At 49.3% G+C, this 139668-nt stretch overlaps 19 protein-coding genes across 19 annotated transcripts; 11 read left to right on the top strand and 8 right to left on the bottom strand.

Annotated features, from left to right (window-relative positions):
- Nucleotides 1-1422: 1422 nt before the first annotated feature.
- LOC128468860 (histone H1B-like) lies at nt 1423-2213 on the top strand. The gene has a single exon (XM_053450680.1). The coding sequence runs from the start codon at nt 1463-1465 to the stop codon at nt 2126-2128; it is 666 nt and encodes a 221-aa protein (XP_053306655.1). The 5' UTR covers nt 1423-1462; the 3' UTR covers nt 2129-2213.
- Nucleotides 2214-2554: 341 nt separating this feature from the next.
- Nucleotides 2555-3030, bottom strand: LOC128468893 (histone H3). Its single transcript, XM_053450709.1, has one exon. The coding sequence runs from the start codon at nt 3028-3030 to the stop codon at nt 2620-2622; it is 411 nt and encodes a 136-aa protein (XP_053306684.1). The 3' UTR covers nt 2555-2619.
- A 400-nt stretch (nt 3031-3430) lies between these two features.
- Nucleotides 3431-4011, top strand: LOC128468198 (histone H4-like). The gene is made up of 2 exons (XM_053449891.1): nt 3431-3461; nt 3614-4011. The coding sequence occupies exons 1-2, from the start codon at nt 3431-3433 to the stop codon at nt 4003-4005; spliced, it is 423 nt and encodes a 140-aa protein (XP_053305866.1). The 3' UTR covers nt 4006-4011.
- A 689-nt stretch (nt 4012-4700) lies between these two features.
- Nucleotides 4701-5179, bottom strand: LOC128468971 (histone H2B 1.1-like). The gene has a single exon (XM_053450777.1). It carries the CDS (start codon nt 5130-5132, stop codon nt 4752-4754), a length of 381 nt encoding a protein of 126 aa, XP_053306752.1. The 5' UTR covers nt 5133-5179; the 3' UTR covers nt 4701-4751.
- Nucleotides 5180-5484: 305 nt separating this feature from the next.
- LOC128468931 (histone H2A type 2-B-like) lies at nt 5485-5890 on the top strand. The gene has a single exon (XM_053450743.1). It carries the CDS (start codon nt 5485-5487, stop codon nt 5875-5877), a length of 393 nt encoding a protein of 130 aa, XP_053306718.1. The 3' UTR covers nt 5878-5890.
- Nucleotides 5891-43989: 38099 nt separating this feature from the next.
- On the bottom strand, nt 43990-44467 carry LOC128468883 (histone H3). The gene has a single exon (XM_053450700.1). The coding sequence runs from the start codon at nt 44465-44467 to the stop codon at nt 44057-44059; it is 411 nt and encodes a 136-aa protein (XP_053306675.1). The 3' UTR covers nt 43990-44056.
- A 668-nt stretch (nt 44468-45135) lies between these two features.
- On the top strand, nt 45136-45483 carry LOC128469039 (histone H4). Its single transcript, XM_053450836.1, has one exon. The coding sequence runs from the start codon at nt 45163-45165 to the stop codon at nt 45472-45474; it is 312 nt and encodes a 103-aa protein (XP_053306811.1). The 5' UTR covers nt 45136-45162; the 3' UTR covers nt 45475-45483.
- Nucleotides 45484-46373: 890 nt separating this feature from the next.
- On the bottom strand, nt 46374-46829 carry LOC128468972 (histone H2B 1.1-like). Its single transcript, XM_053450778.1, has one exon. It carries the CDS (start codon nt 46753-46755, stop codon nt 46375-46377), a length of 381 nt encoding a protein of 126 aa, XP_053306753.1. The 5' UTR covers nt 46756-46829; the 3' UTR covers nt 46374.
- Nucleotides 46830-47084: 255 nt separating this feature from the next.
- LOC128468934 (histone H2A type 2-B-like) lies at nt 47085-47615 on the top strand. Its single transcript, XM_053450746.1, has one exon. The coding sequence runs from the start codon at nt 47109-47111 to the stop codon at nt 47499-47501; it is 393 nt and encodes a 130-aa protein (XP_053306721.1). The 5' UTR covers nt 47085-47108; the 3' UTR covers nt 47502-47615.
- Nucleotides 47616-69087: 21472 nt separating this feature from the next.
- LOC128469043 (histone H1B-like) lies at nt 69088-69865 on the top strand. The gene has a single exon (XM_053450839.1). It carries the CDS (start codon nt 69114-69116, stop codon nt 69777-69779), a length of 666 nt encoding a protein of 221 aa, XP_053306814.1. The 5' UTR covers nt 69088-69113; the 3' UTR covers nt 69780-69865.
- Nucleotides 69866-70169: 304 nt separating this feature from the next.
- On the bottom strand, nt 70170-70690 carry LOC128468888 (histone H3). Its single transcript, XM_053450705.1, has one exon. The coding sequence runs from the start codon at nt 70678-70680 to the stop codon at nt 70270-70272; it is 411 nt and encodes a 136-aa protein (XP_053306680.1). The 5' UTR covers nt 70681-70690; the 3' UTR covers nt 70170-70269.
- A 642-nt stretch (nt 70691-71332) lies between these two features.
- On the top strand, nt 71333-71678 carry LOC128469033 (histone H4). The gene has a single exon (XM_053450831.1). The coding sequence runs from the start codon at nt 71361-71363 to the stop codon at nt 71670-71672; it is 312 nt and encodes a 103-aa protein (XP_053306806.1). The 5' UTR covers nt 71333-71360; the 3' UTR covers nt 71673-71678.
- Nucleotides 71679-72397: 719 nt separating this feature from the next.
- On the bottom strand, nt 72398-72845 carry LOC128468988 (histone H2B 1.1-like). The gene has a single exon (XM_053450792.1). The coding sequence runs from the start codon at nt 72797-72799 to the stop codon at nt 72419-72421; it is 381 nt and encodes a 126-aa protein (XP_053306767.1). The 5' UTR covers nt 72800-72845; the 3' UTR covers nt 72398-72418.
- A 282-nt stretch (nt 72846-73127) lies between these two features.
- LOC128468938 (histone H2A type 2-B-like) lies at nt 73128-73639 on the top strand. The gene has a single exon (XM_053450749.1). It carries the CDS (start codon nt 73150-73152, stop codon nt 73540-73542), a length of 393 nt encoding a protein of 130 aa, XP_053306724.1. The 5' UTR covers nt 73128-73149; the 3' UTR covers nt 73543-73639.
- Nucleotides 73640-95646: 22007 nt separating this feature from the next.
- Nucleotides 95647-96312, top strand: LOC128468861 (histone H1B-like). Its single transcript, XM_053450681.1, has one exon. It carries the CDS (start codon nt 95647-95649, stop codon nt 96310-96312), a length of 666 nt encoding a protein of 221 aa, XP_053306656.1.
- A 7074-nt stretch (nt 96313-103386) lies between these two features.
- On the bottom strand, nt 103387-103801 carry LOC128468904 (histone H3). The gene has a single exon (XM_053450720.1). The coding sequence runs from the start codon at nt 103795-103797 to the stop codon at nt 103387-103389; it is 411 nt and encodes a 136-aa protein (XP_053306695.1). The 5' UTR covers nt 103798-103801.
- Nucleotides 103802-104449: 648 nt separating this feature from the next.
- LOC128469017 (histone H4) lies at nt 104450-104798 on the top strand. The gene has a single exon (XM_053450817.1). The coding sequence runs from the start codon at nt 104478-104480 to the stop codon at nt 104787-104789; it is 312 nt and encodes a 103-aa protein (XP_053306792.1). The 5' UTR covers nt 104450-104477; the 3' UTR covers nt 104790-104798.
- Nucleotides 104799-107275: 2477 nt separating this feature from the next.
- LOC128468992 (histone H2B 1.1-like) lies at nt 107276-107866 on the bottom strand. The gene has a single exon (XM_053450795.1). The coding sequence runs from the start codon at nt 107663-107665 to the stop codon at nt 107285-107287; it is 381 nt and encodes a 126-aa protein (XP_053306770.1). The 5' UTR covers nt 107666-107866; the 3' UTR covers nt 107276-107284.
- Nucleotides 107867-108011: 145 nt separating this feature from the next.
- On the top strand, nt 108012-108410 carry LOC128469056 (histone H2A type 2-B-like). Its single transcript, XM_053450851.1, has one exon. The coding sequence runs from the start codon at nt 108018-108020 to the stop codon at nt 108408-108410; it is 393 nt and encodes a 130-aa protein (XP_053306826.1). The 5' UTR covers nt 108012-108017.
- The last annotated feature ends 31258 nt before the right edge of the window (nt 108411-139668 follow it).

The raw sequence follows: 139668 nt of genomic DNA, 5'->3' as shown, positions 1-139668 counted from the left end.
TCACGTCCATCCGCTCTCTCCCTCCTCCAACTTTTTCTTGCCTTGAGCAGATCTGGGATCTCCAGAAGACACAATAAAGGAAGGGGTTGATCCAAACAGACACTCGGGGGAGGGGCTAGGAGAATGAGAGAGGTAGTAGACGGCTAGATAGTCCCTCCCCTGTCTCTGTATTGGTGCCGGCTGCTGAAGAGGAAGCCCCGCCCTCTTAAGTAAGTCTGGTGCCGGCATTTTGATATTTTAAAACAATATGTACCTAGTAAAGAAAAGAAAACAGGCTTCGAAGGGCTGATTACAGGGCAGGGGGAGGGGGGCACGCTAGTCCTTGTCAACTCTGCTGCTCTGGGCCCCCAATATTAACGTATAGTCATAAGTCAGTCTGTGTGTTACTATACAGAGGTCATGGTGTGTGGTTTTATACAGAGGTCAGGGGGTTTTGTATAGAAGTCAGGCTGTGTGTTATTATACAGAGGTCAGTCTATATGATCATAGATGTAAAGCTGTGTTTTACAGAGTTCACACACAAACAATTCACAAGGATCTTTCCTGTTATTTCCCTTTCTAGTTCTATACACTCGCACTCACGTTAAAGAAATAGTATATACATCATTAATACACAGTGGTGCATGCACACAAACACATTCTCACGCTTAACCCTTTCCTCACTAACGTATGCTCACGCGCTAATACACACAAACACACTCTCGCACATAAAACGTCCTGATAAGACAAAACCTGATCTTAATAATTACTTTTATTATTTTGAATAATAAATAAATAATATAATACGTTAATAATAAATAACCCCTAAGTAAACTCTTGTCAGCTACGAGTCCTAAGACAATCATCAGACCGGCAGGCAGCCAGGCACTAGCAGTAGAAATACAATTTATTTTAAATTATTTAATTGATTATTATTAGTTAAAAATATCCATCATTTTTAATGTTATTCTTTAATGTATAAATATTAGGCTATTCTTAAATAATAATAAATGATTGGGTTATATAAATTTATAGATTAAGTTTAAGGGTAAATTAATCTTTAATAGGTGATACTGTATTAAAGAATTTATTTTATTATCTGTATTCATTATTTTATTTATTTATTATTTCACACCTCTTGGGTGCTGTTCCCTGGCAGTTTTTTTTTCTTTCTTTTTTTTTTTGGGGGGGGGGGGCTGCACGGTGTAGGACATCCAACTGCTTTCGAGTTAGGATCTTACCGCAAACGATAAATATATTTTCCTTTCAAACCCCCCTTCAGGGGGAATGTAAATCCAGCGATGCCCCGGCGATCGGCAGCATGGGGAGGTTTCAGAAACGGCGTCCAATCATAGGCTCGCAGGCTACTGCTCATGAACCAATGAATGTGCGGCAGCTCGTCTATAAAAGCCAAACTTCTGGCGGTTTAACCCCGTGTTTACGTGCGATTTGAACTGTTTTCTGGCGGGATCCAGGCAGTGAGATGGCCGAGACAGCTCCTTCCCCGGCGCCTCCGCCGGCAGAAACCTCTTCCAAGAAGAAACAGCCGAAGAAGCCGGCAGCTGCAAAAAGCCGTCCTGTGAAGTCCGGTCCCAGTGTCTCCGAGCTGATTGTGAAAGCGGTCTCTGCGTCCAAGGAGCGCAGCGGGGTGTCTCTCGCAGCTCTTAAAAAAGCACTCGCTGCTGGCGGCTACGACGTAGAAAAGAATAACAGCCGCCTGAAGCTCGCTCTCAAGGGTCTGGTGTCTAAAGAGACCCTGATCCAGCTGAAAGGAAGCGGTGCCTCTGGCTCTTTCAAGCTGAACAAAAAGCAGCTGGAGAGCAAAGAGAAGACATCAAAGAAGAAGGAAACTCCCGTAAAGCCTAAAAAAGCAGCCCCTACGAAGGTTGTGAAGTCGCCCAAGAAAGCCCCTGCAGGAGTGAAGAAAAGCCCGAAAAAGATCAAGAAACCGTCGGCCGCTGCCAAGAGTCCCAAGAAGCCTAAGGTTGTTAAAGCGAAGAAAGCTGGCAAGAGCCCAGCTAAGAAGGCCACAAAGCCCAAGGCAGCCAAAAGCCCCGCTAAGCCCAAGCCTGCCAAAAGCCCCGCTAAGCCCAAGCCTGCCAAAAGCCCCGCTAAGCCCAAGGCTAAAAAGGCAGCCCCCAAAAAGTGAGAAGGGGGGCGTGGGTTTTGCAGCGCCTCTGGTGTGTGCTTTCCCACTTAATTCTTCACACAAAAGGTTCTTTTCAGAACCATCATATCCTCCGAAAAAGAAAAAGCGTTTAATCACCCGGCCGCGGCTATGTGGGCCACCCGCTGAAAGCCTAGCCCCATACTTGTGTGTTATGCATGGATTGACATATTCGGCCAGCGCTCTCGCTCGGAGCTCTGTCCGTAACATAATAGAGATAAGGGGCGGGCTTGAAGATTGTGCTTTGCCGTTACTCGTTATGCCCAGCCGGGGACTCAGCCGCTCAAGGGCTCGCTCGGTAGTGGGATAACGGTGTGAGATATTTCAAGCTTGGGAGCGAGCAACAGGGTTAATTTCGTGCATGCGAAGGGAAACACAAAACACAAGCTCGTTTGAGTGACAATGTGGTGGCTCTTAAAAGAGCCTTTGTGGGAGGGTGAGGGGAAAATCGCGTTCGCCCACACCACGTTTATTTAAGCACGTTCTCCTCTGATCCTACGAGCCAGCTGAATATCTTTAGGCATGATAGTAACCCGCTTAGCGTGAATAGCGCACAAATTGGTGTCTTCGAAAAGCCCCACGAGGTAAGCCTCGCTGGCTTCCTGGAGAGCCATAACAGCAGAACTCTGGAAACGTAGATCGGTTTTGAAATCTTGAGCAATCTCACGCACCAGCCGTTGGAAAGGCAGCTTTCTGATAAGCAACTCCGTAGACTTCTGGTAACGGCGGATTTCCCTAAGAGCTACGGTGCCCGGGCGGTAGCGATGTGGCTTCTTCACGCCGCCGGTAGCTGGAGCGCTTTTCCTCGCAGCTTTGGTCGCCAGCTGCTTCCGAGGAGCTTTTCCTCCGGTGGACTTACGGGCTGTCTGTTTGGTGCGAGCCATGCTGGTGCGTGCTGATCTGCTTTAACGTCGAAACCAACGTAACTGTAACGATTCTGTGGCCAACTCAAGCCCTTTATAGAGTAGAGGTGAATGTGATTGGATACGCTTAATCACGCCCCTCTTTTTCATAGGCTAGGACGATGGTTTGAAAAACCCAGCCTTTGATCAAGAGACTTCGGTGTGGAGAGTTATCTTTTTTTTTATTTATTTAAATTAAATGCTCGTTAGCTGCGGTTCTTTTTTTATTTATTTCTTCTCCTCTCTTTTGGTCAGCCTCCTACCTAGTGAACCTGTGTACTGGCTGACCGTTAACAGTGATACGGCGAAAGCTAAAAGCCCGCCTTTATCTTGGTCTCCATTTGGCGTTTATTTACAGCGATATGCTGCCACCTAGTGGTAAATGAGGGATCGTCGAAAGCGATCACGTGGCGGTGAGGGAGGCAAAAGCATTAAGGTTTTTGATATTCCTAAATAGCCAATCGGTGGCTGAGGCACGTTTGGAAGCTTCTCCAGCCAACCAACGATAAGCATATATTCACAAAGCAACACCCCCTTGAGGCAGCATGGTGCGGTTCCCCATCAGGTCCGTCCAGTACGCATAAAAGAAAGCGGGCCGGCCGTAGGCGAGTATTGTGCTGTGGAGCTCGTGGAGTAAACGCGAGCATGTCTGGCCGTGGCAAAGGTGGTAAGGGACTCGGGAAAGGTGGCGCAAAGAGGCACAGGAAGGTGCTTCGGGATAACATCCAGGGGATCACCAAGCCTGCTATCCGCCGCTTGGCTCGCAGAGGAGGTGTAAAGCGTATCTCTGGACTGATCTATGAGGAGACCCGTGGTGTGCTCAAAGTGTTTTTGGAGAATGTGATTCGTGACGCAGTCACTTATACTGAGCATGCCAAGAGGAAAACCGTTACCGCTATGGACGTGGTGTATGCCTTGAAACGCCAAGGCCGTACTCTGTACGGTTTCGGAGGTTAAGCTTGTTCACTCGTGATCCTGAAACACCCAACGGCTCTTTTCAGAGCCACCCACACCCTCTCTTAGGCTATGATCATACTCCCAGAGTCTGCCCGCGCTTTTCTATGCACACCTTGAAATAACCAGCTTAACAGTGGCTGGGTCTGGCTATAGATTGAGCTACTGGCAGAACATGTGCTGAGATCGGCAGCTGGTGTCGTCCAAAAGCTGGCCTCGCTTGAATGGGGGCTGAGAAGTCCCAGGGTTAATAGGCGCCGTCTGTGGTAGTTATCTGAATTCTGTATGTCCCAGTATGTGTGAGATTGTTATTATGACTTTGTCGTTCCCTCATGTCTTATCCTGTTTTCAGGACAATAGACCCACGATGTAGCTCAGCTTGGGCTAGCCGCAGTGGTAAAGCAGCCCCTTCTCTCTGCAACGCTGGTTCTGTCTGACGGTGAAGGGGTTCATCTCTTGGGTCCCAGCAGGAGAAATCAGCGATTAGCTGGAATACCCAATCAGCGTACAGATCGTTGCCATTACAGGAGCCCCTTCACCTTGGGCTCCTCTTGCCAAGCAGTCTGGTCGACGGGCACAACACCCCAGCTGATCTGGAGGAGTGAGGAGCACATTTCAATGCTCACAAATGCTCTTCCCAGAGCTAGCAGTCCAACAAAAGAGGCTACATAATTCACATAGCTCTGAGACAGACCGTGTGGGTGGCTCTCAAAAGAGCCTTTGTTTAAAGAGAGAGAACAAAGAGAACTTTACTTGGCGCTGGTGTACTTGGTAACAGCCTTGGTGCCCTCTGACACAGCGTGCTTGGCCAGCTCTCCAGGAAGGAGGAGGCGTACAGCAGTCTGAATCTCCCGAGAAGTGATAGTGGAGCGCTTGTTGTAATGGGCTAGGCGTGAAGCTTCCCCGGCAATGCGCTCAAAGATATCACTGACAAACGAGTTCATGATGCCCATGGCCTTGGAGGAAATGCCAGTGTCTGGATGCACCTGCTTCAGTACCTTGTAGACATAGATCGCGTAGCTTTCCTTTCTGCTCTTCCTGCGCTTCTTCCCGTCTTTTTTCTGAGTCTTCGTAACAGCTTTCTTAGAGCCTTTCTTCGGAGCAGGCACAGATTTCGCTGGATCAGGCATCGCGTCTGCTTTCCTTTGAACACGCAGAACAAAAGAAGGTGATGAACACTGAAGCGTTAGTGCGCTGGGCCCTTCCCTTTATAGGCACCGCATGCAAATAAGGCCGTTCTGCTGTCTCGCGTCCGATTCGATGAGGTTGTCACGTGTGAAGATGCGGCCGCCCATGAATCGCAGTGCCTACACCGATTGGTGTCTCAGACTATGTCCACCCGATTGGATGTTTTGAAAAGAAACCAATCAGTGACGAATAGCGTCACGGGGGGAAGCTACAAATAGCTGGGTAAGTGTGCTGCGATTCTTTGTAACGTATTACTTCGTCAGTAGTCTGCGTGAGTGTTTGCCGAGCGATAGCATGTCTGGCAGAGGAAAACAAGGCGGAAAGGTTCGTGCCAAGGCGAAGACACGTTCTTCTCGTGCTGGTCTGCAGTTCCCTGTCGGCCGTGTGCATAGGCTTCTTCGCAAGGGTAATTATGCCGAGAGAGTAGGAGCCGGCGCCCCCGTGTATCTGGCAGCGGTGTTGGAGTATCTGACTGCTGAGATATTGGAGTTGGCTGGTAACGCTGCACGCGACAACAAAAAGACCCGTATCATTCCTCGCCACCTGCAACTTGCCGTTCGTAACGACGAGGAGCTCAATAAGCTGCTCGGAGGGGTCACCATTGCTCAGGGAGGTGTTCTACCCAACATCCAGGCGGTGCTCTTGCCCAAGAAGACAGAGAGCCACAAGCCTGCCAAGAGCAAGTGAGTGCGGTAATCGGTAACGGCAGGGCAATTGGCCAACACCATCAAAGGCTCTTTTCAGAGCCATCCATAATCTCTGGAACAAGCTATATCTGACTGGCTTATAAATCTGACTTCCTTATAGGCAACTGCTTTCCACTGCAGTTTTTCAGCCCGATGTTTAGTTGCTGAGCTTAACGGTGGCTAAACACCATTCATACAAGCTACATCATACACCCTACCGCCCCCCCTCCCCCTCCGTCCGTTTCAGGGTTACAATTCGAGGCAAAGCTGCCAGCACTTAAATGGATAAATATGGTTCTCAAGAAAGGTGGGTGGACAAGTGCTACCACACGGTGGCAGCATTGCATAGGAAATTGTGGTTTACCGCAAATTAAAGTGACAGAAGCCGGGAATCCCTCAGCTGTGTGATGATCGTGTAGCTGGCAAATGGTCTGGGGAGCGTATTAATGAATTTGATAATCACTGAGAGAGAGCCGTGAGTAGCTCCACTGTAGACATCTCCCTTGCCTCTGAAAGCTTAATTGCTAAGAAGGAATTAACCCTTCCTATACCCCAAAGCAATGATGCGAAGTTCGGATCAGTAAAGTGAATCGGATCATTTCGAGTCGGTCATTGAAATGATCCGATTCATGATCCGAATCTTTTGCCCAGTCCCTCCCTGCAGTCAAACTAACGATTGGCCCCGCCCCTTTCATTAGCGTCAATGAACCCTCCTGCCTGGCTGCCTACTCTAGCGATGTCACTGAAGGAAGAGAATCGTTCAGAGATTCGAACCATTCAGAGAATATCACTGACACCACACTTTTATAAATAAATACATTAATAATCTTCACTGCCCCCAGGATTTAGATTCCCCTTAGATTGTCCACCTTTAGATTGCTTTACCTCTAACTGCACCTTTAGTTAACTTTATTAAATTAACCCTCAGTCATGGGCGTAGGAACCCCTAAAAATCTGGGGGGGATAGCAGTTTTACTGGTAGGGTATATTCTTGTTCAGTAAACTGGGAATTGTTCATGGCAAATTTTATATAAATGTGTGTGTGTGTGTATGTACAATTTCCGCACAAAAAAAGTATCATGTTCAGTTTTCACAAAGAAGCTCTTTATTAAACAAACAGGTCAAAGAAAATTAACCAAAAGTTTGGCCTATATTTCAGTTATTTCACTTAGAACAACTGGTAATAATACTTTAAGTAATGCACAATTGCCAACATTTTAACAAAAGATCCTACAGAAATACAATGATGCAATTAACCCTTTCCGCATTTGTGGTCTGGGAGCAGACAACACTTAAATACTCTTATAGAAATATTTTATTAACTGCAGGCAGAGTAAGACCCTACAACCAACGCACTGTAGTGGTTATGGTGCAAAGTAGCTGTTTTGCACACTGGGGCACAGTCATGATCCCCAAAACTGTTCCCACAAAGTTAGAAGCATAGTGTTGTCCAAAATGTCTTGGTTTATCACCTTCAGCTCATAAAACGTTCTACTGGATGAATGGGAGAAAATTCCCACAGAAACTCACAAAAAAGACAAATCTTACAACCACAGATGGACCCCACTGGACACGGCCACAGAGACTACTATGATGTATTGAAGGAACCATCTAAGACTCCTAACACGTCATACACACAAGAACATATCCACACACTTAAACACTTGAATAACATGCACACGCATGCACACACTTACGTACACACACACAATGGGTTAAACATGTGTTACAGGGAATCCTAATCTTCCCTTTAAGTACGACATGCCTGCTCATACACACATATGCACTGCTCTTACGCATGCCTGCCCACAAAAACACACGTATACGCTGCAATTGCCTGCACATACACACTTGCCAGTACTCACACATATGCACTACCCTTATACACGCCTGCCCAAACATACATAATCTGCTCACACACACACACACACGCCTCCCCATAAATATACACTGCCCTTGCACATACTTACAAAGACGTATACACTATAAGACAAATACACTCCTTATATACACACATATACACTGCCCATACAGACGTACACATATACACTGCCCATACACACATATACACTGCCTATACACATGTACACATATACACTGCCCATACAGACATACACATATACACTGCCTATGCAGACATACACATTTACACTGCCCATACAGATACACACATATACACTGCCCATACACACGTACACATATACACTGCCCATACACACACATATACACTGCCCATACAGACACATATACACTGTCTATACAGACATACACATATACACTGCCTATACACACGTACACATATACACTGCCTATACACACGTACACATATACACTGCCCATACACACGTACACATATACACTGCTCATACAGACATACACATATACACTGCCCATACAGACATACACATATACACTGCCTATACACACGTACACATATACACTGCCCATACAGACATACACATATACACTGCCCATACAGACATACACATATACACTGCCCATACAGACGTATGCACATACACGCACATATACACAGCTGCCCTATACACATATGCCTGCCCAAGTGCCCATACACATGCCTTACCATATGTATATGCACACACAAATCTACCATCAGACCCCCCCACCTTTGTTCTCCACATCAGACCCCCACAACCTTTGTTCTCCACATCAGACCCCCTCCCACCCACCTTCATTCTCCACATCAGACCCCCCTAACCCACCTTTGTGTTCCACATCAGACCCCCCCACAACCTTCGTTCTCTACATCAGACCCCCCCCACAACCTTTGTTCTATGTGACGGGACCGACCTCTACCCCGACTGGGTACGCCCGCCGAACGTTGCTTCCTTCGCCCCATGGCCACCGGGGCACCAGAGATTAACCCCTTCACTGTCTGTGGCTAGCCGAAACTGAGCTACACAGGGTGGCTATCGTCCTGAAAAGGACAATACGCGATCATAGCAGAGAACACAGCTCTTCAGGAACCTCGGCCGTACTGTAGTATACCGAAGTATAGCAATACAGCACCCTACCGCCCTAATAAGGGCAGCACCGAGGCTTACCTCAATAACAAGACAGGACTCGTAGTGAGGTAAAACAGGAACTCTCTTTATTTGGGAACACAGGGGCATTTAAACAGTACAAAGGATTGAGTTACGTCCAATCGACACACAAGGGAATTGCGTCCAATAGACACAAGGGAACTGCGTCCAATAGACACAAGTGAATTACATCCTGCCCTCCTTTGCATATGACTGAGTATTAGCACTCAGCCCAGTAGGGGGTCTCTACTGTAGTCTGTGTAAGGAGGGAGGGGGCAGGACATGTGGCACCTGGACAGGGTAGCAAACAAGGGGAACAAAAGCACACACCATAATCACAACATATACTGGGAAATGCAGGTATCACAAACAAAAACTATCACAGACAGCACCGATTAACCCGGGGCCGTCACATTCTCCACATCAGACCCCCCAATAATCAACCACCCACCCACCTTGGTTCTCCACAAATCTTACCTTTTCTTCCTTCTTCCTCCTTTCTGCTTTCTCTTCCTCCGTCCTGCTTCCTGCTTTCTGCTTCCTCCTTTCTGATTTCTGTTCTAACTTTCCTTCTGTTTGCCGCTCGCAGTCTGTGCAGTGCGGCTGCGGACAGCTGTTTCTGCTGAGCGCCGGGGCTGGATATAATCGTCATATCCCGTCGCCCGGCGCTCAGTTGGGCTGTACAGACAGCTGGTGAGTGTGACCTTAATACAGCTGTAAGACTGGTTGGGGAGATCACGGATTTCCCTAACCAGTCCTGCAGGCTGCAGCTGCCGATCGGGCAGCTGTGAGCACCCTCACAGCTGCACCCGAGTGCACTCACCCTGGGGGGGATTTCTATATTATCGGTCCCCCCCGCATGATTTCCTGGGGGGGATCCGTCCCCCCCAGTTCCTACGCCCGTGTCCTCAGTCCTCAGCATTAAATTAACCCTAAACACCCCATTAACCATTACTGCCCCTAAATTAACCCTAAAGACCCTCATTAACCATAACTGCCCCAGCGCGGCTATCGGACCCACGCAGGCTGTCCCGCGGTCCATCCCGGGGGAAGCTTCAACCTACTGCCGCTTGGCTCCCCTTCCCGTCCTACCTCATCCCTGTATCACCTGCTCTACCCATGGACTTCGGCTCTCGTAGCCCAGACACCCTCGCAGAGACTGGGGATCCCTTGTCACTGGAGCCGCTAGAGAGGTGGCGATCAGGTTGTGCGGCTATCGTACAAACGCCGGCTGTCCCGGGGAAACTTCGATTTGCTGCCGCTCGGTTTCCCTACGGATATTGCGGGGCTCGGTTGCCTAAGCGTGGCGCCGAACCGTCTGGGCAGGGAGGGAAGATGTGTGCCTGATTTATGACCTTTTTATCACCTAACCTGTATATAAGCCTGTGTGTTTCCCCAATAAAGTCTGTTACTTCCCTGGAACATTCGTTTCGTCTAATGCTTCAGGGACCCGCTGGATCACTAATTGTCATTTTCAGGACAATTACGGCACTGTACTCAGCTACGCCTCGGCGGGCTGCGGTGCCGTGAAGCTAGGGTCACCGGACCAGCTTGTGAGCCCTGCTCCGCTAGTGTCGGTGTGACGGACCGACCAGGGACCTCAGGTTCTCCCTCTCCATCAAGAGCGACTTCTCCCTTCAGGACAATAATTCCCCGCAATCTGTAGGCAATATCCCCAAGCAAAGTAAAGGGATATCGCTATCCGGTACCCAAATAACCAGGCAAGACTAGTCTTTAGGTACAACAAAAGGAATAACTGTTTATTATGGGACAGGTGTCGCCTTTTATAGGTAGGGACACCACGAGGGGAGGAGGAGCAATACAACAGGACACCGGCACCACTAAGTCTGGGAGATAAAGAGCACACATTATCTTTATTAGATTATCTCTCAGACCTTAGTGTGCCGTGTGCAAACTTTTACAAAATAAGGCAATAATATACATTTTTATTAATAAAACATTAAAGAGTTTCATGTCACTGGATAACATTATCTGAGGGGTAGGGTGACTGTAGGAACCATCACATTACTCCCCCCCTTTGTTTCCAGTGACAGACCCGGCTAGACCCCAACGGGTCGGCTTAGGGCTGTTTCTTTGGTTAGGTGGCTAACTCCGATTGCAACGCGCAAGCATAGTCCTGGAGGCCATCGACGAGTCGATCTACCATCCTTTGGAACGTCGCCGGAGCGTTCTTCATGCCAAACTGCATTACCCTAAATTGGTATAGTCCCAATGGGGTGATGAAGGCCGATCTCTCTTACCACGAGAGATGCGGTGTAACAAATCATCTACTCGGGGCATGGGGTACGTGTCAGTCACAGTCCGGTCTTTGAGCCTGCGGTAGACTACACAGAACCGGGTCGTCCCATCTCTCTTAGGCACTAGGACTACCGGAAAAGCCAAGGGGCTCTCGGTCGGCTCAATCACTCTCCGATCGAGCATCTCCCTAATCTCCATTAACATCCCTTCTCGGACAGACTCAGGAACTCGGTACGCCGCTTGGCGTAACGGGGTCTGCCCTGGAGTCTCCACGTGGTGGTGCATCTGGGGAGGGCAGAGAGAAAGCCGCCTCTCTGATCTAACAGCTGGAGAACTTGGGCCTTCTGGGATTCCCCTAACTGCACCGCTAACTATATCGCGCCAAGTTCCCTCGTCCCTGACGCTACCTGGGGCAACGGTAATCCCTCAGGGTCATCTATCGCCGGGGTGCAAATAACTGCTACTTCCTCGGGACGCTCCTGGTAGGCTTTCAACATGTTCACACGGAAGGTTCGCTGGATCCTTCCGTCTGCACATTTAGCTACCATGTAGGTGGTTTTGCACAGTTGCTTCACCACCCGATACCATCCCTGCCACACCACCTGCAGCTTATCGTGACGGGATCGTTTAAGCGCTAGGACCTTCTGCCCAACTTCAAAGGCACGGCTCCGGGGCGGTCCGGTCGTACCACCGTTTCTGCCAACCTTGCGCCACTTGAAGGTTTTCCCGGACCATGTCCGTGTGGTTCTTCAATCTATCCCAGAAGGCCAACACGTACTCTACTATTGTCGGCCCTTCGGTCCCTGCCAGTGCTCTCTAAGCAAATCTAGGGGGGTAACGGGTGGCATGGTCCACGAGAGTGAGGATAAATTTCCCTTCTTACTCCCGGTAGCATATGAGATAGGTCCGCCTATCCGAATAGGGCAGGGAAGATTTAAACCCCCAGAACCTCCCCTTTACCCACAGTTCTTTCCTGCCCTATCCGGGTAGGTACATCCCCCATTTGTTGTTTTCAGAGCTCGTGGCAGAGCTCTCCTGTCCAGCGCTGCAGTCCCGCTCTGGGTAGCGGGCAAGCGTTTCTCGGCCATTTTAGCCCTCTCCGGTCCGGTCCTCGGTAGGAACCTGTTTACCGGAGCAGGGAAAGGCTCCTTCACTCAGGGTCCTTGGTAGGACTGTAGCCTACTTACCTTTAGCAGCCCTTGGGCGGGCTAACTGGAAGCAGAACGCCGGGACTCTGCTTCAGTCTGCCGACGATTTCAGCCAGGAAGCGTCTGATCTTTGCGGTGGCGTGCTTCCGGTTTCATCTCAGTCTGCCAGGAGGCATCTGAGGTCAGGAAGGGGGCAGATCTGTAAGCAGCTCTCAGGTCAGAGAAGGCTTTTTGGCGGTTTTCTGGACCTTTTTCCCTCGGTTTGGTAAGGTTTTTTATTAGCTTGTACTGCTTTTAGTTTGCAGTTTTCTTTGATGAAGAGTCTTCTGGCTTCCTGAGATTTTCTGTTCTGGTGTTTTCTGCCTCTTAACCCAAGTAGGTTATGAGTCTATGGGAATTTTTCTGCGTTTGTTTTTTCTTTTTGTTTTAACCGTCTCCTATCCTTTATTATTAGGATGTCACTAGATAAGCCAGACCTCCCTGAAGAATCACCAGCTCCTAGGAAGGCTGCATCCAAGACAAAACATTTTGCCTGTAAAAACTGCAAGGCTACAATGTCTGACGCCTCTAGGAAATTTTGCTCATCCTGCCTCAAAGCCAGAGAGGAGTCCATTTCAGAATTCAAGGAATCGATGAAGGCTGAGCTTCAGTCCACTTTTCAGCAGATTAAAACCTCTGTTATGTTTTCTTTACCTCAGCCTAGATCTGTGGGCCCCGACCCTCGGCCTGGGTTCCGGCCCTCTGGTCAGGATCCTTACACTTCAGATTCTGAAAAGGATTGGCAGATGTAAGATCCCGAATCCCTAGAGGAGGGGGAACTATCGGAAGAATCCTTCTTCTTTCCAGCAGAAGAAGTAAACAAGCTGGTTACTAGACTTGCGCATTCGTCTTCGGGCGAACATGAAAACGAGCACGAAGAGGCCGTTTTTTTGTTCGTTCAGAAGACACACCGAAGAGAATACAGTGCCGGCAAAACGTAGGCGAAGACGAAGACTCACAACCACGAAGAATCGTCAAAATTTCAAACAGGAGTGAGCTGATCTCGTCTCTCCAATCAGCTCACTCTTGTGACGTCACGCTAAGGGTCTCGTCCAATGCCTGTGCTGCTGTTTTTTGAATTCTGAAGGCGCCTTTATAAGACCAGAGCTTGCCTGAGAGATCCATTCATTTTTCGCTGTGACTGCTTTGGCAACACTGCTGTGCTGCATCCGAGCGTTACAGAGAGAGATTGTTCTGTTCTGTGTGAGACTGGTAAGCCTTAGCCTGCCATTTCTCACAGTGTACTTCATCCTCACTTCAGTGCTACTTAATATAATTAATAATAATAATTTGATTATTTTTTTTTTTATTTAATTTGTCATCAACTGTTGTGTAAGTGCTGTTGAGTTGACAGTGCACCCAGTGCCTCAGTGGCACTGGGGTGCCCTTGCCCTGGGCTGGCACTAGTGCCTATTGCCTGTCCTGCTTAAATAAAATAGAATTTATAAATAATAATTTAATAGAATCTATAATTTAATAGTTAATTTATTATATATATATATATATTTGTCAGTCATATATATATATATTCTATAGTATACTAGTGTACTGTAGACATTCATCTACTAGTGTCTAATTTAAAATCAGTAATATTAATTAATATAATTAATAATTGAATTCATTATAAAATTATATATATATTTGTCAGTTATAGTTAGTAATAGTATACTAGTGTAGAGTGTACTGTAGACATTCAAGACATCTACTAGTGTCTAATCTAAAATCAGTAATATCAATAATTCTATAATTCTTTCTTGTCTTAATAGTTAATTAAATTAGCTATAAATAAAAGTAATAATATTAATTAATTACTACTAGCGTATAGTTCAGCTAATCTTATTAGTACTGGTGCTGCAGCTCTATAGTTTGTGCTTTGTTTTAGCAACAGTAAGAGACCAAGTCAATTTTTCTTAATTAATCTTTCATTTTATTTCATTTGTTTTGCTCACCTCAGTCCATCAGTGAAGTGAACTTGTTGGGCTAGTGAGTGCAGCCGCATAAGTGCTGTGTTTTTTTTTTGATCAGCAAGCAGTGACGTTAACTGTTTTGCAAAGATTTTCTCATTTATTTTACATTTTATTTCAATTTTATTAAAAGTACCCTTAGTGTTTTGCTCACCTCAGTCCATCAGTGAAGTGAACTTGTTGGGCTAGTGAGTGCAGCAAGCAGTGAAGCTAACTGTTTTGCTCTGACATTTTATTTTATTTCTAATTCTTTTCAAGAAAAATTGACTGTGACGAGCTGTACTAAGCAAAGCTTCAAGCTACTAGCTGTAGTACTAAAATAATTCTAATCTTCTTTAATCTTAATCTATAATATATTATAAATAATAATATTCTAATCCATAATCTATAATATAAGTAATTCTAATTCTAAATTCTAATTCATAATCTATATTCTTCTATCTATAATACATAATATACAAGTAAATTAGTTCTAATCTATTAATATTATCTAACTTAATATTAATTAATAAATCATATACTGAATCTGATTTAACCTCACTTTAGCTTAGTGGGTTTGAGAGCGTCTGCCTAGAGGTAGACTTATAGTAAGGAAATATAGCTTTAGCTATAGCTTAGTAGGCTAAGCTCTTAGGCCCGTGTAAATTCAAATTAAAAATAAAATACTGCTAGTTCTTAAATAGTTAATCTTGAGTTAATAATTTAAATAACTTTAGGACTTTGGCAGATTGCACACAGCACAGTGCAGTAGTGCATAGTTTTACTTTTTAAGCAGTAGCACTGAAGAGAACTTCCTCTAATTTTTTTGTCTTTAATTCGTTTTTCCTTTTTTTTATTTTTATTTTTTTATTTTTTTATTTTTATAGTTTTTTAAACACTACACTACACTATACTACACTACACACACAACACAAAATTTGAAATGGATCCTCCTTTTGGGACTAAGGAGGGACAAGCTCCATCTACCACCACCAGCACCACCACCAGCACCACCACCAGTTCTAAGATGCAGCCTTTGCGTCAGTCTAGTCGGCCAAGTAGGCCAAGCTCTCGCTTATCATTTGGGGAAGCATTGCTTGAAGGATCATCAAGTAAAGGAAAGGCACCAAAAGCAGGCAGTAGTAGTGCGGCTAGGCCCACAAGCTCTATGGTTTTTTACGGAAAGCCTAAAGCACCAGAAGCACGTTCAAAGTTAAAGGGTAGCACAAGTAGTACCAGCCCAGTGACTAAAAAGAAGTGCCTTTTGCCCCAAGCAGCATCTTCCCCATCCACAAGCAGCATGCAAGGTACCAAGCAGAGCCAAATTAGCAGCAAGACTCAGAGGGGTCCCAAACCAAAGCGATCTCATTCCTTTGTAGGGAAAACCACCACCCCCACCTCTACCGCCTCTACCACCACTAGTGCTGCGCCTATTGTTCCCACTGGTACCGCCACGCCATGTCCTCCTAGTACCTCTAGCAAGCCACCAAGTCCTTACAAAATTTTTGTAAAGACAGTTAGAGAGAGGGCTACACATAGTGGAACTCCACCTAGCGAGGTAGCAGAGGAGCCTGAGACTGAGAGGCCAAGTGCAGAGTCTATTCTTCCTGCTCGCACTACTACTAGTCACGAGTCTCACGACGATATCAGTCTTAGCTCCAGCCTAGCAGGAATTCCATTCGATCTGGCTAATGAAGAGCTAGACTATGAGCCAGAGGAAGTAGAGGAGATGAGTGGTCAGGAATCAGATTCCTCAGGGAGCAGTGTCCAAATGACTAGTGCACAATTTTCCCCTGAGCCTCCACCTTCTCCGCTACGATCATCACCATCACCACCACCAGCAGCAGCAGCAGCAAAACCTAGCAAATCTAAAGCAATTAGCAGTCCCACTATGGCCATTACTGTTACCACCAGCCCCACCACCACTAGTTCTGCCTCTGTTCATCCATCCCGAGCAGTAAGAGCAGCACCCAAGGCACACTCCAAGGCTATGCGCGCCCCAATTTGGGAGCACTTTGAAAATGTTGAAGAAGGGCGCTATGGAAAGTGCAAACATTGTGGGAAGCTAAGAAGCAGAGGGAAAGTGTCTGGCCATTTTACCAGTGCTAGCATGAAGCATCACCTCAGCACTCAACACAACGCTGTGCTATTGGGGAAAGATGCAGAAGTAAAACTTAGTGCAGGCAGCATAGCTGGTGGCCGTGGAAAAACCCCAACAGCTTCTTCTTCTGAGCCAATAGCAACAGCAACAACTAGTGCTGGCAGCCAGAGACCAAGGCAGGTTGGAGCACTGCATGTCCAGCCCACCCTGGAACAATTTGTGGCATTCCAATCCAAAAGGTCAATGCCCAAACAGCAGGCCAATAAAGTAACGCGACTGATTGGTCAGTTCATTGCTGTTGGAGGGGCATCCTTCTCTATGATCGAATGGGAGCCTTTCAAACAATTGATGGCGGCTGTGGCTCCACAATATACAGTTCCGTCACGTTCCACTTTCAGCAGGAACATTGTCCTCTCATTGTATCGGTCCTGTGTTGCAGCAGTGAAAGAGGAGCTTTCCAAGGCTGCTGGTCAGTCTGTTCATTTCACTACAGATTTGTGGAGTGCACCTAGCGGCCAGCATGCCTTTCTTTCTTTGACAGCACACTGGTGGCAGCCCGGTGTGTCTAAGGAAGCTGCTGCAGCAGGCTACCGATCTTTCCTTCTCCATGCAGAAGTGATGGATGAAAAGCACACTTCCCAAAACATTCTGCATGCGATGAGGAAAATGTTTAGCCTTTGGGTGGGAGCAGAGGCGGGCACCAATGTTGAAGTTGGTTTTGTGGTAACTGACGGAGGTGCCAATATGGTGAAAGCGCTGCGAGATGGTCATATTGTTGGTGTGCGCTGTGCAGCCCACATCATCCATCTTGTGGTGAAGGCAGCAATGTCAGAAGGAACTAATGTGGCAGCAGTAGTTCTGTCCCGCTGCAGAAAGATCGCTGGGCACTTTCACCATAGTGTTAAGGCTAGCCAACTTTTGAGGGAAGAGCAAGAGAGGTCAGGTCTTCCCATACACTGCCTACGTCAGGATGTCAGTACACGGTGGAACTCCACGTTAGACATGCTGCAGAGGATTTTGGAGCAGCAGAGGGCAATCCATAATCTTGCCTCAGAGCACAATATTGGGATTACCTCTCCATTGAATAGGGAGGATTGGACAGTGATCGCCCAGCTAGTGGCAGTCCTTAAACCATTCAGGGATGCCACCGAAAATTTAAGATCAAACACTGCCAGTCTGGCCCAGGTAAACCCAGTGTTCTCCCATCTAGGCAGCAAGATGGATGCGTTCCTTGGAAACCGTGAGGCTGTTCAAGGTGGCACTCTACATCCTGACGTAGCAGCCATAGTCAGGAAGCTGAAGGATCTGCTAAAAGTAAACCTTCGCAAACGAATGGAAGAGAGTCCCGAAATGATGCTAGCGTGCCTTTGCGATCCAAGAATTAAGGGAAAGCTAGCTTTGAAATTTAATGTTCTCAGTAGCTACCGGGAGCAATTGGTCAACAAGGTGCGTGACTGGCAGCGTAAAATGGGAATGCTGTCCGAGGAGGGAGAGGTGCAGGAGGAGGAAGAGATTATGTGGTCTGCTACTCCTAGCAGCAGCATCAGCAGTGCCACAAGCAGCACAATACAGCTGAGTGGAGCAGCTGCGTTTTGGGAAGAGGCACTTGGGAGTACAGTTGGACCATCTGACAGAGCTAGCAGCAGAAAGGAGAGTAGTGCTGCTGAAATGGTCAAACTTTACCTCTGTGAAGTTCCTTCTGCACCTAATGTTGATCCTCTTAGCTACTGGGATGAAAAGAAGAGTGTGTGGCCTGCACTCTCATGGGTTGCGCAGCAGCTACTATCATGTCCGCCAACCACTGTTCAAAGTGAGCGCGTGTTTTCTATGACTGGAAACATACTGAGTCCACAGCGCTCACGCATGGCACCTCATCTGATGGAGCAGATTGCCTTCCTTAAATTCAATCTGCCCAAGTTGGGTTACCCAGCTCTTAGCTTGGAAAGTTATTTTTTTTTCTCTGTAATGTTTAACCCCTTAAGGACAATGGGCGGTCCCTAAACCAATTGAAAACAATGCATTTTGAGCCCGTACATGTACGGGCTTTGTCATTAAGGGGTTAAGGTAGTTTCTCCCCCTGGTTGCACGTGTTTGTGGTGTGGCAACGGCTGCTTCCTCCGCCGGTGTAGCCAATTTACGCTAGGGCCTAGTGTCTGAGTTCTGGAAGTCCGCTCCCAAACGACTTGGACTGACAGACTTTCATGCTTTGCCCTGGGGTGAAACAGCGCCCACTGATTCACCTTTTTCCTTTTCCAACGCTGCTGCTGGTGGTGGTGCCAGCATCTTTTGCCAGTTCGCTTCCTGGCTGAAATCATGCCTCAAATGTCCCTAATGGAGAGGGTAGTTTCTCCCCCTGGTTGCACTTGCTGCGGTGTGGCAATGCCTGCTACCTCCGCCGGTGTAGCCAATTTACGCTAGGGCCTAGTGTCTGAGTTCTGGAAGTCTGCTCCCAAACGCCAAGGACTGACAGTGTTTGGATGCTTTGCCCTGGGGTGAAACAGGTGAGCGTGTCGCCAATTGCCCACTTATTCACCTTTTCCAATGCTGCTGCTGCTGCTGGTGGTGGTGCCAGCATCTCTTCTCTGCCAGTTCGCTTCCTGGCTAGTGTCATGCCTCAAATGTCCCTAATGGAGAGGGTAGTTTCTCCCCCCTGGTTGCACTTTCTGCGGTGTGGCAACGCCTGCTACCTCCGCCAATGTAGCCAGCTTACGCTAGGGCCTTGTGTCTGAGTTCTGGAAGTCCGCTCCCAAACGCCAAGGACTGACAGTGTTTGGATGCTTTGCCCTGGGGTGAAACAGGTGAGTGGGTCGCCAATTGCCCACTCATTGGCCTTTCCCAATTCTGCTGCTGCTGCTGGTGGTGCCAGCGTCTCTTCAATGCCAGTTCGCTTCCTGGCTAGTGTCATGCCTCAAATGTCCCTAATGGTATGGGCAGTTTCTCCCCCCTGGTTGCACTTGCTGCGGTGTGGCAACGCCTGCTACCTCCGCCAATGTAGCCAGCTTACGCTAGGGCCTAGTGTATGAGCTCTGGAAGTCTGCTGCCAAACGTCTAAGACTGACAGTGTTTGGGTGCTTTGCCCTGGGGTGAAACAGGTGAGTGGGTCGCCAATTGCCCACTCATTCGCCTTTTCCATTTCCTTTTCCATTTCCATTTCATTATTTTCCTTCTGATACACAACCAACCAACCAAACATAACACACACAATAACACAAATAACACAGTGACATAACACATAACACATATAACACAGTGACAACACACAAAACACATACACGTAGAATGCACAAATCACAAGGACCTTTCCTCTTGTTATTTGTCCTGGCCTTCATTTCTACACTCACTAGCATTAACGCTATAACTCACACTTCATACTATAACATTTTTCCATCCACATACCTGCCAACAGACCCAACTTTTTCAGGGACAGTCCTGCTTTTTTCCAGTCCTGTCCCATCTAATTTAGCTAAACTAGGTATGCAAATACACGTTGGTAGTTATAGCTCGGTAGGTAGCACTAGTATAAACATTAAATAAATATCATAAAGTACTAAATAATAAATCTAACTTTAAAATACATTTAAATAAACCCCTAATTTTTTTTTTAAAACCCATTCAAATTAAAATTTAATTATTATTTAGACATAATACATCTTTAACCAAAGCAGTGCACTGCTACTAATCTTAAACATAACCGTACATTAACCCTAAGCTATTTTTTAGTTCTTGTCCAACATTTTTCCATCCGCATACCTGCCAACACACCCAAGATTTTGGTGGACAGTCCTGCTTTTTTCCAGTCCTGTCCAGTAAAAGTTGGGTTGTTGCAAAGTATGCCATTGTAAATAGGTAGCAAATGTTAGGCATGTATTACAAGTGGTCCAAAATCAATTTAAAAATGTAAAATAATCCCTATTCTTTTATTAAACATCTATGGATGTGTGATTGTGTATGATAAACGGAGGCCAAGTTCCTTGGAGCATTTGTCTCTAGGTCATTTTGTGTACAGTACACCTCAGTACGTGTGTGCAACTCTATTGGTCGTTTCGGCAGGGGGCTGGCCTGCCATCAGCGAATGAAGTGCGTTCTGCAGTTCTGCAATTCACTAGTTGATGCCAGACCAGCCCCCTGCCGAAACGACCAATAGAGTTGCACACACGTTCCTTCACGGCAGCTGCTGCTGCTCCGATGTTTTGTTAACCCCGTATTAACCCCTGCTAGGCAACCGGGAAGGAAACGAAGATTAAACGAGCACGAAGAATGTCCGCGAATATTCGCCCGAAGAGAAGACAGGAACGGGCGAATATTCGCGGAAGACGAAGGTTTTTTCCCCCCCGAAGACGAGCACGAAGGCGAACACGAAGAGCCCCCTGGTGCCCAAGTCTAGTAACAAGGGAAATATTAACCCCTTAATGACAAAGCCACGATTTTTCCGCTATTTTTCGATCCGTCTCGGTTTTCCGGCGTTCGTTTTAAGTTTCGCACACACTACACATTTACTCGTGCTGAGTTTGTCAGCAGCTCCCTCGCTGCATTTCGCCTACACTTGATGTTAGTTGTCACTTTGGCCTTTGACATCTGTGACACGTACATATATGCGTTTCATGCCCTGATGGCCTTACACTGATTGCCCTGTCCGCCTATCCTCGACAGCAGGCTTGCGGTGCCCTTTATTTTGGGGATCACCTCATTTATTCTGTTCCTGATCTGTCTCCCCGGTCCTCCTCTTCCCCATGTTCTCCTCTCCTTTCACTCATTTTCATTCCTCTTGTACTGTCTGCCTTTTTTTACCGTGTGTGTGTCTCCTCTTCCCCATACGGCGCCTTACGCACCCCCCCTGCGGGGCTGCGAGGCATTGCTTGTCCCTCTCCCTGGTCCCCTGTGTTTGGCGGGGGTTTCTCCCCCCTTATTTTCTGCCCTTTCGGACGGTGGTGCGGTAGCGGAGGTCCTTTCCTCCTTTCTCGTTCTCTCCTACTCCTCCTGTCTTACTCCCTTCCCCGTTTGCCTTTCCTTCCTATCCGCTTTGGTGGCCCCCCCCCCCGAGCTCTCCTGTCCTCCTGTGGACAGTGATTTTGGGACTCTCCGTAGTCCCCCCGCTCATTAGTTGTCGACACTTCCAAGACCTACTTCCACTCCACACTTTGCACCTCATACACATGTTTTTCTTGTTGTTGTATTTTATTGTTTTTCATTTTTGGTTTATTTGACCTGTGGTGGCTCAATATCCTACTCTTGTACTATACAAGCTCCGACTATGTCCTCTAATCACCTAAATTTTGTGACGCTTAATATAAGGGGCTTAGATAAACCAGAGCAACGCTCTAAACTTTGCTCCTTTCTCCGTTCTTCTAAATCCCACATTGCTTTTATTCAGGAGACCCATTTTAAGCGGGGCTCTGAACATAGGCTCTATGATCGGACCTTTTCTCACGCCTTTTTTTCTAGCTACCCTTCCTCGAAAACTAAAGGTGTGGCTCTCCTTATACATAAAGTGGTCCGCTTCCAACTTCTAGACGAATGGACGGACGACGAGGGGCGCTGCGTGTTTGTCAAAGGCTATGTGGGTTCCCAGAAGGTCACCCTGGCGAATCTGTATGCCCCTAATAAATCTCAGGGCCGATCCATCATTGCAATACTTAATAAACTGGCGGACTTCCAGGAGGGGGTTACTGTCCTGGGTGGGGACTTTAATATGGTTTTTGACCCTCTAGTGGATACTTCCTCTGGTAGGTCGCACCTCCCGTACTCTTATATTCGCAGGGTTCTCAAACACCTTAAATTCAACCAGCTTATTGATGCTTGGCGTACCCTGCATCCTGAGGAGAGGGATTATACACACTTTTCCGCTCCCCATGCCACCTACTCCAGGATAGACACCTTCTTCATTTCCCACTTCCATCTCTCCTTCCTGCGCTCTGCTGTGATAGGCCCTTCTACTATTAGCGATCATGCCCCGGTGTTCATACAGCTTTCCCTGTTTGCTCTTCCCAGGCCCCGTGGAGTTGGAGGCTTAATGAGTCTTTGTTGGATGATCCCGGCAATTTGTCGGCTCTGTCGTCCCATATCACTAACTACTTCACTGAAAATACCACTCCGGACGTTCCTACCGCAGTCGTATGGGAGGCCCATAAGGCAGTTGTGAGGGGGTGCCTGATTGGTATGGGGGCCACGGCTAAACGGCAGCATTCGGATGCTGTCCTGTCTCTGATTAAACAAATTGAGTCCCTTGAACTGCGGCACAAGGCCACTCTCCTTCCGGCGCTTCAGCTTCAGCTTACCACTCTTCGCGCTCGGCTGGCGACTATGCTAGACACCCGTATCAAACGTAACTTTTTGCTGATGCGACATCTTTTTTATGAGTTCGGGGACAAGCCGGGCAAGTTGCTGGGTAGGGCTTTGAGGGCGAAAAGGGCTCAAACTTATCTAACTAGGATCCGAGATCGGCATAACAAGCTGCATTTCCACTCATAAAATTGCTGAGTGTTTCCAACAATACTATTCCTCCCTTTATAACCTCCCCCCTGAATCTCCCCTGGCCTGGATCTCCATACTGCCACCTCCGACTTCTTGGGCGCACACCTTACCCGGGTTGTTACTGCGGAGGATAGTGCGGGTTTAGAGGATCCGATTGTGACAGAACCCTCCATCACTGGGGTCCCTGGAGAGGCCTGAGAGCCAGCCTCCTCCCTATCGACTATGGGCCCAGGCCTTGTAGAGACTTCTGTGTGTGGATACAGGGGTTCAGTTTCTGCTGATGTACCCCATGTTTTAGCACTCAGTGTCTCAAAACTGTAATGTCAGCTGGACATCCTGTGGTAAGAAGAAGGCTGATTTTATGACAAGACACGGAGGCTCCTATTGCTTAACTCTTTCTTTACTGGAACAAATAGCAGCAATAAAGTTTAACAGAAAAAACAAAGTACACAATATGTGGCCCCAACAGCCAATCACCATACAGCATGCACTATAACATAAGTCTGCTCCCGGAAATCATCCTCTTTCTTTGCTGCTCACTGGATCAGATAAGTACAATCCAGTGTATTTCGTTATTCTCCGTGTGGTCATTTTGATTTATATATATATTTCATTTGATTGCTTATTTTCTATTATTGCTCCGTTTCTGTTGTTTGCCTGTCTTTATTGCAGGTCCATATTTTATTATTATTTATTATTATTTTTATTATTCCCTTGGTTTGTTCCCCTTTTGGGTTTCTCCCTGTTCGTTTAACCTCCATTTTATTTGGTTTCCCTCCCCGTTTCGGGCTCCGGTTTCGGTCCTCGGTACTTACCTTTTCCTCTCAGTATGTCCCTCATCTTGTTCCCGTCTCCCGGCTAACTTGCTGAGGCCTTTTCTCCCTTCCTTGCGTATCTGGTACGCTGTACTGTTCTTCCGCGCATGCGCGCGACTGCCGCGTCTCTTCTATTTCTTCGCGGTCTTTCCTCCACGCGGCTCAGTTCGTTCGCGACTGTTCTCCGCGGTGGTTCTCCGTCGTCCTCAGTCTCCCGGACCTCGTTTTTTGCTCGCCCAGGCAGGGGTAAGCTCCCAACCTGGTGCTTTTCTTAGATCTCAGTTCACCTCCCGGTTTTGCGGTTTATAGTTTTGGGACACTCGTTTTGGCTGCTTTGCAGGTGTTTGAGTCTTGCTAACGGCTCATCATTATTTCATTATTATTTGATTAATTATTAGTTATTGCTATCAAACCCCTGTGGGTTTCTGTATCATTAATATGCCTAAGCCTGTAAAAGAGGTGCCTTCTCAGGCTGATCATGTTCTATCCCTTGAGGATTTAGATGCAGAACCTATTTTGCCTGTGCCTAGTGGGAGTAGTAATCTCCCCTCTACTGCTGGGCCTCAGATGGAATTTCAAAAATCTGTGTCTGATGCTATAATAGCGGCTATGGGATCTATGACATCTACTTTGTCTCAGTCTATTGCCCAGGCAATTAATACCTGCTCTCTCCAAGGTGCGTTGGCACCTCCTAAATTGACGGCACATAAAAAGGCAGTGGCCAAACTAAAACACCTTGATCCTCCGACCTCCAGAATTACTGATCATGGCGATGCTCATACCGCCCTAGATAGCGTGGTATCAGCACGCAAGAGAGCCTATCCGCGCCAGGCAGAACGGGCGCGGCGGTGGAAGTGTGCCAAGACACTCACCGAGGTCTCGGATTCGGAGCCTGACTCCGCTGAGGAGGTCGTGCCAATTGAGGATTCCTCTGATTCTGAGGAGGATTTGGATGAGGAACCTTTTGATTCCTTGGAACCAGGTTCCCCCAAACAAGAGGACCCTGGGGTCTCTCACTCTTCCTCCTCTCCAGGGATTGTAGACCCTCAAGGTGACTGTCTCTTTGATCCGGAAAGTCTCCATCACCCCCGTTCATCCGAATGGGTTCCATCTACCCACATTGCCCAATATCTTGAAAAGTGGGTCAGACGCCCTCTTTCTAAATCCGCGAGAAATAAATTACGTGCGGAATGCCCACGCCCTATCGTCCCCAATAAAGTATGTGAAACCCCTTCAGTGGATCCCAAAATGGTCCAGTATTTGGCCAAATCTGGCTGGAACCCTAGGAAGGGTTTAGAGTCTGCCCTTAGGTCCTGCCAAGATAAGCACCTAGATGTCTTTGGCCCATTGACAAAATTGTTTGAACTGGCATCCCATGCCAAAGAGAAAGGGGAATCTGTAGACCCAGACACCCTCTTGGGGTGGATCCAGAGGGCAATTTGTATAGCAGGGAATGTTAATACTTCCTTCTGCATCGAGAGACGTAAGGCCATCCTTCTGAAGGTGGAGCCTAAATTGGCCAATCTCGCCTTATCGGAGGCGGGTAAAGATGCGCAGGGTCTTCTGTTTGGGGATTCATTCATTAAAGAATTAGGCCAATTTGTTGGGGCTTTCACGGCATTGGACAAAGCACAATCGTCCATGAAACGGGTTTTTGAACCGCGGGTTTCCACCAGGGCCGGCAGATTTAGGGGCCGTCTGGCCGGCCGTAATGCCTTCAGTTCCTCCAGAACTTCCAGAGGCTCCTTCACGCAACTTCCTCCACGACGGGAGTTTAAGCAACCTTCACCGTTCTTCCCTTCTCGAGCCAGACCATGGCGATCCAGGGGTTCCGGAAGAGGTCATCGACGTCCCTATGGTGAGTACGTTATTAACCACTCCTTCTTCCCCGATTCAGGTGGGCGGTCGTCTCCGTCATTTTTTCCGATCTTGGAGAGACCTTACGGCGGACTCATGGGTCCTAGATTGTGTCCGAGGCTATTCGATAGAGTTGGTATCTCACCCATATCAGCGGGTCCTCCCCTCTCCCATTCTGTTTTCTCAACAGGACCAGGTGCTCATAGACACCGAATTGACCACGCTGTTGGCAAAAGGCGCTATAGAAACGGCCTCAGACGACGCACCAGGTTATGTCAGCAACATGTTTCTGGTCCAAAAGAAGGGCGGCGGATTCCGCCCGGTAATCAATTTGCGTTCTCTGAACCTTTTGGTCCGTTACAGGCATTTCAAGATGGAGGGGATTCATCTACTCCGCGACCTCCTCTTAAGGCACGATTGGATGGTGAAGTTGGATCTGCAGGATGCCTATCTCACGGTCCCCATAGCGGATCAGTCTCGGGATCTCCTGCAGTTCTATTGGAAAGCGCAGAAATGGCGCTTTACATGTCTTCCGTTTGGACTCTCATCGGCTCCATGGTGCTTCACCAAGTTGCTTCGTCCTGTGGTGTCATGGCTTCGCATGCAAGGGGTGAGACTTATCATTTACTTGGACGATATTCTCATCATGGCGCAGGATCGTCACACTCTGCTGTCTCATCTGCACTTGGCGATCTCGTTCCTTTCGGATTTGGGTTTCCTCATCAACGAGGAGAAATCCTGTATGACACCTTCCCGCAGGATGGAGTTTTTGGGCTTCATGGTGGATGCGGATCAGGAGATGCTCAGTCTTCCGCCTTCCAAGGTTCGCTCTATCCGCAAGGAACTGTCTCGCGCTCTGCGACGTCCGTCCATCTCCATTCGTTGCCTGGCCAGGATTGTGGGTTTGCTCACGTCTTCGATCCAAGCGGTTTTCCGGCTCCGCTCCACTATCGGGCGCTCCAACGCTTGAAAATCACTCACCTTCCCGGCGGAGCATCCTATACGGATCTCATTTCTCTGGACACCGATTCGCGGGTCGAGCTGCGGTGGTGGATCCGGAATCTGGAGGCGTGGAACGGCAAGGCCATCGTGGGTCCCCGTCCGGATTTTACCATCGATTCGGATGCCAGCCTGCATGGCTGGGGTGCTCATTGCGAGGGACTCACTACAGGAGGCAGATGGTCCCCCGAGGAAGCTGGTCTTCACATCAACTCGCTGGAATTACTGGCCGGGTCCTTTGCTGTCCGCAGTTTTTCCAAAGATCGGGCCAATGTTTGCATCAGACTCCGGATGGACAATGTTTCCGCGGTGCGGTACGTCAACCATTTCGGCGGTACCCACTCCAAGACCCTAGCGGATTTGGCTCATCAGTTCTGGGACTTCTGTCTCGACAGGAACATTGTGATCCAGGCGGAGTATCTTCCCGGTTTACACAATTCCGTGGCCGACTGGTATTCTCGTTATCTACGGGATTCCAGCGACTGGAGGTTGGATCCAACGGTGTTCCACTCTATCAGGTCGCTCTGGGGTCCTTTCTCTACGGACCTGTTCGCCTCCAGGCTCAACGCTCAACTTCCGCGGTATTTCAGCTGGAGGCCGGATCCAGACGCGCTCGCGGTGGATGCGTTCACACAGGACTGGGCCGGCGGCACCCAGTATGCTTTTCCTCCGTTTTCCATGATTCCTCGCACCTTACTCCAAGTTCGCCGCCAGGGTGTTCGACTAGTGCTCATCACCCCGCTTTGGAGGTCGCAGCCATGGTTTCCTCCACTGTTGGAGCTGGCGATCGATCTACCCAGGTTGTTGCCCCACTCTCCTCTCCTTCTGCTGAACCCGGAGGGCCATTCCCATCCGCTGATTCTGGACGGGTCGCTACGCCTGGTGGCGTGGCTGCTTTCCGGGGACCTTGGGCTGTCCACGGAATTTCGGACACGACTTCGCGCCTCTTGGCAGCGTCATGGGCCCTGGGAACCAGGAAAGCTTATCAATCAGCTTGGGGAATTTGGTCTGGTTGGTGCTTGGCTCGGGGTTTGGATCCCGCTTCTGCACCTTTAAATGCGGTTCTCCAATTTCTTTCATCCCTCTTTGATGAGGGCAAAGCTTACCGCACCATCAATGTCTACCGGTCGGCAATTTCGGCTTCTCATGCTGGTCTTGACGGGTGCCCGGTTGGGCAACATCCTCTGGTTTGTCGCTTGATGAAGGGTGCCCGGCTTACCAGACCTCCCCGTCCTAGGTATTCGTCCACTTGGGATGTTTCTTGCGTTCTCTCCTTTCTAGTGTCTTGGCCGCCCAATGAGTCCCTTTCTTTGAAGGACTTATCGGCTAAACTACTTACCTTGCTGTGTCTAGTTTCCTGCAAACGGGTAGCGGACGTTCGCGCCTTGGATGTTGACAATCGCTCTTTTGACCCTTCGGGAGTTACTTTCAATATATCCAGGCGTACCAAGACTTCTATCCAGTCTGTTTCTTACCCGGCTTTTCCCTCTACTCCTTCCTTGTGTCCTGTAGCTTGCCTTAAGGAGTATGAACTGCGTACGGCACATTTGCGATCGGCAGTTCATCCCAACCTTTTTATTTCCTTCAAGGCTCCTTTTGGTCCTGTTTCCTCCACGACCTTGGCGCGTTGGTTGAAGAGGGTTCTGGGGCTGGCTGGTGTGGACACCTCGGTCTTTGGAGCTCATTCCTCTCGCAGTGCGGTGGCCACGAAAGTCATAAGTCTTGGTGGCCGTTTAGAGGATTTGATGAAGGCAGCGGATTGGTCCAGGCCATCTACGTTTAAGGAGTTCTATTTTCGTCCGTCATCACATGTATTCTCTCCTATTGTTGCTCAGCTTTAAACTTGCAATAGGAGCCTCCGTGTCTTGTCATAAAATTGTATGATTTTGCTATTACCATGACGCAAAGTCATGATTTTATTAAAGACACGGAGGCGAGTATTGCTTCCCTCCCTTCTTCCACTGCGTGGGACTCATTCCCACCCTCTGGCCTATGGTTTGTATGGGGGGCTGTTCTTGGTTTCATTTTGTTTATTTATTCCTGGTCACTTGTCATGTGTGCGGACGTATATTATCTACAGGTTGTCCTTTTTGTACCGTACTTTCTCTTATTACTACGGATCATTTGTCGGTCATTTCGCAGTCTTTGGTTTTGCCTGTTTTCCTGTTTACCATACGCTGGAGTTAACCTGTAGATTCCTGTTTTCTTGTCTTCCTACAGCCTGATTTTCTCGTTCGACTTCTTCGTTCCTGCCCTGTTTTCCACGGCAACTCCAGTTGGTGGTTTTTGTCTCTCCGCGGACGTCTCGTGTTGTGGTACTGATCAAGTTCGCCTACCAAAGAAAGAGGATGATTTCCGGGAGCAGACTTATGTTATAGTGCATGCTGTATGGTGATTGGCTGTTGGGGCCACATATTGTGTACTTTGTTTTTTCTGTTAAACTTTATTGCTGCTATTTGTTCCAGTAAAGAAAGAGTTAAGCAATACTCGCCTCCGTGTCTTTAATAAAATCATGACTTTGCGTCATGGTAATAGCAAAATCATACAATTGTCTTAGCATTGTTGATTGTATAGGTGTGAAGTGTTTCCCCTGTTATTGTGTGAGTTAACCCTTGTCTTAAGACCCCCTGTAGGTATGACTAGGTGTCACTGCTGCATACCTAACTATCAATTACATAACAGGTAGCTGTTAATCCTGTGAGCTCCTGTTATCCCTGTGTCCTGGCCATTGTCTGTCTTAAGCCAATTATATGTCTATCGTAATTCCACGTCTACGTCCCCAGTTAATGTAATTATTTATGTCTCGTGTCATCCTATTGTGTAGCAGGATTTGATCTAATTACTTCCTTCCTGACATGGTAATTAGATCATGTGATATTTGTCTTGCCCCTTTTCTTACTTGTGTATATATAACTCTGTATTTGTCTTTAATAAATGAGTCCTGTTGTCACCTCAACATGAGTGTTGACTGATGTTTGGGGTGGGCTGTAGCCTCGCTGTGTAGCTAAGCTTCGGATAGCCACAGTGCCAATGCAGCTAGGGTGCAGCGACGTCCCCCCTTCTATCTACAACGCTGGTTCTGCCCGGCGCTGAAGGGGTTACTTGTTGGTGTCCCGTCAGGAGGAAGCAACGTTTGGCGGGAGTACCCAGTCGGGGTACAGGTCGGTCCCGTCACACCGATAACTTTGTCGGAAATTGAATTCGCTGTCAAAAATTCCCCTCCGGGCAAGAGCCCAGGCCCGGATGGCTTCACGGCCATTTATTATAAAAAGTTCCTCCCGCTTTTGGGCCCACATTTGGTAACTCACTTCAACGCTATTGCGAGTGGTGAACCCTTCGACCCCAGAGCGCTCGATGCCAGCATTGTCGTGCTTCCTAAGCCTGATAAAAATTTGGACCTTTGCAGCAGTTATCGGACGATCTCGTTGATCAATGTTGATGTCAAGTTATTCGCCAAGGTCCTTGCCAACCGCCTCTGTCCCCTTCTACCTGGCCTGATTCACCCGGATCAGGTGGGGTTTGTGCCAGGGAGGGAGGTGCGAGACAACACGATCAAGGTCATTGATTTGCTGTCACATGCACACCACTCTGGTACCCCTCTAGTCTTAGCCTCAATGGACGCCGAAAAGGCGTTTGATAGGGTCTCCTGGCCCTATCTGTTTCGAGTCCTGGAGGGTATTGGCCTGGGCCTTAGGTTCCTGACGTGTATACGCGCTCTATACTCCTCCCCGGTTGCCCGGATTACAGTTAATGGCATACAGTCTGATCAGGTCGCTCTCTCCAACGGTACGAGACAGGGCTGTCCCCTCTCCCCCCTTTTGTTCCTCTTGGTGGTCGAGCCCCTCGCGGCAGCTGTCCGCGCTCACTCGGATATCGCAGGGGTTGACGTCCCTGGTCGCTCCCATGTGATCTCCCTGTTCGCCGATGACATCCTAGTGACGCTCTCTGACCCTCCCTGCGTTGCTGTCAGTTCTCGACCGCTTCTGCTTTATCTCTAACTATAAGATTAACCTCCAGAAGTCGGAGGTGATGGGGTTTCGTTTAGCGCCAGAGTTGTCCCATCGCATTCGTACCACTATGCCTTTCCGTTGGAAGGATGATTGTATTAAATACCTGGGGGTTCTCATACCCGCGGATCTGTCCCGGATCCGGTCCCTCAACTTTGATCCCCTTTTGAGCTCCCTCCTATCTGATCTCCACAAATGGGCCTTCCCCCATGTGTCCTGGTTTGGGAGGGTCAGCGTCCTCAAGATGAACGTTCTCCCCCGTTTCCTGTATCTGTTCCAGACGCTGCCTATTTTTCTCCCTCGGTCGTATTTTCGAAAATGTCATGGGGCCTTTCTCCGCTATATTTGGAGGGGCAAACCGCCTAGACTTTCTTTCTCTTACCTGACGAGACTTAAGACATTGGAGGGGATGGGCCTTCCTAACCTGGAGCTCTATTGGAGGGCTGCTCATCTTCGTCGTGTGGTGGAGTGGTCTGTTGGCGCGCGCCGTCTCTGGGTGTCTGTGGAGGCTGCTGCGTTATCCTGCCCGATTGCCGCTCTCCCTTGGATTGCTAATCCTCAGCGCTGTATCTCTCACGCTCCACACCCCTTGATAGGCCCCACCCTGAGAGCCTTCGGGCATGCTGCGAGTACGGGGGGTCTCGTGTCCGTTCCCTCCCCCCTGTTTCCCATCTCGGGTCACTCGGATTTCGCCCCGGGCCATGATGTGGCCCGCCTAGCGCCTCTTACACCTGCCGGTGTCTCCACTCTACGTGTATGCCATGTGACGCGGGGCCCTACTCTCAAACCCCTGCCTGAGTTGACTGGGACGGCGACTAACTCTTTCCTGACTCTTTTTCTGTACCACCAACTCAAACATTTCCTCTCCTCCACCGGGGCCCTGGGTGGGGGCTCTCGCACGCCCACTGTTTTTGAACAACTATGCCTTGAGGCGCAGGAACCTCCGCACCTGCTCTCTGCCTCATACGCTATCTTACTTTTCCCGGCGGTTATTACTAAACCCTACTATTTCAGCCTTTGGGAAAATGATCTGGGCCTTTCCTTCTCACTGGAGGATTGGGAAAGGATGCTTATGATTGTTTACAAAGGGACCGTGTCTAGCAGGGTGCAGGAAACCTTCTTCAAAATTGTTACCCGGTGGTATAAGGTGCCCCTTGATCTACATAGGTTTCTGCGTCAAATCCCCCCGACGTGCTGGCGTTGTAATTCCCATATGGGTTCCCTCTTCCATATCTGGTGGACTTGTCCTGCTATTAGGCCCTTTTGGGACAAGGTTGCCGAGGTTATTCGGGAGGTGTCGGACCCTACGTTTACGGCTACTCCGGCCGCTATACTCCTCCACTATAACTCGGTCCCGTATCAGGCCTATAAGGGCTCAATTAAGTTCCCTTTGATCAATGCTGCGCTTACTACCCTTCCCCGCTCCTGGAAGTCTGTCGTTCCTCCCTCTGTTTCTGCCTGGTTCCGCAGGGTGGAATTTATCTACCAGATGGAAGTCCTTTCGAGCGCCTCCAAGGGCCAGGACCATACGGTGGAGCTTAAGTGGTTCTATTGGCGTTCCTTCATATCCTCCCTGGATGGTCGCTCGGACCCCTCTCTGACATGATTCTCTACGCTCTTTACCCCTCCACACCGGGTCTCTGATTTGATTTGTTCTAATTTTTTTTATTCCTTTTTTATCTGCACGCCACACAGGTCTTTGTTTTAGTTTGGTTTACTTTGTTATCATAAGTACCCGTCTTATCTGGGTCTTCTGACTCGATTCTACTGCCGTTTGGTATTGCCGTATTCCGGAGCTCGTTGCTCTCTCTGGGTACTATGTTTATTTCCTGCTCCGTATGCTCGTATTGTTGCCACATGTCCGTTACACAAATCTATCTGCTATTGTCTGTAACTGTAACCATCTATTGTTGGGCACTTTGTTGTGGTACCCTCTCAGACTGTATCTGTGCGGGCAATTGTCGCTCTTATTGTGGTGCTCATTGCCTACCTCATTTGTGCCTTACTATTGCTGTAACGTTGTGTAATGTCATGTTGTTTTTCAATAAACAAAGAATTAATTAAAAAAAAAAAGGGGAGGTTCTGGGGGTTTAAATCTTTCCTGCCCTATTTGGATAGGCGGGGCTATCTCCTATGCTACCGGGAAGTAACAAGGAAAGGAAATTCTCAGGTAAGAATTTAATATTTCTTTCCCGACAGGCTAGGTTTAGGGAGGGGGCCAACCAGATTTACCGCTACCCGGCTAAAGGGCTCGTCTATAATGGAGAGGGGGTGAAGGGGCGCTCTAGCATGGTCCCCTTTACTCCCTACCCGCTGGCACACATTGCAAGTCCGGCAGTACTCTGAAAGTCTGGGTCAGTCGATGATTAGTCTTGGTCACCCCGAGGTTGCCGGTTAGGGGGATGTTGTGCCCTATTCTCAACAAGTCATGTTGGTACCCCCCCCCTTTGGTGTCCCTTCTTGTAAAAGGCAACTTGTCCCATAATACACAGTTTGGTGGCACGTGCAGGGCCCCTGGGGGGGGTATATAAGGAAGGGTCGTGGCCAAAAGGTGCAATTATTTTCAAGAGAATTTTCCCGCCCATCCCTCCCCTAATTTTGGCATTTGCCAGGTACTCTGGTTTGTTAAGCTGGTACGGTGCAGGAGTTAACCATCTAGGTATGGTTGTGGTGCACAGAGGTGTAAGTGCAGGACACTCCAGGGGCATGCGCCCCTATGAATCGTAGGGTCATGTGACTGCCGCTCTAGGGGACGCCCGCAGTTCCAGCAGAGATACAGGTGGACACGCCCATACCAGCAGGTTATTAATTTGGTTATTAAGTGGTTATTAATGGTTACAATTGGTTATGTTTGCTTTCGTTTTTGACAATAAATTATTGATATATATTGTGTCAAATTTGTGTGTTTATAATATTTGACACTTTGTAACATATTAATAAAGGTTGAGTGTCGCGGTGCTGAAGTTATTTTAAGTCCGCACCGCGGACAAATAATTCCATATCTGACGTTTAATAAAGTTTTGAAATAAAGAAGTGTCTCTTGTTTTTATTTGTAAAAGAGGTACCGAAACTGGACGCTACTTCATTCATGGGTATCCGAATTGGACAAGCTCGTCTGTGACAGCTCCAGGTTAATCGGTGCTGTCTGTAGTAGTTGTTGTGCCCATCAGATGGGTTAAAATGTGTGGATATATTAATTATTGGTGATTTATGTATTTTCCCCATATATGTAGGGTTTATTTGTGTAAACTTTGTTCTCTCTCATGTCCTATCCTATCCATGTGCCACATGCCCTGCCCCCGGACTGCTAACCTTGTATAACCCGGACACCGTGGAGACATGGAAAGATAATCCATCAGAGGTGGTTAATTCCTTTGTGTTAGCATTCAATGGGTTAATCTAATGTTGATCTAACTCAGTTTCTTTGTACATGCCCTCCTTATCTGTTCTGGCAAGAGGTGTCATCTTCCCAGGACCCCTGTGGTGATTCATGGCCTAACTGATAAGGATCCTTAGTTATAGGAATTCCATATCTATTTTAAGTGGAGGGGTTTTCCATCACCTTTACCCCACCATAATTTATTGGCACATCAAAGATGGGAACCAATTTTTGGAAAAGGTATCATATAATTGGCCATGTGGTCAAAGGGATGTTTTCTTGAAACAGAATCTGATTTAGGGGCAATGCAGCGACCTCAAAGCAGAACTTCACGATATACTCATAAGAAACCATCTGGACTTAACGAGTACCCACAGGCCGGCTTATTGAAGAAACTCGTGAGTGAGGGTCCTGTGTTTAAGTCCCATCATTTTAAGAACTGTTTGCCATTTTGTTTTTCTTTTGTACGTCTTGTTTTTTTGTAATTGTGGCACTGTGTAATCTTTGTCTTTTTGTTATTAAAATATTCATAATCCAAGTCTGTCTTTGGGCTCTAGTATAGATATCCACAAACCCTAAGAGAGGATAACACGTTACCGTATTGTTATTAAGTTCTAGAGGATATATATATATATGTTGTTTGCCCGGGGTGGGTTGATATATATATAGAGATAAAGGTTCTAATTCGGATTTCTCATGAATCCGGTATCAAAATCGTGAGTGGTGGCAGACTACCTGGGGGATAAAGGCAGGATTTGGGGGTTAATTTGGTATAACTGATGCCTTTGAGGGGTGAAGATAGTAAATAAAGAGGCCTGGTGCTATTAACCCCTTCATGCCCACACCCTCCACATTGTCACGGCTTGGCAAGTAGTCCTGACCGTGACAAACTTGGTGGCAGCCAGTGGCGGAACTACCGGGGTTGCAGGGGTCATGACTGCGACCGGGCCCTGGAGTTCTGCCAGTCAGGGGGGCCCAAGGGGTGCCGAGTGGTCGTTTTCAGCAACCGCTCGGCGCCCTTCTGTCTCCTCTGCCTCCGCAGCCGCCTGCCTCAGGGCTACCCCGACTGCAGTGGTGGGAGCGTGAGGCGTCTGTCATGCCGGGGCTCAGCAGTGAAGCTGTGTCACACCTGTGACAGAGGCCTCGCGCTCCCACCACAGGACTGCACGGTAAGTGACCTACAAAGGGGGGTGGGAGAGGGTAGATAGTGAGAAGGTGGGGGTAGGAAGAGGGTAGATAGTGAGAAGGTAGGGGTAGGAAGAGGCTAGATAGTGAGACGGGGGGTAGAGAGAGGATAGATAATGAGAAGGTGGGGGTAGGAAGAGGGTAGATAATGAGAAGGGGGTAGGGAGAGGGTAGACAGTGAGAAGGGGGTAGGGAGAGGGTAGATAGTGAGAAGGGGGGTAGGGAGAGGGTAGATAGTGAGAAGGGGGTAGGGAGAGGGTAGATAGTGAGACGGGGGTAGGGAGAGGGTAGATAGTGAGAAGGGGGTAGGGAGAGGGTAGATAGTGAGAAGGGGGTAGGGAGAGGGTAGATAGTGAGAAGGGGGGTAGGGAGAGGGTAGATAGTGAGAAGGGAGGGAGAGGGGGTAGATAGCCTGAGAAGGGGGTTCATGGTGTGAGAAAGCGGTAGATTGGGTTGGGGGAGGCCCTTAACAGATTCTCGCACTGGGGCCCTGAGGCTTCTAGTTACGCCCCTGGTGCAGCAGTGGGATAACTAAATCATTTTTCCATCTTTTCTGTACCAGATTTCAGTGTTGCCGAATTTGCTAGTTAATCAGGGCACTAAAAAGAAATTGTTTCTCAATTTCCAAATGCTGAACTCGGTGCATACTTAGTATATTTACACCTCAACAGCCACCCCCACCCCCCCTTTCTCTGTTTTTCTTTTTTGCTATCGCTTGTTTGGGCCGGTTTAAAATTGAGTACCAAGCGCAGTCCAAGGCAGCACTAGACCATCTTTGCCGTGAGAGATTGATTCCCTGCTGGGAAAAAACTAAAGAGGAGCTAGTACAAGCATTGGTGGACTATGACATACAACAAGCAGCACAGATTGATACCTGCAGCTGATGTCAGTGACGCTACGAGATCTGGAGATCCCTTGGACTCTTATCTACAAACTGTTTTCAAATACGTGGACTCAGCAAATGTAAACCTAAGACTTCAGCTCATCCTTAAATATCAGGAGGCTGCAGAGCGCCAGGCGGCAAGAGAGCTTGAACTAAAACCAGCAGAGTTGGAAGGTTAAGTGCCTCGCCTATCAGTGTTGGTTCGAAAGACTTTTCTGCACCCAAACCACTGCCAATGGCACGAGTATTTTTGGATTGGGGAGCAGGGAAGGATGTAAGAGATGTGGGGGTATCGAATAACATTCCTACTAATGTGTTACTGGGTACTGATTTGGGTAGGCTGTTATCAAAGTATATGCCTGAGGATGATACTTGTAATTTATCCAAGTCTACTAGGGGCCCTACTATAGAAAAGGCAGTGTGTAACAATGTACCAAGGCAGCCTCAGGGGGAGAGTGGGCAGAAAGGTTGTGCATGTCCGTCTGTGCCAGAACCCAGGATGTCTGAGGTGCCGTGCGAGAAGGTGGAGGTTTCGCATCACTGGGAGGGAGGGCAGAGTGAATCTGTGCCAGAGCCAGGGATGTTTGAGGTGCTGTGTGAAAATGTGAGGGGGCCACCGACTGTGAAGAAGGGCAGAGGGTGAGTGAGTGTTCCTCTGTGTCAGGATTAGTTGGTTCCCAGGGTCCTGTATGTATGCCTCCTTGGAGTGGAACAGGTGGAGTGACAGAGGTTTCAGCCATAGCTGTGGTAACCTGGCAGCAGTCTTCCCAGAATTAAAGGGCAAGGGCTGACTCGGCCTGTGGACTCAGAGCATGTGTCCGCAGGGGAGCACACTGATGGTGAGACCAGGGGATCTGGAACCATGTTACCCTCCCCTCCAGCAGCTCAGGGGCAGGAATCTATTGCAGAGTACTTTGTTGACGCTGAGACTCAGGCACAGAGCCCCGAATTCCAGCAGACTCAGCAGACAGATCCCACGTTAGAAATACTCAGGGAACTGGCCTATGCCACTGTAGAAAAGGAGTGTCTTGTTATCGTTTGGGCCTTGCAAAAACTACAATCGTACCTACAGGGCCGGCCTTTGGGGTGTGCGACCGCACAGGGCGCCACACTCCAGGGGGCGCCGCCGCCGCCGGGTCCTCCCCCGCCGCCGCTGCTGCCGCCACGGGGTCCTCCCCCGCCGCCGCTGCTGCAGCCACGGGGTCCTCCGCCGCCGCCGCGGGGTCCTCCTCCTCCTCCGCCGCCCCCTCTGCACCTAAATGAAAACATTGTTGTTTTTTTTTGTTGTTGTTTTTTTTAACTTTATTTAACATGGAGGATGTTAAATAAAGTTAAAAAAACCAACAACAAAAAAGAACAACAATGTTTTCATTTATGTCCCGGGCAGGGGCGCCGAGCGGTTGCTCGTGAAGTTCTCAGCAACCGCTCGACGCCCCTTACTCTCCGTGACTCCGTCGCGGTGCCGGCGCTCAACATGAAATGCCGGCAGGACTCCTCAAGGTAAGTTAGGATAAGGAGAAGTAGGGAGAGCAGGGGGATAGTTTGAAGGAAGAGGCAGAGGGGGGTAGTTTGAAGGGGCAGAGGGTGGGGGGTAGTTTGAAGGGGCAGAGGGTGGGGGGTAGTTTGAAGGGGCAGAGGGTGGGTAGTTTGAAGGGGCAGAGGGTGGGTAGTTTGAAGGGGCAGAGGGGGGGTAGTTTGAAGGGGCAGGGGGGGGTAGTTTGAAGGGGCAGAGGGGGGGTAGTTTGAAGGGGCAGAGGGGGGTAGTTTGAAGGGGCAGAGGGGGGGTAGTTTGAAGGGGCAGAGGGGGGGTAGTTTGAAGGGGCAGAGGGGGGTAGTTTGAAGGGGCAGAGGGGGGTAGTTTGAAGGGGCAGAGGGGGGTAGTTTGAAGGGGCAGGGGGGGTAGTTTGAAGGGGCAGGGGGGGTAGTTTGAAGGCACAGGGGGGGTAGTTTGAAGGGTCAGAGGGGGGGTAGTGAGGGGGGGCGCCAGAGGAGTAGTTCGCACAGGGCGCCGGAACACCTAAGGCCGGCTCTGAGTACCTACATGGGCGCCAATTTACTGTGATTACTGATCGCAACCCCCTACACTGGTTACACAGGGTGGCTGGGACAAATAGGAAACTTCTCTGATGGAGCCTAGTTCTCCAGCAATATGAGTTTGCCATACCGGACAAAAAGGGGAGTACGCATGGCAACGCCGATGGTCTGTTAGGCCAAGGGGAGGATCCCACCTAATACGCAAGATAGAGGCATGTGAGCCTCCTCCCGCTGTGACCGGTCATGCCGCTTTTTGGACCGGATGTTCCTGGACCCGGAGCGCCGCCTGGGCACCCCCGAGATCGTGGCCGCTCCCTCAGGATCACCCCAAAAACGACGGCTGAAAGCTGTATGGACATTGCGGAGCTCGGTGGCCTACGTGTGGCGCCGGACTGTCTGGGCAGGGCGGGGTTATGTGGACATGGTTTATGGCCTTTTTCCTGTGTTGGACTGTATGTAAGCCTGTGTGTTTCCCATATAAAGAGTACCTGTTTTACAACACTACGATTCCTGTCTTGTTATTGAGGTAAGCCTTATCAGGGCGGTATTGCTATACTTCCGTATACTACAGCGCCGCCGAGGTTCCTGAAAAGCTGTGTCCTCTGCTATGATCACGTATTGTGCTTTTCAGGACAATAGCCCCACTGTGTAGTTTAGCTTCGGCTATCCACAGTGGTAAGGCCCCTTCTCTCTGCAACGCTGGTTCTGTCTGGCGCTGAAGGGGTTAATCACTGGTGTCCCGGTGGCCATGGGGTGGAGGAAGCAACGTTCGGCGGGCGTACCCAGGTCGGTCCCGTCACATTGCTGGTAGCGGTGGGATGCTTCCTCAGTACCGAGACAGCCCAACCACTACCGGGACTAACAGGCTTGGGGAGGGAGATGTGACGTCCCGGGCACGGAAAGAGTGCGTTGTCCCAGGGTAAGGGAGCACAAGTCAGCGGAGGTAGTCGGTCGGACTAGCCAGATCCGTGACACATATGCATCTACTTTTTCATTTCCTACTTCTTTACAAATCTTGCTTATTCCTAATCTTTCTTCTTTTTGCCTTATGGTTCTTTTTTGTTTCAGATTTGTATGTTCTTCTTTATGATTCTCTTTTTCCTTTTGATTCTTTTCCCTTGCTCCTTCCTATTCTTTCTTGTGACGGGACCGACCTGTACCCCGACTGGGTACGCCCGCCGAACGTTGCTTCCTTCGCCCCATGGCCACCGGGGCACCAGAGATTAACCCCTTCACTGTCTGTGGCTAGCCGAAACTGAGCTACACAGGGTGGCTATCGTCCTGAAAAGGACAATACGTGATCATAGCAGAGAACACAGCTCTTCAGGAACCTCGGCCGTACTGTAGTATACCGAAGTATAGCAATACAGCACCCTACCGCCCTAATAAGGGCAGCACCGAGGCTTACCTCAATAACAAGACAGGACTCGTAGTGAGGTAAAACAGGAACTGTCTTTATTTGGGAACACAGGGGTATTTAAACAGTACAAAGGATTGAGTTACGTCCAATCGACACACAAGGGAATTGCGTCCAATAGACACAAGGGAATTGCATCCAATAGACACAAGGGAATTACATCCTGCCCTCCTTTGCATATGACTGAGTATTAGCACTCAGCCCAGTAGGGGGTCTCTACTGTAGTCTGTGTAAGGAGGGAGGGGGCAGGACATGTGGCACCTGGACAGGGTAGCAAACAAGGGGAACAAAAGCACACACCATAATCACAACATATACTGGGAAATGCAGGTATCACAAACAAGAACTATCACAGACGGCACCGATTAACCCGGGGCCGTCACATCTCCCCCCCATAGTCCGGCAGACCCGACTAGACCCCTAACGGGTCGGCTTGGGGCTGTCCGGGAAAGATAAGTGGGCATTAGGTTGTCTCTGCTCCCCAGTCTTTGGAGTGTGGCGCTCTGCACCCGGGCCCATAGTCTGTAGGGAGAAGGCTGGCACTCAGGCCCCTCCAGAAACCCATGGCATGGAGGCCTCTGTGACAGTCCCCTAGCTCGATTGCTCCTACAAAGGTAGCACTTACCAGGCCAACGTCTGCCTCTCCCGGTGTGTATACCATTCGCTGGAGAGAAGTGCCGACTGCCCCCTCTCCCTGGAGGGTACCCAGCCTCTGGGGAGGGATGCCGCCTGCACCCCCTCCCTGTTGCTCCCTCTGCCGCTGGGGAGATGAGCCGACTGCCTTATCTCCCTGGATCCCTGTTGTAGGTGCTGGGCAGAGGCCAGAGGTGTTCTGCCCTGTTGCTAGCGCTTCTGCTGGGGCTAAGGGATCTTCGGGTCCGGCCTGCAGCTGGGGGAAGGGAACGGTGTCCCTTGCTACCATCTGCTGCTGAGGAGGGAGGGCCGGTTCCTCTGCTCCCGGGATAGTGGGCTGTCGCTGGGGAGACTGGCTGGCTGTGCCATCTCCCGAATATGCAATCAGCCGCTGGGGAGGGATGCCGCCTGCACCCCCTCCCTGGCTCTCCTTCTGCCGCTGGGGAGATGGGCCGGCTGCCGCATCTCCCGGGATATCTGCCAGCCGCTGGGGAGGAGGGACGATACCCTCAGCTCCCATCATTGGAATCAGCCGCTGGGGAGCGCAGACCGGTTCTTCTGCTCCCGGGTCTGTGAGCTGCCGCTGGGGAGACTGACCAACTGCGCCATCTCCCGGGTCCTCACTCAGCCGCTGGGGAGGAATGCCACCTGAACCCCCTCCCTGGTGCTCCTTCTGCCGCTGGGGAGATGGGCCGACTGCCGCATCTCCCGGGATATCTGCCAGCCGCTGGGGAGGAGGGACGATACCTTCAGCTCCCATCATTGGGATCAGCCGCTGGGGAGCGAGGACCGGTTCCTCCGCTCCCAGGTCTGTGAGCTGCTGCTGGGGAGACTGACCAGCTGCGCCATCTCCCGGGTCCTCACTCAGCCGCTGGGGAGGAATGCCGCCTGCACCCCCTCCCTGGTGCTCCTTCTGCCGCTGGGGAGATGGGCCGGCTGCCGCATCTCCCGGGATATCTGCCAGCCGCTGGGGAGGAGGGACGATACCTTCAGCTCCCATCATTGGGATCAGCCGCTGGGGAGCGAGGACCGGTTCCTCCGCTCCCGGGTCTGTGATCTGCCGCTGGGGAGACTGACCAGCTGTGCCATCTCCCAGGTCCTCACTCAGCCGCTGGGGAGGAATGCTGCCTGCACCACCTCCCTGGTGCTCCTTCTGCCGCTGGGGAGATGGGCCGGCTGCCGCAACTCCCGGGATATCTGTCAGCCGCTGGGGAGGAACGTCAGTTGTCCTTCCTACCATGATTGGTGACAGCTGTTGGGGAAATCCAGATGATGGAGATGTAGGCGGGGCAGGGCAGAGGTCAGCAACTTTCTGCCCAGTTGCCAGCGCTTCTGCTGGTGTGGGTAACAGTGCTGGGCAGCGGACAGCGTCACTCTGCCCTGTGGCCAGCTCTTCCGATGGTGGGTCCCTGCTAGCAGGTGGGGACCCTTCGCTGTGGGACAGATAGACACCAGCAGCATTCTGCCCTATTGCCGGTGCTTCAGCCTGAGCGAGGATTGCTGATGCAGGACAGATGTCAGCGATGCTCTCTACAGGTGCCAGCGCTTGTGCTGGTTGGTCCTCGTTAGCCGGCCGGGACACCGTGCTGGGGGATGAGCAGAGGCCAAAAGCACTCTGCCCTGTGACCGGCTCTTCTGCCGGTCTGGCATTTTGCGGTGCTGGGCAGAGGATCGCGTTGCTCTGCCCTGGTGGGTCCCTGCTAGCAGGCGGGGACCCTTCACCGTGGGGCAGGCAGAGGCCAGCGGCACTCTGCCCCGCTGCCAGCATTTCAGCCGGAGTAGGAGGGGCGCTTGGTGCTGGGCAGAGAACAGCGTCCCTCTGCCCTGTTGTCAGTGCTTCAGCTGGAACTGCAGGATCCATCGACTCCCGTGTCATGCAAAGGCCGCCTTCCAGCAGCCCTAAGTATTCCATCTCCAGGCACCATTCCCTGTAGACTAGCCCTTCTAAGTCAGCTGCCAGGGTCAGTTCTTGGGAAAGCGGCAGCATTTCCTCGCGGTCCTTGTACAGGTCCCAGAACCTAAAGCTCTCCGAACTACCAAAGTCGTCTTCTGCTTCAAAAGCTTCCCAATCTAAGCCAGGGACATAGAGGTCCTCACCTTCCGGAGAATAGTGATTTCCGGACCCCCACTCCTGCTGGGCTGCAGCCCAATATAATGCTCGATATAGGTCCCCGAGCTCGAGCTCCTTCGCCACCAACTTCTCCAGTGTGGCTACTTCCTCCTCGGTGGGCTGCCATCTCATCCGGCGACGCCGCAGCTTAAACAGCTCCCCGAAGCGTTGTTCTGGGGTAGGCAGGTTCTCATTTCTGCAGTTGTACCAGTTTTCCATGGCATCTTCCCACAGCTCTAGCCGAATCAGGGCTCTCCATTCCAGCCGTACTTCCTCTGTAATCGGCCCTCCCTGTATCGTCAGGGCGACCTTAACTCGAGTCTCAAAGTCCCATAACGGAGCTTCCAACTTATACTCATCAGCTCCTCGTGACGCATTCCTCTGTAGATCCAGGTCCACCTTGAACTGCCGATCCATTTCCATTACCGTCCTACAGACTGTTTCTGCAGATGGAGTGGCTCCGTAGAATGCCATCCTCCTCTGTAATCTGTTGCGGAACTTCTTCGTTGCCTGTTCCCGACACCGGCTCAGTTCTTCTGCCATAGCTGCCACCGATGTGACGGGACCGACCTGTACCCCGACTGGGTACGCCCGCCGAACGTTGCTTCCTTCGCCCCATGGCCACCGGGGCACCAGAGATTAACCCCTTCACTGTCTGTGGCTAGCCGAAACTGAGCTACACAGGGTGGCTATCGTCCTGAAAAGGACAATACGTGATCATAGCAGAGAACACAGCTCTTCAGGAACCTCGGCCGTACTGTAGTATACCGAAGTATAGCAATACAGCACCCTACCGCCTTAATAAGGGCAGCACCGAGGCTTACCTCAATAACAAGACAGGACTCGTAGTGAGGTAAAACAGGAACTGTCTTTATTTGGGAACACAGGGGTATTTAAACAGTACAAAGGATTGAGTTACGTCCAATCGACACACAAGGGAATTGCGTCCAATAGACACAAGGGAATTGCGTCCAATAGACACAAGGGAATTACATCCTGCCCTCCTTTGCATATGACTGAGTATTAGCACTCAGCCCAGTAGGGGGTCTCTACTGTAGTCTGTGTAAGGAGGGAGGGGGCAGGACATGTGGCACCTGGACAGGGTAGCAAACAAGGGGAACAAAAGCACACACCATAATCACAACATATACTGGGAAATGCAGGTATCACAATTAAGAACTATCACAGACGGCACCGATTAACCCGGGGCCGTCACATTTCTTTTTTCCCCTTATGATTCAATCAACCCAACAAAACACACAAACACACACAAACAATTCACGAGGATCTTTCCTGTTATTTTCCCTTTCTAGTTCTATACACTCAAGGCTAAAAGGCAGCCCCCAAAAAGCGAGAAGGGGGGGAGGGGTGGGTTTTGGAGCGCCTCTGGTGTGTGCCTTCCCACTTAATTCTTCACACAAAAGGTTCTTTTCAGAACCATCATATCCTCCGAAAAAGAGAAAATAGGCGTTGAATCACCCGGCCGCGGCTATGTGGGCCACCCGCTGAAAGCCTAGCCCCATACTTGTGTGTTATGCATGGATTGACATATTCGGCCAGCGCGCTCGCTCGGAGCTCTGTCCGTAACATAATAGAGATAAGGGGCGGGGGGCTTAAAGATTGTGCTTTGCCGTTATTTGTTATGCCCAGCCAGGCACTCGGCCACTCAACGGCTCGCTCGGTAGTGGGATAACGGTGTAGAGATATTTCAAGCTTGGGCGCAAGCAACAGGGTTAATTTCGTGCATGCGAAGGGAGACACAAAACACAAGCTCGTTTGAGTGACAACGTGGTGGCTCTTAAAAGAGCCTTTGTGAGGGGTGAGGGGGAAACAGCGTTTGCCCACACCACGTTTACTTAAGCACGTTCTCCTCTGATCCTACGAGCCAGCTGAATGTCTTTTGGCATGATAGTAACCCGCTTAGCGTGAATAGCGCACAAGTTGGTGTCTTCGAAAAGCCCCACGAGGTAAGCCTCGCTGGCTTCCTGGAGAGCCATAACAGCAGAACTCTGGAAACGTAGATCGGTCTTGAAATCTTGAGCAATCTCACGGACCAGCCGTTGGAAAGGCAGCTTTCTGATAAGCAACTCCGTAGACTTCTGGTAACGGCGGATTTCCCTAAGAGCTACGGTGCCCGGGCGGTAGCGATGTGGCTTCTTCACACCACCGGTAGCTGGAGCGCTCTTCCTCGCAGCTTTGGTCGCCAGCTGCTTCCGAGGAGCTTTTCCCCCGGTGGACTTACGGGCTGTCTGCTTGGTGCGAGCCATGCTGGTGCGTGCCGATCTGATTCACCGACGGGTACAACAGAACTGTAACGATTATGTGGCCAACTCAACCCCTTTATAGAGTAGCGGTGAATGTGATTGGATACGCTTAATCACGCCCCTCTTTTTCATAGGCTAGGACGATGGTTTGAAAAATCCAGACTTTGATCAAGAGACTTCGGTGTGGAGCGTTATCTTTTTATTTATTTATTTTAAGTAAATGCTCGAATCGGTCATTTATTCGTTAGCTGCGGTTCTTTTTTTATTTATTTCTTCTCCTCTCTTTTGGTCAGCCTCCTACCTAGTGAACCTGTGTACTGGCTGACCGTTAACAGCGATACGGCGAAAGCTAAAAGCCCGCCTTTATCTTGGTCTCCGTTTGGCGTTTATTTACAGCGATATGCTGCCACCTAGTGGTAAATGAGGGATCGTCGAAAGGGATCACGTGGAGGTGAGGGAGGCAAAAGCATTAAGGTTTTCCGCGGGCGGGCTTTTGATATTCCTAAATAGCCAATCGGTGTCTGGGGCACGCTTGGAAGCTTCTCCAGCCAACCAACGAGAAGCATATATTAAAAAAGCAACGCCCCCTTGAGGCAGAATGGTGTAGTTCCCCATCAGGTCCGTCCAATACGCATAAAAGAAAGCGGGCCGGCCGTAGGCGAGTATTGTGCTGTGGAACTCGTGGAGTAAAGGTAATCATGTCTGGCCGTGGCAAAGGAGGTAAGGGACTCGGGAAAGGTGGCGCAAAGCGGCACAGGAAGGTGCTTCGGGATAACATCCAGGGCATCACCAAGCCTGCTATCCGCCGTTTGGCTCGCCGAGGAGGTGTAAAGCGTATCTCTGGGCTCATCTATGAGGAGACCCGTGGTGTGCTCAAAGTGTTTTTGGAGAATGTGATTCGTGACGCAGTCACTTATACTGAGCATGCCAAGAGGAAAACCGTTACTGCTATGGACGTGGTGTATGCCTTGAAACGCCAAGGCCGTACTCTGTACGGTTTCGGAGGTTAAGCTTGTTGACTCGTCACCCTGAAACACCCAACGGCTCTTTTCAGAGCCGCCCACACACTCTCTTAGGCTATGATCATGTTGTCCCCGTGTCTGCCCGCGTTTTTCTATGCATGCCTTGAAATAACCAGCTTAACAGTGGCTGGGTCTGGCTATAGATTGTGCTACTGGCAGGATCGGAGTGCTGGGCCCGTTTGCCGAGCATGTGCTGGGATCAGCAGCTGGTGTCCTCCAAAGGCTGGCCCATGGCTGGCTTGAAGGGGGGCCGGCCCAGGGTTTGTAGGTTCCGTCTGTGGTGTAGTTCTCTTAATTCTGTATGTCCCAGTATGTGAGTGACTTTTATTATGCCTTCGTCGTCCCCTCATGTCTTATCCTGTCCGTGTGCCACATGTCCTACCCACGACACTACCGAGTCATATCTTAGTGGGGTAAGACTCGGCGCTGCCCTTTTCAGGGCGGTAGAGCGCTGTATTGCTATACTTCCGTATACTACAGCGCCACCGAGGTTTCTGAAGAGCTGTGTCCTCTGCTAGGATCACGGATTGTCCTTCAGGACGATAGCCCCACTGTGTAGCTCAGCTTCGGCTAGCCGCAGTGGTAAAGCAGCCTTTCTCTCTACAAAGCTAGTTCTGTCTGGCGGTGAAGGGGTTAATCCCTTAGATCCCAGCAGGAGAAATCAGCGATTAGCTGGAATACCCAGTCGGGATACAGGTCGTTGCCATCACAGGAGCCCCTTCACCTTGGGCTTCTCTTCCCAAGCAGTCTGGTCGATGGGCACAATACCCCAGCTAACCTGGAGAGCTAGCAGTCCGACAAAAGTGCTAGATCATTCACATAGCTCTGAGACAGACCATGTAGGTGGCTCTCAAAAGAGCCTTTGTTTAAAGAGAGAGAACGAGAACTTTACTTGGCGCTGGTGTACTTGGTAACAGCCTTGGTGCCCTCTGACACAGCGTGCTTGGCCAGCTCTCCAGGAAGGAGGAGGCGTACAGCAGTCTGAATCTCCCGAGAAGTGATAGTGGAGCGCTTGTTGTAATGGGCTAGGCGTGAAGCTTCCCCGGCAATGCGCTCAAAGATATCGTTGACAAACGAGTTCATGATGCCCATGGCCTTGGAGGAAATGCCAGTGTCTGGATGCACCTGCTTTAGTACCTTGTAGACATAGATCGCGTAGCTTTCCTTTCTGCTCTTCTTGCGCTTCTTTCCGTCTTTTTTCTGAGTCTTCGCAACAGCTTTCTTAGAGCCTTTCTTCGGAGCAGGCGCAGATTTCGCTGGATCAGGCATCGCGTCTGCTTTCTTTTCAACACGGAACACAAGAAAACGTGACGAATACTGAAGGGTTACTGCGCCGGGCCCTTCCCTTTATAGGCACCGCATGCAAATAAGGCCGTTCTGCTGTCTCGCGTCCGATTCGATGAGGTTGTCACGTGTGCAGATGCGGCAGCCCATGAACCGCAGTGCCTACACCGATTGGTGTCTCAGACTATGTCCACCCGATTGGATGTTTTGAAAAGGAACCAATCAGTGACGAATAGCGTCACGGGGGGAAGCTATAAATAGCTGGGTAAGTGTGCGGCGGTTCATCTTTAACGTGTTTCTTAGTCGGTTATCAGGGTGGTTTTTTGTCGAGAGATATCATGTCTGGCAGAGGAAAACAAGGTGGAAAAGTTCGTGCTAAGGCGAAGACACGTTCTTCCCGAGCTGGTCTGCAGTTCCCTGTTGGCCGTGTGCATAGGCTTCTTCGCAAGGGTAATTATGCCGAGAGAGTAGGGGCCGGCGCACCCGTGTATCTGGCAGCGGTGTTGGAGTATCTGACTGCTGAGATATTGGAGCTGGCTGGTAACGCTGCACGCGACAACAAAAAGACCCGTATCATTCCTCGCCACCTGCAACTTGCCGTTCGTAACGACGAGGAGCTCAATAAGCTGCTCGGAGGGGTCACCATTGCTCAGGGAGGTGTTCTACCCAACATCCAGGCGGTGCTCTTGCCCAAGAAGACCGAGAGCCACAAGCCTGCCAAGAGCAAGTGAGTGCGGTAATCGGTAACCGCAGGGCAATTAGCCAACACCACCAAAGGCTCTTTTCAGAGCCACCCATAATCTCTGGAACAAGCTATATCTGTCTTGCTATAAACTTGCTGCAAACTTCTTTATAGGCAACTGCTTTCCACTGCAGTTTTTCAGCCCGATGTTTAGTTGCTGAGCTTCACGGTGGCTAAACACCATTCATACAAACTACATCATACACCATACCCCGTTTCAGGGCTAAAATTCGAGGCAAAGCTGCCAGCACTTAAATGGATAAATATGGCTCTCAAGAAAGGTGGGTGGGCAAGTGCTACCACACGGTGGCAGCATTGCATAAGAAATTGTGGTTTACCGCAAATTAATGTGGCAGAAGCCGGGGAATCCCTCAGCTGTGTGATGATCGTGTAGCTGGCAATGGTCTGGGGAGCGTATTAATGAATTTGATAATCACTGAGAGAGAGCCGTGAGTAGCTCCACTGTAGACATCTCCCTTGCCTCTGAAAGCTTAATTGCTAAGAAGGGATTAACCCTTCCTATACCCCAAAGTAGTGATGCGATGTTCGGATCAGTAAAGTGAATCGGATCATTTCGAGTCGGTCATTGAAATGATCCGATTCATGATCCGAATCTTCGGATCACTCAGTGTGACTCATAGGAGTTACTGTTTCCCCAGTCCCTCCCTCCAGTCAAACTAACGTTTGGCCCCGCCCCTTTCATTAGCGTCAATGAACCCTCCTGCCTGCCTACTCTAGCGATGTCACTGAAGGCAGAGAATCGTTCAGAGATTCGAACCATTCAGAGAATATCACTGACACCACACTTTTATAAATAAATACATTAATAATCTTCACTGCCCCCAGGATTTAGATTCACCTTAGATTACCCACTTTAAGATTGCTTTTAGATTGCTTTACCTCTAACTGCACCTTTAGTTAACTTTATTAAATTAACCCTCAGTCCTCAGCATTAAATTAACCCTAAACACCCTGTGACGGATCGTCCTGTGCCCCAGAGTGGACACATCCGCCTGTCAGCTCCTTCCCTCTCCCAGTAAGCGGACACGCTGTGGCTGTCCGAAGAAAGCAGTCACAGACCAGCACTTCCCTCAATCATGAGACAGAACTTCATGCTTTGAGGTTAAAAACAGAACTCCCTTTATTACAAACACACAGAACTTATATACAATCTCCATTCACTGTGCACCGAATCCAACCCCCAATCCCATCAGTCACATCCCATCACAAATCCCATCAGTCTACAGGGGATGTATCAGGTGAGGGGATTAAGGGATACAATGGATTCCCCCACCTGTGTTATCCCCCCTGTAGTGCGGGTGCCGTCTGGGCAGATAGGGCTGTGCTGGCTGATTAAGAGCCCCAGCCAGATTATAGGATCGTCTCTTTGAAGGCTGGAGCTGCAGCCACATTCAAACCGGCTACACATAAATATAATAATAATAATAACAGTGAAGACCAGACATGGTTCGTCACACACCCCATTAACCATTACTGCCCCTAAATTAACCCTAAAGACCCCCATTAACCATAACTGCCCCGGCGCGGCTATCGGACCAACGCCGGCTGTCCCGCGGTCCATCTCGGGGGAAGCTTCAACCTACTGCCGCTCGGTTCCCCTTCCCTTCCTACCCCATGTATCACCTGCCCTACCCATGGACTTCGGCTCTCGTAGCCCAGACACCCCCGCAGAGACTGGGGATCCCTTGTCACTGGAGCCGCTAGAGAGGTCGCAATCAGGCGGTGCGGCTATCGTACAAACGCCGGCTGTCCCGGGGAAACTTCGATTTGCTGCCGCTCGGGGTCCCTACGGATATTGCGGGGCTCGGTTGCCTAAGCGTGGCGCCGGACCGTCTGGGCAGGGAGGGAAGATGTGTGCCTGATTTATGACCTTTTTATCACCTAATCTGTAGATAAGCCTGTGTGTTTCCCCAATAAAGTCTGTTACTTCCCTGGAACGTTAGTTTCGTCTAATGCTTCAGGGACCCGCTGGATCACTAATTGTCATTTTCAGGACATTTACGGCACTGTACTCAGCTACACCTCGGCGGGCTGCGGTGCCGTGAAGCTAGGGTCACCGGACCAGCTCGTGAGCCCTGCTCCGCTAGTGTCGGTGTGACGGACCGACCAGGGACCTCAGGTTGTCCCTCTCCGCCAAGAGCGACTTCTCCCTTCAAGACAATAATTCCCCGCAATCTGTAGGCAATATCCCCAAGCAAAGTAAAGGGATATCGCTATCCGGTACCCAAATAACCAGGCAAGACTAGTCTTTAGGTACAACAAAAGGAATAACTGTTTATTATGGGACAGGTGTCGCCTTTTATAGGTAGGGACACCACGAGGGGAGGAGGAGCAATACAACAGGACACCGGCACCACTAAGTCTGGGAGATAAAGAGCACACATTATCTTTATTAGATTATCTCTCAGACCTTAGTGTGCCGTGTGCAAACTTTTACAAAATAAGGCAATAATATACATTTTTATTAATAACACATTAAAGAGTTTCATGTCACTGGATAACATTATCTGAGGGGTAGGGTGACTGTAGGAACCATCACATTACTCCCCCCCTTTGTTTCCAGTGACAGACCCGGCTAGACCCCAACGGGGTCGGCTTAGGGCTGTTTCTTTGGTTAGGTGGCTAACTCCGATTGCCGAGACAACGCGCAAGCATAGTCCTGGAGGCCATCGAGGAGTCGATCTACCATCCTCTGGAACGTCGCCGGAGCGTTCTTCATCCCAAAAGGCATAATCCTAAATTGGTATAGTCCCAATGGGGTGGTGAAGGCCGACTTCGGAATTGCCTCCGCCGCCAGAGGAATCTGCCAGTACCCCTTGCATAGGTCGAGGGTGGATAGGAACTTACCACGAGAGATGCGGTGTAACAAATCATCTACTCGGGACATGGGGTACGTGTCAGTCACAGTCCGGTCATTGAGCCTGCGGTAGTCTCTCTTAGGCACTAGGACTACCGGAAAAGCCAAGGGGCTCTCGGACGGCTCAATCACTCCCAGATCGAGCATCTCCGTAATCTCCCTTAACATCCCTTCTCGGACAGACTCAGGAACTCGGGACGCAGCTTGGCGGTAACGGGGTCTGCCCTGGAGTCTCCACGTGGTGGTGCATCCCGGGAGGGCAGAGAGTAAGCCGCCTCTCTGGTCTAACAGCTGGCGAACTTGGGCCTTCTGGGATTTCCCTAACTGCGCCGCTAACTGTATCGCGCCAAGTTCCCTCGTCCCTGACGCTACCTGGGGCAATTCTAGCAGGGTAATCCCTCAGGGTCATCTATCGCCGGGGCGCAAATAACTGCTACTTCCTCCGGACGCTCCTGGTAGGCTTTCAACATGTTCACACGGAAGGTTCGCTGGATCCTTCCGTCTGCACATTTAGCTACCATGTAGGTGGTGTTGCACAGTTGCTTCACCACCCGATACGGTCCCTGCCACACCGCCTGCAGCTTATCCGGGATGGTTTAAGCGCTAGGACCTTCTGCCCTACTTCAAAGGCGCGGCTCCGGGGCGGTCCGGTCGTACCACCGTTTCTGCCAACCTTGCGCCACTTGAAGGTTTTCCCGGACCATGTCCGTGTGGTCCTTCAATCTATCCCAGAAGGCCAACACGTACTCTACTATGGTCGGCCCTTCGGTCCCTGCCAGTGCTCTGTAAGCAAATCTAGGGGGTAAACGGTGGCATAGTCCACGACAGTGAGGATATATTTCCCTTGTTACTCCCGGTAGCATATGAGATAGGTCCGCCTATCCGAATAGGGCAGGGAAGATTTAAACCCCCAGAACCTCCCATTTACCCACAGTTGTTTCCTGCCCTACCGGGTAGGTACATCCCCCGTTTGTTGTTTTCAGAGCTCGTGGCAGAGCTCTCCTGTCCAGCGCTGCAGTGCCGCTTTGGGTAGTGGGCAAGGGTTTTTCGCCCGTTTTAACCCTCTCCGGTCCGGTCCTCGGTAGGAACCTGTTTACCGGAGCAGGGAAAGGCTCCTTCACGCAGGGTCCTCGGAAGGACTCTAGCCTACTTACCTTTAGCAGCCCTTGGGCGGGCTAGCTGTAAGCAGAACATCGGGACTCTGCTTCAGTCTGCCGACGATATCAGCCAGGAAGCGTCTGATCTTTGCGGTGGCGTGCTTCCGGTTTCATCTCAGTCTGCCAGGAGGCATCTGAGGTCAAGAAGGGGGCAGATCTGTAAGCAGCTCTCAGGTCCGAGAAGGCTTTTTGGTGGTTTTCTGGACCTTTTTCCCTCGGTTTGGTAAGGTTTTTTATTAGCTTGTACTGCTTTTAGTTTGCAGTTTTCTTCTGATGAAGAGTCCTGGCTTCCTGAGATTTTCTGTTCTGGTGTTTTCTGCCTCTTAACCCAAGTAGGTTATGAGTCTATGGGAATTTGTCTGCGTTTGTTTTTTCTTTTTGTTTTAACCGTCTCCTATCCTTTATTATTAGGATGTCGCTAGATAAGCCAGACTTCCCTGAAGAGTCACCAGCTCCTAGGAAGGCTGCATCCAAGACGAAACATTTTGCCTGTAAAAACTGCAAGGCTACAATGTCTGACGCCTCTAGGAAATTTTGCTCATCCTGCCTCAAAGCCAGAGAGGAGTCCATTTCAGAATTCAAGGAATGGATGAAAGCTGAGCTTCAGTCCACTTTTCAGCAGATTAAAACCTCTGTTATGGATTCTTTACCTCAGCCTAGATCTGTGGGCCCCGACCCTCGGCCTGGGTTCCGGCCCTCTGGTCAGGAACCTTACACTTCAGATTCTGAAAAGAAATGGCATATGGAAGATCCCGAATCCCTAGAGGATGGGGAACTATCGGAAGAATCCTTCTTCTTTCCAGCAGAAGACGTAAACAAGCTGGTTATTGCCGTAAGGGCTGCTCCGGATCTGGAAGAAGAGCAGCCAAAAGACAAACCAGGGCTCCTTTAAGAAACCTAAGGTTTTTCCTATTTATGAAACCTTAAAATCCATAATCACTGACCAGTGGAAGGCTCCGGAAAGAAGGCTAACTACCTGTAAAAGGGTGTCCAGACTCTTTCCTTTTCCAGACGATTTCTCTGAGCTCTGTTCAACTCCCAAAGTTGATGCTCCAGTGGCCAGAGCCATCGGAAGATCTGCTATACCTTTAGAAGATTCCTCTCATTTTTCGGATCCCATGGATAGGAAGGCAGAAGGGGCAGCTAAGAGATCTTTTGAAGCCTCAGCAGCTATCTTTAAGCCAGGCATTGCAGCAGCCTCAGTAGCTAGGGCTATGCGCTTATGGCTTCAACAAATTGAAGATGATATCCTAAGCGGTGCAGGAGAAGAGGATATCCTCCGTGGCATCTCAGATGGGAAGAGCGCTGCTGATTTTTTTATGTGACTCAGCTATGGAATCCGTACGCATGGCTGCTAGGGCCTCTGCATTGTCGGTTGTGTCTAGAAGGGCTCTATGGCTCAAAGCCTGGTCAGCAGACTCCGCTTCCAAGCAACATTTGTGCGGGATTCCCTTTTCTGGCAAAGATCTGTTTGGGAAAGAGCTGGAAACTTTATTGGAAAAGGCTACTGGGGATAAGTACTTCTTGCCTAAACGTAAACCCTTACCTCGTTTTCGTCCAAATTGTTCGTTCAGGTCCTCCAGAGGTCAAGATTCCGACCCCAGGCTCGGTTTCGTGGTAGGGGCAGACCCTTCCCATCTAAACATGAAGATGGAGCCGCTAAGAGACCTTGACGCCAGGAGTTGTGCGGTAGGGGGCAGGCTGAGAATTTTTTTTCCACCTTTGGGCTCTTGTTTTTTTTCTACCTTTGGACCCTGGGGATCATTTCCAGAGGGTACGGTCTGGAGCTTGTCAGCACTCCCCCAGAGCGTTTTATGATGTCTACACCTCCCGCGGATCCTTCCAGGAGAAAGGCGCTTTTGGATCTGGTGCAGGATTTTGTCAAGAAACAAGTACTTATCCCAGTGCCTGCTGCCCAAAGAGGAAGAGGTGTTTACTCCCACATCTTCGTGGTTCCTTCCTTTCGGTCTCGCTTCAGCACCGAGAAATTCAGCGTCCGTTCTTCCCTCAGATGGTGTCTTTAGGCGAAAAGGCTGGGTTCAGGTCTGGTCTGGACCGAGCCCTCTTGGACAGTCTTTTCCACGGACGCCAGTTTATCCGGTTGGGGAGCTACGATGGACAAAGAATTCCGTCAAGGTTTTTGATCCAACCACGAGCGCCATCTTCAAATCAATATGCTGGAACTTCGGGTAGTTTGGAAAGCTCTCCTCTCATGGCAGTCCAGGCTACGATGGAAAGCGGTAAGAATTCTGTCGGACAATCGCACGGTAGTGGCTTTCCTGAACAAACAAGGTGGCACGAGAAGTCTTCAGTTAGGAAGTCTTCGTCAGAAGATCGGGAAGTGGGCCAAATTTCATCTTTCTCACCTTTCGGCCGTCTTCATCCATGGAAAGGAGAACGTCACTGCAGATTTCCTAAGCAGAACTTCTGTTCTTCAAGGAGAGTGGAGCCTGAGCTATGCGACGTTTCATCAGATCACGAAGATCTGGGGAGTTTCAGAGATCGACCTCATGGCTACTACAGCCAACAAGAAACTCCCTCTGTTTTATTCTCTGTCAGCAGCAGGCCATCCCTTAGCTCTGGATGCCTTTTCTCAGGTTTGGGCCTTCGATCTGGGTTATATCTTTCCCCCTCTTCCTCTCATCGCCTGGGACAGATGTCGGGTGATTCTGATAGCTCCCGACTGGCCCAAAAGGATTTGGTACCAGGAGTTGATTCGTCTGTCCATAGAGAGCCCTCTAAGGTTGGAGATCAAACCAGACCTGCTCCAGCAGGGGGCTGTCCTCCACCCAAATCCCGCCTGTTTCAGTCTTTCAGTTTGGCTCCTGAAAGGGAGACTTTAATTCAGGCAGGTCTGTGAAGAACCATGTCTCCTCTTCACTGTTATTATTATTATATTTATTTGTAACCTGTTTGAATGTAGCTGCAGCTCCAACCTTCAAAGAGACAATCCTGTAATCCGGCTGGGGCTCTTAATAAACCAGCACAGCCCTGTCTGCCCAGGCGGCACCCGCACTACAGGGGGGGATAACACAGGTGGGGGAAACCCATTGTATCTCTTAATCTCCTCACCCGACACATCCCCTGGAAACTGATGGGATTTGTGATGGGATGTGGCTGATGGGATTTGTGATGGGATACGGATGATGGGATTGGGTTCGGTGCTCATTGAATTGAGATTGTATATAAATTCTGTGTGTAATAAAAGGAGAGTTCTGTTTTAACCTCAAAGCATGAAGTCCTGTCTCATGATTGAGGGAAGTGCTGGTCTGTGACTGCTTTCTTCGGACAGCCACAGCGTGTCCACTGACTGGGAGAGGGAAGGAGCTGGCTGGCGGATGTGTCCAGTCTGGGGCACAGGACGATCCATCACAAGGTCTCTCTAAAGATGTAGCTGATACCTTGATGAAGAGCCAGAAACAAGTTACCAACCTCGGTTACGACGCCGGCTGATCTCTGCTCTCCTGGCAGCCCCAGCAGCCGGTAATCTATAGGAGGCCTCTTCCCGGAACCACCCCTGGTCCGTGCCCCCACCACCCGTGGGGTATCTCACGGTCCGTCACGGGGAAACTTTGAACTGCTGCCGCTCGGGGTCCCTTCGACCGATCGCCTAACCTTTTGGACAGGATATACTCAGGACCCTGAGCAAGTAGCGTACCTAGCGGGGGGCGGGGGGGCAGTTCGCACCGGGTGCCGCTCATCAGGGGGGTGCCAACTTGCCGGCACCCCTCCAGAGACGGACAGCAATGTCCGCCGCTGGAGAAGAAGGCTCGCAAGGGAGCGGTATCGGAGGTCTTTAACAGACCTCCGGCTCCCTTGAGTGATTTTAAGCCAGAGGAACCGGCTTAAAATCACTCAAGGGAGCCGGAGGTCTGTTAAAGACCTCCGATACCGCTCCCTCGCGATCTGCGTGGCAACTGCTGCTGTGCGCCGGGGTTTGTTGTCAGATCCCGGCGCACAACACTGAAGCCGCGCCCACCGCCGTCCGTGCCCTCTGAACCCGGAAGAAGACAGAAGAAGAGGAGCGAAGAGAAAGAAAAGGAGCTGACTGTTGTAAGAAGAAAAGAGGAAAGGTAGGAAATCATTCAGTTAGAGTGACAGTGAGAGTGGATGGGTAGGTTTGGATGGGTATGTGTGGATGGGTATGTGTGGATTGGTATGTGTTGAATCTGTGGATTGGTATGTGTGGATTGGTAAGTGTGAAATCTGTGGATTGGTAAATGTGGATTTGTATGTGTGGATTGGTATGTGTGGAATCTGTGGATTCGTAAATGTGGATTGGTATGTGTGGAATCTGTGGATTGGTATGTGTGGATTGGTAAGTGTGAAATCTGTGGATTGGTATGTGTGGAATCTGTGGATTGGTAAATGTGGATTGGTATGTGTGGAATCTGTGGATTGGTAAGTGTGGATTGGTATGTGTGGAATCTGTGGATTGGCAAGTGTGGATTGGCAAATGTGGATTGGTATGTGTGGAATCTGTGGATTGGTATGTGTGGAATCTGTGGATTGGTATGTGTGGCATCTGGAATGGTAAGTGTGGATTGGTAAATGTGTGAGAGTGATGGGTGTTATGCTGTACCATTTCCAATGTCTTTTTCATTATATAATTATGCTCTAAAGTACATCATTCTCACACATTTACCAATCCACACTTACCATGCTGTTCCATACAGTGGCAGAGCTGGGAGACAGAGGCCTTGCACCCCCACCCCAGGACTCCTGAAAGGTAAGTGAACTTCAAAGGGGGGAGAGGGTAGATAGTTAGGGGGGGTAGATTGGGAGAAGGGAGTGAGACGGGGTAGATAGGGAGAAGGGAGTAAGAAGGGCAAGATAGGGCAGAAGGGGGTGAGAATGGGTAGATAGGGAGAAAGGAGGGTAGCAAGAATATTGAAATAAAGAGTCAGAATGAGAGTGAAAATGAATGGATTAATGTGTGGATGAATTGTGTGAATGAGTGAGAGAATTAATGAATTTGTGAGAATGCATCAATGAATATGTGTAAATAATTTGTGTGAAAGAATAAATTATTGTGTGAATTAGTGAGTGACTGTAAAAGTGTTTGTGTTAATCATAGGTGTATAGTTGATTTGTCAAAAAGGCAAAGATGGTATAAGCAGGGTGTTTATGGGAGAAAAATGGCACAGGCAGGGTGTTTATGGGACAAAGATGGCACAGGTAGTGTGTTTATGGGACAAAGATGGCGTACACTGGGCTGTTTGGGAACAATGCTGACTCATGCTGGGCTGTTTGGGGGCAAAGATGGCACGTCCTATGTGTGTGTAATTTGGGTGCTGGTCAGGTTCTATGTGGGCAATGTGGACGCCGTTTTTTTTGGAGGGTTATTAAAGAAAGCACTATTATATGTTCAGTAAATGTTATTTAAACGTATTTATTTTACTTATAAGTTATTAATTTATTTTTTCAGATTTCTTGTTGTTTACAGTTTACATACAGTTTACAAATTGGTGCAATGAATATTCTTGCCAACATAATTTTGTAGATGTCTTTACATTTTTGGGGGGGTGCCACTTACAGGATCTGCCCCGGGTGCCAAATACTCTAGGTACGCCCCTGCCCCGAGCTACCGGGGATCGCCGCCGCTCCTTCAGGATCACCCCCGAAAACACCGGTTTAATGTGGTACGGCCATTGCGGGGCTCGGAGGCCCTGATAAGGGCAGCACCGAGCCTTAACTAAATAGCAAGACGAGACTCGTAGTGAGGCAAAACGGGGACTCTTTATTTGGGAAACACACGGGCTTATAAACAGGTTAGGTACACCCGCCAGACGTTGCATCCCTCTGCCCATAGTCACCGGACATACAAGACTTGGATTAACAGGAAATACAGCCTATCAGGAACCTCGCCAGCACTGTAGTATACGGAAGTGTAGCTGTCATGATTAACTCATATAATGTAGTGGATACATGGAAGGATAATCCAGCAGAGGTGGTTAATTCATTTGTGTTAGCAATGTTGATCTAAATCAGTTTCTTTGTACATGCCCTCCTTATCTGATCTGGCAAGAGGTGTCATCTTCCCAGGACCCCTGTGGTGATTCATGGCCTAACTGATAAGGATCCTTAGTCGTAGGAATTCCATTCCTATCTTAAGTGGAGGGGTTTTCCATCACCTTTACCCCACCATAATTTATCAAAGATGGGAACCAATTCTTGGAAAAGGTGTCATATAATTGGCCATGTGGTCAGAGGGATGTTTTCTTGAAACAGAATCTGATTTAGGGGCAAAGCAGCGACCTCAATGCAGAACTTCACGATATACTCTGATCGGAACAACATCATAAAAAAACCGTCTGGACTTAAGGAGTTCCCACAGGCCAGCTTATTGAAGAAACTCGTGAGTGAGGGTCCTGTGTTTAAGTCCCATCGTTTTAAGAACTGTTTGCCATTTTGGTTTTCTTTTGTACGTCTTGTTTTTTTGTAATTGTGGCACTGTGTAATCTTTGTCTTTTTGTTATTAAAATATTCATAATCCAAGTCTGTCTTTGGGCTCTAGTCAGGGCCGGCCTTAGGGGTGTGCGACCTGTGTGGCCGGGACTTAAATTAAACCATTGTTTTTTTAGTATGTTTGGTTTTTTTAACTTTATTTAACATCCTCCAAAAAAACCCCTCGATGTTTTAATTTAAGTCCTGGGCAGGGGCGCCGAGCGTCGCTCGTGAAGTTTTCAGCAACCGCTCGGTGCCCCTCACTCTCCGTGACTCCGTCCGGTGCCGGCGTTTCATGCTGAGCACCAAAATATGATGTCATATTCCAGCGCTCAGCTGTGAACATGCACCGCGGCAGATGGACGCCTCCCGCTCCCACCGCAGGACTCAACAAGGTAAGTAAGGATAATGAGAAGTAGTGAGATGGGGGGGAGGGGAAGGCAGTGAGATGGGGCAGAGGTGGTAGATAGTGAGAAGGGGCAGAAGTGGTTGATAATGAAAAGGGGCAGAGGTGGTAGATAGTGATAAAGGGGGAGAGGGGATAGATAGTGAGAAAGGGGAGTTTCGTGACAAGATTTTTTTTCCTTTCTTTTTGGGGGATGGGGGGGCGTCAGAGGAGTAGTCCGCACAGGGCGCCAGAACACCTAAGGCCGGCTCTGGTTCTACTATAGATAGCCACAAACCCTAAGAGAGGATAACACGCTACCGTATTGTTATTAAGTTCTAGAGGATATATACCGTATTGGCGTGAATATAGGCCGCACCCGAATATAGGTCGCACCCTAAAAATTAGGTGCTTTTTTAAAGAAAAAAAATTCTGCCACCCCCGAGATATGCTGCCACTCTATCCCCCCCTTCCCGAGATTTGCTGCCACTCTACCCCCTCCGCCGCGGGAAGTACTGGAAAGGAAGATTGTTAAAGTACATCACGCAGATGTTCACCGTATGTTCGTTGTATGCTGCGGCGACGCGAGCATAAACAATCTCCGGCAGGGGAGGCTGTCTGAGCGTATCAGAGAGTAGGATGCAGGTCCCCTGCACCGCTGCGGGGGATCTGTATCATAACGGGACACATGTCCCGGGCGTCGGGCGCTAGACCCCGAATATAGGCCGCACCCCCACTTTTAAGACTTAAAGTGGGGGGGGGAGTGAGGCCTATATTCGGGCAAATACGTGGTGGGTTGATATACCGTATTGGCTCGGATACAGGCCGCCCCCGTATATAGGCCGCACCCTAAAAGTTTGGTGCTTTTTTAAAGAAAAAGTTTTTTTCTTTAAAAAAGCACCGAAAAACATGCTGCCACTCTGTCCCCTCACCGAGATATGCTGCCACTGTCCTCCTCCCCCCGAGATATGCTACCACTGTCCTCCCTCCCCGAGATATGCTACCACTGTCCTCCTCCGCCCCCCCCTGACTTACCGGAGCAGACTCCCGGCTGTCTTGCAGGGCCGGCGGGGGACATCTACGTAAGTCCGCGGGGGGGGGCAAAGGTAAAACGCGGGGGGGGCAAAGGTAAAACGCATCGTGCGGACGGTCCGCACGATGCTCTTAGACAACCTCCCGTGCCGGCACCCCCCCCCCCCCGTGGGAAGTGCTGGCAGGGGAGGCTGTCTGAGCGTATCGGGGAGTAGAATACGGGTCCCCTGCACCGCTGCAGGGGATCTGTATCCTAACCCCGCCGCCTGCCCGGCGCCCGGGACTACATGTCCCGGGCGTCGGGCGCTAGACCCCGAATATAGGCTGCACCCCCACTTTAAAGACTTAAAGTGGGGGAAAAAAGTGCGGCCTATATTCGAGCCAATACGGTATATAGAGAGAGATAAATGTTCTAGTTCGGATTTCTCACAAATCCGGTATCAAAATCGTGAGTGGTGGCAGACTACCTGAGGGGATAAAGGCAGGATTTGGGGGTTCATTTGGTATAACTGATGCCTTGTTAAGTGGTGAAGATAGTAAATACAGAGGCCTGGTGCTATTTACCACTTCATGCCCAGGGCCGGCCTTTGGGGTGTGCGACTTGTGCGACTGCACAGAGCGCCACACTCCAGGGGGCGCCGCGGAGTCCTCCTCCGCCACTGCGGGGTCCTCCTCCGATGCCGCCGTGGGGTCCGCTGCCGCCCCCTCTGCACCTAAATGAAAACATTGTTTGTTTTTTTTTGTTGTTGGTTTTTTAACTTTATGTAACATCCTCCATGTTAAATTAAGTTTTTTTTTCTTTATTTAACATGGAGGATGTTAAATAAAGTTAAAAAAAAACAACAACAAAAAAAAACAACAATGCTTTCATTTATGTCCCGGGCAGGGGCGCCGAGCGGTTGCTCGTGAAGTTCTCAGCAACCGATTGACGCCCCTTACTCTCCGTGACTCCATCGCAGTGCCGGCATCTCATGTTGAGCGCCGGACTATTCCGCCGCTCAACATGAAATGCCGGCAGGACTCCTCAAGGTAAGTTAGGATAAGGAGAAGTAGGGAGGGTGGGGGTAGTTTGAAGGAAGGGGCAGGGGGGTTAGTTTGAAGGGGCAAGGGGGGGTAGTTTGAATGGGCAGGGGGGTAGTTTGAAGGGGCAGAGGGGGGGTAGTTTTTGAAGGGGCAGAGGGGGGGTAGTTTTTGAAGGGGCAGAGGGAGGGTAGTTTGAAGGGGCAGAGGGAGGTAGTTTGAAGGCACAGGGGGAGTAGTTTGAAGGGGCAGAGTTGGGGCTAGTTTGAAGGGGCAGAGGGGGGTAGTTTGAAGGGACAGGGGGGGTAGTTTGAAGGGGCAGGGGGGGTAGTTTGAAGCAGCAGAGGGGGGTAGTTTGCACAGGGCGCCGGAACACCTAAGGCCGGCTCTGTTCATGCCCACACCGTCACAGCTTGGCAAGTAGTCCTGACCGTGACAAATGTGGTGTCAGTGGTGGGATAACTAAAAGATTTTCCATCTTTTTCTGTACCAGATTTCAGTGTTGCCGGATTTGCTAGTTAATCCAGGCACTAAAAAGAAATTGTTTCTCAATTTCCAAAGGCTGAACTCAGTGCATACTTAGTATATTTACACCTCAACAGTGTGATGGAGTGCTACCCACAGATTATGGACCCTGCCTCCCTCCCCTGGCGAGTGGGACTGTTGTCCTCGTCTGGGGGGTTAAAAGGCCACATTTGAGAGGTGTGCATTTTTCAAATTGGAAATGTGACGTGTGGTCCCTGCCCCCCGTGTTATCTGGGACATTGTTGAACCCGGCCAATTCAATTTACCCATCGAATCATACGTTTTAAAAAAAACACTAGACAACCCATGGACATTTAACTTGCTAGCATTTTAACTCTTTCCACGCAAGAATTGTCTGACACCGGCCAAACCATTCTTTTCCCTGGAAATGTTGGCCAGTAATATATAGTGGAGGTGGGGACCCCATTGTATTGTTAATCACTTTAATGACCCTATTGCCCCTGGGAGTCCAAATTACCCAGATTAAGGGGGCGGTTCTGTAGCCGTTGTAATCCAATACCTGACTGTTTATGTAAATGTTCGCTTTGCTGGCTATATCTAGCCATGTGTGTAAGGCTAAGGGAGCACAAGTCAGCGGAGGTAGTCGGTCGTACTAGCCAGCTCTGTGACATTACTGACATGGAACGACAAAATATTTTCACAGGAATGCAGGGGTAACTGGGGCCTGATCAGAGAATTAAAGAATAGTCTGGGCATCTATCTGCCTTTACTAACTATGGCATAACTTTTACAGTAAATCAAAGAAATACCATTGGGAAGCGACAATGAATATATATATGACATTATCAAATAGAATGCACAATGTAACAAATATGCCACAATTATATAATACTGTAACAGAATACATTAACATACTCTGCAGCACTGTATATAGTATGTCAGTGTAATTTATTATCCATTATTTAGTTGTCGAACAATACTATTACTCTGAGCCATCACATATAAATGGAACTAACTGTTACGGAGCTGGCTAGTCCGACCGACTACCTCCGCTGTCTTGTGCTCCCTTAGCCTGGGACAACACTCTTTCCCCGGTTCCCCAGTCACTCGCCGAGACTCAGTGTAGGGTAAAACCAAACGAAGACTGATTTATTTCTCACACACAGGACTGGATGTATCCAGCAAAACACACATTTACATAAAACAAGATATTGGGAAACAAACCGCCCTCTTAATCTGCCTCTCAGAGACAACAGGGGCAGTAACAGGATTAACAATACAATAGGTGGGGGGGGAGACTGATTTATACAACATTAAACATCAAAGAATGGTGGTCACTCCCTGGTGGCAGATCCTGGCTGTCTGCTGGAGATAATCCCCTCAGCCAGTGATGGATGATACTGCTGGGGGTAGCCACAGAAGTCTCTACAAACCCAGGGCCCATAGTCAATAGGGAGGAGGCTGCCAGTCAGGCTTCTCCAGTGGCCCCAGTGATGGAGGCTTCCGTCACACTAACTATGGCATAACTTTTACAGTAAATCAAAGAAATACCATTGGGAAGCGACAATGAATATATATATGACAAATATGCCACAATTATATAATACTGTAACAGAATACATTAACATACTCTGCAGCACTGTGTGACGAACCCTGTCTGATCGTCACTGTTATTATTATTATTATATTTATGTGTACCCGGTTTGAATGTGGCTGCAGCTCCAGCCTTCAAAGAGACGATCCTATAATCCGGCTGGGGCTCTTAATCAGCCAGCACAGCCCTATCTGCCCAGACGGCACCCGCACTACAGGGGGGATAACACATGTGGGGGAACCCATTGTATCCCTTAATCCCCTCACCTGATACATCCCCTGTATACTGATGGGATTTGTGAGGGGATGTGGCTGATGGGATTTGTGATGGGATGTGGCTGATAGGATTGGGGGTTGGGTTTGGTGCACAGTGAATGGAGATTGTATATAAGTTCTGTGTGTTTGTAATAAAGAGAGTTCTGTTTTTAACCTCAAAGCATGAAGTTCTGTCTCATGATTGAGGGAAGTGCTGGTCTGTGACTGCTTTCTTCGGACAGCCACAGCGTGTCCGCTTACTGGGAGAGGGAAGGAGCTGACAGGCGGATGTGTCCAGTCTGGGGCACAGGACGATCCGTCACATTGGTGGCAAGCGGTGGGATCTACTCCTTCCAGACCAGAGCGGACCAAAGCAACTAGCCGCAGAACAAAGTTATACCCTGGCGAGGAAGAGCCAAACGGATCCACAGATGGAGTGGATTGAACAGTCACCGGGATGCGGGGTGACTTGGAGGGGAGTCGAGACCCTCGAATCGAAGACTCCAGTATGGGAGTTTGAGAGACGGACCCGAGCCCAGCTCGTGAGATGGAGAGCGGCCCTAGAAAAGTGGAGCGCCCACCAAGGTACACAGCTGCCCACCCTAGAACAACGAATCAGGGACCAGGTGAATGGGAGGCTCTACTTGTTCGGGGGACCTGCGTCTCCAGTTGAGGTTGCAGAGCTAGAGAGGCTGGTCCGACAGGAGATTGGGCTCGAAGAGGAGTACCGAGCCATATACTGGGAAGCCCGAGGCCCGCAGCGAAAATCCAGAAAGCCCCATTCTCCGGAAGGGATGGATGTTGGCGGGCCTGGCCTGTTGTGGGAAGCATTCGAGGAAAGGGGTGTCTTTGGCAATGGCAACATGGACCGATGGTGGGACATTAGTGACAAGCGCCGGAGAGCCCTGCCGCCCACTGCAACAAGTGAACTCAGCCAAGACCTTGAGAGACTAGTAGACAGAGAATGGTGCCTCGAGGCAGAATACTTGGCGCTGTTCGAGGGGAGCTACGCCCTGCAGTGTGAGCCGACAGATGTTACAGAGCGAGCTCCGGAGGCCGCTCACTGTAATTGGCAAGCCTCCGGACTTGAAGGTTCAGCCACTCTACCCCTGGTATTGCAGCCAGAGCCCGAAGAGGTGAAAGTGGGCAATCACTTTTGGGAGGAAGTCTTCCGGGCGATTATGGACCGCATGCAGTCGCCGGAATTTGAGGCAGCGGTCTATGGGTTTCCACTAGAGGCGGCAGAAGCGCCGACAACAGGACATAGAGACGCTGTTCTCTGCCCAGCACCATGCGCCCCTCCTACTCCGGCTGAAGCGCCGGCAGCGGGGCAGAGTGCCGCTGGCCTCTGCCCGCCCCACAGTGAAATGTCCCTGCCTGCTAGCAGGGACCCACCAGGGCAGTGCGACGCGATCCTCTGCCCAGCACCGCAAAATGCCAGACCGGCAGAAGAGCCGGCCACGGGGCAGAGTGCTGCTGGCCTCTGCTCACCCCCCAGCACAGTGTTTCCGCCGGCTAACGAGGACCAACCAGAAGTGCTGGCACCAGGAGAGAGAGTCGCTGACCTCTGTCCTGCACCAGCAATCCTCTCTCTGGCTGAAACGCCGGCAACAGGGCAGAGGGACGCTGTTCTCTGCCCAGCACCATGCGCCCCTCCTACTCCGGCTGAAGCGCCGGCACCGGGGCAGAGTGCCGCTGGCCTCTGCTCGCCCCACAGTGAAAGGTCCCTGCCTGCTAGCAGGGACCCACCAGGACAGTGCGACGCGATCCTCTGCCCAGCACCACAAAATGCCAGACCGGCTGAAGAGCCGGCCACGTGGCAGAGTACTGCTGGCCTCTGCTCATCCCCCAGCACAGTGTTCCCGCCGGCTAACGAGGACCAACCAGAAGTGCTGGCACCCGGAGAGAGAGTCGCTGACCTCTGTCCTGCACCAGCAATCCTCGCTCTGGCTGAAACGCTGGCAACAGGGCAGAGTGCTGCTGGCCTCTGCCCGCCCCACAGCGAAGGGTCCCCACCTGCTACCAGGGAACCACCAGCGGAAGAGCTGGCCCCAGGGCAGAGTGACGCTGTTCTCTGCCCAGCACCGTTCCCTGCACCAGCAGAAGCACTGGCAACTGGGCAGAGAGTCGCTGACCTCTGCCCTCCACAGCTTACACCCCCATTATCTGGCTCTCCCCAGCACGAGCATCCGGGAGGGGGCACAGGCGGCGACCCTCCCCAGCGGCTGTCACCAAGTATGGGAGGAAGGGCAACCGGCACTTCTCCCAAGCGGCATGGTCCAGTGGGCAAAACGAGCCCCAGCTCGGAGAGCCAGGTAGGGGTAAGTGAAACTGCTGCTGCTTTGGAGTGGGCTCTTGTTGTTTGGGTGGGGGAATGTGGAGCTGACTCGGGACAAGCCCGTAGTCAGGGTAACCATGGGAGGGTTCCATCAGGTTGGGAGGGAGCCGAGTCTGGGCTGAGGGCCCAGAGGGGAAAGGAAGCCCTGGAGAAAGGTCTCCCATGCCTGCAGAGGAGACTAAAGAGGGCTGCCCACTGGAGAGGCTTCTGGGCTGGCCTCTTACCCTTTGACTACGGGCCAGGCCTAGGAGCCTGGGTGACTGACATGGGGCTGCCAGGGTGCCCCAGAGGCCGCACGCCCGCTCTCCCTACCCCGCAGGACTAGAGACAGTAGAGGCCCGGTCATCCCCAAGCCGATCCGTTAGGGATCTGGCTGTGTCTGCCGGACGTTTGCACAAGAGGGGAGTAATGTGACGAACCCTGTCTGATCTTCACTGTTATTATTATTATTATATTTATGTGTACCCGGTTTGAATGTGGCTGCAGCTCCAGCCTTCAAAGAGACGATCCTATAATCCGGCTGGGGCTCTTAATCAGCCAGCACAGCCCTATCTGCCCAGACGGCACCCGCACTACAGGGGGGATAACACATGTGGGGGAACCCATTGTATCTCTTAATCCCCTCACCTGATACATCCCCTGTATACTGATGGGATTTGTGAGGGGATGTGGCTGATGGGATTTGTGATGGGATGTGGCTGATAGGATTGGGGGTTGGGTTTGGTGCACAGTGAATGGAGATTGTATATAAGTTCTGTGTGTTTGTAATAAAGAGAGTTCTGTTTTTAACCTCAAAGCATGAAGTTCTGTCTCATGATTGAGGGAAGTGCTGGTCTGTGACTGCTTTCTTCGGACAGCCACAGCGTGTCCGCTTACTGGGAGAGGGAAGGAGCTGACAGGCGGATGTGTCCAGTCTGGGGCACAGGACGATCCGTCACACACTGTATATAGTATGTCAGTGTAATTTATTATCCATTATTTAGTTGTCGAACAATACTACTACTCTGAGCCATCACATATAAATGGAACTAACTTTATTTATATATATAATACATTGCTGGTATAAATACACATTATGAGGCCAGGAAGCGGTGTGAAGGGGGCCCCTGAGTGGAAGTCCGGATGCTTTGGGAGGGGGGGCCCGAGTGGCAGTCCGGAATCCTTGGGTGGGGGGCCCCCGAGGGGCAGTCTGGAGTCCTTGGGAGGGGGGGACCCCAAGTGGAAGTCTGGAATCCTTGGGAGGGGGGCCCCTGAGAGGCAGTCTGGAAGGTTTCGGAGGGGGGACCCCAAGTGGCAGTCCGGAATCCTTGGGAGGGGGCCTCCCGAGTGGCAGTCTGGAAGCTGTGGGAGGGGGGCCCCGAGTGGCAGTCTGGAATCCTTGGGAGGGGGCCCCCAGAGTGGCAGTCTGAAATCCTTGGGAGGTGGGCCCCCGCGTGGCAGTCTGGAATCCTTGGGACGTGGGCCCCCGAGTGGCTGTTCAGAAGCTGTGGGAGGGGGGCCCATGAGTGGCAGTCTAGAAGCTGTGGGAGGGGGTCCCCCAGTGGCAGTCTGGAATCCTTGGGAGGGGGCCCCCCGAGTGGCCGTTCAGAAGCTGTGGGAGGGGGGCCCATGAGTTGCAGTCCAGAAGCTGTGGGAGGGGGTCCCCCAGTGGCAGTCTGGAATCCTTGGGAGGGGGCCCCCAGAGTGGCAGTCTGGAATCCTTGGGAGTGGGAGGTGGGCCCCCGCGTGGCAGTCTGGAATCCTTGGGAGGTGGGCCCCCGCGTGGCAGTCTGGAATCCTTGGGAGGTGGGCCCCCGCGTGGCAGTCTGGAATCCTTGGGAGGGGGGCCCATGAGTGACCATCAGGAAACTGTGGGAGGGGGCCCCCGAGTGGCCGTTCAGAAGCTGTGGGAGGGGGGGTCCCTGAGTGGCAGTCCAGAAGCTGTGGGAGGGGGGCCCCCAAGTGGCAGTCTGGAATCCTTGGGAGGGGGGCCCCAAGTGGCAGTCCGGAAGCAGTTTGAGGGGGTCCCCCCATTGGCCGTTTGGAGGGGGCCCCCGGGTGGCCCCCTGGAATCCTTGGGATGTGGGCCCCCAAATGGCAGTCTGGAAGCTGTGGGTGGGGGCCCAGAGTGGCCTTCTGGAGGGGGGGGGGCGAGTGGCCGTCAGGAAGCTGTGGGAGAGTGGCCCCCGCGTGGCAGTCAATCATCCGAGTCGTAGTCAGGGAGCTGTGTGAGCTTTTTCAATCCGCACGGAGAAGCATCCCCTCCTGTTACTGACAATTAAAGGAACGTTCGGCACCCTCTACTCGCCGGCATTCATTTATCACAACACCAAGTCAATGAACGCCTGGACAGCTGCCAAACCGCAACCAATCAATAGACTGGGACTGCTGCCAAACCGCAACAAGAACACCGGGACTGCTGCCAAACCGCAACAAGAACACCGGGACTGCTGCCAAAACCATCAAAGTACTCAACAAGAACAACAAGAAACTAAATACCTAAGGAGCGGGACTCGGCTCCCTATTCAAGGCAGGAATCCATTTAAAATGTTATTTAAAAAATATATTAAAAATTTAATTTCACGTCCATCCGCTCTCTCCCTCCTCCAACTTTTTTCTGCCTTGAGCAGATCTGGGATCTCCAGAAGACACAAGAAAGGAAGGGGTTGATCCAAACAGACACTCGGGGGAGGGGCTAGGAGAATGAGAGAGGTAGTAGACGGCTAGATAGTCCCTCCCCTGTTTATGTATTGGTGCCGGCTGCTGAAGAGGAAGCCCCGCCCTCTTAAGTAAGTCTGGTGCCGGCTCCCCCTGTCACAAAAATACAGGCTTCGAAGGGCTGATTACAGGGCAGGGGGAGGGGGGCACGCTAGTCCTTGTCAACTCTGCTGCTCTGGGCCCCCAATATTAACGTATAGTCATAAGTCAGTCTGTGTGTTACTATACAGAGGTCATGGTGTGTGGTTTTATACAGAGGTCAGGGGGTTTTGTATAGAAGTCAGGCTGTGTGTTATTATACAGAGGTCAGTCTATATGATCATAGATGTAAAGCTGTGTTTTACAGAGTTCACACACACAATTCACAAGGATCTTTCCTGTTATTTTCCCTTTCTAGTTCTATTCACTCGCACTCACGTTAAAGAAATAGTATATACATCATTAATACACAGTGGTGCATGCACACAAACACATTCTCACGCTTAACCCTTTCCTCACTAACGTATGCTCACGCGCTAATACACACAAACACACTCTCGCACATAAAACGTCCTGATAAGACAAAACCTAATCTTAATAATTACTTTTGTTATTTTGAATAATAAATAAATAATATAATACGTTAATAATAAATAACCCCTAAGTAAACTCTTGTCAGCTACGAGTCCTAAGACAATCATCAGACCGACAGGCAGCCAGGCACTAGCAGTAGAAATACAATTTATTTTAAATTATTTAATTGATTATTATTAGTTAAAAATATCCATCATTTTTAATGTTATTCTTTAATGTATAAATATTAGGCTATTCTTAAATAATAATAAATGATTGGGTTATATAAATTTATAGATTAAGTTTAAGGGTAAATTAATCTTTAATAGGTGATACCGTATTAAAAAATTTATTTTATCTGTATTCATTATTTTATTTATTTATTATTTCACACCTCTTGGGTGCTGTTCCCTGGCATTTTTTTTTTCTTTCTTTTTTTTGGGGGGGGGCTGCACGGTTAAAGAAATTCAACTGCTTTGGAGTTAGGATCTATAATTAGAAGTGTGATGAGACGTTTACGCGCAAACGGTAAATATATTTTCCTTTCAAACCCCCCTCTCCCTGACTGCAAATCCAGCGATGCCCCGGCGATCGGCAGCATGGGGAGGTTTCAGAAACGGCGTCCAATCATAGGCTCGCAGGCTACTGCTCATGAACCAATGAATGTGCGGCAGCTCGTCTATAAAAGCCAAACTTCTGGCGGTTTAACCCCGTGTTTACGTTCGATTTGAACTGTTTTGTGGCGGGATCCAGGCAGTGAGATGGCCGAGACAGCTCCTTCCCCGGCGCCTCCCCCGGCAGAAACCTCTTCCAAGAAGAAACAGCCGAAGAAGCCGGCAGCTGCAAAAAGCCGTCCTGTGAAGTCCGGTCCCAGTGTCTCCGAGCTGATTGTGAAAGCGGTCTCTGCGTCCAAGGAGCGCAGCGGAGTGTCTCTCGCAGCTCTTAAAAAAGCACTCGCTGCTGGCGGCTACGACGTAGAAAAGAATAACAGCCGCCTGAAGCTCGCTCTCAAGGGTCTGGTGTCTAAAGAGACCCTGATCCAGCTGAAAGGAAGCGGTGCCTCTGGCTCTTTCAAGCTGAACAAGAAGCAGCTGGAGAGCAGAGAGAAGACATCAAAGAAGAAGGAAATTCCCGTAAAGCCTAAAAAAGTAGCCTCTAAGAAGGTTGTGAAGTCGCCCAAGAAAGCCCCTGCAGGAGTGAAGAAAAGCCCGAAAAAGATCAAGAAACCGTCGGCCGTTGCCAAGAGTCCCAAGAAGCCTAAGGTTGTTAAAGCGAAGAAAGCTGGCAAGAGCCCAGCTAAGAAGGCCACAAAGCCCAAGGCAGCCAAAAGCCCCGCTAAGCCCAAGGCTGCCAAAAGCCCCGCTAAGCCCAAGGCTGCCAAAAGCCCCGCTAAACCCAAGGCTAAAAAGGCAGCCCCCAGAAAGTGAGAAGGGGGGGCGTGGGTTTTGGAGCGCCTCTGGTGTGTGCTTTCCCACTTAATTCCTCACACAAAAGGTTCTTTTCAGAACCATCATATCCTCCGAAAAAAGAAAAAGCGTTTAATCACCGGCCGCGGCTATGTGGGCCACCCGCTGAAAGCCTAGCTCCATACTTGTGTGTTATGCATGGATTCACATATTCGGCCAGCGCTCTCGCTCAGAGCCCTGTCCGTAACATAATAGAGATAGGGGCGGGCTTGAAGATTGTGCTTTGCCGTTACTCGTTATGCCCAGCCGCGAATCGGTCGCTTGACGGCTCGCTCGGTAGTGGGATAACGGTGTGAGATGTTTCAAGCTTGGCCGCGAAGAACAGGGTTAATTTCGTGCATGCGAAGGGAAACACAAAACACAAGCTCGTTTGAGTGACAATGTGGTGGCTCTTAAAAGAGCCTTTGTGGGAGGGTGAGGGGAAAATCGCGTTCGCCCACACCACGTTTATTTAAGCACGTTCTCCTCTGATCCTGCGAGCCAGCTGAATGTCTTTTGGCATGATAGTAACCCGCTTAGCGTGAATAGCACACAAGTTGGTGTCTTCGAAAAGCCCCACGAGGTAAGCCTCGCTGGCTTCCTGGAGAGCCATAACAGCAGAACTCTGGAAACGTAGATCGGTCTTGAAATCTTGAGCAATCTCACGGACCAGCCGCTGGAAAGGCAGCTTTCGGATAAGCAACTCCGTAGACTTCTGGTAACGGCGGATTTCCCTAAGAGCTACGGTGCCCGGGCGGTAGCGATGTGGCTTCTTCACGCCGCCGGTAGCTGGAGCGCTTTTCCTCGCAGCTTTGGTCGCCAGCTGCTTCCGAGGAGCTTTTCCTCCGGTGGACTTACGGGCTGTCTGTTTGGTGCGAGCCATGCTGGTGCGCGCCGATCTGCTTCAACGACGAATCCAACGTAACTGTAACGATTCTGTGGCCAACTCAAGCCCTTTATAGAGTAGAGGTGAATGTGATTGGATACGCTTAATCACGCCCCTCTTTTTCATAGGCTAGGACGATGATTTGAAAAACCCAGCCTTTGATCAAGAGAATTCGGTGTGGAGAGTTATCTTTTTTTTTATTTATTTAAATTAAATGCTCGTTAGCTGCGGTTCTTTTTTTTTATTTAGTTCTTCTCCTCTTTTTTGGTTAGCCTCCTACCTAGTGAAGTTGTGTACTGGGTGACCGTTAACAGCGATACGGCGAAAGCTAAAAGCCCGCCTTTATCTTGGTCTCCGTTTGGCGTTTATTTACAGCGAAATGCTGCCACCTAGTGGTAAATGAGGGATCGTCGAAAGCAATCACGTGGCGGTGAGGGAGGCAAAAGCATTAAGGTTTCCCGCGGGCGGGCTTTTGATATTCCTAAATAGCCAATCGGTGGCTGAGGCACGTTTGGAAGCTTCTCCAGCCAACCAACGATAAGCATATATTCAAAAAGCAACACCCCCTTGAGGCAGCATGGTGCGGTTCCCCATCAGGTCCGTCCAGTACGCATAAAAGAAAGCGGGCCGGCCGTACGCGAGTATTGTGCTGTGGAACTCGTGGAGTAAACGCGATCATGTCTGGCCGTGGCAAAGGAGGTAAGGGACTCGGGAAAGGTGGCGCAAAGAGGCACAGGAAGGTGCTTCGGGATAACATCCAGGGGATCACCAAGCCTGCTATCCGCCGTTTGGCTCGTAGAGGAGGTGTAAAGCGTATTTCTGGGCTGATCTATGAGGAGACCCGTGGTGTGCTCAAAGTGTTTTTGGAGAATGTGATTCGTGACGCAGTCACTTATACGGAGCATGCAAAGAGGAAAACCGTTACCGCTATGGACGTGGTGTATGCCTTGAAACGCCAAGGCCGTACTCTGTACGGTTTCGGAGGTTAAGCTTGTTCACTCGTGACCCTTAAACACCCAACGGCTCTTTTCAGAGCCACCCACACCCTCTCTTAGGCTATGATCATACTCCCAGAGTCTGCCCGCGCTTTTCTATGCACACCTTGAAATAACTAGCTGAACAGTGGCTGGGTCTGGCTATAGATTGAGCTACTGGCAGAACATGGGGTGAGATCGGCAGCTGGTGTCGTCCAAAGGCTGGCCTCGCTTGAATGGGGGCTGACACGTCCCAGGGTTAATAGGCGCCGTCTGTGGTAGTTATCTGAATTCTGTATGTCCCAGTATGTGTGTGATTGTTATTATGACTTTGTCGTCCCCTCATGTCTTATCCTGTTTTCAGGACAATAGACCCACGATATAGCTCAGCTTGGGCTAGCCGCAGTGTTAAAGCAGCCCCTTCTCTCTGCAACGCTGGTTCTGTCTGACGGTGAAGGGGTTAATCCCTTGGGTCCCAGCAGGAGAAATCAGCGATTAGCTGGAATACCCAATCAGCGTACAGATCGTTGCCATTACAGGAGCCCCTTCACCTTGGGCTCCTCTTGCCAAGCAGTCTGGTCGACGGGCACAACACCCCAGCTGATCTGGAGGAGTGAGGAGCACATTTCAATGCTCACAAATGCTCTTCCCAGAGCTAGCAGTCCAACAAAAGAGGCTACATAATTCACATAGCTCTGAGACAGACCGTGTGGGTGGCTCCCAAAAGAGCCTTTGTTTAAAGAGAGAGAACAAAGAGAACTTTACTTGGCACTGGTGTACTTGGTAACAGCCTTGGTGCCCTCTGACACAGCGTGCTTGGCCAGCTCTCCAGGAAGGAGGAGGCGTACAGCAGTCTGAATCTCCCGAGAAGTGATAGTGGAGCGCTTGTTGTAATGGGCTAGGCGTGAAGCTTCCCCGGCAATGCGCTCAAAGATATCATTGACAAACGAGTTCATGATGCCCATGGCCTTGGAGGAAATGCCAGTGTCTGGATGCACCTGCTTCAGTACTTTGTACACATAGATCGCGTAGCTTTCCTTTCTGCTCTTCTTGCGTTTCTTCCCATCTTTTTTCTGGGTCTTCGTAACGGCTTTCTTAGAGCCTTTCTTCGGAGCAGGGGCAGATTTCGCTAGATCAGGCATTGCGTCTGCTTTCCTTTCAACACGGAACACAAAAAACCGTGACGAATACTGAAAGGTTACTGCGCCGGGCCCTTCCTTTTATAGGCACCGCATGCAAATAAGGCCGTTCTGCTGTCTCGCTTCCGATTCGATGAGGTTGTCACGTGTGAAGATGCGGCCGCCCATAAACCGCAGTGCCTACACCGATTGGTGTCTCAGACTATTTCCAGCCGATTGGCTGTTTTGAAAAGGAACCAATCAGTGACGAATAGCGTCACGGGGAAGCTACAAATAGCTGGGTAAGCGAGCGGCGTTTCTTTGTAACGTACTATTTCGTCAAGTATCTGCGCGGTTATTTGTTGAGTCAAAGTATGTCTGGCAGAGGAAAACAAGGTGGAAAGGTTCGTGCTAAGGCGAAGACACGTTCTTCCCGAGCTGGTCTGCAGTTCCCTGTCGGCCGTGTGCATAGGCTTCTTCGCAAGGGTAATTATGCCGAGAGAGTAGGGGCCGGCGCACCCGTGTATCTGGCAGCGGTGTTGGAGTATCTGACTGCAGAGATATTGGAGTTGGCTGGTAACGCTGCACGCGACAACAAAAAGACCCGTATAATTCCACGCCACCTGCAACTCGCTGTTCGTAACGACGAGGAGCTCAATAAGCTGCTCGGAGGGGTCACCATTGCTCAGGGAGGTGTTCTACCCAACATCCAGGCGGTGCTCTTGCCCAAGAAGACCGAGAGCCACAAGCCTGCCAAGAGCAAGTGAGTGCGGTAATCGGTAACCTCAGGGCAATTAGCCAACACCACCAAAGGCTCTTTTCAGAGCCACCCATAATCTCTGGAACAAGCTATATCTGTCTTGCTATAAATTTGCTGCAAACTTCTTTATAGGCAACTGCTTTCCACTGCAGTTTTTCAGCCCGATGTTTAGTTGCTGGGCTTAACGGTGGCTAAACACCATTCATACAAGCTACATCATACACCCTACCGCTCCCCCTCCGTCCGTTTCAGGGTTAAAATTCGTGGCAAAGCTGCCAGCACTTACACGGATAAATATGGTTCTCAAGAAAGGTGGGTGGGCAAGTGCTACCACACGGTGGCAGCATTGCATAGGAAATTGTGGTTTACCGCAAATTAATGTGTCAGAAGCCGGGAATCCCTCAGCTGTGTGATGATCGTGTAGCTGGCAATGGTCTGGGGAGCGTATTAATGAATTTGATAATCACTGAGAGAGAGCCGTGAGTAGCTCCACTGTAGACATCTCCCTTGCCTCTGAAAGCTTAATTGCTAAGAAGGAATTAACCCTTCATATACCCCAAAGCAGTGATGCGAAGTTCGGATCAGTAAAGTGAATCGGATCATTTCGAGTCGGTCACTGAAATGATCCGATTCATGATCCGAATCTTTTGCCCAGTCCCTCCCTGCAGTCAAACTAAGGATTGGCCCCGCCCCTTTCATTAGGGTCAATGAACCCTCCTGCCTGGCTGCCTACTCTAGCGATGTCACTGAAGGAAGAGAATCGTTCAGAGATTCAAACCATTCAGAGAATATCACTGACACCACACTTTTATAAATAAATACATTAATAATCTTCACTGCCCCCAGGATTTAGATTCCCCTTAGATTGTCCACCTTTAGATTGCTTTACCTCTAACTGCACCTTTAGTTAACTTTATTAAATTAACCCTCAGTCATGGGCGTAGGAACCCCTAAAAATCTGGGGGGCATAGCAGTTTTACTGGTAGGGTATATTCTTGTTCAGTAAACTGGGAATTGTTCATGGCAAATTTTATATAAATGTATGTGTGTGTGTATGTACAATTTCCGCACAAAAAAAGTATCATGTTCAGTTTTCACAGAGAAGCTCTTTATTAAACAAACAGGTCAAAGAAAATTAACCGAAAGTTTGGCCTATATTTCAGTTATTTCACTTAGAACAACTGGTAATAATGCTTTAAGTAATGCACAATTGCCAACATTTTAACAAAAGATCCTACAGAAATACAATGATGCAATTAACCCTTTCCGCATTTGTGGTCTGGGAGCAGACAACACTTAAATACTCTTATAGAAATATTTTATTAACTGCAGGCAGAGTAAGACCCTACAACCAACGCACTGTAGTGGTTATGGTGCAAAGTAGCTGTTTTGCACACTGGGGCACAGTCATGATCCCCAAAACTGTTCCCACAAAGTTAGAAGCATAGTGTTGTCCAAAATGTCTTGGTTTATCACCTTCAGCTCATAAAACGTTCTACTGGGTGAATGGGAGAAAATTCCCACAGAAACTCACAAAAAAAGACAAATCTTACAACCACAGATGGACCCCACTGGACACGGCCACAGAGACTACTATGATGTATTGAAGGAACCATCTAAGACTCCTAACACGTCATACACACAAGAACATATCCACACACTTAAACACTTGAATAACATGCACACGCATGCACACACTTACGTACACAAACACAATGGGTTAAACGTGTTACAGGGAATCATAATCTTCCCTTTAAGTACGACATGCCTGCTCATACACACATATGCACTGCTCTTACGCATGCCTGCCCACAAAAACACACGTATACGCTGCAATTGCCTGCACATACACACTTGCCAGTACTCACACATATGCACTACCCTTATACACGCCTGCCCAAACATACGTAATCTGCTCACACACACACACACACACACGCCTCCCCATAAATATACACCGCCCTTGCACATACTTACAAAGACGTATACACTATAAGACAAATACACTCCTTATATACACACATATACACTGCCCATACAGACGTACACATATACACTGCCCATCCAGATACACACATATACACTGCCTATACACACGTACACATATACACTGCCCATACACACGTACACATATACACTGCCCATACACACGTACACATATACACTGCCCATACACACGTACACATATACACTGCCCATACACACATACACATATACACTGCCCATACAGACGTACACATATACACTGCCCATACACACGTACACATATACACTGCCCATACAGACGTACACATATACACTGCCCATACACACGTACACATATACACTGCCCATACAGACGTACACATATACACTGCCCATACACACGTACACATATACACTGCCCATACACACGTACACATATACACTGCCTATACACACATACACATATACACTGCCTATACACACATACACATATACACTGTCCATACACACGTACACATATACACTGCCCATACACACGTACACATATACACTGCCCATACAGACATATGCACATACACGCACATATACACAGCTGCCCTATACACATATGCCTGCCCAAGTGCCCATACACATGCCTTACCATATGTATATGCACACACAAATCTACCATCAGACCCCCCCACCTTCGTTCTCCACATCAGACCCCCCCCACCTTCGTTCTCCACATCAGACCCCCCCAACCCACCTTTGTTCTCCACATCAGACCCCCACAACCTTTGTTCTCCACATCAGACCCCCTCCCACCCACCTTTGTTCTCCACATCAGACCCCCTCCCACCCACCTTTGTTCTCCACATCAGACCCCCCCACAACCTTCGTTCTCTACATCAGACCCCCCCACAACCTTTGTTCTCCACATCAGACCCTCCAATAATCAACCACCCACCCACCTTGGTTCTCCACAAATCTTACCTTTTCTTCCTTCTTCCTCCTTTCTGCTTTCTCTTCCTCCGTCCTGCTTCCTGCTTTCTGCTTCCTCCTTTCTGATTTCTGTTCTAACTTTCCTTCTGTTTGCCGCTCGCAGTCTGTGCAGTGCGGCTGCGGACAGCTGTTTCTGCTGAGCGCCGGGGCTGGATATAATCGTCATATCCCGTCGCCCGGCGCTCAGTTACAGACAGCTGGTGAGTGTGACCTGAATACAGCTGTAAGACTGGTTGGGGAGATCACGGATTTCCCTAACCAGTCCTGCAGGCTGCAGCTGCCGATCGGGCAGCTGTGAGCACCCTCACAGCTGCACCCGAGTGCACTCACCCTGGGGGGGATTTCTATATTATCGGTCCCCCCCGCATGATTTCCTGGGGGGGATCCGTCCCCCCCGGTTCCTACGCCCGTGCCCTCAGTCCTCAGCATTAAATTAACCCTAAACACCCTATTAACCATTACTGCCCCTAAATTAACCCTAAAAACCCTCATTAACCATAACTGCCCCAGCGCGGCTATCGGACCCACGCCGGCTGTCCCGCGGTCCATCCCGGGGGAAGCTTCAACCTACTGCCGCTTGGCTCCCCTTCCCGTCCTACCTCATCCCTGTATCACCTGCCCTACCCATGGACTTCGGCTCTCGTAGCCCAGACACCCTCGCAGAGACTGGGGATCCCTTGTCACTGGAGCCGCTAGAGAGGTGGCGATCAGGCAGTGCGGCTATCGTACAAACGCCGGCTGTCCCGGGGAAACTTTGATTTGCTGCCGCTCGGGGTCCTTACGGATATTGCTCCGCTAGTGTCGGTGTGACGGACCGACCAGGGACCTCAGGTTCTCCCTCTCCACCAAGAGCGACTTCTCCCTTCAGGACAATAATTCCCCGCAATCTGTAGGCAATATCCCCAAGCAAAGTAAAGGGATGTCGCTATCCAGTACCCAAATAACCAGGCAAGACTAGTCTTTAGGTACAACAAAAGGAATAACTGTTTATTATGGGACAGGTGTCGCCTTTTATAGGTAGGGACACCACGAGGGGAGGAGGAGCAATACAACAGGACACCGGGACCACTAAGTCTGGGAGATAAAGAGCACACATTATCTTTATTAGATTATCTCTCAGACCTTAGTGTGCCGTGTGCAAACTTTTACAAAATAAGGCATTAATATAAATTTTTATTAGTAACACATTAAAGAGTTTCATGTCACTGGATAACATTAACTGAGGGGTAGGGTGACTGTAGGAACCATCACATTACTCCCCCCTTTGTTTCCAGTGACAGACCCGGCTAGACCCCAACGGGGTCGGCTTAGGGCTGTTTCTTTGGTTAGGTGGCTAACTCCGATTGCAACGCGCAAGCATAGTCCTGGAGGCCATCGACGAGTCGATCTACCATCCTTTGGAACGTCGCCGGAGCGTTCTTCATGCCAAACTGCATTACCCTAAATTGGTATAGTCCCAATGTGATGAAGGCCGATCTCTCTTACCACGAGAGATGCGGTGTAACAAATCATCTACTCGGGGCATGGGGTACGTGTCAGTCACAGTCCGGTCTTTGAGCCTGTGGTAGACTACACAGAACCGAGTCGTCCCATCTCTCTTAGGCACTAGGACTACCGGAAAAGCCAAGGGGCTCTCGGTCGGCTCAATCACTCTCTGATCGAGCATCTCCCTAATCTCCATTAACATCCCTTCTCGGACAGACTCAGGAACTCGGTACGCCGCTTGGCGTAACGGGGTCTGCCCTGGAGTCTCCACGCGGTGGTGCATCCGGGGAGGGCAGAGAGAAAGCCGCCTCTCTGATCTAACAGCTGGAGAACTTGGGCCTTCTGGGATTCCCCTAACTGCACCGCTAACTATATCGCGCCAAGTTCCCTCGTCCCTGACGCTACCTGGGCCATGGTAATCCCTCAGGGTCATCTATCGCAGGGGTGCAAATAACTGCTACTTCCTCGGGACGCTCCTGGTAGGCTTTCAACATGTTCACACGGAAGGTTCGCTGGATCCTTCCGTCTGCACATTTAGCTACCATGTAGGTGGTTTTGCACAGTTGCTTCACCACCCGATACGGTCCCTGCCACACCACCTGCAGCTTATCGTGACGGGATCGTTTAAGCGCTAGGACCTTCTGCCCTACTTCAAAGGCACGGCTCCGGGGCGGTCCGGTCGTACCACCGTTTCTGCCAACCTTGCGCCACTTGAAGGTTTTCCCGGACCATGTCCGTGTGGTTCTTCAATCTATCCCAGAAGGCCAACACGTACTCTACTATTGTCGGTCCTTCGGTCCCTGCCAGTGCTCTCTAAGCAAATCTAGGGGGGTAACGGGTGGCATGGTCCACGAGAGTGAGGATAAATTTCCCTTCTTACTCCCGGTAGCATATGAGATAGGTCCGCCTATCCGAATAGGGCAGGGAAGATTTAAACCCCCAGAACCTCCCCTTTACCCACAGTTCTTTCCTGCCCTATCCGGGTAGGTACATCCCCCATTTGTTGTTTTCAGAGCTCGTGGCAGAGCTCTCCTGTCCAGCGCTGCAGTCCCGCTTTGGGTAGCGGGCAAGCGTTTCTCGGCCATTTTAGCCCTCTCCGGTCCGGTCCTCGGTAGGAACCTGTTTACCGGAGCAGGGAAAGGCTCCTTCACTCAGGGTCCTTGGTAGGACTGTAGCCTACTTACCTTTAGCAGCCCTTGGGCGGGCTAACTGGAAGCAGAACGCCGGGACTCTGCTTCAGTCTGCCGACGATTTCAGCCAGGAAGCGTCTGATCTTTGCGGTGGCGTGCTTCCGGTTTCATCTCAGTCTGCCAGGAGGCATCTGAGGTCAGGAAGGGGGCAGATCTGTAAGCAGCTCTCAGGTCAGAGAAGGTTTTTTGGCGGTTTTCTGGACCTTTTTCCCTCGGTTTGGTAAGGTTTTTTTTATTAGCTTGTACTGCTTTTAGTTTGCAGTTTTCTTCTGATGAAGAGTCCTGGCTTCCTGAGATTTTCTGTTCTGGTGTTTTATGCCTCTTAACCCAAGTAGGTTATGAGTCTATGGGAATTTGTCTGCGTTTGTTTTTTCTTTTTGTTTTAACCGTCTCCTATCCTTTATTATTAGGATGTCACTAGATAAGCCAGACCTCCCTGAAGAATCACCAAGCTCCTAGGAAGGCTGCATCCAAGACGAAACATTTTGCCTGTAAAAACTGCAAGGCTACAATGTCTGACGCCTCTAGGAAATTTTGCTCATCCTGCCTCAAAGCCAGAGAGGAGTCCATTTCAGAATTCAAGGAATCGATGAAGGCTGAGCTTCAGTCCACTTTTCAGCAGATTAAAACCTCTGTTATGTTTTCTTTACCTCAGCCTAGATCTGTGGGCCCCGACCCTCGGCCTGGGTTCTGGCCCTCTGGTCAGGATCCTTACACTTCAGATTCTGAAAAGGATTGGCAGATGTAAGATCCCGAATCCCTAGAGGAGGGGGAACTATCGGAAGAATCCTTCTTCTTTCCAGCAGAAGAAGTAAACAAGCTGGTTACTAGACTTGCGCATTCGTCTTCGGGCGAACATGAAAACGAGCACGAAGAGGCCGTTTTTTTGTTCGTTCAGAAGACACGCCGAAGAGAATACAGTGCCGGCAAAACGTAGGTGAAGACGAAGACTCACAACCACGAAGAATCGAAGATTCTTCGCGATCGTCTTCGTTTTTGCCGCGCAGCCGCCAAAATTTCAAACAGGAGTGAGCTGATCTCGTCTGTCCAATCAGCTCACTCTTGTGACGTCACGCTAAGGGTCTCGTCCAATGCCTGTGCTGCTGTTTTTTTAATTCTGAAGGCGCCTTTATAAGACCAGAGCTTGCCTGAGAGATCCATTCATTTTTCGCTGTGACTGCTTTGGCAACACTGCTGTGCTGCATCCGAGCGTTACAGAGAGATTGTTCTGTTCTGTGTGAGACTGGTAAGCCTTAGCCTGCCATTTCTCACAGTATACTTCATCCTCACTTCAGTGCTACTTAATATAATTAATAATAATAATTTGATTATTTTTTTTTTTATTTAATTTGTCATCAACTGTAGTGTAAGTGCTGTTGAGTTGACAGTGCACCCAGTGCCTCAGTGGCACTGGGGTGCCCTTGCCCTGGGCTGGCACTAGTGCCTATTGCCTGTCCTGCTTAAATAAATTTATAAATAATAATTTAATAGAATCTATAATTTAATAGTTCATTATTATATATATATATATATTTGTCAGTCATATATATATATATATATATATATACTATATATATTATAGTATACTAGTGTAGAGTGTACTGTAGACATTCATCTACTAGTGTCTAATTTAAAATCAGTAATATTAATTAATATAATTAATAATTGAATTCGTTATAAAATTATATATATATTTGTCAGTTATAGTTAGTAATAGTATACTAGTGTAGAGTGTACTGTAGACATTCAAGACATCTACTAGTGTCTAATCTAAAATCATTAATATCAATAATTCTATAATTCTTTCTTGTCTTAATAGTTAATTAAATTAGCTATAAATAAAAGTAATAATATTAATTAATTACTACTAGCGTATAGTTCAGCTAATCTTATTTGTACTGGTGCTGCAGCTCTATAGTTTGTGCTTTGTTTTAGCAACAGTAAGAGACCAAGTCAATTTTTCTTAATTAATCTTTCATTTTATTTCATTTGTTTTGCTCACCTCAGTCCATCAGTGAAGTGAACTTGTTGGGCTAGTGAGTGCAGCCGCATAAGTGCTGTGTTTTCTTTTGATCAGCAAGCAGTGACGTTAACTGTTTTGCAAAGATTTTCTCATTTATTTTACATTTTATTTCAATTTTATTAAAAGTACCCTTAGTGTTTTGCTCACCTCAGTCCATCTGTGAAGTGAACTTGTTGGGCTAGTGAGTGCAGCAAGCAGTGAAGCTAACTGTTTTGCTCTGAAATTTTATTTTATTTCTAATTCTTTTCAAGAAAAATTGACTGTGACGAGCTGTACTAAGCAAAGCTTCAAGCTACTAGCTGTAGTACTAAAATAATTCTAATCTTCTTTAATCTTAATCTATAATATATTATCAATAATATATAACAATATAAATTCTAATTCATAATCTATATTCTTCTATCTATAATACATAATATATAAGTAAATTATTTCTAATCTATTAATATTATATAACTTAATATTAATTAATAAATCATATACTGAATCTGATTTAACCTCACTTTAGCTTAGTGGTTTTGAGAGCGTCTGCCTAGAGGTAGACTTATAGTAAGGAAATAAAGCTTTAGGCTAGCATAGTAGTAGGCTAAGCTCTTAGGCCCGTGTAAATTCAAATTAAAAATAAAATACTGCTAGTTCTTAAATAGTTAATCTTGAGTTAATAATTTAAATAACTTTAGGACTTTGGCAGATTGCACACAGCACAGTGCAGTAGTGCATAGTTTTACTTTTTAAGCAGTAGCACTGAAGAGAACTTCCTCTAATTTTTTTGTCTTTAATTCGTTTTTCCTTTTTTTTATTTTTATTTTTTTTTTTTTTTATAGTTTTTTAAACACTACACTACACTACACTACACTACACACACAACACAAAATTTGAAATGGATCCTCCTTTTGGGACTAAGAAGGGACAAGCTCCATCTACCACCACCACCACCACCAGCACCACCACCAGTTCTAAGATGCAGCCTTTGCGTCAGTCTAGTCGGCCAAGTAGGCCAAGCTCTCGCTTATCATTTGGGCAAGCATTGCTTGAAGGATCATCAAGTAAAGGAAAGGCACCAAAAGCAGGCAGTAGTAGTGCGGCTAGGCCCACAAGCTCTATGGTTTTTTACGGAAAGCCTAAAGCACCAGAAGCACGTTCAAAGTTAAAGGGTAGCACAAGTAGTACCAGCCCAGTGACTAAAAAGAAGTGCCTTTTGCCCCAAGCAGCATCTTCCCCATCCACCAGCAGCATGCAAGGTACCAAGCAGAGCCAAATTAGCAGCAAGACTCAGAGGGGTCCCAAACCAAAGCTATCTCATTCCTTTGTAGGGAAAACCACCACCACCACCCCCACCTCTACCGCATCTACCACCACTAGTGCTGCGCCTACTGTTCCCACTGGTACCGCCACGCGATGTCCTCCTAGTACCTCTAGCAAGCCACCAAGTCCTTACAAAATTTTTGTAAAGACAGTTAGAGAGAGGGCTACACATAGTGGAACTCCACCTAGCGAGGTAGCAGAGGAGCCTGAGACTGAGAGGCCAAGTGCAGAGTCTATTCTTCCTGCTCGCACTACTACTAGTCACGAGTCTCACGAGGATATCAGTCTTAGCTCCAGCCTAGCAGGAATTCCATTCGATCTGGCTAATGAAGAGCTAGACTATGAGCCAGAGGAAGTAGAGGAGATGAGTGGTCAGGAATCAGATTCCTCAGGGAGCAGTGTCCAAATGACTAGTGCACAATTTTCCCCTGAGCCTCCACCTTCTCCGCTACGATCATCACCATCACCACCACCAGCAGCAGCAGCAGCAAAACCTAGCAAATCTAAAGCAATTAGCAGTCCCACTATGGCCAGTACTGTTACCACCAGTCCCACCACCACTAGTTCTGCCTCTGTTCATCCACCCCGACCAGTAAGAGGAGCACCCAAGGCACACTCCAAGGCTATGCGCGCCCCAATTTGGGAGCACTTTGAAAATGTTGAAGAAGGGCGCTATGGAAAGCAGCAGAGGGAAAGTGTCTGGCCATTTTACCAGTGCTAGCATGAAGCATCACCTCAGCACTCAACACAACACTGTGCTATTGGGGAAAGATGCAGAAGTAAAACTTAGTGCAGGCAGCATAGCTGGTGGTCGTGGAAAAAACCCCAACAGCTTCTTCTTCTGAGCCAATAGCAGCAGCAGCAGCAACTAGTGCTGGCAGCCAGAGACCAAGGCAGGTTGGAGCACTGCATGTCCAGCCCACCCTGGAACAATTTGTGGCATTCCAATCCAAAAGGTCAATGCCCAAACAGCAGGCCAATAAAGTAACGCGACTGATTGGTCAGTTCATTGCTGTTGGAGGGGCATCCTTCTCTATGATCGAAGGGGAGCCTTTCAAACAATTGATGGCGGCTGTGGCTCCACAATATACAGTTCCGTCACGTTCCACTTTCAGCAGGAACATTGTCCGCTCGCTGTATCGGTCCTGTGTTGCAGCAGTGAAAGAGGAGCTTTCCAAGGCTGCTGGTCAGTCTGTTCATTTCACTACAGATTTGTGGAGTGCACCTAGCGGCCAGCATGCCTTTCTTTCTTTGACAGCACACTGGTGGCAGCCCGGTGTGTCTAAGGAAGCTGCTGCAGCAGGCTACAGATCTTTCCTTCTCCATGCAGAAGTGATGGATGAAAAGCACACTTCCCAAAACATTCTGCATGCGATGAGGAAAATGTTTAGCCTTTGGGTGGGAGCAGAGGTGGGCACCAATGTTGAAGTTGGTTTTGTGGTAACTGACGGAGGTGCCAATATGGTGAAAGCGCTGCGAGATGGTCATATTGTTGGTGTGCGCTGTGCAGCCCACATCATCCATCTTGTAGTGAAGGCAGCAATGTCAGAAGGAACTAATGTGGCAGCAGTAGTTCTGTCCTGCTGCAGAAAGATCGCTGGGCACTTTCACCATAGTGTTAAGGCTAGCCAACTTTTGAAGGAAGAGCAAGAGAGGTCAGGTCTTCCCGTACAATCCATAATCTTGCCTCAGAGCACAATATTGGGATTACCTCTCCATTGAATAGGGAGGATTGGACAGTGATCGCCCAGCTAGTGGCAGTCCTTAAACCATTCAGGGATGCCACCGAAAATTTAAGCTCAAACACTGCCAGTCTGGCCCAGGTAATCCCAGTGTTCTCCCATCTAGGCAGCAAGATGGATGTGTTCCTTGGAAACCGTGAGGCTTTTCAAGGTTGCACTCTACATCCTGACGTAGCAGCCATAGTCAGGAAGCTGAAGGATCTGCTAAAAGTACACCTTCGCAAACGAATGGAAGAGAGTCCCGAAATGATGCTAGCGTGCCTTTGCGATCCAAGAATTAAGGGAAAGCTAGCTTTGAAATTTAATGTTCTCAGTAGCTACCGGGAGCAATTGGTCAACAAGGTGCGTGACTGGCAGCGTAAAATGGGAATGCTGTCCGAGGAGGGAGAGGTGCAGGAGGAGGAGGAAGAGATGATGTGGTCTGCTACTCCTAGCAGCAGCATCAGCAGCAGTGCCACAAGCAGCACAATACAGCTGAGTGGAGCAGCTGCGTTTTGGGAAGAGGCACTTGGGAGTATAGTTGGACCATCTGACAGAGCTAGCAGCAGAAAGGAGAGTAGTGCTGCTGAAATGGTCAAACTTTACCTCTGTGAAGTTCCTTCTGCGCCTAATGTTGATCCTCTTAGCTACTGGGATGAAAAGAAGAGTGTGTGGCCTGCACTCTCATGGGTTGCGCAGCAGCTACTATCATGTCCGCCAACCACTGTTCAAAGTGAGCGCGTGTTTTCTATGACTGGAAACATACTGAGTCCACAGCGCTCACGCATGGCACCTCATCTGATGGAGCAGATTGCCTTCCTTAAATTCAATCTGCCCAAGTTGGGTTACCCAGCTCTTAGCTTGGAAAGTTAATTTTTTTCTCTGTCATGTTTAAGGTAGTTTCTCCCCCTGGTTGCACGTGTTTGTGGTGTGGCAACGTCTGCTACCTCCGCCGGTGTAGCCAATTTACGCTAGGGTCTAGTGTCTGAGTTCTGGAAGTCCGCTCCCAAACGCCATGGACTGACAGACTTTCATGCTTTGCCCTGGGGTGAAACAGGTGAGCGGGTCGTCAATTGCCCACTCATTCACCTTTTTCCTTTTCCAACGCTGCTGCTGGTGGTGGTGCCAGCATCTTTTGCCAGTTCGCTTCCTGGCTGAAATCATGCCTCAAATGTCCCTAATGGAGAGGGTAGTTTCTCCCCCTGGTTGCACTTGCTGCGGTGTGGCAATGCCTGCTACCTCCGCCGGTGTAGCCAATTTACGCTAGGGCCTAGTGTCTGAGTTTTGGAAGTCTGCTCCCAAACGCCAAGGACTGACAGTGTTTGGATGCTTTGCCCTGGGGTGAAACAGGTGAGCGGGTCGTCAATTGCCCACTCATTCGCCTTTTCCAATGCTGCTGCTGCTGCTGGTGGTGGTGGTGCCAGCGTCTCTTCTCTGCCAGTTCGCTTCCTGGCTAGTGTCATGCCTGAAATGTCCCTAATGGAGAGGGTAGTTTCTCCCCCCTGGTTGCACTTGCTGCGGTGTGGCAACGCCTGCTACCTCCGCCAATGTAGCCAGCTTACGCTAGGGCCTTGTGTCTGAGCTCTGGAAGTCTGCTGCCAAACGTCTAAGACTGACAGTGTTTGGGTGCTTTGCCCTGGGGTGAAACAGGTGAGTGGGTCGCCAATTGCCCACTCATTCGCCTTTTCCATTTCCTTTTCCATTTCCATTTCATTATTTTCCTTCTGATACACAACCAACCAACCAAACATAACACACACAATAACACAAATAACACAGTGACATAACACATAACACATATAACACAGTGACAACACACATAACACACATAACACATATAACACAGTGACAACACACATACCACACATAACACATACACGTACAATGCACAAATCACAAGGACCTTTCCTCTTGTTATTTGTCCTGGCCTTACCTTCTACACTCACTAGCATTAACGCTATAACTCACACTTCATACTATAACATTTTTCCATCCACATACCTGCCAACAGACCCAACTTTTTCAGGGACAGTCCTGCTTTTTTCCAGTCCTGTCCCATCTAATTTAGCTAAACTAGGTATGCAAATACACGTTGGTAGTTATAGCTCGGTAGGTAGCACTAGTATAAACATTAAATAAATATAATAAAGTACTAAATAATAAATCTAACTTTAAAATACATTTAAATAAACCCCTAATTTTTTTTTTTTAAAACCCATTAAAATTAAATTATTATTTAGACATAATACATCTTTAACCAAAGCAGTGCACTGCTACTAATCTTAAACATAACCGTACATTAACCCTAAGCTATTTTTTAGTTCTTGTCCAACATTTTTCCATCCGCATACCTGCCAACACACCCAAGATTTTGGTAGACAGTCCTGCTTTTTTCCAGTCCTGTCCAGTAAAAGTTGGGTTGTTGCAAAGTATGCCATTGTAAATAGGTAGCAAATGTTAGGCATGTATTACAAGTGGTCCAAAATCAATTTAAAAATGTAAAATAATCCCTATTCTTTTATTAAACATCTATGGATGTGTGATTGTGTATGATAAACGGAGGCCAAGTTCCTTGGAGCATTTGTCTCTAGGTCATTTTGTGTACAGTACACCTCGGTACGTGTGTGCAACTCTATTGGTCGTTTCGGCAGGGGGCTCGCCTGCCATCAACGAATGAAGTGCGTTCTGCAATTCACTCGTTGATGCCAGACCAGCCCCCTGCCGAAACGACCAATAGAGTTGCACACACGTTCCTTCACGGCAGCTGCTGCTGCTCCGATGTGTTGTTAACCCCGTATTAACCCCTGCTAGGCAACCGGGAAGGAAACGAAGATTAAACGAGCACGAAGAATGTCCGCGAATATTCGCCCGAAGAGAAGACAGGAACGGGCGAATATTCGCGGAATACAAAGGTTTTTTCCCCCCGAAGACGAGCACGAAGACGAACACGAAGAGCCCCCTGGTGCCCAAGTCTACATTTTACCACCGCTCCCATCCTCATTCAACCCAAGGTGGCTGAACCTTTCCATTTGGAGGTGGATGCTTCGGATCTAGCGGTAGGAGCAGTCCTGTCCCAGAGACATGGGGAGAAACAAAGATTGCATCCGGTGGCTTACTACTCGCGTAAACTCACTCCAGCTGAGATGAACTCTAGCGTGGGGGACAGAGAATTACTGGCCGTAAAACAGGCTCTGGACACCTGGCGTCATCTGCTAGAAGGGACTCAACATCCAGTAACGGTATATACCGACCACCGGAATCTTGAATATCTTCGCTCCGCACGGCGACTCTGTCCTAGACAAGCTCGGTGGGCTCTCTTCTTCACAAGATTCAATCTACATATCACGTACCGCCCTGGGTCTCGCAATACCAAAGCAGATGCATTGTCTCGGTTACCTCCTGTATCGAGTTGTCCAGAGACCCAACCGGACACTATTCTTCCCTCCAGCCTCTTCCTCACCCTTCAACCATCTGTTATGGACTTTATTCGCTCTTTATCCCGCAGAGCCATAGTCCCAAGAACAAACCCCCCTATTCGTCGTACCCAAAACCTATTATACTACCGTGATAAGATATTCGTTCTGACTCCGGCTCGTTTAAAAGTTCTACAAACCTGCCATGATTCTCTCCTCTCCGGACATGGGGGCATTAAGAAGACCACAGACCTTGTTCGTCGCCAATTCTGGTGGCCTTTGCTGGATCAAGATGTGACCTCGTTTGTCCGTTCATGTACCACCTGCGCTCGTACCAAGACCTTACGCAGAAGGCCAATGGGCCTTCTCCGCCCATTACCCACTCCTTCGGTTCCCTGGTCTGAAATCTCTATGGACTTTATTGTAGATTTACCACCTGTGACGGATCGTCCTGTGCCCCAGACTGGACACATCCGCCCGTCAGCTCCTTCCCTCTCCCAGTAAGCGGACACGCTGTGGCTGTCCGAAGAAAGCAGTCACAGACCAGCACTTCCCTCAATCATGAGACAGAACTTCATGCTTTGAGGGTAAAACAGAACTCCCTTTACTACAAACACACAGAACTTATATACAATCTCCATTCACTGTGCACCAAACCCAACCCCCAATCCTATCAGCCACATCCCATCACAAATCCCATCAGCCACATCCCCTCACAAATCCCATCAGTATACAGGGGATGTATCAGGTGAGGGGATTAAGGGATACAATGGGTTCCCCCACCTGTGTTATCCCCCCTGTAGTGCGGGTGCCGTCTGGGCAGATAGGGCTGTGCTGGCTGATTAAGAGCCCCAGCCAGATTATAGGATCGTCTCTTTGAAGGCTGGAGCTGCAGCCACATTCAAACTGGGTACACATAAATGTAATAATAATAATAACAGTGAAGACCAGACATGGTTCGTCACATTACTCCCCTCTTGTGCAAACGTCCGGCAGACACAGCCAGATCCCTAACGGATCGGCTTGGGGATGACCGGGCCTCTACTGTCTCTAGTCCTGCGGGGTAGGGAGAGCGGGCGTGCGGCCTCTGGGGCACCCTGGCAGCCCCATGTCAGTCACCCAGGCTCCTAGGCCTGGCCCGTAGTCAAAGGGTAAGAGGCCAGCCCAGAAGCCTCTCCAATGGGCAGCCCTCTTTAGTCTCCTCTGCAGGCATGGGAGACCTTTCTCCGGGGCTTCCTTTCCCCTCTGGGCCCTCAGCCCAGACTCGGCTCTCTCCCAACCTGATGGAACCCTCCCATGGTTACCCTGACTACGGGCTTGTCCCGAGTCCGCTCCACATTCCCCCACCCAAACAACAAGAGCCCACTCCAAAGCAGCAGCAGCAGTTTCACTTACCCCTACCTGGCTCTCCGAGCTAGGGCTCGTTTTGCCCACTGGACCATGCCGCTGGGGAGGAGTGCCGGTTGCCCTTCCTCCCATAATTGGTGACGGCCGCTGGGGAGGGTCGCCGCCTGCGCCCCCTCCCGGATGCTCGTGCTGGGGAGAGCCAGATAATGGGGGTGTAAGCAGTGCAGGGCAGAGGTCAGCGACTCTCTGCCCGGTTGCCAGTGCTTCTGCTGGTGCAGGGAATGGTGCTGGGCAGAGAACAGCGTCACTCTGCCCTGTGGCTAGCTCTTCCGCTGGTGGTTCCCTGCTAGCAGGTGGGGACCCTTCGCTGTGGGGCGGGCAGAGACCAGCAGCACTCTGCCCTGTTGCCGGCGTTTCAGTCAGCGCGAGGATTGCTGGTGCAGGACAGATGTCAGCGACTCTCTCTCCGGGTGTCACCACTGCTGGTTGGTCCTCGTTAGCCGGCAGGAACACTGTGCTGGGGGATGAGCAGAGGCCAGCAGCACTCTGCCCCGTGGCCGGCTCTTCTGCCGGTCTGGCATTTTGCGGTGCTGGGCAGAGGATCGCGTCGCACTGACCTGGTGGGTCCCTGCTAGCAGGCAGGGACCTTTCATTTTCGTGAGGGCAGAGGCCAGCGGCACTCTGCCCCGGTGCCGGCGCTTCAGCCGGAGTAGGAGGGGCGCATGGTGCTGGGCAGAGAACAGCGTCCCTCTGCCCTGTTGCCGGCATTTCAGCCAGCGCGAGGAATGCTGGTGCAGGACAGAGGTCAGCGACTCTCTCTCCGGGTGCCAGCACTTCTGGTTGGTCCTCGTTAGCCGGCGGGAACACTGTGCTGGGGGATGAGCAGAGGCCAGCAGCACTCTGCCCCGTGGCCGGCTCTTCTGCCAGTCTGGCATTTTGCAGTGCTGGGCAGAGGATCGCGTCGCACTGCCCTGGTGGGTCCCTGCTAGCAGGCAGGGACCTTTCACTGTGGGGCGGGCAGAGGCCAGCGGCACTCTGCCCCGCTGCCGGCACTTCAGCCGGGGGAGGAGGGGCGCATGGTGCTGGGCAGAGAACAGCGTCCCTCTGCCCTGTTGTCGGCGCTTCTGCTGCCTCTAGTGGAAACCCATAGACCGCTGCCTCAAATTCCGGCGACTGCATGCGGTCCATAATCGCCCGGAAGACTTCCTCCCAAAAGTGATTGCCCACTTTCACCTCTTCGGGCTCTGGCTGCAATACCAGGGGCAGAGTGGCTGAACCTTCAAGTCCAGAGGCTTGCCAATTACAGTGAGCGGCCTCCGGAGCTCGCTCTGTGACATCTGTCGGCTCACACTGCAGGGCGTAGCTCCCCTCGAACAGCGCCAAGTATTCTGCCTCGAGGCACCATTCTCTGTCTACTAGTCTCTCAAGGTCTTGGCTGAGTTCACTTGTTGCAGTGGGCGGCAGGGCTCTCCGGCGCTTGTCACAAATGTCCCACCATCGGTCCATGTTGCCATTGCCAAAGACACCCCTTTCCTCGAATGCCTCCCACAACAGGCCAGGCCCGCCAACATCCATCCCTTCCGGAGAATGGGGCTTTCTGGATTTTCGCTGCGGGCCTCGGGCTTCCCAGTATATGGCTCGGTACTCCTCTTCGAGCCCAATCTCCTGTCGGACCAGCCTCTCTAGCTCTGCAACCTCACCTGGAGATGCAGGTCCCCCGAACAAGTAGAGCCTCCCATTCACCTGGTCCCTGATTCGTTGTTCTAGGGTGGGCAGATGTGTACCTTGGCGGGCACTCCACTTTTCTAGGGCCGCTCTCCATCTCACGAGCCGGGCTTGGGTCCGTCTCTCAAACTCCCATACTGGAGTCTCCGATTCGAGGGTCTCGACTCCCCTCCAAGTCACCCCGCATCCCGGTGACTGTTCAATCCACTCCATCTGTGGATCCGTTTGGCTCTTCCTCGCCAGGGTATAACTTTGTTCTGCGGCTAGTTGCTTTGGTCCGCTCTGGCCTGGAAGGAGTAGATCCCACCGTTTGCCACCAATGTGACGGATCGTCCTGTGCCCCAGACTGGACACATCCGCCCGTCAGCTCCTTCCCTCTCCCAGTAAGCGGACACGCTGTGGCTGTCCGAAGAAAGCAGTCACAGACCAGCACTTCCCTCAATCATGAGACAGAACTTCATGCTTTGAGGGTAAAACAGAACTCCCTTTATTACAAACACACAGAACTTATATACAATCTCCATTCACTGTGCACCAAACCCAACCCCCAATCCTATCAGCCACATCCCATCACAAATCCCATCAGCCACATCCCCTCACAAATCCCATCAGTATACAGGGGATGTATCAGGTGAGGGGATTAAGGGATACAATGGGTTCCCCCACCTGTGTTATCCCCCCTGTAGTGCGGGTGCCGTCTGGGCAGATAGGGCTGTGCTGGCTGATTAAGAGCCCCAGCCAGATTATAGGATCGTCTCTTTGAAGGCTGGAGCTGCAGCCACATTCAAACTGGGTACACATAAATGTAATAATAATAATAACAGTGAAGACGAGACATGGTTCGTCACACCACCCTCAAAGAAACACGACACAATCATGGTGGTGATTGATAGACCTTGTTCCTGGATACTGTGTTCCGGCTTCATGGATTACCACACACCATCACTTCAGACCGTGGAGTACAATTCACGTCTCGTTTCTGGAAGGTGTTCTGCCGCAATCTACACATTCGCCCCACCTTGTCCACAGCGTTTCATCCACAAACCAACGGTCAGACTGAACGTCTAAATCAAATATTAGAACATTATCTAAGATGTTACACCACGCACCTTCAGAATGATTGGCTCCAGTTCCTCCCTTCCGCAGAATTTACCTACAACAATCAAAAACAACGATCTATAAAGATGTCACCTGTGACGGCCCCGGGTTAATCAGTGCCGTCTGTGATAGTTCTTGTTTGTGATACCTGCATTTCCCTGTATATGTTGTGATTATGGTGTGTGCTTTTGTTCCCCTTGTTTGCTACCCTGTCCAGGTGCCACATGTCCTGCCCCCTCCCTCCTTACACAGACTACAGTAGAGACCCCCTACTGGGCTGAGTGCTAATACTCAGTCATATGCAAAGGAGGGCAGGATGTAATTCCCTTGTGTCTATTGGACGCAATTCCCTTGTGTCTATTGGACGCAATTCCCTTGTGTGTCGATTGGACGTAACTCAATCCTTTGTACTGTTTAAATACCCCTGTGTTCCCAAATAAAGAGAGTTCCTGTTTTACCTCACTACGAGTCCTGTCTTGTTATTGAGGTAAGCCTCAGTGCTGCCCTTATTAGGGCCGTAGGGTGCTGTATTGCTATACTTCAGTATACTACAGTACGGCCGAGGTTCCTGAAGAGCTGTGTTATCTGCTATGATCACGTATTGTCCTTTTCAGGACGATAGCCACCCTGTGTAGCTCAGTTTCGGCTAGCCACAGACAGTGAAGGGGTTAATATCTGGTGCCCCGGTGGCCATGGGGCGAAGGAAGCAACGTTCGGCGGGCGTACCCAGTCGGGGTACAGGTCGGTCCCGTCACATCACCATTCTATGTGAACTATGGGTACCACCCCATTATGATTCCAGGTCTGCCAACCGCACCCACGATTTCCGGAATTTCAGATCGAGTCACCACTTTAACAAGGCAATTTCGAGTCCTGAAGCAAAATTTAATCAAAGCCCGTAAAGCCTACAAATTATATGCGGATCGCCATCGTTCCAGTCCCCCTACTTACCACTGCGGCGATAAAGTCTGGCTATCCACAAGTCATTTGCGCTTGCAGATCCCCTCCAAGAAACTGGGACCTAAGTTCATTGGCCCATACAGCATCACAAAGATCATCAACCCAGTGACAGTGCAGCTGAAACTCCCCTCTACCTGTCGGGTCCATCCGGTATTCCATGTGTCACTGATCAAACCTTGGGTAGCCAATCCTTTTCCTAACCGGATACCTCCTCCTCCGGCTCCAGTTGTCATCGATGGAGTTGAAGAATACGTGGTACAAAGAATTGTCGATTCCAGGATCCATCGAGGACATCTCGAATACCTGATACAATGGAAGGGGTATAGCCCGGAAGAGAATACCTGGGAACCTGCGAGTCAGGTCCACGCTCCGATGTGTGTTCAAAGATTTCACAAATTACATCCCCTCAAGCCAGGTCATCCACGCACCCGGAGGTCGCGTCTCGCGGAGGAATCCTGTAAGGCACCTACCTTAAGTGGCTCCCGGACGTCCTCTTCTCCCTCCCGGCTGAAACGCCGGCACCGTTCGCTGGAGTATGAAGCAGCCGCTCGCGCGTGCGGCCGCTTCATGCATATTTATGAGGCTGACCGCCGATTGGATTCCGCTGCGTTGCTATGGCTACGCAGGACGCGATCACGTCCCAGACGTCGGGGAACACCCCCCCGTCTCTCTCAGTGTGTCCAGTGCTCAGTTATACTGATCCCTTCTGTATATCGTGAGCTCCTCCAGTGTGTATATTTACTTCTCTCGTTATCCCGGTATCCGACCCTGGTCTGCTAAACGGCTCTCGTGTTATCTCTGGCTTCCTGACTCTGGCTCTCCCTGCAACGTTGTGTACCTCTGGCATCCTGACCCTGGCTATCCATACCGACTACGTGTACCTCTGGCTTCCTGACCCTGGCTATCTAAACGGTTCCTGTGTATCTCTGACGTCCCGACCCTGGTCTGCTAAACGGCTTCTCTCTGACCACTCGTGCTTACAGTTCACTGCCAAGTGCCCTGTTAACCTCACCAGGCCCCTTGTGTGTGTTCTGTTTCTGAGCAAGTGTGTTCCAGTCCTGCATTTCGGATTCCTCCTAGTAAGACGAACCTCACACCCAGCCATCGGGACCATATCGAGGAAGGCCCCGGCGCAAAGTGGTTCAAGGTGTTGGTCAGGAAGAAGACTGGGGAATTTTACACGAGGCTGACATCGTACAAGCCATTGCGGGGGTCAACCGCCATCATCACTGCCAGCCTGTGTTACTCAATGGAAAAGCGGCCAGGGGGCTCCGTGATTCCGGAGCCACCTTAACCATGGTGGATCCCCAGAGGGTACCAGTACCCGGTAACAACTGGAAAATTTGTGGCAGTACGAGTCGCAGGGGGCAAAGTATATCAAATCCCTACCGCTCAGGTGCATCTGGACTCATGACTGGGCTTCCAGAGGAAATTCTACTGGGCAACGACTTAGGCCATCTCACCTCCACATTTGGCCCCTCCAAGCCTGCGGAAGCACACCCTGTAACCACCCGGCTACAAGCCCAACAAACCAAGCCACCTCCCTCCGAAGAGACCCAGGTAAGACCCACTGACCTTGAGTCTGTCCCCGACCTCCTCACCTGGGACTCCCCGACAGACTCCAGTAAGGAAGTACAACAGGACGACACCCTAGCAGTGTACCGACAGAAGGCTCTCAGTAAGCCTGGGGGGATGGACGACTTCTGGTTCCATTGGGAAGGGGACAGACTCTATCGTAGTGCCGCGGATGGGGGGAAACAGACTGGTAAAGCGCCCAGGCCACAGCTAGTGATACCCCAGAAATATAGGGCAGACATACTACGCATCGGACATGTCATTCCCTTGGCCGGACATTTAGGACAGAGAAAAACGAGGTATAGAATCACCCAGAACTTTTTTTGGCCTGGTATCTCCGGGGACATTAGGGACTACTGGCGCACTTGCGAGATCTGCCAGCGGGTATGCAAGAGAGGGGATCATCTGAAAGCTAAATTAAGACCCCTGCCCATAGTGCAAGAACCCTTCAGCCGGGTTGCAGTCGATCTTATTGGCCCGTTAGCTAAGCCAAGCTCCACGGGGAAGAAATATATACTTACCGTGGTGGACTATGCCACCCGGTACCCTGAGGCTGTAGCATTAAGCAACATCCAAGCCAAAACCATAGCGGAGGCGCTGTTGCAAATATTCTCCCGGGTGGGGTTTCCCCAGGAGCTGCTGTCCGATCAAGGGACACAGTTCACCGCAGAGGTAACCCAACAGCTCTGGAAGTTGTGCGGCATTAAACCCCTTTATTGCTCCGCAAACCAATGGGTTATGCGAGAGATTTAATGGCACTCTGAAGCAGATGCTTCGGACCTTTGCCTGCAGAGCACAAGAACTGGGAGCGCCACCTGCCCCATCTCTTGTTTGCCTACCGGGAAGTCCCACAGGAATCCACAGGGTTCTCCCCCTTTGAGCTGTTATACGGCCGGAGGGTTCGAGGCCCCTTAGACCTCCTACGGGAACACTGGGAAGGCACGGTACCAACAGACGACCCGTCCGTAGTTACCTATGTATTGGGGCTCCGAGATAGGCTCCAGAGATACACGACCCCAGTGAAGGACAATCTCCAGAGAGCTCAGGGCAGACAGAAGAGGTGGTATGACAGGACGGCTAGGGATCGAACCTTCCAGATAGGGCAAAAAGTATTGGCTCTCCGTCCGGTCAAGCAAAACAAACTGCAGGCAGCCTGGCAGGGTGAAGGAAGCAACGTTCGGCGGGCGTACCCAGCCTGGGTACAGGTCGGTCCCGTCACATTGCTGGTAGCGGTGGGATGCTTCCTCAGTACCGAGACAGCCCAACCACTACCGGGACTAACAGGCTTGGGGAGGGAGATGTGACGTCCAGTGAGGCAGTGAGATGACCGAGACAGCTCCTTCCCCGGCGCCTCCCCCGGCAGAAACCTCTGCCAAGAAGAAACAGCCGAAGAAGCCGGCAGCTGCAAAAAGCCGTCCTGTGAAGTCCGGTCCCAGTGTCTCCGAGCTGATTGTGAAAGCAGTCTCTGCGTCCAAGGAGCGCAGCGGAGTTTCTCTCGCAGCTCTTAAAAAAGCACTCGCTGCTGGCGGCTACGACGTAGAAAAGAATAACAGCCGCCTGAAGCTCGCTCTCAAGGGTCTGGTGTCTAAAGAGACCCTGATCCAGCTGAAAGGAAGCGGTGCTTCTGGTTCTTTCAAGCTGAACAAGAAGCAGCTGGAGAGCAAAGAGAAGACATCAAAGAAGAAGGAAACTCCCGTAAAGCCTAAAAAAGCAGCCCCTAAGAAGGTTGTGAAGTCGCCCAAGAAAGCCCCTGCAGGAGTGAAGAAAAGCCCAAAAAAGATTAAGAAACTGTCGGCCGCTGCCAAGAGTCCCAAGAAGCCTAAGGTTGTTAAGGTGAAGAAAGCTGGCAAGAGCCCAGCTAAAAAGGTCACAAAGCCCAAGGCAGTCAAAAGCCGCGCAAAGCCCAAGGCTGCCAAAAGCCCCGCAAAGCCCAAGGCTGCCAAAAGCCCCGCTAAGCCACAGGCTAAAAAGGCAGCCCCCAAAAAGTGAGAAGGGGGGGGCGTAGGTTTTGGAGCGCCTCTGGTGTGTGCTTTCCAACTTAATTCTTCACACAAAAGGTTCTTTTCAGAACCATCATGTCCTCCGAAAAAGAGAAAATAGGCGTTGAATCACCCGGCCGCTGCTATGTGGGCCACCCGCTGAAAGCCTAGCCCCATACTTGTGTGTTATGCATGGATTCACATATTCGGCCAGCGCGCTCGCTCGGAGCTCGGTCCGTAACATAATAGATGTGACGGATCGTCCTGTGCCCCAGACTGGACACATCCGCCCGTCAGCTCCTTCCCTCTCCCAGTAAGCGGACACGCTGTGGCTGTCCGAAGAAAGCAGTCACAGACCAGCACTTCCCTCAATCATGAGACAGAACTTCATGCTTTGAGGTTAAAAACAGAACTCCCTTTATTACAAACACACAGAACTTATATACAATCTCCATTCACTGTGCACCAAACCCAACCCCCAATCCCATCAGTCACATCCCCTCACAAATCCCATCAGTATACAGGGGATGTATCAGGTGAGGGGATTAAGGGATACAATGGGTTCCCCCACCTGTGTTATCCCCCCTGTAGTGCGGGTGCCGTCTGGGCAGATAGGGCTGTGCTGGCTGATTAAGAGCCCCAGCCAGATTATAGGATCGTCTCTTTGAAGGCTGGAGCTGCAGCCACATTCAAACCGGGTACACATAAATATAATAATAATAATAACAGTGAGGATCAGACAGGGTTCGTCACATTACTCCCCTCTTGTGCAAACGTCCGGCAGACACAGCCAGATCCCTAACGGATCGGCTTGGGGATGACCGGGCCTCTACTGTCTCTAGTCCTGCGGGGTAGGGAGAGCGGGCGTGCGGCCTCTGGGGCACCCTGGCAGCCCCATGTCAGTCACCCAGGCTCCTAGGCCTGGCCCGTAGTCAAAGGGTAAGAGGCCAGCCCAGAAGCCTCTCCAATGGGCAGCCCTCTTTAGTCTCCTCTGCAGGCATGGGAGACCTTTCTCCAGGGCTTCCTTTCCCCTCTGGGCCCTCAGCCCAGACTCGGCTCCCTCCCAACCTGATGGAACCCTCCCATGGTTACCCTGACTACGGGCTTGTCCCGAGTCCGCTCCACATTCCCCCACCCAAACAACAAGAGCCCACTCCAAAGCAGCAGCAGTTTCACTTACCCCTACCTGGCTCTCCGAGCTAGGGCTCGTTTTGCCCACTGGACCATGCCGCTGGGGAGGAGTGCCGGTTGCCCTTCCTCCCATAATTGGTGACGGCCGCTGGGGAGGGTCGCCGCCTGCGCCCCCTCCCGGACGCTCGTGCTGGGGAGAGCCAGATAATGGGGGTGTAAGCAGTGCAGGGCAGAGGTCAGCGACTCTCTGCCCGGTTGCCAGTGCTTCTGCTGGTGCAGGGAATGGTGCTGGGCAGAGAACAGCGTCACTCTGTCCTGTGGCTAGCTCTTCCGCTGGTGGTTCCCTGCTAGCAGGTGGGGACCCTTCGCTGTGGGGCGGGCAGAGACCAGCAGCACTCTGCCCTGTTGCCGGCGTTTCAGTCAGCGCGAGGATTGCTGGTGCAGGACAGATGTCAGCGACTCTCTCTCCGGGTGTCAGCACTGCTGGTTGGTCCTCGTTAGCCGGCAGGAACACTGTGCTGGGGGATGAGCAGAGGCCAGCAGCACTCTGCCCCGTGGCCGGCTCTTCTGCCGGTCTGGCATTTTGCGGTGCTGGGCAGAGGATCGCGTCGCCCTGCCCTGGTGGGTCCCTGCTAGCAGGCAGGGACCTTTCCTTTTCGTGAGGGCAGAGGCCAGCGGCACTCTGCCCCGGTGCCGGCGCTTCAGCCGGAGTAGGAGGGGCTCATGGTGCTGGGCAGAGAACAGCGTCCCTCTGCCCTGTTGCCGGCGTTTCAGCCAGCGCGAGGATTGCTGGTGCAGGACAGAGGTCAGCGACTCTCTCTCCGGGTGCCAGCACTTCTGGTTGGTCCTCGTTAGCCGGCGGGAACACTGTGCTGGGGGATGAGCAGAGGCCAGCAGCACTCTGCCCCGTGGCCGGCTCTTCTGCCAGTCTGGCATTTTGCAGTGCTGGGCAGAGGATCACGTCGCACTGCCCTGGTGGGTCCCTGCTAGCAGGCAGGGACCTTTCACTGTGGGGCGGGCAGAGGCCAGCGGCACTCTGCCCCGCTGCCGGCACTTCAGCCGGGGGAGGAGGGGCGCATGGTGCTGGGCAGAGAACAGCGTCCCTCTGCCCTGTTGTCGGCGCTTCTGCCGCCTCTAGTGGAAACCCATAGACCGCTGCCTCAAATTCCGGCGACTGCATGCGGTCCATAATCGCCCGGAAGACTTCCTCCCAAAAGTGATTGCCCACTTTCACCTCTTCGGGCTCTGGCTGCAATACCAGGGGCAGAGTGGCTGAACCTTCAAGTCCGGAGGCTTGCCAATTACAGTGAGCGGCCTCCGGAGCTCGCTCTGTAACATCTGTCGGCTCACACTGCAGGGCGTAGCTCCCCTCGAACAGCGCCAAGTATTCTGCCTCGAGGCACCATTCTCTGTCTACTAGTCTCTCAAGGTCTTGGCTGAGTTCACTTGTTGCAGTGGGCGGCAGGGCTCTCCGGCGCTTGTCACTAATGTCCCACCATCGGTCCATGTTGCCATTGCCAAAGACACCCCTTTCCTCGAATGCCTCCCACAACAGGCCAGGCCCGCCAACATCCATCCCTTCCGGAGAATGGGGCTTTCTGGATTTTCGCTGCGGGCCTCGGGCTTCCCAGTATATGGCTCGGTACTCCTCTTCGAGCCCAATCTCCTGTCGGACCAGCCTCTCTAGCTCTGCAACCTCACCTGGAGATGCAGGTCCCAACCAGAGGGGGCGCTCTACTGGACTTAATATTAACCAACAGACCTGACAGAGTAACTAATGTGCAGGTCAGAGGGCACCTAGGAAATAGTGATCACAATATAATACATTATAACTTGTCGTTCAATAAGGGAACTCTTAGAGGAGCCACACGAACTATGAACTTTAGGAAGGCAAAGTTTGATCAACTAAGAGAAGCCCTTAACACTGTAAATTGGGAAAATGTCCTCAAAAACAAAAGCACAGATACTAAATGGGAGATTTTTCAAAATATCTTAAATTCTCACTGTGAAAAGTACATACCGTATGGGAATAAAAGAGTCAGGAGCAAGAGAAAACCAATGTGGATAAATAAAAATGTAAAGGTGGCAATAAATGGCAAAAAAAAAGGCATTTAAGCTACTAAAACAGGAAGGCAGTGAGGAAGTGTGACGGCCCCGGGTTAATCGGTGCCGTCTGTGATAGTTCTTGTTTGTGATACCTGCATTTCCCAGTATATGTTGTGATTATGGTGTGTGCTTTTGTTCCCCTTGTTTGCTACCCTGTCCAGGTGCCACATGTCCTGCCCCCTCCCTCCTTACACAGACTACAGTAGAGACCCCCTACTGGGCTGAGTGCTAATACTCAGTCATATGCAAAGGAGGGCAGGATGTAATTCCCTTGTGTCTATTGGACGCAATTCCCTTGTGTCTATTGGACGCAATTCCCTTGTGTGTCGATTGGACGTAACTCAATCCTTTGTACTGTTTAAATACCCCTGTGTTCCCAAATAAAGAGAGTTCCTGTTTTACCTCACTACGAGTCCTGTCTTGTTATTGAGGTAAGCCTCGGTGCTGCCCTTATTAGGGCGGTAGGGTGCTGTATTGCTATACTTCAGTATACTACAGTACGGCCGAGGTTCCTGAAGAGCTGTGTTCTCTGCTATGATCGCGTATTGTCCTTTTCAGGACGATAGCCACCCTGTGTAGCTCAGTTTCGGCTAGCCACAGACAGTGAAGGGGTTAATCTCTGGTGCCCCGGTGGCCATGGGGCGAAGGAAGCAACGTTCGGCGGGCGTACCCAGTCGGGGTACAGGTCGGTCCCGTCACAGGAAGCACTAAGAAGCTATCGGGAAAAAAATAAAATATGTAAAAATCAGATAAAAGCAGCAAAAGTGGCGACAGAAAGACTCATTGCCAAAGAGAGTAAAACAAACCCCAAAATGTTCTTTAACTATATAAATAGTAAAAAGGTTAAAAATGAAAGCGTCGGCCCCTTAAAAAGTAATGAGGGAGAAGTTATAGACGGGGATCAGGAAAAAGCGAATCTATTAAATATATTCTTCTCTGCTGTATTCACAGAGGAAAATGAAATGCCAGGTAATATACAGCAGGATGAGATAAATGCCCCAGTACATGTCGCCTGTCTAACCCAGGAAGAAGTGCAGTGCCGCCTAAAAAAAATCAAAATAGACAAATCACCAGGTCCAGATGGCATTCACCCCCGCGTTCTAAGGGAGTTAAGTAATGTAGTAGACAGACCCCTATTTCTAATATTCAAGGACTCTATAGTGACCGGGTCTGTTCCCCAGGACTGGCGCATTGCAAATGTTGTGCCAATATTCAAAAAGGGGACAAAAAGTGACCCGGGGAATTATAGGCCGGTTAGTTTAACTTCTGTTGTATGTAAACTGTTTGAGGGTTTCCTAAGAGATGCTATTTTGGAGTATCTCAATGAAAATAAATGTATGACTCCATATCAGCATGGGTTTACAAGGGATCGGTCCTGTCAAACTAACCTGATCAGCTTTTATGAGGAGGTGAGCTCAAGACTGGATCGGGGAGAATCGCTGGATGTCGTATATCTTGATTTTTCCAAAGCATTTGATACGGTGCCACATAAAAGGCTGGTACATAAAATGAGAATGCTTGGGCTGGGGGAGAATGTGTGTATGTGGGTAAGTAACTGGCTCAGTGATAGGAAGCAGAGGGTGGTTATTAATGGTACATACTCTGAGTGGGTGACTGTTACTAGTGGGGTACCACAGGGGTCAGTTTTGGGTCCTATTCTTTTTAATATATTTATTAATGACCTTGTAGAGGGATTGTATAGTAAAGTATCAATCTTTGCAGACGATACTAAGCTCTGTAGCGTGGTTAACACAATAGAGGACAGTGCACGATTACAAATGGATCTGCATAGGTTGGAGGCTTGGGCTGGGATGTGGCAGATGAGGTTCAACACGGATAAATGTAAGGTTATGCACATGGGGAAGAAAAATCCAGGCTGGGAATATGTATTAAATGGGAAAACACTGGGGACGACTGACATGGAAAAGGACTTAGGAGTCTTGGTTAACAGTAAATTTACCTGTAGCGACCAGTGTCGGGCAGCTGCTGCTAAGGCAAATAAAATCATGGGGTGCATCAAAAGGGGCATGGATGCCCATGACAAGGAAATAATTCTACCATTGTACAAGTCACTAGTCAGACCACACATGGAATACTGTGTACAGTACTGGGCACCAGTGTACAAGAAAGATATAGTGGAACTGGAGAGGGTTCAAAGACGGGCAACCAGAGTAATAAAGGGAATGGAAGGACTACAGTACCCAGAAAGATTATCAGAATTAGGGTTATTTAGTTTGGAGAAAAGACGGCTTAGGGGGGACTTAATAACTATGTATAAATATATAAGGGGGCAGTACAGAGATCACTCCCAGGACCTATTTATACCCAGGACTGTATCTATAACAAGGGGACATCCTCTACGGCTGGAGGAAAGAAGGTTTCTACACCAGCACAGACGGGGGTTCTTTACAGTAAGAGCGGTGAGACTATGGAACTCTCTGCCAGAGGAAGTGGTAATGGTAAACTCAATAAAAGAGTTTAAAAGGAGCCTGGACGTGTTTCTTGAAAGCAATAATATTACAAGTTATGGATAGTAGATTAATAGGGACAGAACGTTGATCCAGAGATTTATTCTGATTGCCATATTTGGAGTCGGGAAGGAATTTTCCCCCTGGTATGGGGCAATTGGCATCTGCTTCATAAGGGTTTTTTGCCTTCCTCTGGATCAACACGGTAGGGACACAATATGTATATAGGTTGAACTTGATGGACTTTGGTCTTTTTTCAACCTTATGAACTATGTTACTATGTCCCCCGAACAAGTAGAGCCTCCCATTCACCTGGTCCCTGATTCGTTGTTCTAGGGTGGGCAGATGTGTACCTTGGCGGGCACTCCACTTTTCTAGGGCCGCTCTCCATCTCACGAGCCGGGCTCGGGTCCGTCTCTCAAACTCCCATACTGGAGTCTCCGATTCGAGGGTCTCGACTCCCCTCCAAGTCACCCCGCATCCCGGTGACTGTTCAATCCACTCCATCTGTGGATCCGTTTGGCTCTTCCTCGCCAGGGTATAATTTTGTTCTGCAGCTAGTTGCTTTGGTCCGCTCTGGCCTGGAAGGAGTAGATCCCACCACTTGCCACCAATGTGACGGATCGTCCTGTGCCCCAGACTGGACACATCCGCCCGTCAGCTCCTTCCCTCTCCCAGTAAGCGGACACGCTGTGGCTGTCCGAAGAAAGCAGTCACAGACCAGCACTTCCCTCAATCATGAGACAGAACTTCATGCTTTGAGGTTAAAAACAGAACTCCCTTTATTACAAACACACAGAACTTATATACAATCTCCATTCACTGTGCACCAAACCCAACCCCCAATCCCATCAGTCACATCCCCTCACAAATCCCATCAGTATACAGGGGATGTATCAGGTGAGGGGATTAAGGGATACAATGGGTTCCCCCACCTGTGTTATCCCCCCTGTAGTGCGGGTGCCGTCTGGGCAGATAGGGCTGTGCTGGCTGATTAAGAGCCCCAGCCAGATTATAGGATCGTCTCTTTGAAGGCTGGAGCTGCAGCCACATTCAAACCGGGTACACATAAATATAATAATAATAATAACAGTGAGGATCAGACAGGGTTCGTCACAATAGAGATAAGGGGCGGTCTTAAAGATTGTGCTTTGCCGTTAGTCGTTATGCCCAGCCGGGGACTCGGCCGCTCAAGGGCTCGCTCGGTAGTGGGATAGCGGTGTGAGATATTTCAAGTTTGGGCGCGAGCAAAAGGGTTAATTTCGTGCATGCGAAGGGAGACACAAAACACAAGCTCGTTTGAGTGACAACGTGGTGGCTCTTAAAAGAGCCTTTGTGAGGGGTGAGGGGGAAACAGTGTTCGCCCACACCACGTTTACTTAGGCACGTTCACCTCTGATCCTACGAGCCAGCTGAATATCTTTTGGCATGATAGTAACCCGCTTAGCGTGAATAGCACACAAGTTGGTGTCTTCGAAAAGCCCTACGAGGTAAGCCTCGCTGGCTTCCTGGAGAGCCATAACAGCAGAACTTTGGAAACGTAGATCGGTCTTGAAGTCTTGAGCAATCTCACGCACCAGCCGTTGGAAAGGCAGCTTTCGGATAAGCAACTCAGTGGACTTCTGGTAACGGCGGATTTCCCTAAGAGCTACGGTGCCCGGGCGGTAGCGATGCGGCTTCTTCACACCACCAGTAGCCGGAGCGCTTTTCCTCGCAGCTTTGGTCGCCAGCTGCTTCCGAGGAGCTTTTCCTCCGGTGGACTTACGGGCTGTCTGCTTGGTGCGAGCCATGCTGGTGCGTGCAGATCTGATTCACTGACGAATACAACAGAACTATAACGATTCTGTGGCCAACTCAACCCCTTTATAGAGTAGCGGTGAATGTGATTGGATACGCTTAATCACGCCCCTCTTTTTCATAGGCTAGGACGATGGTTTGAAAAAGCCCGCCTTTGATCAAGAGACTTCGGTGTGGAGCGTTATCTTTTTATATATTTATTTTAATTACATGCGCGAATCGTTCATTTATTCGTTAGCTGCGGTTCTTTTTTTATTTATTTCTTCTCCTTTCTTTTGGTCAGCCTCCTACCTAGTGAAGCTGTGTACTGGCTGACCGTTAATAGCGATACGGCAAAAGCTAAAAGCCCGCCTTTATCTTGGTCTCCGTTTAGCGTTTATTTACAGCGAAATGCTGCCACCTAGTGGTAAATGAGGGATCGTCGAAAGCGATCACGTGGAGGTGAGGGAGGCAAAAGCATTAAGGTTTTTGATATTCCTAAATAGCCAATCGGTGGCTGAGGCACGCTTGGAAGCTTCTCCAGCCAACCAACGACAAGCATATATTAAAAAAGCAACGCCCCCTTGAGGCAGACTGGTGCAGTTCCCCATCAGGTCCGTCCAGTACGCATAAAAGAAAGCGGGCCGGCCGTACGCGATTATTGTGCTGTGGAACTCGTGGAGTAAACGTGAGCATGTCTGGCCGTGGCAAAGGAGGTAAGGGACTCGGGAAAGGTGGCGCAAAGAGGCACAGGAAGGTGCTTCGGGATAACATCCAGGGTATCACTAAGCCTGCTATCCGCCGTTTGGCTCGCAGAGGAGGTGTAAAGCGTATCTCTGGGCTGATCTATGAGGAGACCCGTGGTGTGCTCAAAGTGTTTTTGGAGAATGTGATTCGTGACGCAGTCACTTATACTGAGCATGCCAAGAGGAAAACCGTTACCGCTATGGACGTGGTGTATGCCTTGAAACGCCAAGGCCGTACTCTGTACGGTTTCGGAGGTTAAGCTTGTTGACTCGTCACCCGGAAACATCCAACGGCTCTTTTCAGAGCCACCCACACACTCTCCTGGGCTATGATCATGTTGTCCCCGTGTCTGCCCGCGTTTTTCTATGCATGCCTTGAAATAACCAGCTTAACAGTGGCCGGGTCTGGCTATAGATTGAGCTACTGGCAGGATCGGAGTGCTGGGAGTTGGGCCCGTTTGCAGAACATGTGCTGGGATCAGCAGCTGGTGTCCTCCAAAGGCTGGCCCATGGCTGGCTTGAAGTGGCTGGCCCATGGCTGGCTTGAAGGGGGGCCGGCCCAGGATTATTATGTTCCGTCTGTGGTGTAGTTCTCTTAATTCTGTATGTCCCAGTATGTGTGTGATTTTTATTATGCCTTTGTCGTCCCCTCGTGTCTTATCCTGTCCGTGTGCCACATGTCCGCACTACCGCGTCATGTCGGATTCGGCGCTGCCCTTTTCAGGGCGGTAGAGCGCTGTATTGCTATACTTCCGTATACTACAGCGCCACCGGGGTTTCTGAAGAGCTGTGTCCTCTGCTAGGATCACGCATTTTCCTTTTCAGGACAATAGCCCTACTGTGTTGCTCAGCTTCGGCTAGCCGCAGTGGTAAAGCAGCCCCTTCTCTCTGCAAAGCTAGTTTTGTCTGGCGGTGAAGGGGTTAATCTCTTAGATCCCAGCAAGAGAAATCGGCAATTAGCTGGAATACCCAGTCGGGGTACAGGTCGTTGCCATCACAGGAGCCCCTTCACCTTGGGCTTCTCTTCCCAGATAGCCTGGTCGATGGGCACAACACCCCAGCTAACCTGGAGAGCTAATAGTCCGACAAAAGGGCTAGATCAGGGGCGTCCAACATGCGGCCCGCGGGCCAAATGCGGCCCGCGAGACCTCGAGGTGCGGCCCGCGTAAGATCGGCAGCCAGGGCAACCGATCTTACGAGAGCCGCACCTCAAGCCCTGCTACTTACTTGTGGGAGGGTCTTCTGGACTGCACACAGAGGAAGCGGAGTTCACATGACATCCTACTTCCTCTGTGCTTTAGCAGAGAAGGCAGAGGGAGGCCGCGCCCCCTGCTGAAGTCTGTAAGCGGCATCGAGGAGCTGCAGTACAGGTAAGGGGGTGGGGAGGGTGTTTGAATGAGTGTGTGTGATTGAGGGAATGAATCTGTGAATGAATGATTATATGAATAAATTAGTGTGTGTGTGTGTGATAGCATGGATGTGTAAGTGCTGGAACCTAGGCATGATGGAACTGTGATTGCTGTTAGCAATCACACTCATATCATGCCAAGTCAGCCAGTACATGCTGAAACCTGGCCAGCTGCCCCCCTTGTGTATTGATGCTGCCAGCAGTATGGGGTCTGCACTTACAGCCACCCTGTACCAGCATGTACTGGCTGACTTGGCATGATAGGAGTGTGATTGCTAACAGCAATCACAGTCCCATAATGCCTAGGCTCCAGTATTTACTGGATGGATGTGTAAGTGCTGGAACCTAGGCATGATGGGACTGTGATTGCTGTTAGCAATCACACTCCTATCATGCCAAGTCAGCCAGTACATGCTGAAACCTGGCTAGCTGCCCCCCTTGTGTATTGATGCTGCCAGCAGTATGGGGTCTGCACATCACTTACAGCCGCCCTGTACCAGCGTGTATTGGCTGACTTGGCATGATAGGAGTGTGATTGCTAACAGCAATCACAGTCCCATCATACCTAGGTTTCAGCATTTACTGAATGGATGTGTAAGTGCTGGAACCTAGGCATGATGGGACTGTGACTACTGTTAGCAATCACACTCCTATCATGACAAGTCAGCCAGTACATGCTGAAACCTAGCTAGCTGCCCCCCTTGTGTAGTGATGCTGCCAGCAGTATGGGGTCTGCACATCACTTACAGCCACCCTGTTCCAGCATGTACTGGCTGACTTGGCATGATAGGAGTGTGATTGCTAACAGCAATCACAGCGAGCACAGTCCCATCATGCCTAGGTACCATCATTTACTGGTTGTCTGGGTTGTCAGCATTTACTGGTTGCCAAGTCATTTTGCTAATTTTGTCCAGTTGTGTGTTACCTACTTTTATTAAAAATGTGAGTTTTTATTATTATTTTTAAAGGTGGGGGTCATTTTCGGTTTTGGCTAAGTGAACCCTGAATGTTTTGGTCCAGAATTTTCATTTTAGTTCATCCCTAGAATAAATCTAGGGAATCCTGAATTTGTAGTCGCAAAACTTTCTAGGCCCAGAAATCAGTGAGAGGAAGAGTAAAGGTTTTGTGTCATTTTACTTTATTTTAATCTGCATATTTTATTAAAGGCCATATTTTTTGTCACAGTGAAAAATGAGTGCGGCCCGCGCACGTATACAATTCTGATGAAGTGGCCCACTGCAGAAAAAACTTGGACACCCCTGGGCTAGATCATTCACATAGCTCTGAGACAGACCGTGTGGGTGGCTCTCAAAAGAGCCTTTGTTTAAAGAAAGAACAAAGAGAACTTTACTTGGCGCTGGTGTACTTGGTAACAGCCTTGGTGCCCTCTGACACAGCGTGCTTGGCCAGCTCTCCAGGAAGGAGGAGGCGTACAGCAGTCTGAATCTCCCGAGAAGTGATGGTGGAGCGCTTGTTGTAATGGGCTAGGCGTGAAGCTTCCCCGGCAATGCGCTCAAAGATATCGTTGACAAACGAGTTCATGATGCCCATGGCCTTGGAGGAAATGCCAGTGTCTGGATGCACCTGCTTTAATACCTTGTAGACATAGATCGCGTAGCTTTCCTTTCTGCTCTTCCTGCGCTTCTTCCCGTCTTTTTTCTGAGTCTTCGTAACAGCTTTCTTAGAGCCTTTCTTCGGAGCAGGCACAGATTTCGCTGGATCAGGCATCGCGTCTATTTTCCTTTCAACACGCAACACAGGAGAAAGTGATGAACACTGAAGCGTAACTGCGCTGGGCCCTTCCCTTTATAGGCACCGCATGCAAATAAGGCCGTTCTGCTGTCTCGCGTCCGATTCGATGAGGTTGTCACGTGTGCAGATGCGGCCGCCCATGAACCGCAGTGCCTACACCGATTGGTGTCTCAGACTATGTCCACCCGATTGGATGTTTTGAAAAGGAACCAATCAGTGACGAATAGCGTCACGGGGGGAAGCTACAAATAGCTGGGTAAGGGTGCGGCGTTTCATTTTAACGTGTTTCTTAGTCGGTTATCAGGGTGGTGGTTTGTCGAGAGATATCATGTCTGGCAGAGGAAAACAAGGTGGAAAGGTTCGTGCCAAGGCGAAGACACGTTCTTCCCGAGCTGGTCTGCAGTTCCCTGTCGGCCGTGTGCATAGGCTTCTTCGCAAGGGTAATTATGCCGAGAGAGTAGGAGCCGGCGCACCCGTGTATCTGGCAGCGGTGTTGGAGTATCTGACTGCTGAGATATTGGAGCTGGCTGGTAACGCTGCACGCGACAACAAAAAGACCCGTATCATTCCTCGGCACCTGCAACTTGCCGTTCGTAACGACGAGGAGCTCAATAAGCTGCTCGGAGGGGTCACCATTGCTCAGGGAGGTGTTCTACCCAACATCCAGGCGGTGCTCTTGCCCAAGAAGACCGAGAGCCACAAGCCTGCCAAGAGCAAGTGAGTGCGGTAATCGGTAACCTCAGAGCAATTGGCCAACACCACCAAAAGGCTCTTTTCAGAGCCACCCATAATCTCTGGAACAAGCTGTATCTGTCTTGCTATAAACTTGCTGCAAACTTCCCTAAAGGCAACTGCTTTCCACTGCAGTTTTTCAGCCCGATGTTTAGTTGCTGAGCTTCACGGTGGCTAAACACCATTCATACAAACTACATTATACACCATACCCCGTTTTAGGGCTAAAATTCGAGGCAAAACTGCCAGCACTTACACGGATAAATATGGTTCTCAAGAAAGGTGGGTGGGCAAGTGCTACCACACGGTGGCAGCATTGCATAGGAAATTGTGGTTTACCGCAAATTAATGTGGCAGAAGCCGGGGAATCACTCAGCTGTGTGATGATCGTGTAGCTGGCAATGGTCTGGGAAGCGTATTAATGAATTTGATAATCATTCTGAGAGAGAGCCGTGAGTAGCTCCACTGTAGACATCTCCCTTGCCTCTGAAAGCTTAATTGCTAAGAAGGGATTAACCCTTCCTATACCCCAAAGTAGTGATGCAAAGTTCGGATCAGTAAAGTGAATCGGATCATTTCGAGTCGGTCATTGAAATGATCCGATTCATGATCCGAATCTTCGGATCACTCAGTGTGACTCATAGAAGTTACTGTTTCCCCAGTCCCTCCCTGCAGTCAAACTAACGATTGGCCCCGCCCCTTTCATTAGCGTCAATGAACCCTCCTGCCTGCCTACTCTAGCGATGTCACTGAAGGCAGAGAATCGTTCAGAGATTCGAACCATTCAGAGAATATCACGGACACCACACTTTTATAAATAAATACATTAATAATCTTCACTGCCCCCAGGATTTAGATTCCTCTTAGATTACCCACCTTAAGATTGCTTTTAGATTGCTTTACCTCTAACTGCACCTTTAGTTAACTTTATAAAATTAACCCTCAGTCCTCAGCATTAAATTAACCCTAAACACCCCATTAACCATTACTGCCCCTAAATTAACCCTAAAGACCCTCATTAACCATAACTGCCCCGGCGCGGCTATCGAACCCACGCCGGCTGTCCCGAGGTCCATCCCGGGGGAAGCTTCAACCTACTGCCGCTTGGCTCCCCTTCCTGTCCTACCTCATCCCTGTATCACCTGCTCTACCCATGGACTTCGGCTCTCGTAGCCCAGACACCCCCGCAGAGACTGGGGATCCCTTGTCACTGGAGCCGCTAGAGAGGTGGCGATCAGGCGGTGCGGCTATCGTACAAACGCCGGCTGTCCCGGGGAAACTTCGATTTGCTGGGGTCCCTACGGATATTGCGGGGCTCGGTTGCCTAAGCGTGGTGCCGGACCGTCTGGGCAGGGAGGGAAGATGTGTGCCTGATTTATGACCTTTTTATCACCTAACCTGTATATAAGCCTGTGTGTTTCCCCAATAAAGTCTGTTACTTCCCTGGAACGTTAGTTTCGTCTAATGCTTCAGGGACCCGCTGGGTCACTAATTGTTCTTTTCAGGACATTTACGGCACTGTACTCAGCTACGCCTCGGCGGGCTGCGGTGCCGTGAAGCTAGGGTCACCGGACCAGCTCGTGAGCCCTGCTCTACTAGTGTCGGTGTGACGGACCGACCAGGGACCTCAGGTTGTCCCTCTCCGCCAAGAGCGACTTCTCCCTTCAGGACAATAATTCCCCGCAATCTGTAGGCAATATCCCCAAGCAAAGTAAAGGGATATCGCTATCCGGTACCCAAATAACCAGGCAAGACTAGTCTTTAGGTACAACAAAAGGATTAACTGTTTATTATGGGACAGGTGTCGCCTTTTATAGGTAGGGACACCACGAGGGGGGGAGGAGCAATACAACAGGACACCGGCACCACTAAGTCTGGGAGATAAAGAGCACACATTATCTTTATTAGATTATCTCTCAGACCTTAGTGTGCCGTGTGCAAACTTTTACAAAATAAGGCAATAATATACATTTTTATTAATAACACATTAAAGAGTTTCATGTCACTGGATAACATTAACTGAGGGGTAGGGTGACTCTTGGAACCATCACATTACTCCCCCCTTTGTTTCCAGTGACAGACCCGGCTAGACCCCAACGGGTCAGCTTAGGGGTGTTTCTTTGGTTAGGTGGCTAACTCCGATTGCAACGCGCAAGCATAGTCCTGGAGGCCATCGACAAGTCGATCTACCATCCTTTGGAACGTCGCCGGAGCGTTCTTCATCCCAAACTGCATTACCCTAAATTGGTATAGTCCCAATGGGGTGATGAAGGCCGATCTCTCTTACCACGAGAGATGCGGTGTAACAAATCATCTACTCGGGGCATGGGGTACGTGTCAGTCACAGTCCGGTCATTGAGCCTGCGGTAGACTACACAGAACCGGGTCGTCCCATCTCTCTTAGGCACTAGGACTACCGGAAAAGCCAAGGGGCTCTCGGACGTCTCAATCACTCTCAGATCGAGCATCTCCCTAATCTCCATTAACATCCCTTCTCGGACAGACTCAGGAACTCGGTACGCCGCTTGGCGTAACGGGGTCTGCCCTGGAGTCTCCACGCAGTGGTGCATCCGGGGAGGGCAGAGAGTAAGCCGCCTCTCTGATCTAACAGCTGGCGAACTTGGGCCTTCTGGGATTCCCCTAACTGCACCGCTAACTATATCGCGCCAAGTTCCCTCGTCCCTGACGCTACCTGGGGCAACGGTAATCCCTCAGGGTCATCTATCGCCGGGGTGCAAATAATTGCTACTTCCTCGGGACGCTCCTGGTAGGCTTTCAACATGTTCACACAGAAGGTTCGCTGGATCCTTCCGTCTGCACATTTAGCTACCATGTAGGTGGTGTTGCACAGTTGCTTCACCACCCGATACAATCCCTGCCACACCACCTGCAGCTTATCCTGACGGGATCGTTTAAGCGCTAGGACCTTCTGCCCTACTTCAAAGGCACGGCTCCGGGGCGGTCCGCTCGTACCACCGTTTCTGCCAACCTTGCGCCACTTGAAGGTTTTCCCGGACCATGTCCGTGTGGTTCTTCAATCTATCCCAGAAGGCCAACACGTATTCTACTATGGTCGGCCCTTCGGTCCCTGCCAGTGCTCTCTAAGCAAATCTAGGGGGGTAACCGGTGGCATAGTCCACGAGAGCGAGGATAAATTTCCCTTCTTACTCCCGGTAGCATATGAGATAGGTCCGCCTATCTGAATAGGGCAGGGAAGATTTAAACCCCCAGAACCTCCCCTGTACCCACAGTTCTTTCCTGCCCTATCCGGGTAGGTACATCCCCCGCTTTGGGTAGCGGGCAAGCGTTTCTCGGCCATTTAAGCCCTCTCCTCGGTAGGAACCTGTTTACCGGAGCAGGGAAAGGCTCCTTCACTCAGGGTCCTTGGAAGGACTCTAGCCTACTTACCTTTAGCAGCCCTTGGGCAGGCTAACTGGAAGCAGAACGCCGGGACTCTGCTTCAGTCTGCCGACGATTTCAGCCAGGAAGCGTCTGATCTTTGCGGTGGCGTGCTTCCGGTCTCGTCTCAGTCTGTCAGGAGGCATCTGAGGTCAGGAAGGGGGCAGATCTGTAAGCAGCTCTCAGGTCAGAGAAGGCTTTTTGGCGGTTTTCTGGACCTTTTTCCCTCGGTTTGGTAAGGTTTTTTATTAGCTTGTACTGCTTTTAGTTTGCAGTTTTCTTCTGATGAAGAGTCCTGGCTTCCTGAGATTTTCTGTTCTGGTGTTTTCTGCCTCTTAACCCAAGTAGGTTATGAGTCTATGGGAATTTGTCTGCGTTTGTTTTTTCTTTTTGTTTTAACCGTCTCCTATCCTTTATTATTAGGATGTCGCTAGATAAGCCAGACCTCCCTGAAGAATCACCAGCTCCTAGGTAGGCTGCATCCAAGACGAAACATTTTGCCTGTAAAAACTGCAAGGCTACAATGTCTGACGCCTCTAGGAAATTTTGCTCATCCTGCCTCAAAGCCAGAGAGGAGTCCATTTCAGAATTCAAGGAATGGATGAAGGCTGAGCTTCAGTCCACTTTTCAGCAGATCAAAACCTCTGTTATGTTTTCTTTACCTCAGCCTAGATCTGTGGGCCCCGACCCTCGGCCTGGGTTCCGGCCCTCTGGTCAGTATCCTTACACTTCAGATCCTGAAAAGGATTGGCAGATGTAAGATCCCGAATCCCTAGAGGAGGGGGAACTATCGGAAGAATCCTTCTTCTTTCCAGCAGAAGAAGTAAACAAGCTGGTTACTAGACTTGCGCATTCGTCTTCGGGCGAACATGAAAACGAGCACGAAGAGGCCATTTTTTTGTTCGTTCCGAAGACACGCCGAAGAGAATACAGTGCCGGCAAAACGTAGGCGAAGACGAAGACTCACAACCACGCAGCCGCCAAAATTTCAAACAGGAGTGAGCTGATCTCGTCTGTCCAATCAGCTCACTCTTGTGACGTCACGCTAAGGGTCTCGTCCAATGCCTGTGCTGCTGTTTTTTGAATTCTGAAGGCGCCTTTATAAGACCAGAGCTTGCCTGAGAGATCCATTCATTTTTCGCTGTGACTGCTTTGGCAACACTGCTGTGCTGCATCCGAGCGTTACAGAGAGATTGTTCTGTTCTGTGTGAGACTGGTAAGCCTTAGCCTGCCATTTCTCACAGTGTACTTCATCCTCACTTCAGTGCTACTTAATATAATTAATAATAATAATTTGATTAATTTAATTTTTTTTTTTATTTAATTTGTCATCAACTGTAGTGTAAGTGCTTGTGCCCGCTTGGGTGAAATCATGCGTCTTACTAATGATATCGCTAGTTTGGAGACTAAGCATAAGCTTACTTTAGACCTCGCCCTCCTGGTCCAGTTGGTTGCTCTGCGGGAGAGATTGGCGTCCCTAGTGGATAGTCAGTCCAGGAGGCTTTATCTCTTGACCCGTAGTCACTTCTATGAGTCTGGGGACAAGGCGGGTAGATTGCTTGCTAGGGCTCTCCGTGCTAAGAGGGCCCAGTCCTTTATACCGAAGGTCCGGGATCGCTCCGGCGCCACCCGACACTCCACACCTGACATAGCTGCCTGCTTCCGCGATTATTATGCCTCCCTATACAACCTCCCTCCTGCTCCGGGCTTGGCACCTTCCTTTCGGGACTCCTTGCGGCAGTATTTGGCTAAATATTTACCTAGGCGTGTTTCTCCGTCAGATGCTGCGCTTCTGGATGCCCCGATTGACCTTGCTGAGGTGGTGGCGGCCATTAAATCTCTCCCCAATGGCAAGAGTCCTGGCCCTGACGGACTTACGAAAGCTTATTACAATCAATTCGTTGCCACTTTAATGGCATGACTAATGGGGACCACTTTGACCCACATACCAACACTGCCCATATTACTGTTATCCTGAAGCCGGGCAAGGCGGCTGACCTTTGCGAAAGCTACCGTCCCATCTCATTACTCAACACTGACATAAAATTATTGGCTAAGATTCTTGCTACCCGTTTGGGGCCCCTTGTCCCGTCGCTCATCCACCTGGACCAGGTTGGCTTTGTCCCGGGGCGGGAGGCGAGGGATAATACCGCCAGAGTGCTTGACGTTCTTGACCGGGCTGGGCGCCTTAACATCCCGCTGGCTCTGATCTCCACGGACGCTGAGAAGGCGTTCGATAGGGTCTCGTGGCCCTGTCTATTCCAAGTGTTGCGCAGCTTGGGCCTGGGTGCGACTTTCTGTAACTGGGTCTCGGTGCTCTATTTTAATCCATCTGCTAGAATCAAGATTAATGGCTTTCTCTCTGACCCGTTTCTCCTGGCCAATGGGACTCGTCAGGGGTGCTTTCCCCCCTTTCCCCCCTTCTTTTCGCACTTAGTATGGAGCCTTTGGCCAATGCCATTAGAGCCAACCCTGGTATCTCCGGGATGTTGGTTTCGGGGGTGGAGCATAAACTCGCCTTGTTCGCAGACGACATGTTGGGGATCCTGTCTGCTCCCCTTACGTCCCTCCCCCATTTCTTCCAGGAACTGGAGACGTACCAAGCCTTTTCTAACTATAAGATTAATTTAGGTAAGTCGGAGATATTGGGTGTTCACCTGGCGGACGCTACTAGGCGGGAGTTGGGCTCTAGGTTTCCCATTAAATGGTGCGACTCGTCCCTTCGATTTTTGGGCCTCCAACTGCCTGCGGATCTCTCCCTTCTATTCTCCCTGAATTTTGTCCCTATCCTCCAGCGTGTCTCTCAGGACCTGTGTAAGTGGGCCTTCCCGCACGTATCGTGGTTTGTAAGGGTGGCCGTGGTTAAGATGAACATCTTGCCTCGGTTCCTGTACCTCTTTCACGCACTACCGATTTTTATTCCCAGAGATTATTTTAAGCAATGCCACCGTGTTTTTTTGAAGTACATTTGGTCGTCCGGACACCATCGCCTCGCTTTTTCCCATCTGGTCCGTCCTAAGCTCATGGGAGGCCTGGGTGTCCCACATTTGGAGCTGTATTACCATGCAGCTCATCTGCGTCGAGTGGTTGAGTGGACTATTAGGGCTCCTAAGCAGTGGGTGGCACTGGAGGAGGATGCGCTCCCGCACCCGGACCGTTGCTGGAGGTGTGAGGCTGATCCTGGCACTATTTTACATATCTGGTGGACTTGTCCCTTGGTTGCCCCCTTTTGGAAACTTGTGGAGGGAGTGATTCGGGAAGTTAATGACCGTAACTATGTGCTGACGCCTGAGGCGGCTCTCTTGCACTATACACCGCTACCGGTCGGTGTTTATGGGCACTCAGTGACGTACCATATATTGAGTGCGGCCAAAGCTGTCATTCCCCGTTTTTGGAGAAGCCGTGACACTCCACCGATCCAGGCTTGGGTTAGTAGGATGAACTTTTTTGCCCACATGGAGGAATTGGTGTGGGCTTCCAGGGGCAAGGAATATTTGTACAACAAGCGTTGGTTCTGGTGGAGGGAGCTTACTTCTTCCCCGCGTTTCCCTGCTCTTTTACAGTCCACCTGAGGTACCCTTGGGTCAGCACGGATTCGCCTCCCTCGGATTCACTTACGCGGCTCCTCCTTCCTGTTCCTGGGTGTAATTCTCCTTCTGTGTCTTTTGATTGCATCTCCCGTACCCCTGTGTTGTGGGGCTGTAGCGACCCGCGCCATCTGACTTTTATGTTGTGTTCATGATTTTGATGTTTTTTAGTTTCTGTTACTTCCCTCTCCGTGCACTGACATGCTTGTGTGCTTCCATGCGTACCTTCTTGTCACATGCATTGTGTATTGGAACCGTGTTGAGGGGGTCTTTTCTGGACACCGCTCTTCTCTTGTGTGCCCTGATTGTTGTGCACCTTTGGCACGCACTCTGTACTCGCATGTACTTCTATCTGGTGGTATTTGTCATGATGCTCTCTGTTATGCATGGTCCTCGTCCTGTGTAATAATGTATCGTATGCCTTATGACCACTGTTTCATCGTGATTTATTATGCAGTACTTTGTGCCTTTATATCCCACGTGTGCTTTTTGGTATGTTCTCGGATGTAACACACTATTGTATACCTGATTTTTTATGAAACGGAGACTTGACAAAAAAAAACTGTAGTGTAAGTGCTGTTGAGTTGACAGTGCACCCAGTGCCTCAGTGGCACTGGGGTGCCCTTGCCCTGGGCTGGCACTAGTGCCTATTGCCTGTCCTGTGTAAATAAATTAAATAGAATTTATAAATAATAATTTAATAGAATCTATAATTTAATAGTTCATTATTATATATATATATATATATATATATATATATATATTTGTCAGTCATATATGTATATATATACTATATATACTATAGTATACTAGTGTAGAGTGTACTGTAGACATTCATCTACTAGTGTCTAATTTAAAATCAGTAATATTAATTAATATAATTAATAATTGAATTCATTATAAAATTATATATATATTTGTCAGTTATAGTTAGTAATAGTATACTAGTGTAGAGTGTACTGTAGACATTCAAGACATCTACTAGTGTCTAATCTAAAATCATTAATATCAATAATTCTATAATTCTTTCTTGTCTTAATAGTTAATTAAATTAGCTATAAATAAAAGTAATAATATTAATTAATTACTACTAGCGTATAGTTCAGCTAATCTTATTAGTACTGGTGCTGCAGCTCTATAGTTTGTGCTTTGTTTTAGCAACAGTAAGAGACCAAGTCAATTTTTCTTAATTAATCTTTCATTTTATTTCATTTGTTTTGCTCAACTCAGTCCATCAGTGAAGTGAACTTGTTGGGCTAGTGAGTGCAGCCGCATAAGTGCTGTGTTTTTTTTTGATCAGCAAGCAGTGACGTTAACTGTTTTGCAAAGATTTTCTCATTTATTTTACATTTTATTTCAATTTTATTAAAAGTACCCTTAGTGTTTTGCTCACCTCAGTCCATCAGTGAAGTGAACTTGTTGGGCTAGTGAGTGCAGCAAGCAGTGAAGCTAACGGTTTTGCTCTGACATTTTATTTTATTTCTAATTCTTTTCAAGAAAAATTGACTGTGACGAGCTGTACTAAGCAAAGCTTCAAGCTACTAGCTGTAGTACTAAAATAATTCTAATCTTCTTTAATCTTAATCTATAATATATTATAAATAATAATATTCTAATCCATAATCTATAATATAAGTAATTCTAATTCTAAATTCTAATTCATAATCTATATTCTTCTATCTATAATACATAATATACAAGTAAATTAGTTCTAATCTATTAATATTATATAACTTAATATTAATTAATAAATCATATACTGAATCTGATTTAACCTCACTTTAGCTTAGTGGGTTTGAGAGCGTCTGCCTAGAGGTAGACTTATAGTAAGGAAATATAGTTTTAGCTATAGCTTAGTAGGCTAAGCTCTTAGGCCCGTGTAAATTCAAATTAAAAATAAAATACTGCTAGTTCTTAAATAGTTAATCTTGAGTTAATAATTTAAATAACTTTAGGACTTTGGCAGATTGCACACAGCACAGTGCAGTAGTGCATAGTTTTACTTTTTAAGCAGTAGCACTGAAGAGAACTTCCTCTAATTTTTTTGTCTTTAATTCGTTTTTCCTTTTTTTTATTTTTATTTTTTTATTTTTTTATTTTTATAGTTTTTTAAACACTACACTACACTATACTACACTACACACACAACACAAAATTTGAAATGGATCCTCCTTTTGGGACTAAGGAGGGACAAGCTCCATCTACCACCACCAGCACCACCACCAGCACCACCACCAGTTCTAAGATGCAGCCTTTGCGTCAGTCTAGTCGGCCAAGTAGGCCAAGCTCTCGCTTATCATTTGGGGAAGCATTGCTTGAAGGATCATCAAGTAAAGGAAAGGCACCAAAAGCAGGCAGTAGTAGTGCGGCTAGGCCCACAAGCTCTATGGTTTTTTACGGAAAGCCTAAAGCACCAGAAGCACGTTCAAAGTTAAAGGGTAGCACAAGTAGTACCAGCCCAGTGACTAAAAAGAAGTGCCTTTTGCCCCAAGCAGCATCTTCCCCATCCACCAGCAGCATGCAAGGTACCAAGCAGAGCCAAATTAGCAGCAAGACTCAGAGGGGTCCCAAACCAAAGCGATCTCATTCCTTTGTAGGGAAAACCACCACCCCCACCTCTACCGCCTCTACCACCACTAGTGCTGCGCCTATTGTTCCCACTGGTACCGCCACGCCATGTCCTCCTAGTACCTCTAGCAAGCCACCAAGTCCTTACAAAATTTTTGTAAAGACAGTTAGAGAGAGGGCTACACATAGTGGAACTCCACCTAGCGAGGTAGCAGAGGAGCCTGAGACTGAGAGGCCAAGTGCAGAGTCTATTCTTCCTGCTCGCACTACTACTAGTCACGAGTCTCACGACGATATCAGTCTTAGCTCCAGCCTAGCAGGAATTCCATTCGATCTGGCTAATGAAGAGCTAGACTATGAGCCAGAGGAAGTAGAGGAGATGAGTGGTCAGGAATCAGATTCCTCAGGGAGCAGTGTCCAAATGACTAGTGCACAATTTTCCCCTGAGCCTCCACCTTCTCCGCTACGATCATCACCATCACCACCACCAGCAGCAGCAGCAGCAGCAAAACCTAGCAAATCTAAAGCAATTAGCAGTCCCACTATGGCCATTACTGTTACCACCAGCCCCACCACCACTAGTTCTGCCTCTGTTCATCCACCCCGAGCAGTAAGAGCAGCACCCAAGGCACACTCCAAGGCTATGCGCGCCCCAATTTGGGAGCACTTTGAAAATGTTGAAGAAGGGCGCTATGGAAAGTGCAAACATTGTGGGAAGCTAAGAAGCAGAGGGAAAGTGTCTGGCCATTTTACCAGTGCTAGCATGAAGCATCACCTCAGCACTCAACACAACGCTGTGCTATTGGGGAAAGATGCAGAAGTAAAACTTAGTGCAGGCAGCATAGCTGGTGGCCGTGGAAAAACCCCAACAGCTTCTTCTTCTGAGCCAATAGCAACAGCAACAACTAGTGCTGGCAGCCAGAGACCAAGGCAGGTTGGAGCACTGCATGTCCAGCCCACCCTGGAACAATTTGTGGCATTCCAATCCAAAAGGTCAATGCCCAAACAGCAGGCCAATAAAGTAACGCGACTGATTGGTCAGTTCATTGCTGTTGGAGGGGCATCCTTCTCTATGATCGAATGGGAGCCTTTCAAACAATTGATGGCGGCTGTGGCTCCACAATATACAGTTCCGTCACGTTCCACTTTCAGCAGGAACATTGTCCTCTCATTGTATCGGTCCTGTGTTGCAGCAGTGAAAGAGGAGCTTTCCAAGGCTGCTGGTCAGTCTGTTCATTTCACTACAGATTTGTGGAGTGCACCTAGCGGCCAGCATGCCTTTCTTTCTTTGACAGCACACTGGTGGCAGCCCGGTGTGTCTAAGGAAGCTGCTGCAGCAGGCTACCGATCTTTCCTTCTCCATGCAGAAGTGATGGATGAAAAGCACACTTCCCAAAACATTCTGCATGCGATGAGGAAAATGTTTAGCCTTTGGGTGGGAGCAGAGGCGGGCACCAATGTTGAAGTTGGTTTTGTGGTAACTGACGGAGGTGCCAATATGGTGAAAGCGCTGCGAGATGGTCATATTGTTGGTGTGCGCTGTGCAGCCCACATCATCCATCTTGTAGTGAAGGCAGCAATGTCAGAAGGAACTAATGTGGCAGCAGTAGTTCTGTCCCGCTGCAGAAAGATCGCTGGGCACTTTCACCATAGTGTTAAGGCTAGCCAACTTTTGAGGGAAGAGCAAGAGAGGTCAGGTCTTCCCGTACACTGCCTACGTCAGGATTTCAGTACACGGTGGAACTCCACGTTAGACATACTGGAGAGGATTTTGGAGCAGCAGAGGGCAATCCATAATCTTGCCTCAGAGCACAATATTGGGATTACCTCTCCATTGAATAGGGAGGATTGGACAGTGATCGCCCAGCTAGTGGCAGTCCTTAAACCATTCAGGGATGCCACAGAAAATTTAAGCTCAAACACTGCCAGTCTGGCCCAGGTAATCCCAGTGTTCTCCCATCTAGGCAGCAAGATGGATGTGTTCCTTGGAAACCGTGAGGCTGTTCAAGGTGGCACTCTACATCCTGACGTAGCAGCCATAGTCAGGAAGCTGAAGGATCTGCTAAAAGTACACCTTCGCAAACGAATGGAAGAGAGTCCCGAAATGATGCTAGCGTGCCTTTGCGATCCAAGAATTAAGGGAAAGCTAGCTTTGAAATTTAATGTTCTCAGTAGCTACCGGGAGCAATTGGTCAACAAGGTGCGTGACTGGCAGCGTAAAATGGGAATGCTGTCCGAGGAGGGAGAGGTGCAGGAGGAGGAAGAGATGATGTGGTCTGCTACTCCTAGCAGCAGCATCAGCAGCAGTGCCACAAGCAGCACAATACAGCTGAGTGGAGCAGCTGCGTTTTGGGAAGAGGCACTTGGGAGTATAGTTGGACCATCTGACAGAGCTAGCAGCAGAAAGGAGAGTAGTGCTGCTGAAATGGTCAAACTTTACCTCTGTGAAGTTCCTTCTGCGCCTAATGTTGATCCTCTTAGCTACTGGGATGAAAAGAAGAGTGTGTGGCCTGCACTCTCATGGGTTGCGCAGCAGCTACTATCATGTCCGCCAACCACTGTTCAAAGTGAGCACGTGTTTTCTATGACTGGAAACATACTGAGTCCACAGCGCTCACGCATGGCACCTCATCTGATGGAGCAGATTGCCTTCCTTAAATTCAATCTGCCCAAGTTGGGTTACCCAGCTCTTAGCTTGGAAAGTTAATTTTTTTCTCTGTAATGTTTAAGGTAGTTTCTCCCCCTGGTTGCACGTGTTTGTGGTGTGGCAACGTCTGCTACCTCCGCCGGTGTAGCCAATTTACGCTAGGGCCTAGTGTCTGAGTTCTGGAAGTCCGCTCCCAAACGCCATGGACTGACAGACTTTCATGCTTTGCCCTGGGGTGAAACAGGTGAGCGGGTCGTCAATTGCCCACTCATTCACCTTTTTCCTTTTCCAACGCTGCTGCTGGTGGTGGTGCCAGCATCTTTTGCCAGTTCGCTTCCTAGCTGAAATCATGCCTCAAATGTCCCTAATGGAGAGGGTAGTTTCTCCCCCTGGTTGCACTTGCTGCGGTGTGGCAACGCCTGCTACCTCCGCCAATGTAGCCAGCTTACGCTAGGGCCTTGTGTCTGATCTCTGGAAGTCCGCTCCCAAACGCCAAGGACTGACAGTGTTTGGGTGCTTTGCCCTGGGGTGAAACAGGTGAGTGGGTCGCCAATTGCCCACTCATTCGCCTTTCCCATTTCCTTTTCCATTTCCATTTCATTATTTTCCTTCTGATACACAACCAACCAAACATAACACACACAATAACACAAATAACACAGTGACATAACACATAACACACATAACACATATAACACAGTGACAACACACATAACACACATAACACATACACGTACAATGCACAATTCACAAGGACCTTTCCTCTTGTTATTTGTCCTGGCCTTCACTTCTACACTCACTAGCATTAACGCTATAACTCACACTTCATACTATAACATTTTTCCATCCACATACCTGCCAACAGACCCAACTTTTTCAGGGACAGTCCTGCTTTTTTCCAGTCCTGTCCCATCTAATTTAGCTAAACTAGGTATGCAAATACACGTTGGTAGTTATAGCTCGGTAGGTAGCACTAGTATAAACATTAAATAAATATAATAAAGTACTAAATAATAAATCTAACTTTAAAATACATTTAAATTAACCCCTAATTTTTTTTAAAACCCATTAAAATTAAAATTAAATTATTATTTAGACATAATACATCTTTAACCAAAGCAGTGCACCGCTACTAATCTTAAACATAACCGTACATTAACCCTAAGCTATTTTTTAGTTCTTGTCCAACATTTTTCCATCCGCATACCTGCCAACACACCCAAGATTTTGGTGGACAGTCCTGCTTTTTTCCAGTCCTGTCCAGTAAAAGTTGGGTTGTTGCAAAGTATGCCATTGTAAATAGGTAGCAAATGTTAGGCATGTATTACAAGTGGTCCAAAATCAATTTAAAAATGTAAAATAATCCCTATTCTTTTATTAAACATCTATGGATGTGTGACTGTGTATGATAAACGGAGGCCAAGTTCCTTGGAGCATTTGTCTCTAGGTCATTTTGTGTACAGTACACCTCGGTACGTGTGTGCAACTCTATTGGTCGTTTCGGCAGGGGGCTGGCCTGCCATCAGCGAATGAAGTGCGTTCTGCAGTTCTGCAATTCACTAGTTAATGCCAGACCAGCCCCCTGCCGAAACAACCAATAGAGTTGCACACACGTTCCTTCACGGCAGCTGCTCCGATGTGTTGTTAACCCCGTATTAACCCCTGCTAGGCAACCGGGAAGGAAACGAAGATTAAACGAGCACGAAGAATGTCCGCGAATATTCGCCCGAAGAGAAGACAGGAACGGGCGAATATTCGCGGAATACGAAGATTCCCCCCCCCCCCGTAGACGAGCACGAAGACGAACACGAAGAGCCCCCTGGTGCCCAAGTCTACATTTTACCACCGCTCCCATCCTCATTCAACCCAAGGTGGCTGAACCTTTCCATTTGGAGGTGGATGCTTCGGATCTAGCGGTAGGAGCAGTCCTGTCCCAGAGACATGGGGAGAAACAAAGATTGCATCCGGTGGCTTACTACTCGCGTAAACTCACTCCAGCTGAGATGAACTATAGCGTGGGGGACAGAGAATTACTGGCCATAAAACAGGCTCTGGACACCTGGCGTCATCTGCTGGAAGGGACTCAACATCCAGAACAGCCCCGGAGGGAAAGAATTGGACAGAGGGGCCCCATGAATGTAGTGCGGACGAGGTACCCATGGTCAAGCCGGTTTAAGGGGTTAAGGCATGACTAAGCGGAAATTTTAGCACTGAAGGAGTTAAGTTTGGTGGCACGTGCAGGGCCAGAGGGGAGGGGGTAATTACCCTCCCTGGGGGGTATATAAGGAAGGGTCGTGGCCTATAGGGGCAATTATTTTCAAAGAGATTTTTCCCGCCCATCCCTCCCCTATTTTTTGCTCTGCCGGGTACTCTGGTTTGGTTAAGCTGGTACGGTGCAGGAGTTAACCATCTAGGTATGGTTACTTGTGGTGCACAGAGGTGTAAGTGCAGAACACTCCAGGGCCATGCGCCTCTGTGAATCGTAAGGTCGTGTGACTGCCGCGCTAGGGGACGCCGGCAGTTCCAGCAGAGATACAGGTGGGCACGCCCATACCAGCAGGTTATTAATTTGGTTATTAATGGTTACAATTGGTTATGTTGTCTTTCGTTTTGACAATAATTATTGATATATGTTGTGTCAAATTTGTTGTGTTTATAATATTTGACACTTTATGACATATTAATAAAGGTTGAGTGTCGCGGTGCTGAAGTATTTTAAGTCCGCACCGCGGACAAATAATTCCATTCTGACGTTAATAAAATTTTGAAATAAAGAAGTGTCTCTTGTTTTATTTGTGAAAGAGGTACCGAAACTGGACGCTACTTCATTCAAGTAACGGTATATACCGACCACCGGAATCTTGAATATCTTCGCTCCGCACGGCGACTCTGTCCTAGACAAGCTCGGTGGGCTCTCTTCTTCACAAGATTCAATCTACATATCACGTACCGCCCTGGGTCTCGCAATACCAAAGCAGATGCATTGTCTCGGTTACCTCCTGTATGGAGTTGTCCAGAGACCCAACCGGACACTATTCTTCCCTCCAGCCTCTTCCTCACCCTTCAACCATCTCTTATGGACTTTATTCGCTCTTTATCCCGCAGAGCCATAGTCCCAAGAACAAACCCCCCTATTCGTCGTATCCAAAACCTATTATACTACCGTGATAAGATATTCGTTCTGACTCCGGCTCGTTTAAAAGTTCTACAAACCTGCCATGATTCTCTCCTCTCCGGACATGGGGGCATTAAGAAGACCACAGACCATGTTCGTCGCCAATTCTGGTGGCCTTTGCTGGATCAAGATGTGACCTCGTTTGTCCGTTCATGTACCACCTGCGCTCGTACCAAGACCTTATGCAGAAGGCCAATGGGCCTTCTCCGCCCATTACCCACTCCTTCGGTTCCCTGGTCTGAAATCTCTATGGACTTTATTGTAGATTTACCACCCTCAAAGAAACACGACACAATCATGGTGGTGATTGATAGATTCACCAAAATGGCACATTTTATTCCCACCATTGGCATCCCTTCCGCTTCCACCAAGGCCACCTTGTTCCTGGATACTGTGTTCCGGCTTCATGGATTACCACACACCATCACTTCAGACCGTGGAGTACAATTCACGTCTCGTTTCTGGAAGGTGTTCTGCCGCAATCTACACATTCGTCCCACCTTGTCCACAGCGTTTCATCCACAAACCAACGGTCAGAATGAACGTCTAAATCAAATATTAGAACATTATCTAAGATGTTACACCACGCACCTTCAGAATGATTGGCTCCAGTTCCTCCCTTCCGCAGAATTTACCTACAACAATCAAAAACAACGATCTATAAAGATGTCACCATTCTATGCGAACTATGGGTACCACCCCATTATGATTCCAGGTCTGCCAACCGCACCCACGATTTCCGGAATTTCAGATCGAGTCACCACTTTAACAAGGCAATTTCGAGTCCTGAAGCAAAATTTAATCAAAGCCCGTAAAGCCTACAAATTATATGCGGATCGCCATCGTTCCAGTCCCCCTACTTACCACTGCGGCGATAAAGTCTGGCTATCCACAAGTCATTTGCGCTTGCAGATCCCCTCCAAGAAACTGGGACCTAAGTTCATTGGCCCATACAGCATCACAAAGATCATCAACCCAGTGACAGTGCAGCTGAAACTCCCCTCTACCTGTCGGGTCCATCCGGTATTCCATGTGTCACTGATCAAACCTTGGGTAGCCAATCCTTTTCCTAACCGGATACCTCCTCCTCCGGCTCCAGTTGTCATCGATGGAGTTGAAGAATACGTGGTACAAAGAATTGTCGATTACAGGATCCATCGAGGACATCTCGAATACCTGATACAATGGAAGGGGTATAGCCCGGAAGAGAATACCTGGGAACCTGCGAGTCAGGTCCACGCTCCGATGTGTGTTCAAAGATTTCACAAATTACATCCCCTCAAGCCAGGTCATCCACGCACCCGGAGGTCGCGTCTCGCGGGGGAATCCTGCACCTACCTTAAGTGGCTCCCGGACGTCCTCTTCTCCCTCCCGGCTGAAACGCCGGCACCGTTCGCTGGAGTATGAAGCAGCCGCTCGCGCGTGCGGCCGCTTCATGCATATTTATGAGGCTGACCGCCGACTGGATTCCGCTGCGTCGCTATGGCGACGCAGGATGCGATCACGTCCCAGACGTCGGGGAACACCCCCCCGGGCTATTTAAACTTCTCTCTCAGTGTGTCCAGTGCTCAGTTATACTGATCCCTTCTGTATATCGTGAGCTCCTCCAGTGTGTATATTTACTTCTCTCGTTATCCCGGTATCCGACCCTGGTCTGCTAAACGGCTCTCGTGTTATCTCTGGCTTCCTGACTCTGGCTATCCCTGCAACGTTGTGTATCTCTGGCATCCTGACCCTGGCTATCCATACCGACTACGTGTACCTCTGGCTTCCTGATCCTGGCTATCTAAACGGTTCCTGTGTATCTCTGACGTCCCGACCCTGGTCTGCTAAACGGCTTCTCTCTGACCACTCGTGCTTACAGTTCACTGCCAAGTGCCCTGTTAACCTCACCAGGCCCCTTGTGTGTGTTCTGTTTCTGAGCAAGTGTGTTCCAGTCCTGCATTTCGGATTCCTCCTGGTAAGACGAACCTCACACCCAGCCATCGGGACCATATCGAGGAAGGCCCCGGCGCAAAGTGGTTCAAGGTGTTGGTCAGGAAGAAGACTGGGGAATTTTACACGAGGCTGACATCGTACAAGCCATTGCGGGGATCAACCGCCATCATCACTGCCAGCCTGTGTTACTCAATGGAAAAGCGGCCAGGGGGCTCCGTGATTCCGGAGCCACCTGAACCATGGTGGATCCCCAGAGGGTACCAGTACCCGGTAACAACTGGAAAATTTGTGGCAGTACAAGTCGCAGGGGGCAAAGTACATCGAATACCCACGGCTCAGGTGCATCTGGACTCATGACTGGGCTTCCAGAGGAAATTCTACTGGGCAACGACTTAGGCCATCTCACCTCCACATTTGGCCCTTCCAAGCCTGCGGAAGCACACCCTGTAACCACCCGGCTACAAGCCCAACAAACCAAGCCAACTCCCTCCGAAGAGACCCAGGTAAGACCCACTGACCTTGACTCTGGCCCCGACCTCCTCACCTGGGACTCCCCGACAGACTCCAGTAAGGAAGTACAACAGGACGACACCCTAGCAGTGTACCGACAGAAGGCTCTCAGTAAGCCTGGGGGGATGGACGACTACTGGTTCCATTGGGAAGGGGACAGACTCTATCGTAGTGCCGCGGATGGGGGGAAACAGACTGGTAAAGCGCCCAGGCCGCAGCTAGTGATACCCCAGAAATATAGGGCAGACATACTACGCATCGGACATGTCATTCCCTTGGCCGGACATTTAGGACAGAGAAAAACGAGGTATAGAATCACCCAGAACTTTTTTTGGCCTGGTATCTCCGGGGACATTAGGGACTACTGGCGGACTTGCGAGATCTGCCAGCGGGTAGGCAAGTGAGGGGATCATCTGAAAGCTAAATTAAGACCCCTGCCCATAGTGCAAGAACCCTTCAGCCGGGTTGCAGTCGATCTTATTGGCCCGTTAACTAAGCCAAGCCCCGCGGGGAAGAAATATATACTTACCGTGGTGGACTATGCCACCCGGTACCCTGAGGCTGTAGCATTAAGCAACATCCAAGCCAAAACCATAGCGGAGGCGCTGTTGCAAATATTCTCCCGGGTGGGGTTTCCCCAGAAGCTGCTGTCCGATCAAGGGACACAGTTCACCGCAGAGGTAACCCAACGGCTCTGGAAGTTGTGCGGCATTAAACCCCTTTATTGCTCCGCAAACCAATGGGTTATGCGAGAGATTTAATGGCACTCTGAAGCAGATGCTTCGGACCTTTGCCTGCAGAGCACAAGAACTGGGAGCGCCACCTGCCCCATCTCTTGTTTGCCTACCGGGAAGTCCCACAGGAATCCACAGGGTTCTCCCCCTTTGAGCTGTTATACGGCCGGAGGGTTTGAGGCCCCTTAGACCTCCTACGGGAACACTGGGAAGGCACGGTACCAACAGACGACCCGTCCGTAGTTACCTATGTATTGGGGCTCCGAGATAGGCTCCAGAGATACACGACCCCAGTGAAGGACAATCTCCAGAGAGCTCAGGGCAGACAGAAGAGGTGGTATGACAGGACGGCTAGGGATCGCACCTTCCAGATAGGGCAAAAAGTATTGGATCTCCGTCCGGTCAAGCAAAACAAACTGCAGGCAGCCTGGCAGGGTCCTTACAAGATAACGCAACGACTCTGTGACACCACCTATATTTTTTTTATCAAATGTTTATTTATTTGTTTTTTTTTTCCAGAAGCATAAAAGGATACAGAAAGCAAGAAAGGGAAGGGGGATATTGCACAATCACAATAACATTTAGTACATCACAGTTTTACATTCTCTTTGATCATCCAATATCCAAAAAAAAAAAAAAAAAAGAAAAAAAAAAAAGAGACACCACCTATATTGTGGCCAGATGTTCAGATGAGCGGGTCCAGCGGACCTTCCACGTGAACATGCTGAAGCCGTACTTGGAAAGGGAGGAGGCGGTGGTCGCCATATGCGGCCCCGCTGTAGGGGAATGGGAGGGTCTGCCCCTGCCCGGCTTACCAGGGGATATTGAAACCCAGAAAAGTTAGAAAGTGTTAGGCTAGGAGAAGGGCTGCCCCCCTCAGAAAAGGACCAGGTCACCCAGATCTTAGAGGAACGACGAGCCATGTTTTCTTCTCTACCTGGCTACACCCAGCGGTTCATAAAGTGGAGACCACAGACCCCCATCCCTTAAGGCAACCCGCTTACCGCGTCCCTGATGCTGTCCGAGAAAGCATGCGTCAGGAGATCAGGGAGATGCTAAATCTCGGGGTCATCGAACCCTCCGTAAGCCCCTGGGCTTCCCCAGTCGTTCTCGTCCCTAAAAAGGATGGCACCACCAGATTCTGTGTTGACTATAGGCGACTGAATGACCGCACCGTGACTGATGCGTACCCGACGCCCCGGGTAGACGACTTATTAGACCGGATCGTAGGGGGAAGGTTCCTCACCACTATAGACCTATGCAAGGGCTATTGGCAGATACCTCTGGACGCGGAGGCTAGGCCGAAGTCTGCATTCATCACCCCATACGGCTTGTACCAGTTTAAAGTCATGCCGTTTGGGATGAAGAATGCACCGGCTACCTTCCAGCGGATGATAGACCGCCTGCTGGATGGGTTGCAGGAGTATGCCTGCGCCTATCTAGATGACATAGCCATCCATAGTGCAACCTGGGGGGAACATCTCGAACATCTACGGACAGTGCTAGACAGAATCCGCGATGCAGGGCTGACAATTAAGCCAGACAAGTGCCACATTGGTCTGTCTGAAGTCCAATATCTAGGACACCGGGTGGGGTGTGGGAGACAGAGACCAGAGCCCGCTAAAGTAGAGGCGGTTGCCAACTGGCCAGTACCACGTACTAAAACACAGGTCCTAGCGTTCCTAGGGACTGCGGGTTATTACCGTAAGTTTGTCCCCAACTATAGCACTATTGCAAAACCCCTGACCTGACCAAAAAGAGTTTGCCCCGACAAGTCCTGTGGTCTCCGGAGTGCGAGGCGGCGTTCAGACAACTCAAACAGGCTTTAGTGCAAGCTCCTGTACTAGCTGCACCAGACGCATCCAAAGGCTTTGTCGTCCATACAGACGCTTCTACGTTCGGGTTGGGTGCACTACTAAACCAGGTCAGAGACGATGGCGACGAACACCCAGTGGCATACATCAGCCGCAAACTACTTCCCCGGGAGGTGAGCTACGCCGCCATTGAAAAAGAATGCCTGGCTTTGGTTTGGGCTCTCCGCAAGTTTCAACCCTATTTGTACGGGCGATCCTTCACCGTCCTTACGGATCATAACCCCTTAGTATGGCTGAACAGGGTAGCCGGGGACAATGGCAGGTTATTACGGTGGAGCCTAGCCCTACAGCTCTTCAACTTCACCATTCAGTATCGTCCAGGGAGGCTCAACGGGAATGCGGATTGGCTGTCCAGACAAACGGAGCTAACGGGGTGATTGTGTTTGGGAGGCGATGGGTGCCAGGGCTTCGAACGATCCCAAGCGGACCCGATTGCGGGCGCGCTGGGTAGGACGAGGTGTTCCACAAGGGGGAGCATTGTGACGGACTCGTCCCTTCAGGCACACCGCTGTGGATATTATACAGCCCAACCACCCGTTCCCCTGGAACCCAGTTTCTATGTTTACCCCCACACCGCCAGGCCCAGTACCAGGACATACAGGTTTTACTTTTGGAACTGCTGGGCGGCTAGAATAGCCACCTGCCCCACTATGTGTATCAGACAGGATTATCTCCACAGGGTGCCCAGCCAGGGCTCCAGCCTGACTATCGGTGGAAGATATCAGAGGCTAATCCCGTTATCTCCCCTATTGTTCCTGGGAGACCTTGTTCCATCTTAAGGGGGCGGTTATGTTACTCAGACGTCTCATTCTGTGTGTTGATGTGATTATATGGATATATATACCTGTGTCTGTGTCCAATAAAGTGTTCTTAATGTTATACCCTACACTGAGTCTCGGCTAGTGACTGGGGAACCGGGGAAAGTGTGTGGTGTCCCAGGTTAAGGGAGCACAAGACACCGGAGGTAGTCGGTCGGACTAGCCAGCTCCATGACAATCTATACCGGCAATTCTGTGTTTCCATTTTTTGTTGGTATGATCTATACATGAGCTACATTAGGACAGAAAAAACGTGTGGCACAGTGAAAGAGGGGACAAAGGGACATTAGGGGTGATTAATGGGGGGACGACAAACTCTTATTTTGATTAAAGAAATGTATCTCCATGGTCTCTAATTTCTGTTTTTGTCTATAGCACAGGCAGGCTGTTTGGGGAGAAGATTGGCCAATCCTATACATCCAATCTGGGTTCTGGGCATGTCCTGTGGATGTATTCTCCGTGCCAGAGCTGGCCTTTGAGGTGAGTGACCTGTGATCTATGTCTGCAATTTGGGTTACCATGCATTATAGATTTGCCCTAAACCTTCAATGCTGAGTTTGCTTGTGATTTTTCAGTTGATCTATACCTGCATCATACCTGTTTCATGTGTTACTTATTAATACCTTCAAACACAAGGTTTGTATTTCTTTTTCATTTTGATCTATACCTGCAATGCTGTGTTTTAATTTGTTGTTTATTTGCTCAATACGTGAATTACATGAGGAAAGAAAAGAGCATTTGGCACAGTGAAGGACAAATCGAAACTGGGGATGATAGGGGGGTGTCGACGAATTGCTATTTTGATTAGAGAAATGTATCTCCGTGGTCTCTGTTTTTAGTTTTATATCAGGCATGGGTTTTTTGTATTTTTGAGTCAGGACCTCAGAGAAGATAAGGACCTGGAGTGTCTGGGATGTCTGAATAGACAGAGGGCGAGTGCCTGGAGCAGGGTATGAAAAGGGACACCTATTGGGTGGTGCGGCAGTTCTGTGAAGCCACCGATGCACTACAAACACACATAACAGAATTTCAAATGCTATTTACAGTTTATTAACAGATATACATAGCAGTGTAAATAGTGGCAGAAAATCCAGAAAAACTGCCATACTTTCTGTGCTTTGGATGGTTCTGGATTACTGAGCGGATGACTGGAACAGCCTCTCAGCAGAATACAACAACCAAAATGAAACATGCACAGGGTAGATATTTTTCATCCGTCTGTTCTCAAAATCCATCTTCCTCTGAACACTCAGAACCGTTTGATGATCCAAACAGTGCAGTGCAACAGCAGTAGCACATCGTCGTCATGGTGTCCGTCAGACAAAGCAGGAGTCTGGATGTCAGGGAGTCACTGATTTGAGAAGACGTTTCGGAAGACGTTTGAGAAGACGTTTTGGAAGACGTTTCAGAAGACGTTTCGGAAGACGTCTGAGAAGATGTTTTCAATGGCTCTGCCTGGGAAGTCTTGCTTGATGATTCCCCTCTGTCTAAGCTCATTAAGCTTTCTCTAGGAAGCTTTTGAAGATGTCCCTCCAGAGGCTCCTGAGATTTAACAGGTTCCTCTCTGGGTAACGCATCCTTATTTTCCTTCCGAAGCCCACTCTGTTGTTTGAGATGCACCCGACTGTCTGTGCTGGTTGAGTGCTCCACAGGGAGATCTCGTAGATGTTTCTTCAGAGGGTTAGGCTGCTGAGATATGGCAGGTTTACCTCTGGATGATTTCTGTCTCTCCTGTACACGTTCATCATTGAGGTTGGGAGGAGAAGGAATCTCCGAGCCACTTCGAATCATCTCCCGCATGTGGGTATTAGGAGACGGGGATGTTTTCATCAGTCCTGCCCGTGAAGTCTTGCGTGAAGATTCACCGCTGTCTAAGCTCTTTAAGCTTTCTCCAGGCAGCTTTTGAAGATGTTCCTCCAGAGGGGAAGGCTCCTGAGACATAACAGGTTCCTCTCTGGGTAACGCATCCCTATTTTCCTTCCCACGCCCACTCTGTTGTTTGAGATGCACCCCACTGTCTGTGCTGGTTGAGGGCTCCACAGGTAGATCTCGTAGATGTTTCTTCAGAGGGTAAGGCTGCTGAGATATAGCAGGTTTACCTCTGGATGATTTATGCCTCAATTTCTTCCCACTCTCCCGTACACGTTCATCATTGGGGTTGGGTTGTTCTCTGCTGATGGAACGTGTTGCTGGAGGGGAAGGTATCTCAGGGGGCACTACAGTTGCATTTATAGAGTTCTGGACCAGAAGTGGCCGATCTGAGCAACTATGAAGCATCTCTCGCATGGGGCTATGAATATATTCCCCCGTCTCGGGATCCAAGAATGGAGTTGGGTGGAACCTCATATGTGTCTTGCGTGAAGATTCACGGCTGTCTAAGCTCTTTAAGCTTTCCCTAGGGAGCTTTTGAAGATGTTCCTCCAGAGGGGAAGGCTCCTGAGACATAACAGGTTCCTCTCTGGGTAACGCATCCCCATTTTTCTTCCCACGCCCACTCTGTTGTTTCAGAAGCACCCCACTGTCTGCGCTGGTTGAGGGCTCCACAGGCAGATCTCGTAGGTGTTTCTTCAGAGGGGTAGGCTGCTGAGATATAGCAGGTTTACCTCTGGATAATTTGTGTCCCAATTTCTCCCCACTCTGGTGCAGTAAACCTAGTCTTCGGTGGAGGATCTGCAGTTTCTCCTGTACATGTTCATCATTGAGGTTGGGAGGAGAAGGAATCTCCGAGCCACTTCGAATCATCTCCCGCATGTGGGTATTAAAACATTCCCTCGTCTCGGGATCCAGCTTTAGCTGTTCTTTAGCTTCAGGAACTTCCTGTGAGAACGCTGGGATTTTCTTGCTTGAAGATTGACGGCTGTCTAATCTCTTTAAGCGTTCCCTAGGGAGCTTTTGAAGATGTTCCTCCAGAGGGGAAGGCTCCTGAGATATAACAGGTTCCTCTCTGAGTAACGAATCCCTATTTTTCTTCCCACGCCCACTCTGTTGTTTGAGAAGCACCCCACTGTCTGTGCTGGGTGAGGGCTCCACAGGGAGATCTCGTAGGTGTTTCTTCACAGGGTAAGGCTGCTGAGATATAGCAGGTTTACCTCTGGATGATTTATGTGTCAATTTCTCCCCACTCTGCTGCTGTAAAGTTGGTCTTCGGGGGAGGGTCTCCAGTCTCTCCTGTATAGCAGGTTTACCTCTGGATGATTTACGTCTCTCCTGTACGCGTTCATCATTGAGGTTGGGAGGAGAAGGAATCACCGAGCCACTTCGAATCATCTCCCGCATGTGGGTAATAAAAATTTCCCGTCTCTCGGGATCCAGCTTTAGCTGTTCAGGAGCTTCAGGAACTTCCTGTGAGAGCGCTGGGATATTTCCCTCCACGTCTCTGTTTGTCATCTCTGACATAATGTTGTCTTTGGCTTCTACTTCACCAAGGTGAGTAAAATCGTCGCTGACGTTTTGTACGTCGTGTGATACACGGACAACTCTATAAAGAAAGAAACAATGAATTCAGGATGTTGGTTCTCCATAGACAATAATGTTACACAGGGGCACGGCTGATCTAGCAGCTGCTCTATCTATATAGAGGCTCACAAATAATGAAATTCAAATTTCTTGCCCAAAAAGCAGCTGCCTTGGAAGCGAGATTCAGAAGTCAAAATAAAATACAAAATACAAAGAAAGGTGAGGTATGTACAAATAAAAGGTGAGAGGGGCCGGCACATTTTTCACTTGCTCTATGACCTTAAACCTTCATTGACTCCCCAGCCTTACGTTCAGGGTGATGTGACTTACCAGTGAGTATCCGTGTGTCTGGCTTACTCTCAGAATGTTGTGTTCATATAGCCTGTGCCCCATTGTGACATCATAGCTTCACATGTCATTGTGACATAATCACTAGGCACAGCCAGAATCTTCATGTCTTTGTGACATCATCACTAGGCACAGCCAGAATCTTCAAATCTCTGGGACAGTATTACAAAGCACAGCTGAGAGCTTCAAATGTCTTTATGATCATCACTAGACACATCCAGAATCTTCACCACTTTGTGGCATCATCACCTATACCTTAAAAGAGAAGTCTGATGGAATTGTGTTTTCTTTAATCATAATTATAAATGTCACCCCCATTAATGTATTATATTATTACACAAACAAGGGGGTTTCTTTCTCATGGATCCAATAAAGTGTATAAAGGTATCTTGTTTAAATGCTCTTTATTATATCTACAGCTTTCTATCACCAACAAATATATATTTCTATAAGCCTTATATACACACACATATATACATATATATATATATATTTATATATATATATATATATATACACATAGATACGCATATATATATACATACATAGATATATGTAGTGTTTGTTGCTGCCTGCTTGGATGGATGACGCTGGCTTCTGTACCAGCATGATGTCATCACCTGGGCGGGGCTGGCAGGTACATGAAAAGACAGTTGACGGTTGTTTTTCTTTGTAACAGTTAGACTGTATAATAAAAGCATCAGTTACATATTGGAATGGTCATTGCATCATTACGTCATAACACACATACACATATATTATATATATATCTACACATACTCATAGATACACATACAGATATATATATATATATATATATATATATATATATATATATATATATATATATATATGTATATACACACATAATTACACATACAGATATATTATATATATATACATAGATACACATACAGATATATTATAAATACACATAGATACACATACAGATATATTATATACACACATTGATCCACATACAGATATATTATATATACACATAGATACACATACAGATATATTATATACACACATAGATACACATACAGATATATATATATACACACACATTGATCCACATACAGATATATTATATATGTGCATACTCATAGATCCACATACAGATATATATTATACATACACATAGATACACATACAGGCATATTATATATACACACAAATAGATACACATACAGATATATTTTATACACAATAGATACACATACAGATATATTTTATACACAAATAGATACACATACAGATATATTTTATACACACACATAGGTACACATAGAGATATATTTTATACACACACATAGATACACATACAGATATATTTTATACACACACATAGATACACATACAGATATATTTTATACACACACCAAAGGTGTTTGATGGGGTTGAGGTCAGGGCTCTGTGTAGCCAGTTACGTTACTCCTCACCAAACTCATCCAACCACGTTTGCTTTGTGAGCTGAGAGACAGTCATACTGGAATTGAAAAGGGTCTTTCCCAAGCTGTTCCCACAAAGTTGGAATCAAACAATTGTCTAAAATGTCTTTGAATGCTGTATCATTAACATTACCCTTTGCTGGAAAACAGCCCCAGAACATTATCCTTCCCCCATCAAACGTTACAGTAGGCACTTTGCATTTCGGTAGGTAGCGTTCTCCTGACAATCCAACCCAAATCCGTCCATCAAACCTCACCCAGTAATCCTCGGCTAGTGTGGAGCTGCTTGGCCATGGGGACCCATTTCATAAAGCACAGACACACAGCGTTTGTGCTGATGTTCCTTCCAGAGGCAGATTAGAACTCTGAATTGAGCAATGCTACAGAGTACAGGCAATTTGTACAAGCTTCAGCACTCCGCAGCCCCGCTCTGTGAGTGTACGTGATCTACTTGTCCTGTTAACACCAACCCTCCCCTTTCCAGTCCCAAGTAGATCAGAGTTGCCTGCATGGACACTCTGACCAAAACATTCAGCGCAGGGGCGTACCTAGAGTATTTGGCACCCGGGGCGGATCCTGTAAGTGGCACCCCCCCCCCAAATGTAAAGACATCTACAAAATTATGTTGGCAAGAATATTTATTGCACCAATTTGTAAACTGTATGTCAACTGTAAACAACAAGAAATCTGAAAAAATAAATTTATAACTTATAAGTAAAATAAATATGTTTAAATAACATTTACTGAACATATAATAGTGCTTTCTTTAATAACCCCCCAAAAAAAAAACAACAAACACAACAAGTTTCTAAGAAGACCTAACAAATGAGTGACAAACATTACAAATTAAGTACTGGCTAAGCAGCTAAAGACACTATAAACTAAAAAAAAATCTGATATTATAATCAGGAGTCACCATAACATTGTTCTCTTTTCATTTAAGCATTTGCATATATAGTGGTGTTGCCATGTCGACTCATGATTATATATACCATATGAACCAGACACTGACTGTGGTATAGCATGACACCTATCACTATATACTGAGCCAGGCAGTGACGGTGGTACAGCATAATGCCTATCACTCTATACTGAGACAGACATTGACGGTGGTGCAGCTTAAGTAATTTCATTATATATTGAGGCAAACATTACAGTGAAACAGCATAACTCCTATCACTATACACTGAGCCAGATACTACAGTGGAACAGCATAACACCTATCACTATAACTGAGCCAGATATTGATGGTGGTACAGCATAACCGCTATCTTTATATACTGAGCTAGACACTTATAGTAGTACAACATAACTATCATTATACACTGAGGCAGACATTGACAGTTGTGCAGCACAACTGCTATCATTATATACTGAAACACGCGCTGACAGTAGTACAACATAACTGTTTCCATTATATACTGAGGCACGCGCTGACGGTGGTACAACATAACTGTTATTATATACTGAGGCCCACATATGCCGGTGATACAGGATAACACCTATCACTTTATACTGAGCACACATTGACGGTGGGGCAGCGTAATCCATATCACTATACATTGAGCCTGACATTTACAATAATGCAGCATAACCCATATCACTATATACAAAGCCATTGATGTGGTGTAGGCCTACCACTTCAGTGTCTGGCTTAGTATATAGTGGTAGGGGTTATGCTGCATTATTGTAAATGTCTAGATCGATGTATAGTGATAGGGATTATGCTGTACTGCCCTCAACTGCAGATCAGGGGAAGACTGTGAGAGTCAGTACAGCCTTCCCTTCTTCTGACTGCACCGTGACATTGGGAGGTCCTCTCCCCGTAATCATCCCCAAAGTCCATTTGTCCCCTACGTCACTAAACCACAACTCTCTTTTAATTACTCCCTGTAGTTCAGGTGTAGATCAAATAAACAACACATGGAAACAGCACGTGTAACTGAATAAGACATAAATATCCTGTATTTACAGGTATACATAAATAATGTATGGAAACATAGCATTGCAGGTATAAATCAACAGAACACACAAACCCAGCATTGCAGGTATAGATCAACTGGAAATCACTCAGCACTGAAGGTATAGATCAAATAAACAACACATGGAAACAGCACCCCAGGTATTGATCAACTGAATAAGACATACAAATCCTGTATTTGCTGGTAAACATAAATAATGTATAGAAACATAGCATAGCAGATACAGACCAACACATTAACACACAAACCCAGCTTTGCAGGTATTGATCAACTGGAATTCACATAAAAACTCAGCATTAAAGTTATAGATAAAACACCCTAAATTACAGGCATAGATCACAGATTGCACACCCCAAAGCCAGCGTCCACATTGCCCACATAGAACCTGACCAGCACCCTGCGGTGGGGGTGCAAGGCCTCTGTCTCCCAGCTCTGCCACTGTATGGAACAGTATAGAGTGATGGGAGTTATGATGTACTTTAGAGCATAATTATAATGAAAAAGACATTGGAAATGGTACAGCATAACACCCATCACTCTCACACATTTACCAATCAACACTTACCAATCCACAGATTCCACACATACCACACATACCAATCCACAGATTCCACACATACCAATCCACAGATTCCACACATACCACACATACCAATCCACACATACCAATCCACAGGTTCCACACATACCAATCCACAGATTCCACACATACCAATCCACACATACCAATCCACACACATACCAATCCACAGATTCCACACATACCAATCCACTCTCACTGTCACTCAGTCTTGAATGAATGATTTCCTACCTTCTTTTCTACCTCTTTTCTTTTTACAGCAGTCTTCCTCTTCGCTCCTCTTCTTCTGTCTTCTTCCGGGTCAGAGGGCACTGTGGGCGCGGCTTCAGTGCCGCCGGGGTTTGTTGTCAGATCCCGGCGGCACTGAAGCCGCGCCCACAGTGCCCTCTGCACACTGCGCACAGCAGCAGTTGCCGTGCGGATCGCAAGGGAGCAGTATCGGAGGTCTTTAACAGACCTCCGGCTCCCTTGAGTGATTTTAAGCCGGTTCAGGGGAACCGGCTTAAAATCACTCAAGGGAGCCGGAGGTCTGTTAAAGACCTCCGATACCGCTCTCTTGCGAGCCTGCTCCTCCAGCGGCGGACATTACTGTCCGTCTCTGGAGGGGTGCCGGGTGCCGGCAAGTTGGCACCCCCCTGATGAGCGGCACCCGGTGCGGACCGCCCCCCCCGCCCCCCGCTAGGTACGCTACTGATTCAGCGTGGCCTAGCCCTCTAACCAGGAGAGTCTATCAGCACTTCTGTTTTCCTTGTTAAACCACCTGGCTTCATTGCAAAAGTCTACCATTGTTCCTAGAAATCTAGCCAGACCAGGGCGTTGTTGCCGGTGTGCCAAGCTGCCGGGAAGGTTCATATTCACCATCGGTAAATGTGTAAGGGGAGTAGCCTGGTGCTGATGTTGTCTGCATAATCCCTGGAATTGTGTTATGTGTTAACTATGCGAATCATTTCTAGTTTCCTGTGTTTTGTCAGTATCCCCTATATAAACTCTGCCCAGTCCCAACAAAGTTTCCTCTTGCATCCTGACTGGTGTGCCGTGACTGATGGTATGGTTCTTTATGAGATCCTTCTTCCCCGGTATAGCACATTTACTCTGAGAACCCAGAGTGACTACCAATCTTGTTGCCTGCTTTGGCACAGGGTAGGTGGTAGCGACAGCGCTGGTTACACTGTGGCAGTGGTGGGATCTCGTATTAATGAAATGTAACTAATATCAATCCCCCTCCTCCACACCTTTATATCATGTTATCTGTCCGCCATGTTTCCCATACACCTCTCACTGCATTCACTGGATATAAGAGTGAAAGATCTAGCTTACAGCTGCACCATTCAGCAATGGCTGAGATTCTGGAGACTCCTGAGCTGAGCCATGAAAGAGCAGGTAACAGAGCATGGGGTCTCTATTGGCTGGTTTTTGGACTGTAGGGGAACTGTCTGCATGCGTGGCGCTTTAACACTATAATTACCGTATTGTCCGGCGTATAAGACAACCGGGCGTATAAGACGACCCCCAACTTTTCCAGTTAAAATATAGAGTTTGGGCTATACTCGCCGTATAAGACTACCCCTCTTCCAACGCACACCAAATAAAAATTAAAAAACATCAGATTTAATTTCAATATGGTAATTTGAATTCAAACTTATGACATGCAGGAAAACTGTCACTTATAAACATAAGGCTGTTTGTCATCAAACAGTGCAAGTAGAGTAAACTTTTCCTAATTCACTCTAAAGCTGAAAGGAAGGATAAGACAATAAACCCATGGGAGCTGCCATGCTGTCAACCAAACTGGACAACTAAGCTGTCAACCAAACTGGAGCAAAATCCTGCTGTTCGTCATCTGATATCACAAGTACATCAACGACATCTTGTGATACATCTGTAAGGCAGTCATCGTATGGATCGAATTCCGTATCAGATAGTGTGGTCTCAGCTTCGGCTTCCTCTTCATCTTGCCACAAGTAGTCGTCCTCCATACATCTAATGAATTTGATATGCCACACTTCTTGAAAGACTTGATTACTGTTTCTGCATCAATATCATTCCAGGCTTTTATGACAAACTTGCACAAAACATCTAACCGTGGAGCACGCATGTTTCCTCCTTTTGTGAATGACTTTTCGCCGCTAACCATCCGTTCATTCCACTGTTCTCGAATGCGATGTTTAAATGGCTTG

Source organism: Spea bombifrons, chromosome 11 (genome assembly GCF_027358695.1).
Source record: "Spea bombifrons isolate aSpeBom1 chromosome 11, aSpeBom1.2.pri, whole genome shotgun sequence".
Taxonomy (NCBI): Eukaryota; Metazoa; Chordata; class Amphibia; order Anura; family Pelobatidae; genus Spea; species Spea bombifrons.
This window is presented reverse-complemented; position numbering and strand designations above follow the sequence as displayed.

Bases quoted from the DNA above. Each gene is read 5' to 3' on its own strand.
- LOC128468861 (XM_053450681.1), top strand. From the start codon at position 95,647: ATGACCGAGACAGCTCCTTCCCCGGCGCCTCCCCCGGCAGAAACCTCT.
- LOC128468888 (XM_053450705.1), bottom strand. From the start codon at position 70,680: ATGGCTCGCACCAAACAGACAGCCCGTAAGTCCACCGGAGGAAAAGCT.
- LOC128469033 (XM_053450831.1), top strand. From the start codon at position 71,361: ATGTCTGGCCGTGGCAAAGGAGGTAAGGGACTCGGGAAAGGTGGCGCA.
- LOC128469039 (XM_053450836.1), top strand. From the start codon at position 45,163: ATGTCTGGCCGTGGCAAAGGAGGTAAGGGACTCGGGAAAGGTGGCGCA.
- LOC128468992 (XM_053450795.1), bottom strand. From the start codon at position 107,665: ATGCCTGATCCAGCGAAATCTGTGCCTGCTCCGAAGAAAGGCTCTAAG.
- LOC128468860 (XM_053450680.1), top strand. From the start codon at position 1,463: ATGGCCGAGACAGCTCCTTCCCCGGCGCCTCCGCCGGCAGAAACCTCT.
- LOC128468988 (XM_053450792.1), bottom strand. From the start codon at position 72,799: ATGCCTGATCTAGCGAAATCTGCCCCTGCTCCGAAGAAAGGCTCTAAG.
- LOC128468938 (XM_053450749.1), top strand. From the start codon at position 73,150: ATGTCTGGCAGAGGAAAACAAGGTGGAAAGGTTCGTGCTAAGGCGAAG.
- LOC128468904 (XM_053450720.1), bottom strand. From the start codon at position 103,797: ATGGCTCGCACCAAGCAGACAGCCCGTAAGTCCACCGGAGGAAAAGCT.
- LOC128468883 (XM_053450700.1), bottom strand. From the start codon at position 44,467: ATGGCTCGCACCAAGCAGACAGCCCGTAAGTCCACCGGGGGAAAAGCT.
- LOC128468931 (XM_053450743.1), top strand. From the start codon at position 5,485: ATGTCTGGCAGAGGAAAACAAGGCGGAAAGGTTCGTGCCAAGGCGAAG.
- LOC128468972 (XM_053450778.1), bottom strand. From the start codon at position 46,755: ATGCCTGATCCAGCGAAATCTGCGCCTGCTCCGAAGAAAGGCTCTAAG.
- LOC128469043 (XM_053450839.1), top strand. From the start codon at position 69,114: ATGGCCGAGACAGCTCCTTCCCCGGCGCCTCCCCCGGCAGAAACCTCT.
- LOC128469056 (XM_053450851.1), top strand. From the start codon at position 108,018: ATGTCTGGCAGAGGAAAACAAGGTGGAAAGGTTCGTGCCAAGGCGAAG.
- LOC128468934 (XM_053450746.1), top strand. From the start codon at position 47,109: ATGTCTGGCAGAGGAAAACAAGGTGGAAAAGTTCGTGCTAAGGCGAAG.
- LOC128468971 (XM_053450777.1), bottom strand. From the start codon at position 5,132: ATGCCTGATCCAGCGAAATCTGTGCCTGCTCCGAAGAAAGGCTCTAAG.
- LOC128468198 (XM_053449891.1), top strand. From the start codon at position 3,431: ATGAGGGATCGTCGAAAGCGATCACGTGGCG. The intron at 3,462-3,613 runs GTGAGGGAGGCA...GTTCCCCATCAG, and splicing joins TCGAAAGCGATCACGTGGCG to GTCCGTCCAGTACGCATAAA.
- LOC128468893 (XM_053450709.1), bottom strand. From the start codon at position 3,030: ATGGCTCGCACCAAACAGACAGCCCGTAAGTCCACCGGAGGAAAAGCT.
- LOC128469017 (XM_053450817.1), top strand. From the start codon at position 104,478: ATGTCTGGCCGTGGCAAAGGAGGTAAGGGACTCGGGAAAGGTGGCGCA.